At 32.0% G+C, this 144,179-nt stretch overlaps 3 protein-coding genes and 4 long non-coding RNA genes across 8 annotated transcripts in view; 5 read left to right on the top strand and 2 right to left on the bottom strand.

Annotated features, from left to right (window-relative positions):
- Window positions 1-11,868, top strand: part of LOC133199747 (low-density lipoprotein receptor-related protein 6-like) — a 314,855-nt gene extending 302,987 nt beyond the window's left edge. Inside the window, exons 14-17 of the mRNA XM_061335607.1 lie at window positions 10,635-10,791; window positions 11,225-11,337; window positions 11,453-11,578; window positions 11,843-11,868. Of these exons, the coding sequence (XP_061191591.1) occupies window positions 10,635-10,791; window positions 11,225-11,337; window positions 11,453-11,578; window positions 11,843-11,868 (422 nt within the window). The remainder of the gene's footprint in view (window positions 1-10,634; window positions 10,792-11,224; window positions 11,338-11,452; window positions 11,579-11,842) is intronic.
- Window positions 11,869-12,028: 160 nt separating this feature from the next.
- On the top strand, window positions 12,029-18,157 carry LOC133199741 (uncharacterized). Its single transcript, XR_009722831.1, has 3 exons — window positions 12,029-12,195; window positions 17,243-17,416; window positions 18,127-18,157. It is a non-coding gene; the product is annotated as an uncharacterized LOC133199741 (long non-coding RNA).
- A 3,557-nt stretch (window positions 18,158-21,714) lies between these two features.
- Window positions 21,715-22,762, bottom strand: LOC133199742 (uncharacterized). Its single transcript, XR_009722832.1, has 2 exons — window positions 22,640-22,762; window positions 21,715-21,789 (listed from the first exon to the last, which is right to left on the bottom strand). It is a non-coding gene; the product is annotated as an uncharacterized LOC133199742 (long non-coding RNA).
- Window positions 22,763-30,146: 7,384 nt separating this feature from the next.
- On the top strand, window positions 30,147-48,135 carry LOC133199746 (low-density lipoprotein receptor-related protein 2-like). The gene is made up of 12 exons (XM_061335606.1): window positions 30,147-30,165; window positions 30,445-30,889; window positions 31,231-31,442; window positions 38,878-38,986; window positions 41,910-42,015; window positions 42,410-42,548; window positions 46,618-46,737; window positions 46,893-47,120; window positions 47,239-47,419; window positions 47,532-47,659; window positions 47,740-47,896; window positions 48,000-48,135. The coding sequence occupies exons 1-12, from the start codon at window positions 30,147-30,149 to the stop codon at window positions 48,133-48,135; spliced, it is 1,980 nt and encodes a 659-aa protein (XP_061191590.1).
- A 9,506-nt stretch (window positions 48,136-57,641) lies between these two features.
- Window positions 57,642-63,223, top strand: LOC133199745 (uncharacterized). Its single transcript, XM_061335605.1, has 5 exons — window positions 57,642-57,650; window positions 58,423-58,498; window positions 61,775-61,995; window positions 62,252-62,492; window positions 62,724-63,223. The coding sequence occupies exons 1-5, from the start codon at window positions 57,642-57,644 to the stop codon at window positions 63,221-63,223; spliced, it is 1,047 nt and encodes a 348-aa protein (XP_061191589.1).
- Window positions 63,224-73,698: 10,475 nt separating this feature from the next.
- LOC133199740 (uncharacterized) lies at window positions 73,699-89,989 on the top strand. The gene is made up of 4 exons (XR_009722830.1): window positions 73,699-73,766; window positions 80,354-80,437; window positions 89,117-89,213; window positions 89,741-89,989. It is a non-coding gene; the product is annotated as an uncharacterized LOC133199740 (long non-coding RNA).
- Window positions 89,990-135,237: 45,248 nt separating this feature from the next.
- Window positions 135,238-137,170, bottom strand: LOC133199739 (uncharacterized). Of its 2 annotated transcripts, XR_009722829.1 has the most exons (5): window positions 137,132-137,170; window positions 136,520-136,631; window positions 135,987-136,057; window positions 135,397-135,546; window positions 135,238-135,273 (listed from the first exon to the last, which is right to left on the bottom strand). It is a non-coding gene; the product is annotated as an uncharacterized LOC133199739 (long non-coding RNA). The 2 variants fall into 2 exon arrangements; XR_009722827.1 differs by lacking the exon at window positions 137,132-137,170 and having other exon boundaries at window positions 136,520-136,711.
- Window positions 137,171-144,179: the final 7,009 nt, after the last annotated feature.

The following is a 144,179-nucleotide window of genomic DNA, read 5'->3' as shown; positions in this document are numbered from 1 at the left end:
CCCATCTATTATCCGCAACTCCTCTTATACCACTGGAATTTAATGAGACTTTTACAGAATCTTTGTTACATAGTGCCATTGTGCACCTATTTTACTTTTTGATCGGACACATATTTCGGGTTTCCCATAGCAAAACATGGGCACTGGCATTCGTTCTATAATATTGAAGGGTACCCATCTCTTATCCGCAACTTCTCCTATACCACTGAATAAAATTGTTAGCCATTATAATCAAATGGGAGGTGGGGATATCATTTTTGTGAGCTCAGTACTCACAGTACCACTAGTTTTGTTTCTTTTCATCAATTTTTCTCTATTGAAACAGTCTGATGTTCTTCTCTGATAATGATTTGAATCCACGCATTGAAAAGGCCTCCATGGATGGAAAGGATAGGACAGTATTAGTGCACACTGGTCTGCTACGAGTCCTATCCCTTACTGTTGACACTGTCAATAATTTACTGTTTTGGGCAGATGTGAACAGACACACTCTTGAGGTCAGCAATTATGACGGATCAAGCAGACGAGTAGTGAAACGGCAGAGTCAAGTCTTGCTGACTAGTGTCGTTTTTCATAGGGTAATTGTATTGTTCAAGATATTCCAACACTTAAACTTCATGTAAATTTTACTCTTTCTTATTATTATGATACTATTGTACATATTGATTGTAACATTGCTCAATACTCACTTTTTTTATTGTTGAATTGTTTTAAGTGCTTGCTTTATATATTTACATTTTTCTACATCTAGAATATACTACATGTTGTTAGCTCGAGCGCTAGGTTGATTGCTGGATATGATGCTACAGCTGGGTCTTTAATGTACGGTATAAACACATCAGCAGAACCGTTTGCTATTCATATTTACAACGCAGAAAGATTAAAATCACGTGCTGGTATGAAGTTGTCAGCATCTTGTATGAAATTTCATACATAACAATGTCTTATTTTGTTCATAAAATAGGTTTTACCTCAATTTTGGTTACTGAAATTATACAGTATTGAAGGATATCTTTTAAACAAAATTCTTTTACTGTGACTAATTATAGTGTACAAATATTGTCTGTCAAAATCAATAAAAAATTTTTTAAATGATAAATTGAGTATTTGTTATTAAAACCCGATGAATGATCAATGTGCCTTAGTGGAATAAAGATTTCGATTAGTCATCAGCTATTAAAATTTTGAAAATGGTTTTGAATTAACTCGTGATAACTATTTGAATGGTATGTATATGAATTTTTAGACCCTTGCACTTCAAGAAGTTGTCAACATATATGTGTAAACAGTCCAACAGGAAGCAAATGTCTATGTGCTGAGGGTTATAGATTATCTGTGGACGGTTCAACATGTAGAGGTATTTTGTGTATATCAATATACGATTTAAATTCCTTAAATACTAGTAAAAAAGGAGAAATATTCATACTTTCAAGGGCAAATTCATAATGGTGAAAATACTAAATATATAGAATATTTGAAATTCAACATTTAGCATATTGATTTAAGAAAATCACTTAAAGTTTATCAAGACCATTTAAAAAAAAATCAAATGATAGGTAATAAGTAAGTCTTAAGTACTTAAAAATTTCCTATTGTTAACTGTTGCATTTTGCTGCTTTTGACAGAATACTCGTCGCTCTATGAGAAAGGATTTATTATTAGCAACGCCACATTGTTTTCCATGTTGGAAGTCAATGCCGTCAATGGAATACAATCCACGACTAATGCCATTCGAATCTCATCAGTTAATATCACGACATTTGCTGTTGACCCTAACTCTCATCTTATCTACTTTGTTGACGGTCGTAGTAAAAGATTAAGAAAAAATAACGTCATAACAAGAAAATCTGAAACCCTAGCTTCTATTGGAAGTGCTACAGGTAAAACTGATTTACGGTACACGGGGTATATACCGGATATAATTTAATGAGAATGTTTTAAATATGGCTATATTATAAATCTCAAAATGTAAATACTCTGAAATGAAATATATGGAGATAACGAAGAGTATTCAAGCTCAAAAGTCCATTCAAACAATACAAATCAGGAGCAGAGCAAACACGGACCTCTAAAACATCAGAAATGGGATCAGGTGCCATGGAGGAGTGAGCATCCCCTGCCGACCGGACCGGTAACATCCGCTGTGTGCTCCTCGTCATGATCGGGAATAAGGGAAAAATTCGTCGACAATTCTGTGTGTAAATAATGGCCTAACAATTAGTATGAAAAAGTCAGTCAGCATTATACTTAATAATAGATTGTATTTGCTGACAAGGTCATTTTATCGACCATAGAACTTACAAAATGATGACTTTAAACGAGACTGTTGATATTCTGGTTCATCAACTTGTTTGTCAATAACTTACCTTCTTTAAGAAATTGTTCATACGTAGATCATGCTTTTGCGTATCGATTCAATTGAAAGATATAAACCCCATATGCTGGTGATGAGGGTATACTGCTGCATAAATAAGGGAAGCTGACGATTGAAAAGTTTAAATCATCACGTTTATCATAAATCTTGTTAGATTACCATTAAGATCTTTTTCTCGTAAAATATCCAAATATGAGACAGATGTGTCAGACCTTGTGGTATCTTTTATTTCAAGCTCACTGGGATATATCGTGTCGACAAATGAATGGAAATAACTATTGTTAATTGGTAGTATGTCATCGATTTATCTAAATGTCGAGTTGAAAGCCACAGAAAGACAAGAGTTTTCTTTTTTTCAAGTATAGGATTTTGAATAAATTCTGCTTCATATGAATACAAAAATAGGTCTGCTAATAACGGGGCGCAATTGGTATCCATGAAAATTCCAAACAGATTGTTGGAAGACTAAGTCCCCAGAAACCACATAGAAATTGTCAATCAGAAACTCAAGCATCTTTTTATAACAACTTCAGATTACTTTTGTGTACAATTAGAAAGGTTTTTAACAAAATAATTTCGCAAATGACCAATGACAAGGTAAATAAATTAACGAGGCCCATTTTTATTGAAAAAGCAGTGTCAATGATTTCAAAAAGCCTGGACTTTAATCGTCGTGAAAATAAAATTGATTTAAGATATTAGAGCAAGACATAATAATTCTTGTTCAAATATTTAATTTGATATTATTTCGAAGGGTTCCTTTATTAGGAGGTTTATTGTAGAAGCCATATTTGAAGCATAAATATTAAAATAACCCACGTACTTTTATATTAACAAAATAATAATAATATAAAAAGTCATTTCGTTTCAAATGTTAGGATGTTGATCGTGCAAAGTGAAACATCCTAAATTATCACATTTTTGGGGGAAGGGAGGATCATCAAAACTTTTGTTAAAAAAATTATAGATAGTTTTTGCTCACATTTTTAATTTAACCTCCTACAATTATCGATATTATTCATTGCTTTTCCTTCCCATTCAAACAGACCTGAATTTTGACTGGATTGCTAATTTGCTTATATGGATTGAGACAACAGGGTCAAGCATACACGCCTACTCTATAAATACTGGTTCGATTACAATAATATATAGCGGACTTCAACGACCAGCTTCATTAACAGTGGACGCATACAATGGGTTTGAGATATATATATATATATATATATATATATATATATATATATATATATATATATATATATATATATATATATATATATATATATATATATATATATATATATATATATATATATATATATATATATATATATATATATATATATATATATATATATATATATAATTTTCTGTAATTGTAATTCGTTTAATTTATCTTTTCTGAAATTGTGTTGATTTTATTATATAATGATCAAAATGCATTTTGTGAGAACGGTCCTTTCATTTAACAATAAACATATTTCAGTAATCTTTTTTGGCTCTCGGGAAAATTACGCAGATCAATTATGCGGGGATCACTGCGAAGAAACTTTCCAGTAGCTATTGTATCTCCTCCTAACCTAGAAAGTCCGACTTCACTCTATTATGATATCACAAGCAACAGGTACATTAAAATAACAATAGAAAATGAACAAAATTGCGAACTTTTGAATGCATTACAAATAACAATTTTGCTTTATAAATGCAAACCACATAAGAAAAGTGTTTGGATGTGGAACCCAATATTCTCTCGACTTTTTGCGTGAATATATTGGCTGCTCAATTTTATTTCATCTGATATTTAATCCGTTTTTTCCTTAAACTTCAATATGCCAACAAAGGAACAAAGGAAACTTTACAGGGCCTGGATATCGAATATCTGAAACATAATCCTCCATCGTGTTCATGTTCTTCTTCGCCCTATAACTATAGTCCTGCTGGACACGTTATTACTGGTGACCTTAATATAGTTAATAATGAGGACCTTAGATCACTAATTTTAAAAGTTCCTAAATTTAGGGAACCCCGATCCTTCAACTGGCGTCGGAATTTCATAAATATTATGGATTCTGTAGAGGACTACGCCAGGCGATGGGCCAGACTTGAAAAAGAAGACCTTGACACTTTGTCAGAATGGATTAAATGTATCAGATATATGTTAAAATCACGCATTAAAAGATTGAGGGGCAATATGAGAACCATCTATCCTTCTGTATTCAATAATCCAGAAGTGAAAAAAGAATTAGATAGATTACATGATCAGTACGTACTGGTCCCTGCTGACAAAGCAGGTAACAACATTGTCATTGTTTGTAAGGCTCATTATATTAAATGTATTTTAGAGGAACTTGGATTTAATTCTACAAGTGGTAATCCAACTTATACTCGTAGTTCCCTTTCTAAGGAAGAAATTCTTCAAAATCATATGTCAGTTTTGAATATTTTTAATATTCCAAACAACCAAAATGAATTTGAATTACCATATTTATATTGGATTCCGAAACTTCATAAAAATCCTTACAAACAAAGATACATAGCGGGTTCCAGTAAATGTTCAACCAATTAAGCCTCTTTCTTTACTCTTCACTAAGATATTAACAGTGGTGAAGGAGAAACTTCAAGAGTACTGTGCAACAATATATTCGAGAAGTGGTGTAAATCAGATGTGGATACTTAAAAATTCCAAGGAACTTTTGGAAAATTTGAAATCGCAAGATTTTACCAAAATCAACAGCTTAAAAACTTATGACTTTTCTACTTTATACACAACCATTCCCCACGATAAATTAAAGTCCAGGCTTTTTGATATAATTGACAGCTGCTTTTTTAATAAAAATGGAACTCGTAAATATACTTACCTTGTCATTGGTCATTTTCAAAGTTATTTTGTTAAAAAACATTCTGATTGTACACACAAGTACTCTGAAGTTGACATTAAAAAGATGCTTGAGTTTCTGATTGACAATATCTATGTGGTTTTTGGAGACCAGGTCTTCCAACAATCTATTGGAATTTCCATGGGTACCAATTGCGCCCCGTTATTAGCAGACCTTTTTTTTGTATTCATATGAAGCAGAATTTGTCCAAAATCTTGTACGTGAAAAGAAGAAAACACTTGCTGTGGCCTTCAACTCGACATTTAGATATATCGACGATGTATTGTCAATTAACAATAGCTATTTTCATTCTTATGTCGATACGATATATCCTGGTTAGCTTGAGATAAAAGATACCACAGAGTCCGACACATCTGTTTCATATTTGGATATTTTACTTGAAAAAGACGTTAATGGTAAACTAACAATCAAGCTTTATGATAAACCTGATGACTATAACTTTTCAATCGTCAACTTCCCTTATTTATGCAGCAATATATCTTCATCACCTGCATACGGGGTATATATCTCTCAGTTGATTCGATACGCAAGAGCATGTTCTACGTATGAACAATTTCTTAAACGAGGTAAATTATTGACAAACAAGTTGATGAAACAAGAATATCAGCTGTCTCGTTTAAATTCATCATTTCGAAAGTTCTATGGTCGATACAATGACCTTGTCAGCAAATACAATTTATCATTGAGTCAAATGCTGACTGACGTTTTTCATACTAATTGTTAGGCCATTATTTACACACTGAATTGTCGACGGATTTTTCCGTTATTTCCCGATCATGACAAGGAGCACACGGCGGGTGTGACCGGTCGGCAGGGGATGCTCACTCCTCCATGGCACCTGATCCCACCTCCGATGTTTAGGGGTCCGTGTTTGCTCTGCTCCTATTTTGTATTGTTTAATGGACTTTTGAGCTTGAATACTGTTCGTTATCTCTATATATTTCATTTAGAAAACTATATCTGCCAAAGTTCATTTGATCCTTCTTAGAAACGTGTTTGGTGTCTAATTTGTTTTTATATTTTAGAATATATTGGCTTGATGAAACGACTATTAAAAGCTGTCTGACCAATGGGTCTAACATTAAGAGCCATACTGTTACGTCGGGTGCATTACACATATTTGTATACAAGGTAATGAAGTCATACTATATCTTTCACTGAATTTTTTTTTTAAACAAAAGCTTAGCCTGATACATGTATTTGTTTATTTTTTCCAGTGCGTGATATTCCTAACCAAAAGACTAGTTAACTATAGTTAGAATACCTATACTTCGCTGTTTAATCAGGAATATTCATTTTAAAAAACTTGTTTTCAGACCAGTTACCTAATGAAAGATTCAGTTTTGAATTAAGCTGGATTTGTCATTACTTGACTGATTGTTAAAAATAGAGCTTATTGAAAATCTTTAACTGCGGTCTTCATCTACATGTGTAATGTTGGACCATGAAGCATCAGAAACACAGAGAGTATTAGAACCAATTCCCAATGCATCATCTATGAAAGTTTGGTCTATTTAGTACTTTAAATGTTAAAATTGCTATAGATTTATATCCGAAAGTTAAAGGAAATTTTAAACCATTACCAATTAAAACTTTCTGCTTTTTACAGAACATAACTTCTTTAATTAAGCTTCATGCTTGTTATTACTTTGCGGCAATTAATCAAATGATCACTATAGTTCTCTCCCATGTTAGAGGAACAAAAAAAGAGGGAATTTATGTGGGAATGGAAGAAGTTAAATACTGATACAATAATAATTTTAAAAAAACCCAGACCTATGCATGAATGAGGAGGGATTTGTATTTCTTAAAAAGTTTTTTAATGAGATTTGATATTTTGACTTGATTAATGACAAATGAATTCGCTTGTAGGATTTCTTTGGTTGGATGAATCAGAACAGGCTGTACTTTGCAAGAAAGTCAGAAGATTCCTCAGAGCATGTTCTGGATTTAATACAAAATCCTAAAGAAGTTGTTGTTTATGATTCCTCTTTACAGCGGGATAAAAGTGGTTAGATTTTCTCTCTCTACATACATCTGACACTATAAATGTTAACAACTGTTCTTTAACAAAGCTCTTAACTATTATAATGGTTTTTTTTTGGACTAAAACAAAACAGTGTTGTAAAAAATTTTACATATTGAGTTTATCCCGTACATTTCCTGTGAAGGGTATCTACCATATTTATCCAGAAAATACTTTATTAAGTCTTAAGAAATACTAGGGAACAGAAATCGTTGTTTAGTTATATTAAGAATGCACATGCAAATAATGTTTTCAATTACTTGTCTTTGTCTGATACAATTGATATGATGTTAAAAATACTTTTATATATTTCAAATTGTGTCATTTACTGTAGATCTCCTTTTTTCCATTTTATAGCAAAGACTAGATTACACAAACTTCATAAAGTTTTATGGTAGTTACCATGAAATCAGTACCCTTCAGTGGGCAGTGTTTAGAGTTTCCTTAAGCTGTTGTATGAAATCTAATAAAAAAAATATATGTGATAATACTCTGCCACGTACTTCATTTAAATTATTAAATAAGGTTCTTTTGTAATTGTAGTACATTGTAGTACTAAACACAGAATACAGAATATTTCACGAATGGAGACTTCCGGTGTTTATTTTTGGGTATATGTGGTCCTTCTGCTGCAAAATATAATTATTTTTTCACATTTCATCTAAATAAAAACAAGTTTCTTAATTGTCTGAAATCTCTTCAATTACTAATACATTTCCTCTGATACAGATCAGTTAATAAATTTAAACCTCCATTTCTTTGTTTTATAAAGTACTGGGTTCTTTTCTCAGTTGTGGGAAAAGCTTAAAGCTCAAAGAATAACAAAATATATGAATAGCCCGTCATATATATAAAAATATAAAACTTGCAATCATTATTATCGATGCACTAAAAAAAAAAATTTTGACGATTTTTTTTTTTTTTGATGTTAACAATGCCTTTTCCATTCATTGATTTGTTTGTTTTAATTTTTTATGTAATCCTCAGAGTTTTATACAGAAGATAAACTCTTGTTTCTTCAATATTGGCAGAATAAATGATAAAGAATTTCTTATTATATGTTTTAGAATAATGTCTATGTTAGGATTCTTTCACAGAAAATATATTTTATATGTAATCTATCATAACGTTTGCACACTGAAGTGTCTACAGATTTTTCCGACATGAAAAGGAGCACACGGCGGGTGTGACTGGTCGGCAGGAGATGCTCACTCCTCTATGGCTTCCGATCACACCTCTGATGTTTTAGAGTCCGTGTTTGCTTTGCTCCTGATTTGTATTGTTTGAATGGACTTATCAGCTTGAATACTGTTCCTTATCTCCATATTTCATCAATTTACTGTCAATACAGATTCTTGAAACGTCTTGAATGGTGATTGTGAAGGTATTTGTGTGCCGATACAAAGTGGACGAAAATGTGAATGTGATTTCGGCCTGCAACTTCAAACAGATTTGAAAACTTGCGATAGCAGTAAGTGGGTTAATCCTCTGGTAAATAATCCATAATTTGTTTTGTGATAAAAGATATGTATTTTTGTGTCGTATGAAGAGCAGAGTGTCACACAGGGATCACTTTACCTGGCGTCTGTCTGTCTGTCCGTCCGTCCGTCTGTAACACCCTATATCTTGAGAACTATAAGAGGTATAGATTTGATATTTTACACACTTCTTGCCTGGCACTTTGGTTTCGAAAATACCATAATTACTGACCTTGACCTTTGACCTACTTTGCAAATTACTCCTGATGGTTGATTCTATTTGTCTTTCTTTTATTTTGAGACACAAGCTTTTGGTCATTAGCATTTATATCACATGTTTCTGAGCTCATAACATTGTATTTTGAAACTGTTTGCTTTACAGATACCACACAAACTGAAATTTTAAAAATACTATAAAAAATACTTCAGGATCGGTATACCAAAAAAAATCCTTGTAGATTGACAATTTTAGTTAAGAAAGACTAAAATCTTCTTGGAGGATAGTTGTTTTTAAAATGACAAATAATCATTTTCAATAATTTCACCCCATTTCATTATTCTCTTTAGCTTTGAGGGTTGGGGAATCATATTTTTTATTTGATTAATGCTATTCTATAAACAAACAAACAAACAAACCTTTGTCTAACTTCTAACTTCTTGATCCTTTCTTAAATGCTGGAATTACCAAGTGTTCGACCATACAGCAACAAAAGGTGGGAGAGGAGCTTCCAAATAAAAATTTACATTAGTAGAACTACATCAAAAAACTATTCTCAAAAAAGAAGCCACCCCCTTCCGCGTGATAAGCTCCTGTTAATTTTATTCTTTGTTATAATGCTAGTAGCAAATAAATATCTGACCACCCTTAGAATTATTTCAATCTGTAATGATGATGCGATAAAGAAGGCGACACATGCTTTTCCTTGAAACACACTAGTTTTTTTTTATTGTAAGGCGTTTATTCGAATAATTTCCTGATTGTGGTTGATAACTCCCATGGAAGGGTCCTTCAGATTGACATAAACACAGGCAATGTAGTCAAATTACCAATCAGTATAAAGTATTCCCCAGGAATAGCATTCGATAAATCAACAAAGGAACTCATCTACTCTGATTCCTCATCAAAAAAAATTATGTCAACAACGCTTCATGGAAAGAATAGATCCTTGCTCTATTCAACAGGTATTTAGAACCTGATATTTAAAAAATGATTAGCAACTTATATTTTTTTTCTCCTCAGCATTGTGTATCATATATTCTTTGTTGTTGTTACCATTGCACTAAATCTGCCATTCACAGGATTCGCCTTTGCTGGACGTTTGACCATTGACTATTCAACGGGAAACATATACTATTCCGCAGTAGCCTCTACACCGAGTCAAAGTTATATTGGAGTTGTACATAGACAGAGTTTTCTTCATAAGACTTTGTTGTCTAACTTGCATAGACCAAAAGATATTGTTTTATATCCGTCAAGAGGGTAGGCATATGTACTTGTAAGTGCATGAATTCGATGTTGTATTATTGCAAAATATATAAAATTAGCAGAAATACACGTAATTACATTTTCTTAAGTGTGTATGTTAATCTAATATAAGATTGATCATTATAAACCACTTCTCTAGATATTTATACTGGACAAAAACAGGAAGTATCAAAGAAATAGGTAGATCGTACATGGATGGAACATCAAAAATGTACATAGCAACAACAAATATTGGAGCCCCAACTGGTCTTGCAATCGATTTTACATGTATGAATAAATACCGCTACAATCTGTTTCCTTACATTCCATCTCTGAGGTATATCTTATTCAAAAAATGAGATTCATACTGATGAATTCATCTTTTACATTTTAGCCAATAGACTTTACTGGACAGATGCAATTAAAAATCGTATCGAGTACTCTGACTTGAATGGAGGAAACAGACATGTTTTAACAACAGATAAAGACGCATTTCCATTTGGAATCATTGTTCATGGACAATATCTCTATTACATAGCGTCTAATAGACAGTTAGTGTGATCTTTACTACTCTTTCAAATCAGATTTTAAAAAACAAAAAACAAATGTTTCCTACAAAATGTTTTTCTTCTTTTATAATTGTAGTTTGTAACTGAAAATAATTCAGTATTACTAACTAAGAATTATTTTTGTAAGATATGATTTTGTTTTATGTATTTATTTGTTTTTGTTTTGAATTCTTTCTTTGTTTTGGCTTTTACATTAGTATTTTGACAAATCATACTTTAGTCGAACGAATTCGATAATCTCAAATATAATAGTATTCAATATACATATATTAAAACTGTATTCTTTATACTTTGAAACTATTTAATTGACAACAGAACAACAATGTTAATTCTATTCAGATGAACTGTGTTTGACGGAAGTACTTTGCCTTTAGCAAATCAAAGCAAATATGACATTATTTTTTCTAAAATGCAGAGGCGTAACAAAGATAAACAAAGCAACGGGTTCAAAAGTAACATTTATGTCAATCCATCCAGAGCTGGGGGTGCTTGATAGTCTTGATGTATATGCAGATGATTCAGTTGATTGTAAGTATTAATGTATTGTTAAATAATACACAAAATTTCGAAAGGTATTACGTTTCATCTCACTAGAGTCGCTTGAAAGTCAGGTATGTATTATAAAGTTATTCTTTTCTTTTAGTGAGTTTGAGTTGTTCTACAAATAACGGTAATTGTAGTACGTTCTGCTTTCCAATACCGAATGGAAGAACGTGTGGTTGTGCGGACGATGTTGATCTAAAATCAGATCAAACAACGTGTCAAGGAGGTACAAGTCAGCTTTTAGTGGTGATACAAAAATAAATAAATATACAGAGAATTTAATCCCATATGGCAAATCAATAAGCAATATCAGAACTTCTTACCCCATTTAAAGTCTATTAACTTGGAAACAAATTTCAGTCCGAAACGTCACACAACAGGGGTACAGGAGAAGTACTCTCAGCTATGCAAAATTTAGTGGAATTGGTTTAATTACATTTAATCGCATTAAATCAGGATTATGTTTACAAAATAATTCATTTTTTTTCAGATTCAGATGATAATCTAACTTTCTAAGACATGAACATTTTTACCATAGTAATTTCCGTTCTCACGATTGTATTAATTGTATAATGTTTAATAGACTGCGGACAAAGTAAATCAGAAATTGTATTTTTTTCTGTAATTTTTAATTTTATTTATTAAACTTTATGTCGACTTTAAATTGGACAGTTTCTCGCTGTACTACTTCTCTACGCAATGCGAATTTACATGACTGTCTTCCATATCCTGAACACACTTGCAATATTCACTGTAAATCTGGATATAGACTAAGTGCCAACGTATCCCTTATGTGTGATCACTATGGACAATGGGTTCCATCTCCAGTTTCCTTATGCACAGGTAATGTTTTAACATTTTTGATGAAATTAGAATGCAGGCTCAAAGTAATTTAGGCACTGGGAAGGGTGCGCCTCCCTCATATTTTTTTTTTTGAATACATGCTAAACAATTGTAAACAACTAAACAATCTACGGTTGTGTTTCTTCAACTATAACGTCTCATGACTCCTTTGTTTGCTTGTCAAGGAATTATGTAGGCTGTGCCCAAACTGATATTACTTCATACAGACCTAGAATATACAGCTCAAAAACTTTTTAACTGGACATTTTTGTGAACTAACTAAATGAACATTTTTGGAGTAAATGTTTAGCTACCAAGCAATGAAAGATATGATGAATTTTAAAATTTTATTTAAGTTCTTATATTCGTAATTGACAATTTACTTTGTTGTACACATTTTCTCCCCTTGTTGCACGAATAACAACCTCAATGCAAATTATGCATGAAATGAAATAGGTTTTCACAGAGCCCTTTTTGGAAATGAGCACCGTTCTTGCTAGAGTGCCTGAGAAATATCTTAAAATTCATACATTGTTCGCAGTTCGCCTGTTTTAAGTAAGAATCAGTCTACTTTATTTGACCCCAAATATTTATATTTTTTAGTTTGAATCAGGATTGTTCCATGAAAATGAATGTGTGGAATTTACATTTTTTTACATTTACATTTACATTCTGGGAAACTCGGTGGTGCTGTCTGAGCTATACTATATACTGCTTAATAATTCATACATATAGATTTCCGTGAAATATTTATCAAGCACATATGAATATGGTACTTCCATCTTTTAGTATCTCCCAAAAAGCGCACGAAATTTCTTAAAGAGAGTGCATTTCATACACTAACGCTGCCAGGAAACGATCCCATTATATATCTGAAATGTGTGAAATTTTCTGTTGAACACAAGGACTTTGATGACAATATACAATCGTCTAGAACAAGACATTTGGGAGACACTTCAGCGGGAATGAAACTTATTACATAAACGTTCTATGGTGACTTAGTGATTAGCACTATTGACATAACGCTGTTATTCGTGCAAAAGGGGAGTATATAAATACTATAAAAGAAAACAACAATCCCAAAATACCAACTTTGAATGTGAAAACAATAATAAAATTGCATAATTAATCACGTCTTAAGTTTGCACCATTGTATACTAGCAATATATTTATTTCCCAAATGTGCATTTAATTAGTTCGCAAAAGGCATGTTGAGCTAGGTGTTTTATAAGCTTATTCTTGACCATTTTCAAATCCTTTATATAAAAGGAATTGCATTCAGACATAATGTTAAATAAAGGGAAAATTAAATGCCAACAAGTTAAGTGTTTTCTTTGCCAATTCCCAAATTTCAGAATCAGAATCAGAATCAGAAATTTTTATTTAAAGTCGGATTTCTTTTAACAAATAACATAAGCTCTGTAGAGCTTTTGACGGACAAGATTAGTAAGACTTAAACATATAATACAATATGTCAATATACACATATAAACATAGTTAAAATTTCAATGGCCTGCAGCACAACAGACATAATTTACACACACTAAGACACACACAAATACACAACAACAAACAAAACATATAGCATGCATTTACATATAGGAAAATACATAGAAAAATACATAAATAGAAATAAATATGATTGAAAGGTCAAAGTAGCACTTATACTCTAAAAAGGGTAGTCTATAATTAAATATTTATATAAAATATGAGATAGCACTTTCTCTAGATTAAAAGTTAAACTTTATAATATCATGGTTTATAGTAAATTAACTCATTAAAAGGAATAAACATACTAAACATAAGAAACAGAAAATTGAAAACTTAAAGACTAAAAAAAGAACTGAAATTAAAACTAAAGATTTAAGATCTGCAGGAGCCACATTTACAGGAATCTCCATTCCAGTTATTAATAAGACTTTCAAACTGATTTATTGTAGCTGCATTTCTAATGTCTTCTGGGAGTTCATTCCAGAGTTTGGCTCCAGAGTGTAGGCCATGTTTAGTAGTTCTTACCCTAGGTACCTGCACTGTATTACTTTTCCTAAATTTATATGATGTTTCTTTAAAAGTGAATAGATCAGACCACAGGCAAATGGGGTATGGACCCCCCCCCCCTTTCCATTTTTTTCTTTTTAAATCTGGGGTCGAGTCACCTTTTTCCTATTTTTGTATTCTAATATGCACTGTATGTTATCAACAATTATCAAAATTCGGAATTTATTCCTTCTCGCATTTAATGTTCCGAATGACATTACACGTAATGATGATACCCGAAAATACCGGGCACTTCCGTCCCAGCTGAAGAATGTATAACGAATTTATTCATGTATGCATATTCCATGTTTTCTCATTCTTTCGATAAATAATCAGGCGAAGTTTAAGCGAGGTGAGGCAGACGATGAGAAAAGAGTTGCAAGCCTTCTCTCTTTTTATGTATCAGTCGAAAACGATATATTTAAAAACAGCTTATAGAGACAAAAGAGTTACATTATTGATAACATACAGTGCATATTAGAATACAAAAATAGAAAAAAAAAAGGTGACTCGACCCCAGATTTAAAAAGAAAAAAAAATGGAAAGGGGGGGGGGGTGTCCATGCCCCAAGTGCCTGTGGATCAGACAGATAAGCTGGGCTTTCATTTTATAAAATTTTAAAAACTTCTGTAGCCATTGTTCTTATTCTTCTGATTTTTGAAGTTGGTAAACCTGACTTAAGTAATAATTCTTCATAAGTACTGTTTCCATCATCGTAAATAAATCTGAGAGCCCTTTCTTGAATTTTTTCAATTTTCCTTGTGTTATTTTCTCCACAGAAATGCCATACAACAGGACAATAATTAAAAATACTCATAATAAAAGAATAATAGATAGTTAATTTGCCCAGTTTGGTTACAGTGCAGGGAAATAATTTTGTTACATAAACCAGCATCAGCATAAGCATTAGTAGCATCAGGATCGAGCTAGCATCAGCATCAGCATTTAAAAAACAGCATTACCAGGATCAGCATCAGCAAGCAAAGGATAAAACCAGCATTGACCTACATAAAATCAGCATTATCCTACTAGCATCAGAAAATCAATGAGTTTTAATTCAGTAAAAAATTAAAAAAGAAAGAAAGAATATTGCTTAAAGTATTCACATTATTGAAACATAGTGAGATATTATGATCAAATAATTGTAAAAGGCACTTTTATTGCTTTAAACGGCAATGCTGAAATTCATTATCTACTTCCGGTAGCATGATGCTACTTCCGGTAGCATTGACCTAATTATAAAACAGCATCAGGATAAGGATTACTAGCATTAAATCAGCAAGCAAAGGAAGCATTCAAATCAGCAAGCAAAGGAAGCATTCAAATCAGCATCAATGCTGTAACAAAATTAGTTTCCTGCACTGTAGGTGTTTACCTATCCGTTTTAATACCTTAAGTTGTCTTGCTGCTTTTTTGCAAATATTTGAAATATGGCTATTAAATATTAATTGGCTATCAATTGTCACACCTAGGAGCTTAACCTCTTCCTCACATTTAATATTAGTACCATCCAAATTGAAAGTGATGTTTTCTTTACAGGTTTTATTTCCTATTGAAAGTGCCTGAAATTTTTCTGGATTTGCTTTCATGTGATTGTTTGAGAACCAATTTATTAGATTTAGGCTTTCTTCTTCTAAAACTTTAATAACTTCGCTCAAATCAGAGTCTGAATGAGACAATGAATTGTCATCAGCATAGTTATATAACATGCCTTCATCAACAAAGCTAAAAATATCATTTAAAAATATGTTAAAAAGGACAGGGCCTAATATAGAACCTTGGGGTACACCCTTATATATATCTTTAAAAGTGCTAAAAATATTCCCTACTCTTACACATTGTCTCCTATCTGACAAATAACTTTGTATAAGTGATAATGCAGAGTCTGAGAGGCCATACATTTTCATTTTCATCAGCAACAGGTTGTGTGGTAAACAATCAAAGGCCTTTGAGAGATCCATAAACACTGCAGCAGTGTACTTGTTATCATCAATGGCTTTTTTCCAGTCTTCAATGATTTTCATTAAAACAGTATTACATCCATAACCTGGCCTAAAAGCTGATAAATAGCTATAGGGATGGAATATATTTTCAAAGAAATTCACCAACTGTGTGTATATTGCCCTCTCAAAAGTCTTTGAAATTGCTGGTAAAATGCTTACCGGTCTATAGTTACCAACTTCTAATTGACTATTTTTCTTATGAAGTGGTACAACCTGTGCCTCTTTGAGTTTTTTTTGGAAATTCACATTGTTCAAATGATTTATTAATTAGCATGGTGATTGGTTTTGTTATGGTTGGATTTGAGAGTTTAAGTGTCTTTACAGAGATACCGTCCTTTCCTGTTGCTTTTTTAATCCCAATTTTATTTTTTGCTATTCAACAAAAGCAGTCTGTATAGGTTTAAATTCCATTAGATTTTCTGTATGTACTTTTTCAGAAATTGCTTTAATGCTAGGATGATTTTGATCAACTGTACAACTCCCTACCCCTATGTCTTTAGCAACATTCACAAAGAAATCATTAAAAGTTTCTGCCACCTCTGTTTGATTATTTATAATTTCCCCTTCCTTACTAAGTATAACATTTTTTTTTTCAAAATGACTACCTTTATTTGTCAGGAACCAAGATGAGTTTACGCTTTTTTATAAACTGCTTCGCGGTTTATAAAGCGTAAACTGCCCCAACCCAGTTTATACCGTATAAAATGGGTAGCTATTAAATTCATTCCATAAAAATAAAAACCAAATCTAAAGAGGGTTTTTTCTCTTCCATGAGAATAAAACTGGTCCTTTATTCGTTTGAAAGTTTTAATATAACATATATTGCTCTGTTATGATAATTTCCAGAGTAGCAAGAATAAAAACCTAGATTTGGCTTCGGTGTTTTTCTTTGATACTTTTCACATACTTTTATGATTAAGTACCTCGGTGGTTTAACTTACAAATGAATAAATAGAATTTTAGATGTAACAACCACTAAAATGTTCATTAATAAACTCTGTTTTTAGAAATATTCTGCACGTCAGCTATAAAACATGTCAAATTATCATCAAGTTGCACACAAAAAGCTGGTGAATCTTGCAAATTCTCTTGTAATGATGGATATACCCCGACAACTTCAGAGAGCTTACTTTGTACAGATATGGGCACCTGGAGCCACAACACCAGAAATTTATGCTTACGTTAGGCATTGTCCGAGAAATACGGAAATGATCCATATTTTGATTCTTAAATTTTGTTAAAATTGAAATGCTAAGATGCTTTCCTCTTGAAAAAAAATTATATCTTCAAAGAAGAAATATGGTCTTTTTAGGAATTGTTTGATCATTTCACTTCTACAATGATAAAAAAAAGATAAAAACGTAGTTGAAAGAATTTTACACATTTCATTTTTCGCGTCGCAAAGAAAGTAATTTTGATCAATCTAAATCCAACAGAAGAAACTGGTTTGGAAAGTGTTTTAACTGTTGTACATGGAAAACATTTTTCTTTGGAAACAGTTTTTTAAATACAATTTGTATGTGTCATAATTGGGATATATACATGTAACATGGTGTAATGGTTTTATTAATACAAAGACTATATGGTTTGTCGCAATTGTGTAATGTGCCACTTTTCATATAGTTAAATCTGATATGGCCTATATCTCAGTTTGTGTATTATATACAATCGTCAGATACATGTTGCTCTGTAGAAATGATGATAACATTGTACACCAGTCTCTAAATAATTGTAATCATATCATAAATACACTGTAAAAATTATGTTAAAAACAACACTTAACACTAAAATAGAACTTACAAAAATGTAACAAATAAAATATTGAATATACAATATACTTCTTAATAATAAATAATTTTACCATTTTATTTTCTTATATTTCTTTTCATAGGAAACACATCCTCACAACACGATAGCGAAGACGATTTTGAAATATACAATAGATATGTCTACATTGGATCATCAATTGCAGCCATCGCTGGAATAATTTTCGCTGTAACTCTTGCAATAGCGTGTTTCCTCAAAAGAAAAAACACATCTCGGTAATTGTAATGTTTTAATTTGAAGTTGTTTATTATAACTTTGTCAAACTTTGGACCCTGTATGCGTCTCAGTTTTGGTCATGATTATAACAGGAGATACATGGATCACAATGTTCACCTGAGTCACCTTGGCTCTACTATCCTTAAGAATTTCTATAAAAGATTTTTTCCCTTTTTATTCCCATAGACATTTAGGCCATACTGTGGACCCGTCCTAGTTCATAGAATCGTCTTTATCAACGTAAATCTATACAAAATGGGAATGGAATACTTATATATATATATATATATATATATATATATATATATATATATATATATATATATATATATATATATATATATATATATATATATATATATATATATATATATATATATATCCCTCCCTTCTGGGGGCCAGGATTTTTACAAATTTGAATCTGCACTACATAAGGATGCTTATATATTATATGTAAACCCTGCTGTTCTTTAGAAGAATTTTCCATATATATTCCTAGATAAACCTTCAACCTTCAATCCCTTACAGTGGTTTAACCCTATCCCAGGGTGCCCCAATTTGAGCAAACTTGAATCAGTACTACCTGCAGATCTTGCATATAACTTAACTGTTCCTGTGAAGAAGATTTTAAAAGATTGTTCCCTGTATAATTCCATGTAAGACTTTGATCCCCTATTGTTGCTCCTTCCTACCCCTAGGGCCATAAGACTCTGTCTCATTTACACAAACAGTAGTTTCGCAGAGATAGAGGAAAGCCTATGATAATCAGTTTGGTGGGTCTTAAATCACGTCAGAAGAAAACCTCTTTTAATTCCTGTAGATCTTTCGTGTCAACCACCATGTAGGGTTTACAATGGATACCAAACTACAATTTACCCAATTGGCTAGAATCCAGAGTTAAAATTATGTACGCCCAGAAAATGTCACATATGTCGGGCACATAAATATCAAAAATGTAACAAATAAAACACTTTCTTACAAAAGATTTTTTTCTATTCAGACTCTGATGTTATCTATTTGATTTTATAGCGATTCGTACCAGACATCACCAGTGCACACGGAACACAATTACTCGATAATCAGAAATCGTGGACATTTGACTGGAATTAATAGAGAAGAGGGGCAAGAAACTGCTGAATACGTAACCATCGATGACCAATTCATTACAGAATATGTGGAACCAATTGACGACAGGTATCTGTACCCTTGTGGACATTTGACTGGAAGTTATAGAGAAGAGGGGCAAGAACCTGCTGAATACATTGCCACTGATGATCAGTTCATTACAGAATATGTGGAACCAATAAAGGACATGTATCTGAATCCTGTATAAACTATGCTACTCATCTACAGCAAGGAACTTATGAGCAGACAAATATTTGTTTTAAAATTTTACATTGATTGTAATATATAAATTATTTTTTGGATCGCTACTAAACATTTGTTATGTTTTATATTGAAATCTGAATTAGTCAGAAACTAACGGGGTTTTTTTCAGTAGGGCTTTTAGCTTTTCCTTAATCAGTTTTCTAAACGCCAACTGATACCTGATGAAAAAAAACAAATAACTAACAGCTTTATTTTTGTGAGTGTAATTTACTTATCAACTACAGAAAGTTTTACGAGAAATTCACATTTCTCCATTATGTAAAAGTAATTTAGAGAAAAAATTATTAATTTTGCTTTGATACTTGTATGTAACAATGTGAAATAAAAAATTGTCTTAAATTACAATCATTACAGATTTATATCTTTGATAAACACGTAATGAAAGACAGTGTATGATATAAAATATCAATTCTTATGTACATGTAAGTAACCAAATCAAAGTTAAAAACGATAATATAAGAGGGTTGAGATTAAAATTGAAAATTGTCTGATGTAAACTCATTTAACAATCATTATATAAGAAATCTCTATTAATTCTATCACAGCGAGAGATGTTTTAAGTCCCATTTGAGAATTTGCCACTCTATAGACGTCACCAAAGACTGATGAAGGGCTTCAAATTTAGACCTTTTATTGGTAGTAAGGGTCCTTTACAATGCTAACACCTACCGTGACAAGGGGGCTCGTTTTCTAAGTTTTCATCCGAAAGACCTGCGACTTTCACTTCAATTGCCGGGGCTTGTCGAAGAAACAACAACGAATGGGTATTAAAGCAAAACACGATTGGAACTTAAAACAACACAATCAGTTTTGAAACCCTTCTTCAAAGGTGATACGACTGGATGGATTCTTGTCGTTAAATCAATTTTTTTTGTTCCATGATGAATTGATCGTCATGAATATCAAACTGAATCTTTAATATTTTATGTTAACGTAGGTACATTTAAGTAAACCATTATAAATCATCTTTCATAACGCACGTAAATAAATACAGGTACAGGCTGCTTTGAAAGTGATACATGTATATGTACAGTCCTTCTAAAAAAATTGTTCAAATTTGACAAAGCAGAACAGAAGTGACTTCCTTATTCAGTGTTTACAAAAAGTACTGTACTTTCCCCAATTATCCAGTTATATATTGCTTTTTAATTTAAATGGATGTTCGTTTCTCATAAAACAATTATGTTTGTATTACATGCGATAGTTTGTCTTATAACCACAGCAACAAATGTGTACTTTTCTTTTGGTAAGTCAAAACGCATTGATTTTATATTTATAATTAAATCTGAAATTAAATACAAATTTACAATTTAACAAAACAAAAGTTCCTCAATTTATTAACCATTCAATGCTGCTTTGATGTTGTCCCCTTTTTAAATTTGTATTTAATGATATCAAATATATTAGATATTTGTAATGAAGATCGATAATGTATTTGAAATGAAGTAAAAAATCATTAGTTTTTAATCAAAGTCTTTTAACATGTATAAAAGATAAAAAAAAAACACTTTGTTAATTCCTTTACTAAACGAATGTATATTTCTTCTCACAAGGTTTTTTTTTTATCATGAGAAGTTACTTCTTTGAAAAAGTTTCTGTTTGTTAGATGAAATTGTCAAACAAAGTTTTTTGATAAAATTAATCAAGGAATAAGAAAAGTTGATTTACGATTGACAAATGATAATAAATATGAGAGAGAGAAGGAATGACAAAAGAAAGATGTACTTGCTGAACTGTTTAATACAGTACCCCTACATCAGGTGATGTAAAAATTTGCATTATGTTTATGAAATATGGAGATAACGAACAGTATTCAAGCTCAAAGTCTAAAACAATACAAAGTGGGAGCAGAGCAAACACGGACCTCCAAAAACAGAGGGTTTTTTTAATACCAGAAATTATAATTTTAAAAAGAAATTTGAATATAGATTTAGAAAGAACGAAACGAATAAGGAAAAGAAAACTTGTACACAAATATGCCTGCTGGATCCAAATATTCTAATAATAAACAGTAATGTCTTTTCATGTACATGTAAAAGACTGTCAACTACAGTGGAGCCTCATGTATCCGGACGCTTTGGTTCCCAGTCAATTTGTCCGGATATGTGAAGCGTCCGAATACCTGAATTGCCTGATTTTAGATATATGGCCTTTCATACCATTGGCAATAGTAAAGAAAGTTGCTTTATATCAATATGTTTTATTGTTTAAATACTTTAATATAAGTTAGTACTTATCAATACTTGTTTAAATAAATAAAAAAGTACATGTTTCATTGGAAAAAACGTGTTTACATGTATATATGGTCACATTAGTCATTTCTGCTTCTCAGTGTCTAATGAATCAACTTCTCCTATATACATATGTAGTAGCGATGTCAGTACTGTCGGTAGAGTCTTATTTAATATTCAAGAACATCCATCAATGCTTAATGTGACATAATCTGCACATGTATACGAACGCTAATCGTAATCATCCAAAGCGAGATCGTATTAACGATTGTGTAATTTTGAAAGATATTTTATAAATTTATCAAATCATAGAATGCTTTTTGCACACAAAATACTGTGCATAAAAAGCTCCGATGTCATATCTATAAATACATAAAACCATGTTTCGACTGTATTCTAACAGTAAAAGAAATATATTTGCCGACTACGAAAAAATTATCCTAGACTTATAAAATTATTTCCCTTAATTAATACGTATCTAAACCATGTTAGAGAAGTGAGAGTCTCGTGCGTACCTATCGATCTACAATTAACCTTGCCGCAAGCCATTGATAACAGGTCGCAGGTGATCATCTTTTAAAACAAACAGCCAGACCAGTGTTTTTACAACAATTCACACCCAAATCAAGAAATCTGAGCAGACTTGACAGACAAGTTAAAAAATTATCGTCCGGATAAATGAACCAAAATATAACGTAAAAATTCATTTTGTGGTGAAAAAAGACCGTCCGGATACGGAACGCGGAATTCCGGTTAAACGAGACAAAATAACGTTAAAAAATTTCGTTCCCATGAAAAATCGTCCGGAAACTGAAGTGTCCGGATATCTGGCGTCCGGATATCTGAAGGTCCACTGTATTTCCAAATTTACGTACGCTTTAAAAATATTCTGGCTTTGGTTTTACAATTGTTTGGCTGATGTATACGTTGTATGTAGGAATATATGTTTACAAACATGGCATGTATTTCAAGGTTATTACACCTGTTGAGAACATAGTTGTTTTCCATCTCCAGAAGAGCGTGTTGTTCGAATAAAGCGTGTCTTAAAACTGAACACGACTCGTAAATAGGCATACGCCATTTTCGATATTACTATCTACGATATCAGCACCAGGGTATCCTCTTCGCATTCGTTACACCTGACTGCTTTATTGTCACGGGTATCGGCGTGGAATGGGGACCCGTGTTCGTACTGGTTATCGTGCATTACCTTTGTTTACTTTTTATTGAAGTAACGTGTATTTACAAGAGTTCGTTTATACAGTACCAACCAGACCCAACCTGACACCTAACCAGTCCCAGAAAGCAGTCCCCGGGACTGCTTTGGGACCGCTGTGGGACTGCTCTGGGACTGCTCTAGAAAGCAGACCCAGCAGTCCCAGCTGTCCCTGGGACTGCTTTGTTCACTCATGCGTGAAAAAGGTTCTGAGTGGCATGATAGCTCCGCCCCTTGTGTATTCTGAATTTGCAACTCCCTGTTGTTGTTTTGTTTACCTTTTGCAGAGAGGTGTTTAAGATTAAAAAAAAAAAAAAAAAAAAAAAAACAAACAAACAAACAAACAAACAAGTATTTCTTACAAAAATTAAATAAGTAGAGATAGTTAAACATGTAATTACTAAATGTCTTCAGGGGCTGTAAATTTACACAATCGTAGTCTAGAATTAATTTTATTTTTTACAAATGAAAGAAGTTAAAAAGGAAGTCAGGGAATGATTTCTTATCCCTTGAAATAAACTTCAATACAGGTGTTTGGAAAAAAAATTATCTAGGCCTATTTAATAAACTAATGTTGTCAAATTATGTATTCAAAGTTTGTATTAACACTATTTAAAAAAAAAACAAAAACAACTTGTCATTTCAGTAAGATATTCAGAGGGACGTACTGTACTGGATTTTTTTCTTAATTGAAAAAACTAATACCATGCTTAAAATAGAGCACTCCATGCTATTTTTTACCGCACTCAAATAAGACCTAATAATTTATTAAATGACCATAAAATAAAATTATTCTACCATTCTTCTGTTACATAATCAATGTGAACAATTATTGGGGAATTTATTTATGAATTAGTTTTTAATTTATAAACAAGTCATTAAAAGAGTACATTTATATATATTTAAAAAATAAACATTTGAAAATATCGGGAATCGTGACTTATTTCTTATTTGTTTTGTTTGTGTGTATCTGACCGATTAATAAAAAGCAATACAATTGTATAAAATGATGTCAACACCTGTGGTTTCAATCGCCTTTGGGCATACCCTAACAAAAGAAATACTATAGTAAACTATAGTCAACTATAGTTTACTATACTTAACTATAGTACCAAAGTAAAAACTTTGGAACTTTGATTTACTATAGTAAAAACTTTGGAACTTTGATTTACTATAGTAAAAACTTTGGAACTTTGATTTACTATAGTAAAAACTTTGGAACTTTGATTTACTATAGTGAAAACTTTGGAACTTTGATTTACTATAGTAAAAACTTTGGAATTTTGATTTACTATAGTGAAAACTTTGGAACTTTGATTTACTATAGTGAAAACTTTGGAACTTTCATTTACTATAGTTAACTATAGTAAACTATAGTTAACTATAGTTTACTATAGTGTTTTTTTGTTAGGGTAATCAGTAGATAGTCAACTGATGTTATTTGGGTATCAGTGTTACACATCACTGAACACGCTGGTCAACAATGACACTAATTTCAATCTATGTACTGCAAAAAAAATCTTTGTTTCAATAATTGTGTATAAATTTATTTCGGGATTAAATAATTTTGAATATAATCTGAGGGTTCCATTCGCGTGATTTACAGATGTACACTCGAACATTTATATAACAAAGTACTTAAAACTAAGAATTTAATGATAATTAAATAGGCAAGTCATTAGAAATAATCATGACTGAAATATAATACTCGGCAATATTTCACAAAAAATTTTTCAAAAGCGCCATTACTAAAGAAAAATGCATTCAGAGTATAGTATGGGAATCGGTCTTGCTCTATAAATATAAGATCTATTTAAAGCTAATTCTGGTAGAAAATAAACAATTCAAGTTTAATTTTCTATATACAAAATAAATATGAAAACCAATATCAATAACAGGAAAAAAAAGAAACTGATTTATTTTGGTGAAAAATAAATATACCAAATAGTTGTGTTTAAATATTCATGTTTTAATAGGTGTGAACATCTTCTTCGTTCAATAATTATTATTTGTTTCTACACGCGTACTGTAATTTTCTTAAAAGTTCAGAAATGACTGTAGCGTAAGAATTGTAAATAGTTGTTGATACTACTCAGAAAGAACTGATCATCAATTTCAACTGCCTTTTATAGTTACATTGTTTATTGGTAATCTCATTCTGAGTAAGCTCCACCCATTAAATTAATAAACCCCGCCCACTGGGACTGCTGGAACTGCTTTCTGGGACCGCTGGGACCGCTGTGGGACTGCTATGGGACTGCTCTGGGACCGCTGTGGGACTGCTTTAGCAGTCCCAGAAAGCAGTCCCCGGGACTGCTCTGGGACTGCTTTGTATCAGGTTGGGTCTGGTTGGTACTTTATACTGCACTGACCTGTGCAACTATTGTACGTTTCTTTGGTATCTTTCTCTCCTGCATTAGAATAGGTACACACTTATATTTTGTCGCTACGAAGTGCTGTATATCATACGTCTTTCTACACCGTGACGATTGATTACTCTGAACAGTGACCAAGTCAGCGACTTTTATAGGGGCCCTCGGATATAGCGAGAATCCAATCGAATATGGTTCTTGCTACTGAAACTTGTTTCAGTAGCAATACTTAAATGACAAATTCTTGGGGAAAAATATATAGTATTGAGGAACGTGTCGTCTGACCTTAAATTTTTTTATGATCAAAATTGTATTTTTTCCTAAGTGCCTCTGAACATGTTATTGAATTATTGTATAGCTCAATATAAAAAAAAAATAAAATTATTTACGCATTAAATTAACCTCATTTTCAAATTGGATCTAAATATTTCCTTGATTTTAAGATAACATGCGGAAATACACCTTTTTATTTTGAAAGAATGTTTGTCATGATATGGGCACACGTTCAAGGTTAGAAAATGCACTATATATATGAGGTACTATTACAATAATTTACTAGGTACAAATACAATAATCATGCAATTCAAGGTTTCTGATATTGTTGGCCACGGCAATGTTGAATTTAAAGCACAATAGATTATTGACATTGATTTATATTTAAGGCCTAAAAACCTTTTGCCTTACAAGAATTTGCTACAGAGTTGTGAAGAAAATATTAGGTGAGTGTCTGTGGCGTGACATGTGATTGAAAAACCTTAGCATATTTTAGAATATTTTCCTTTTTAACTTTACTACATATTCTCAAACCAACTTAATGAGTCCTGAGTTAAGAAAAAGGAGGTTTTACACATCTTAAGTTTATCTTGTTTAAATGTAGTTATTTAGGCATATGTACATTTTACAAATACAAAACTTCAAAAGCAAACGTCATTCGCCAGAGAGCTAAAGTCTTTTCAAAATACATTTAAAATTCAGACGTTTTTACAAGAATATATTGGATTGAGATAGAAAATTGATACAAAAAATAAAGATTAAAAAAAAGGTTTTTTTTTTTTTAAACATTTATTATTCTTTTCAATACCCTTTCCTTCAGCAAGTCCTTCAATCAGGCAATCGGATTTAAGAACGTAACTAACAATTCACTATTAGCAGTTCAAACCTCAAGTTTGCAATCCCGTAAGGATTAAACTAGGAGGAAAAAAAATTAAAAGACATTATAATGCAAAGTAATGTGGATAATAAAAAGCGTAATAACGCGACTTTAAAAAGTGTTATAACACTTTGAAAGCGTAATGTAAGAAAAAAGGGATTATGTCTTTCAAAAAGCGCAATAATGCAAAGTGAAGGGGTGTTACTATGCCTTTCTAACAGACGTAATAACACAAAGTAAAAAAAAAGAAGCGTAAAAACACAAAGGTTTTATAACGCGAAGTGTAGAGGCATTATCGAGTTTTTTTTTTTTTGAAAAAGCGTAATAATGTGAAATGGAAAGGCATTATAACATCTTTCGAAAAGGCTTCATAACACAGTTCAAAAGGCGTTAGGTGAAGGACTCATATCTTATTGGATCCATGGGGAGGATTTCACAAATATGGTAGATTAATTATTCATTATAATACTTCAAACAATTTACAACCAGATTTCCAGGGAGAAAGATTTTTAAAGGTATAATTTAATTTTAATGACAATATGTTACTAACTTTAGTCCTACTCTAACATGTGTCTAATGCATTCCATCAAAATGGATTTATCAATTTTGATGGGATTGAAGGGTCATTACTTCTTGTACTCATGCAAAAAGTTTGAACTTTTTCAATACTTGACCAGCTTATCCCCTGCTTGGGCCTTAATCTTGGACCCCAGGGTCATAATTTTCACAATTGTTGTGAGAGGGTTGGTTCATAATAGTTATGTGAGGAGAAGCACAGAAAAGTGTTTTAAAATATTACATGCATTGCATGAATAATGATGGCTTTGATTCCTCTATAATTGACGCCTTTCCACTTCGCGTTATTACTCCTATGTACAACTATCGTGATAACACTAGTTTCAATTAGCGTAATAACGTTCTTTCAAAGGTATAATAACGCTTTTAAAAAGGTGTAATAAAGTCTTTTCACTTTGTGTTATAATGCCCTTCCATTTCCTATTATTATACTCATTTTCAGAAGTCTTAATAACACTTTTTTTTTCTTTCGATGGCCTTATAATAAGCGTAATACAGCTTGTTCTTCTTCCCGTAAATACGTCTTTTGAAAAGGGTCAAAATGTCCTTTTTTATTATTATTTCTCCTATTTTGGCGTTATACTACCTTATTATTCTGCGTTTTTACGCTTTTTCAGTATTACGCCCTTTTACTTTTCGATATAATGCCCTTTCATTTTCTCACCTTATTTTGATACCAATTGGCTTTCTTAATCTAGAATACTGGTTGCCATTCAAAATTTTCAAATGTTTATATTACTCAATAGTCTCAATTAGACAAAATACGATCATTAAAGACCCCTACCTACATGCAGTTTGCGACTGATGTATTAGGATGGAGGCACAAATGGTCAAATACTACCAATGTGAAAAGTGGTGATATGTATGTAGTTTTGAAGATCCACCCTTTTATGCCTTCTTTATAAGTCCCCTACCGGTGAAACCGGAGGGGACTATAGGTTTCCTCTGAGTCTGTCCGTCCGTCTGTCCGTCCGTCTGTCTGTCTGTCTGTCCGTCTGTCTATCTGTCTGTCCCTCTGTCTGTCTGTCAGTCTGTCCCACTTGGTTTTCCGCACTTTTTTCCTAAACGCTTGCAGATATTGAGCTGATTTTTGGTATGTGAGTGTATCTTGATGAGTTACAGATCAAGTTTGCATTTCGTTCCGCTTCATTGATTTTTGACGGAATTACGGCCTTTTCAATTTTTAGGGGTTTTCCGCAATTTTCTTCTAAACGCTTGTAGATATTGAGCTGATTTTTGGTATGTGGCTTTACCTTGATTAGTTATAGATCAAGTTTGCATTTCGTCCCGCTTCATTAATTTTTGACGGAATTATGGCATTTTCAATTCTTAACGGGAACAGAACCAGATTACACTTGCCGGTAGGGGACTAGTATTGCTAATGCAATACTCTCAGAATGCTTGTTATAACAAGCATTCTAAGAGTATTGCATTAGCAATACTAGTCCCCTACCGGCAAGTGTAATCTGGTTCCCGTTCAAAATTGAAAATGCCATAATTCCTTCAAAAATCAATGAAGTGGAACGAAATGCGAACTTGATCTGTAACTCATCAAGATACACTCACATACCAAAAATCAGCTCAATATCTGCAAGCGTTTAGATAAAAAGTGCGGAAAACCAAGTGGAACAGACTGACAGACAGAGGGACAGACGGACAGACAGACAGACAGACAGATAGCTAGACGGACGGACAGACTCAGAGGAAACCTATAGTCCCCTCCGGTTTCACCGGTAGGGGACTAATAAGGGAGGCCCAGGTTCGATTCGCTGCTCTGCATCCAATCTGAGACATAAACAGAGGTAGTGACTGTTCCTTCGCCAAGAAGTGAAAGTTACAGGTCTTTCGGATGAGACCTCAAAAACCGAAGTTCCGTGTCACTGTGGGCGTTTGCACGATAGGGAACCCTTATTTCTCAATGGTCCTAGGTAAAAAGTGCAAGTCTAAATTTGAAGCCCTTCACTGGTGTAACTGGTATTTGGTTCTAAATGAGTAAAAAATTCTCGAGTGAGACGTACATGTAAAACAACATACAATCAAGTTTCTTTTGGAAATGCACATTTTATATGAGTAAGCAGAGGGTTTATGAACCTTAATTGATTAAGACAAAAAATGTGTTCTAATTAAATTTTAGTTTGTTACAATGTTTAAAGTATTTAAAGCATTATGAAATTATCTCCCGTTTTGTATAGGAGGATTTCCCTCACAGCACCCCCCCCCCCCCGAATCTGTACTCTAGAGTAGGACTTCCCCTTTAGGGGCAATCTCACACTAGAGCCAAATTTCCCTCTCTTTCTATATCAGAGTAGGATTTCTCCTATTTTATAAATGCTAGAATCATATAGACAATATTTTGTGCAAAAGATAATATTGTACTTTTTTTTCTTTCAGAAACCAGTTTGACCAAATGCAAAGAATAAAACCTAATGTTTTAAAAGAATTGGTTGGGCAATTACTGAGAGAAAATAGATTAAAGATTTTCAATTTTCATAGTTCGTGTGATTCAATAGAACTGGTTGCATTTTGAAAATTTTAAATGTTGAATGCACAACTAGACTTTTTGTTCATATTTTTTTGAAGTTTCTTTAAAATTGTCTGCCTGTTGGAAAATTAAAGGAACACTCGTGACAATGTATCGCCCCTCTCCACCCCTCAGATATAAGCACATGTATAATATTTTATCGGGGAGATTGGCTCCGGCGGAAATCGCACTCCATAACTATTACACGGAGTAGACCCCCCCCCCCCCCCGGAAAGTTGAATCTTATGTGGGATTTCCGTAGGGGGAATTCTACTCAAGAGTCATTTTTTCGTGGGAAAAGTCCTACTCTAGAGCCCATTTCCGGTGAGAAATCCTGCTCTTGATCCAGTTTTTCGGAGGGGTGACTTTAGAGGGGAAAGCCTACTCTACAAGACTGATATTATAGCACAAAAATGGCGTTCCCTAATTGCTGTACAGTGTTGTTTAGATACCCCACCTCAAATATTATAAAGGAAAAAAAATGTACACAGAATATAGTTTTCATGGTGAATTCAGAATGATTAAACTTGCAAACAAGTTGCCTGTTGCAGTCATTACATATCAATTGTACATATATTATAAACCCCATCTGTAATTTATTTTCACTGAAAAAGAAAAGAAAATTAATTGAAATAAAGACTTCCACATGCCAGGTAACAAAGTTGGAAATGAAATAAAATATAATTTAATTTAAAATTAATATAATTCAAGGTCTTCCTGATGATAAAGGTCTGATATTGGGAATGTGGAATCCTGCTTCGCTAACCTCCATCACAGAAATACCTAGAAACCCCGCCAGTCACTTCGGAAATGTGTCAATGTCTTTAAATCCTTCAGGCGCTCAGATCATTAGCATATCGTCAGATCCAGAGAGGAAGATCGTTTTTGCAGCCATTGAATATTCAATTTACGCATTCCAAAACTTTACCATCTGGCAGAATGAAACCATTCCTATTTCAGTTGTATACAGAGGGAGGTCTATCGGAAATGCCCAGATTGCATTTGACTATGTTTCAAAAAATTTATACTGGTGCGATTCCTTGCTTAATTGGATAGCCATGAAACCAGCATATCTCGACAATACAACGATATATAAATTGATTATCCACAACAATTTGAAACAACCAGAAGGATTGGCACTAGATCCCGAGGCTGGGTAATACTTAAATACTCACGCTAATAACTCATAATCTAGTTTTCTTTTACAAAGGATGAAAAATGTCCTTGCAAAATTGGAAGACAGTACAAATAATTTTATTTAAAAGACAAAAAATATGTCAATAGTAGTCCTTCTGAAAATAAAGAAGTGTATATAAACTCCAAAGGTACATGAAGATTGTTTCTCAAGCTACACTATAATTTTCTCAAAATTCCCAGTGTCTTATTTTGACCTTTTTTTCTTGTTTGAACTTTCTTTCATTTTATATTGCAGTATTTATGTACAGGTAAAAATGATTCTTTTATGTTTTTCTGCGACCTTGTTAATCATTCCAACAGACTGATGTTCTTTTCCGATAATGATGTGAATCCACGCATTGAAAAGGCCTCCATGAATGGAGATAATAGGACTGTAATAGTGCACACAGGATTGAAACGAGTTCTGTCCCTTTCTGTTGATGTTATCAATAGCTTACTGTACTGGGCAGACTATGGCAGACACACTGTCGAGGTCAGCGACTATTACGGATTAAACAGAAAAGTACTGCGACGTAGCAACAATGTTCCTGCGACTGGATTACATTTTTATGAGGTAATTGAGTAGGTTTGCTTGTTAATCAAGAGTTCCAGTTACTTTTGTGTTCACTTTGGGTTCCACTTTATCCGCCAAGTATATAAACATTTGTTTTAATAGTTAAATTGACTTCGTATATAATGTTCATACAGAACGTACAAAAACATATTTTATATCGGATATACAATTGACGAATGTTGAGTACTTGCAGAAAAGAAAAGAAACGGGGTCTTAAATTCACATCAGAACGTCTCAACAATCTCCAATCTCCTATGCAGAGTTGTCGTTCGTTCCTCTCTCAGACAATGAACGCATGAGTCGATCGTGGAGAGTGAACAATCTCGTCAAACTAATGGCCCAAATCCGTATGCCACTAGGATACACATTCATTATCCCTTTATTTAATTATTTTTTTATCTAAAGTAAGTGGACAGTAATCAATTGTAATATCAAATACGATTCATCTTGCTTCTGCTTGCCACTGATCTTTAAATTCGGCTTCCGTAATGGACTTTGCATTAACAGAAGCCATCATGTTGGAGGTAACAGACTTTTCTAGAATACATGCACAAAAGGAAACATGTTGGTTTATTTCTATCTCAGCAAACTGTTGAGTAATCATTTAGCTTAAACATTAACAGGATCATGGTCAATGTAGAATATTTAAATACTAAATAAATATAATAGAATATACCGGTATATTACTAAATAACAGATCTCATGGAAAACTTTACCTCACCGATTTTATTGACTGACATTCTAAAGTCAAATGCATGAGAAATATTATGATGTTGAAATTTTCGAGAAGATCAAATTTAAGAGATATACTTACTAATAACTTAAGGCCGCGTGACACAGTCGTTAGAGCGTCTGCTCTAGAGTCGCGGAGTAAGGAGTTTATCCTTACTTCGCGGGTTCGAATCCCACTGTGGGACGTGGAGACCGGTCCTTCGGATGAGACCGTATAAACCGAGGTCCCCGTGTCGCAGTAGGTACTGGCACGAAAATGATCCTTCACTGCCCAATTGCCGTAAGTGCCGAGTATAGGACAAAATTTGCAGCTCTCTATCGGCAAGTGGTGGCGTCTCCATATGAGTGAAAAATTCTCGAGAGGGACGTTAAACAACATACAAACAAACAAACAAACTAATAACTTAAGGTGGGGACCGGTCCTTCGGATGAGACCATAGACCGCAGTAAGTGCTGGCACGAAATAGATCCCTCACTGCTCAATGTCCCTGAGTGCCGAGTATAGGTCTAAATTTCCAGCCCTCCACCGGCAAGTGGTGGCCTCTCCATATGAGTGAAAAATTCTTGAGAGGAAAATTTAACACAAACAAACAAACAAACTGATAACTTAAAATTCCATTTCTGATATAAAAAGGTAATATGTTCAGTTGTGCCTTATAATTGTAGACAAAAAAAAAAAAAAAAAAAAAAAAAGGAATCGAACTCTTAATTCAATAATTTTCTGCCTGTACAGTCCTTTTTTTTTATTTATGTTGTCACCTCGCAACCCAGTCAAATTTGAGTTCAGTTTATCTTTCTTTAAATATGAACTAATGGTCACTTTTAGTATATAATGATGCAACTGCTTAACGCTTTATTGACACAAAGTTAAACTGGAATGGTCCAAGATAAAACCTTTGATATTGCTTTGTGGTAGAAGAAATGACTACTCCTATGGAAAAAAAAATAGAAAGCAAGTAGAGAGATACAGACGACCGTCCTCGGTATTACGTTGGATTTTTTCTCTCTCTTTTCCTCTCCAGAGAGAGAGAGAGAGAGAGAGAGAGAGGGAGGGAGGGAGGAGATAATATAAAATAATACACTATAGCTCAGTCAAATGCTTTTAATTTTAAATACACTAAAATACGAACATGTCTTTACCCAAACTTCATAAAAAGATAATTTTTTTTTGTCATGGAATTAGTAAAAATTGACCAAAAAAAAAAAAAAAAAAAAAACAAGATGTGTTTGTGAAACACTGATGCCCCCGTATGGCAGCTTATGGCGAAGGTTAAAGTTTCTCAAATGCAAGTCAAAATCCAGGCCAAAAGATAAAAAAAATGTTAAATTTGAAAGCCCTAGCTGCAACTGTTCAAAAGTTATGGCGAAGGTTGAAGTTTTTTAAAAGTAAGTAAAACATCAAGGTCAAGGTCAAAGTTGTTGGTATCCAAAGGAAGGTCTTGTCACAAGGATTACATATGTAAAGTATGAAATTCCTAGCACCAACCATTCAAAAGTTATGGCCAAGGTTAAAATTTTTCGAAAGTAGGTCAAACTCCTATGTCAAGGTAAAAAGGTCAAAGTGGTTGGTATCCAAAGGAAGGTCTTGTCACAAGGATTTCATATGTGAAGTATGAAAGCCCTAGCACCAACCATTCAAAAGGTATTGCCAAGGTTAAAATTTTTCGAAAGTAGGTCAAACTCCTATATCAAGGTAAAAAGGTCAAAGTTGTTGGTATCCAAAGGAAGGTCTTGTCACAAGGATTACATATGTAAAGTATGAAATTCCTAGCACCAACCATTCAAAAGTTATGGCCAAGGTTAAAGTTTTTCGAAAGTAGGTCAAACTTCTATGTCAAGGTCAAAGGGTCAAAGTGGTTGGTATCCAAAGGAAGGTCTTGTCATAAGGATTACATATTTGAAGTATGAAAGCCCTAGCACCAACCATTCAAAAATTATGGCCAAGGTTAAAGTTTTTCAAAAGTAGGTCAAACTCCTATGTCAAGGTCAAGGGTCAAAGTGGTTGGTATTCAAAGGAAGTTGATGTCACAAGGATTACATATGTGAAGTATGAAAGGCCTAGCACTAACCATTCAAAATTTATGGCCAAGGTTAAAGTTTTTCAAAAGTAGGTCAAACTCCTAGGTCAAGGTCAAAGGGTCAAATAGGTTGATATCCTGAGGAAGGTCTTGTCACAAGGAATACACTTGTGAAGTTTGAAACCCCAAGCACCAACTGTTCAAAAGTTATGGCCAAGGTTAAAGTTTTTCAAAAGTAGGACAAAATCCAAGATCAAGGTCAAAAGGTCAAAGTTGTTGATATCCAAAGGAAGGCCTTGTCACAGGGAATACACAAGTAAAGTTTGAAAACCCTAAGCACCAACTGTTATGGCCAAGGTTAAAGTCTCATAAAATTTGCAAAAGTGGGTTAAACTCCAAGGTCAAGGTCGAAAGGTCAAATATGATGGTACCCAAAGAAAGGTCTTGTCACAAGGAATACACATGTGAAATATGAAAGTCATAGCTCCAACCAATCAAAAGTTATTGGCAAGGTTAAAGTTGACAACAGACAGACAAAAAAAAAAAAAACAATATACCCCCGGGATCTTTCGATCCGGGGGCATAAAAAAACTGTGTAACTGTCTTAATCTGCTTATCGAACCTAATTTCATTTAAATGTCTTCATTTCTGGTAATACTCATACTCTTGGTATATCATTTTACAGGGAATGTTGCATGTTGTAAGCTCTGGAGCTAGAGCAATGTTTGGAGTAGATGCAGCATCAGGAAAAAAGCTTTACAGTCTAAGGATAAATACAGCACAGCCATATGCAGTACATGTTTATGATGCAGAAACCTCTAAGGAATACATCGGTAAGGAATGTTAAGTCTTAAACAATAAACATTTTGATAAACTTGACACATAATCGGGAATGTTTAAACTATTTTGGGACGAGTTCGATAATGTAGATTCTAGAAAAGATATTCATCGAGCGAGGCGCATGCTTTAGTGATAAATTCAAAAATGTTTTATTTTTAATTGTAAGCTCAAAATTACGAAAGCCTATTAGGATCAAACTACGGTAAAAAAAAAAAATGAAAAGGCGTTATAACGCGAAAAAAGGCGTTATTACGCCTTTCCAAAAGGCGTTATTACGCCTTTTCAAAAGGCGTTATTACGCCTTTCTAAAAGGCGTTATAACGCCTTTCTAAAAGGCGTTATTACGCCTTTCCAAAAGGCGTCATTACGCCTTCTAAAAGGCGTTATTACGCCTTCTAAAAGGTGTTATAACGCCTTTCCAAAAGGCGTTATTACGCCTTTCCAAAAGGCGTTATTACGCCTTTCTTAAAGGCGTTATTACGCCTTTCTAAAAGGCGTTATAACGCCTTTCTAAAAGGCGTTATAACGCCTTTCCAAAAGGCGTTATTACGCCTTTCCAAAAGACGTTATTACGCCTTTCCAGAAGGCGTTATTACGCCTGTTTTTTTTCAATACATGACTTACTTAGACGAACCTGGGGGCTGATTATAATTAGATTTTCTAGGAAAAAAGATTTTTAAAGGTGTAAAATATATTCAGTGTTAAACCAACTTAGTCCTTCTCTGATGCCAGACGCTTCTACCAAGGTGTATGGATTTCAGAAATTTTGTTGAAGGCTAATTGCTCATTATACCTATGCAAATACTTTGCCTGTTTTTTACCAAGAGGAGAGAAAAATATTTCAAATTTGACATGAATTTTTAATAAGTGGCTAGAAAAGCCCAAAGTTGGTTCTGCCTATATCCTGGATTTTCAAAAGTAGAGTGTTGACTTCTATTAATATGCATGCAAAATGCAAACAACTGTCTGCGAGATGTGCAGAAATATAGAAAATACTATAATTTTATAATATAATTTATAATATTAAAACTATAATCTAAATATTGCATAAATAAAGATGGCTTTGGTTCAGTCTTTCATATATTTACTATTTTAAAATAACGCCTTTCCATTTTTGGATACAACTCCTTTTCAAACAGGCCGGTAGTACGAATGTGAGTGTGTGTGTGTGTGTGGGGGGGGGGGGGTCCCTCACCCCACTTTTTGGGAGAATAGTCTTGTTGTAGTTTAAATATAAAAAAATCATTGATTGATTGCTTGGTCCCTTAAGATTTTGTTGCAGTATGGTTAAACTCGGGCAAGTCATTGCATTTAAAAAAAGTTTTACCGAAAAATTAGAGAAAGTTTCCCCTCAAGTTTAGGCAGTTTATTTTTTTTTCGGGGATGGGGGGGGGATTCTTGTTTTTTTGTTTGCTTGTCAATTTTATGGGACCCCCCCCCCCCCCCACTTTAAAAGCACAGGCCTGTCAAAAACATAATAATGGCCCTTCAAAGGCATAATAATGCCTTTTTGAAAGGCGTATTAATGCCTTTTCAAAAGGCGTAATAACGCCTTTTCAAAAGGCGAAATAACGCCTTTTGGAAAGGCATAATAACGCCTTTTGGAAAGGCGTAATAACGCCTTTTTAAAAGGCGTAATAACGCCTTTTAGAAAGGCGTAATAACGCCTTTTAGAAAGGCGTAATAACGCCTTTTGGAAAGGCGTAATAACGCCTTTTTAAAAGGCGTAATAACGCCTTTTGGAAAGGCGTAATAACGCCTTTTGGAAAGGCGTAATAATACCTTTTTTCGCGTTATAACGCCTTTTGGAAAGGCGTGATTACGCCTTTATTTGCGTTATTACGCCTTTTTCCGCGTTATAAGGCCTTTTCAAAAGGCGTTATTTCGCCTTTTTTCGCGTTATAACGCCTTTTGAAAAGGCGTTATAACGCCTTTTAAAATTTTTTTTACCGTAGTTTGATCCTAATAGGCTTTCGTACAAAATATTGTGCAGGGATTTTGAAGATCTTTTTAAGAAGTCAGGGATTTTGAAAAGCATATTATTTAGAATGTGTCCAATTTTGTTCTCAGTCAAACAAAATGCTTGTACATGTTTACCAATATATATATATATATATATATATATATAAACAACAATTCACACCGCTATAAACTGCATTTGCCAGAGGGTTTTAAATATAAATTGTCGTTACATAGTTTATATAGTTTTCTTTTATTATACAGACCCTTGCACTTCTAGAAGTTGTCAACACATCTGTGTAAACACTCCAGAGGGAGCTGAATGCCTCTGTGCCGAGGGTTACTTGATATCTTCAGATGGAATGACGTGCATGGGTTTGCTATGCCTTATTTAACATTAAAGAATCAACACATTTTTGTTCAGTTATTTAGCGTTAATTGTCATGCACAATGAGATGTAAAATATGACTCTTATTTCAGTCTAGAGGGTGCTGAGATAGGATTTTTTAAAATTAAAATTCTTCATGTAGGGATCTTGGAAACGTAGTTCACCTAGTTTCCAGGTCCACAAAACCTTGTCTCTTATTGTATTTTCTCTACATAAATGATAGAAAAGCAAAATTAACTCTAGATAACATCCCCATCTTTTTCAAGACCCTCTCTCAAAATCTTATAGTTTTTTCTTGGACCAGGAATTTTTCGTACCAAATTTATTGTTTTGTTTGTTTGTTTGTTTGTTTAACGTCCCTTTCGAGAATTTTTCACTCATGGAGACGCCACCACATGCCGGTGGAAAGCTGCATATTTTGACCTTTGCTCGGCACTTAGGGTCATTGAGCAGTGAGGGACCTTTTTCGTGCCAGCACCTACTGCGACACGAGACCTCGGTTTATACGGTTTCATCCGAACGACCGGTCTCCACGTCCCACAGTAGGATTCGAACCCGCGACGTAAAGATCAACTCAGATTTATTGTAAATGCGTGTCTAATTTTCTAAACATATATTGAGTAACCATATTGAGAGACAGACTGCAGACAACAAGGGTAGAAAATTACCTAACGTCAACTTCTTTTTAATTCATCATTGTTTGCAATTAATTTATAAAATGATATATAATAAAAAATTCAAAGATGTTTTCGATTTTTTCAAAAATATATAAATAATTTGTGTAAGTAATATTGGATAATAGTTTTGTACATTTTTTTCCAACAGATCGCTCCTGGTTCCATGAGAAAGGCTTTATCTTGCACAATTCAACGGCGTTTTCGATGTATGAAGTGCATTTCGTCAACGGTAGACGAGGCCGGTATCCTATTTTAACAGTTTCCTCCTCCATTATTCAGACATTTGCTGTTGACGCCAACAGCCATCTTATCTATTTTGTGGACAATAGCAACAACAAATTGAAAGAACTGAATATAATCAGTTTAAAAATTAGAACGTTGACGTCCATTCAATTTGCATCAGGTAAGCTGCTGAAAATGAGCCTCCCATCACAAATAAAAATAAGTAGATATCACACAATTTCATAAAAAATGTTAAAATGTATTATCTATGATAAATTAATGAATACTTACAATGCTTTCTTTTGATGTACCAAATACGTCGAAGTCCAAATTTCCTTTTTACACGGACTCATAATTTGTGATTTAACGTTAGAAAAGAAGTGTCACTGATAAATCATCGTGGGTTGCATAATTATGCTTAACGTAACAGAGGAATTCCTTCTTATTGAATTATCGTACGTAGTATAGTATATATCATTTTGACAAATACTTCAATTTTATCCCTTGCTATCATAGATCTGAATTTTGATTGGATTGCTAATCTTCTTGGATGGATTGAACCTACTTCGTCTAGCATAAAGGCATTTTCAGTTAATTCTGGAACAACGTCAACAATATACATCGGACTTGAACAACCAACTTCATTAACAGTTAACTCTCATAATGGGTTTGTTGATCTATTATTATTACAATGAGTAGACCAAACCCTTGTTGCTTTTTTACTTTATTTCTTGATTTGAAATTAGGTATAATTTGAAAATGCTGGTAGTAGACTATAGTTATGATACAATCCATCCCTATAGATACTTAAAGCAGATTACGTAAACAGCTTTTAATGTAACTTAATCAACAAAGAAAATCAAAAAAGAAGTATGGTAGAGGAGATTGTAAGCTATATTTCATTGTCATGCAGCTCTAGCAAAAAAACTACTCAATTGGATATAATGACTATAAATTTAGTAAACAATATTACATGTAACATGCAATTTCAACATAAAAGATTTCGATATGTTCAAAAGATTAATTTTGCACATGAAAGATTTGAAATATATTTACAAAAGACAAATTAAAGAAAAACAAAACAATTAAACAGTATATTGAGACCAAGTAGCTGTTTATACTCTGCAAAAAACATTAAAATTTGAGGAAAAAATCTATGGCAATTAAAACTACCACTGAATTTATAATAAGAAAGTTTTCCTAGCAGATTCGAGGCACTGTTTCAAAATAAAACTATTTCTAAATCTTTATATGATTTAAAAAACATTATGATGATATTTTTCAATGAAAAATAAATATTTCTATTTTGTAATGATATTGTTCTAATGATATTAGATAATATATGATAATGATATATATATAATATATGATAATATATGATAATGATATTGTTCCTTTAGAGACCTTTATTGGATTTCGGGAATATTAGGAAAGTCCATAATGAATGGAAACTGGAATAGAAATTCTCCTCGTACAGTTGTGTCAACTGCAAACCTGAATGACCCCAAATCTCTCCTTTATGATGTCACAAGCAACCGGTACATTTTAAAGTTACAAACTATACTGTAGTTTAACGTGTACTTTTCCTATCATATTAAAAGATCAAAAAATGACATTTTCACACAAAAAATTTCAACTAGAATGAGTTGTTTTTACATTTTTTATTTAAATAACACGATTTTACTTCACCCATTCTCAGCATTAATGTGCAGTTGTTGTCGCTATTAGAAAACTGCTCCGTAATGCAGCTTTTCTAAAACCTGTGAAACAAGAATCAATAAACTAGAACGTAAAAGTTTAAAATTTATGCCATGTTATAGATATGAAGTAACATTTACTGATGCTGCTAGGTCAGTTGCATTTTATTGATGTAGCTAAACATTCATATATCTTCATGTTTCAGGTGCATAATATATATCGCACTTACAACTTAAACCCTAAATATTTTATTATGTATAATGAAGAATGTCTTTATAGACAAATGGCTTTCTATTAATCCCAATAGTAAGTAAATCATGTGCATTTCAAACGCCCATTCTCTTTTTATAGCCGAAAGACCGATATTAACATTAAACCCCATGGTTGTATTTCTGATGATACGTTATATATGTTGCATTTATACCGAGTATATCCAATTCGGTTATCATCAATAAACTTTTTAATTTGTTCCTCGTCTCTATAGGGAGGAAGAAAAATGAATCATTACTTGCAAAAAAATGCATACGTTACCAATACATCCAAATGTAAGAGAAAGAAATTTTACACTAAAGTCTTATTCGTGTACCACATGCTTCTACATGTATTACAATATGCCACTTTAATTGATAATTAAAGAAAATTACATGTATGATTAAACACAGATATTTAATCAAAATTAAATTAGTACTAGTATTTCATAATAAATCTAATAAAATTTGAAATGTTTGGATGCCTATGTAACATTCAGTAACGTAGGTATTAGCTACTTTATCCCTTTTCTTTGATAAATAGAAAAAAAAAATACGATGGTTTTTATGACTGTAGGGATACGTTAATAGTACATATAACTTTTAAATGGTAGTTACTCTCGCTTACGTTATCATCTGTCTGTCTCCTTCTGATTTTACTCATCACGACATCTTTTATTTCAAAAGATGGCCAAAAATGTTGATTATGGTACAGGTCTAAACCATTAAAATAAACCTGGCAATGCAATCGACAGCTTTTAGCCTTTTATATACAAATCATATTTTAAAAAAAAATTATCAGATCTGATCACGTATGTATATCTTTTTTTACGTTTCGACAATAACATTAATTTTTATCATTTGTTAATTTCAAGGCCAGAATCTGAATTCTCAAAATACTTTTTAAACTTATCTTTATCAAGCAAACAGACAGTGCATTCTTATTAGTATTATTGTTACCAACTGACGTTATTCTCGTCCATTCTTACATTAGCTCTGAGTCTCGTACATAACTTCTGAGGCTGTAATTTGTGTGAATAAAAAGTTGATTATTTTCGTTGTTCTCACATTTATTGATAGACAATAGTCCACTCAGTTCAAATGGAATGAATTTTGTTTTTCATTTTAATAGTTAAATTTAACATGGTATTGTAACATATACATCATTTATGTCATTAATTTTTTTCGGTTGCCCTACAAAACAGCTTTCTTTACTTTTAAATTAATTACCTAAATACTACAAATTATTGGCCTTGCAATAAATAAAAAAATGTCCTAGTTAATAAATATCCTCTAAAGAAGTTAGAACGCCGACATTGTTTTATTTCATTACCAATAATTATAATAACGTATATATTGCAGTGATCTCAGGGATAAAAAGTCTTGTATTTTTGTCAAATTTTACATCGTCAGAAAAGTGTAATAGATTTTTCGTGATATAAATCAGTTATCTGTTGTTAACCTAACGTACACCAAAGTTTTTGGAGTTTCAAATATACCCTGTTTGCACATTATTATTGAGGATGGTCGTTTTACTAAATGTTCCTACAAAATAATACGTAACCAAGAACAAGAAAAAAAGACTTGTAATTGAAATTGGTTTCAGGAAGAAATAATCAATTTATAAGTCATTTTATATCTAAGGTTGTATTGGGTTGATGATTCAATGATCAAAAGTTCATCGACAAATGGATCCGATATTAAAAGCCACGTCATCACGTTTGGTGTAACACAGGCATTTGCATATAAGGTAAAAAAAAAGGGTTTCTAAAATTTTAAGGAATTTAAGTGTTATGCCAAAAGTGTACAGATCTAGAGTGTAATTGACAATGCCATGGTAATTTTTTTTTCTTCATTTCATTCTTAAAGACTTCTAACAGTTTCTTTTATTGACAAACGCGTGATAAATCATTTCAATAAGAATGGTGTGTATCCAACCAAAAGTAAGTAGATCTTTTTGAATAATAAATATGGCTCTTTAAACGAAGTATGTTTGCATTTATTTATGCATGTATGGTATAGATTAAGTTTATAAAATCATACATGTAGATATAAAGATATAATTACTAGGATAAGGCTCAGTTGTAAAAACTGCATTGAGCTTATTTTCAATAAAACAAACATGTGAAAAAAATTCTTTTCAGGGTTATTTAGGCTGGATAATGGGGAACAAAATGTACTTCTCTAGAAAGTCTTCAAAGACTGCAGAGAGATATGTAGACATCGGAGAAAATATCAAAGGGGTGGCCATCTTCGATTCGTCTCTGCAAGAGGATAAAAGAGGTGTTCATTGTTAAAAACGTGTTATCCTTGTGTCATATAAGATAGTGTAAATTTGTACTCTAGGCACCTGAGCAACAAAGAAAAAGATCGAATTGTTTATTTTAACTCTTATGATGAACTGAGATAGGAATACAAGTTTGGCTTTCCAGAAAGCCAGAAATGTCATCTCTTTGGCTTCATTAATGTCACAGAATAAACAGTGGAATGTTATATTATTTTCTCAGCTATTACAGGCAGTAGTATCGCTTTTGAAAAAATGGGGGGGGGGGGGGTGGAGGACAAAAAAAAAATCGACGATTTATCTGAACAATCTTTGACAAGGGGAAAAAGGGGTTATCCAAACTCAACATTTTCATTTCTTGGAAGGGAAGGAGGGATTACAACTTTTCCGACAAACATATTTTATATTATAATACATTCTCATGGGATGATTTGACGTACCATACTGCAACAAAAGGTGGAAGAGGGGTCAAGGGTGCGCCTTTTCAATGTTTGGGGAAAAAAGTGGAAGGGACGGCCCTCCTGGTGCTATGTACCTGTATTATTTTACCTGTTGTAAATATGCTCTATTCAGTTTAAATATATTTTGTATAATGTCTGTAAAAAATTCTAACCACTGAGAAATATTCGTAAGAATTATTTAAAATCATATATTGCATTTTTTTTTATAAGTTCAGACTACCTAAATTAAAAAGATCTTTCTATTTGTTTTATTACTTTATATAAAAATAGGACTTTCCTGTAAATAACACAATCTAAATCAATCACGTTTCAAAGATATTAGAAATTTAAAACAAAAACCGATTTATTTACCGATTCAGATTTTAATTAACAGACACAGTTTAATTTTTTTTTAATCAGTCGAACTATGGAAACATAAGGTTATTCAAGTTCAAAATCGATGAAAAATTTAATTTCAACGTAAATAACATATATCATGTTTAGCTACAGCCTATCTCGTATTTTTATTTTTTTAGCTCAGATACGCCATAGATAGCTCTAACAATTATTCCGAAAGAAGATGGATAAAAACTCAGCGTTCCTTTTGATTTTAGTCCTTAGCCGCCTACTACGGCAGCAAAGAATTCTTAAGAAAGGCCGCTTACATAATCTATCAATACGATGTCAGTTAGACCTGTTCGATAAAATTGTTTAGCCTATATTGTTGTACGGATGTGAAGTATGGGGATTTTCGAACAATGCAATTGTAGACAGAGTACATCTAAAATTTTGTAAATTACTTCTTAATCTTAAACAATCTACTCCGGACTGTATGGTGTATGGTGAACTCGGTCGACATCCCATGTCCATTGAAATACAAACGCGTATTATTTCCTATTGGTGTAAACTTAAACTTGGAAAAGAAACAAAAATATCAAGTCTGCTGTTTAAATTAAGTGATACCGTAAATCAAAAGACTAAGAAGATTGCTTGGATAAATAATGTCTTAAATATCTTAAACGATTGTGGACTTTCAAATATTTGGAACAGTCAAGCCTTCAATCCAAATTGGTTAAGAGCGAAAGTAAAACTAACTTTAATAGATCAATTTAAACAAAAATGGAATTCGGATGTTCAAAATTTATCAAAGACCCTAAATTATAGAATATACAAAGACGAACTAAAATTTGAAAAATATTTAGAAATTCTATCACGAAAAGAAGCCATAAATTTCTGCAAATTCCGTACTTGTAATCATTATTTGCCAATTGAAACTGGACGTTGGTTAAATGAACCAAGAGAGATTAGACTATGTAAGAAATGTCAATTAAATGAAATAGGAGATGAATTCCATTACATTTTAAATTGTACGGCAATGACACGTGAAAGAAATAAATGTTTAACACAAAAACAATTACGATTCAAAAATACAATTACATTTAGAGAAATAATGAATTCAGATAACCAGTCATTTGTAAGAAAACTGTGTATATTTATTAAAAAAAAATTACTAAAACGTGCTCCCCAAACTAGTAAAGACCTAAACCTATAATTGTACTATTTGTCTATCCTCATACTCACGCATGCCATATATGTGTTTTTATTTTTCATCATTGTAGTTTACATTTATATCTCGTTATACAATTGTAAAATTGTGAAGAGATCAATAAATTCAGTTCAGTTCAAAAGAAGTTTTAAATCGCCAACTTAAATTAATCTGAACCTGAATTAATTCCCAAGACTTTCCTTATTTTCCTTAATCGTATCCTCTGAAGTGACTTGGCCATCGAGCCACTGGGATTTGATTGATTATCGAGCCACTGGGAATATCAAGGGGAAAATTGAGACACTCCTGCATCATGCCCTTCTGCTGCCCATGCAGATTCATGTTCAAATGCTATATTATGTATAATATAAGTACATGTACATGTATACGCTCCTGGGAAAAAATCATGCATAGAAAGGTAATAAAATTGAAACGTTACCATTTAAAATTAAAAGAACCCCAATCTACCAACATCGATTTTATAGGCTGTTCCATGAGACACACATTTAAAATTTATAATTTTGGCTTTATTTCAAGAATACGAGGAGTGATTTTTTTTTTTACCTTTTCTCATTGACAAAAAACGCAAATTAGAATTGCATAAAGAAAATGATAACAGTTGCTTTGTTTATTAATTCTTAAAATCTGGGCCAGGTAAAGAAAACTGTATCTTTTCCAATGCTTTTCTACAGGGGTAAATTTAAATAAAAAAGAATATAGTGCACACATCCAAGAAAATACTCACAATGATTCTTTATGATCTTTATTCCAATGCCTGCAGCACTGAGTTACTTAAATCAGAGATATTTATGTTTCTGCCTAAATTGTGCTTTTAGGTAAAATTTCTTTTCTTCGATTTTTTTTTTTTTTTTTTTTTTTTTTTTTGAATAAGTTTTGTTTTATTTTTCTTATATATACGGCATTAATTATCGATTGACTAAAGTGCACATAAAAGTGAAGTCTTTGCCATTGTATATATGCATTTAATGTGAGTTGTTATTTAAATGTTTTCACTGTTTTCTTTCGTCAGTAAATCTTGGATCGCCGCCTTGGTTTATACATTCAATATGCCATGTTTTGTGTATTTTGATCCCCGCACGCTGACCATCGTTTTACGCAATGGCCTAGATACAATGTTTATGTATATAAACCGTTAATAAAGACCACCACCCAAGTGATCCTACCTCTATTACTCTTAATGAACACTGGTGTAGTTTTACTTTAACTTTAAGATGGACCATTTTGTTTAATAATAATAAGACAGACTTTGGTCAATTTTGTTTACATCTCTATATTTAGAAATCGTGTCATCGTCAGTCCCTTTGGCACACCACCAGCTTATCAATGGCAGCTTACACTAGGACTTTACTTCCGGTGATTCAAACTTAATGTGTCATCTCCCGAGGGAGATGACAATAACCCCATTAATATTTCTTAGAATTTCCACTCCAAATTTAGAAAACATCATAAAACATTTCATGATATATTTTAATTTTTAGAATCACGTATACAGTGTATACAAAGGAGAAGGTCTCACCAAAATATTAGTTGATTCTTATATGTAAACGACTTTTAATTCTTCAATAAATTTTTCTTTTGAGATATTCAGTTAATCGAATCTAGCTTTATCAAAAGGTATTCATGCATGTTTAAACATTTACATATGCTAAAAGTAGAATATTTTAGTTTTGAATTCCAACAAATCAGTGCCGTCATCGTGTTAAACAGATAAGTATAATAATTAAGGGCTTTTTGCAATCTATTCAGTGAGTTTCCATTGGATATTCGATATAAAATTTTGATATCAGTTACTGCAATTTGATTACCTTAAGATTTTATTATAAAATCACTTTTAACTCGTATGTATATTTGTTAACTCCTTTATTACAGTTGTAGCAAACAATTTTCAACCAATTTATCTGTACACTAATTAACCATTAATGATGGATTATACTAAAACATTATCATTTTGGAATCAAATTTGATATTATTTTACTATTTTTTTTCCACATGTTTTAATGATCTGAAACATTTATCTGGAGAGAATATTATTACCTATTCAACATATTTTTAATTTTTAAGGCAGCTGTCATTTACTTAATGGTGGTTGTCAAGATATTTGCTTGCCGTTACAAACTGGTCGTGAGTGTGAGTGTGATTTAGGTCTTAAGCTTCAGCCTGATTTGAAAACATGTGATAGCAGTGAGTATTTTCGTGCATATTTATTTTTTATTGTTAATGGAATTTGTTTAGATGTTTAAAACACTTTCCAATTTAGATTTGAAAATATTCACATGATTTTTAAATTCCAAGAACTTTATTATTACCTAAAAAAAAAATGGTTTTAAATTTGATAGAAGCTTACACGTCGAATTTCATCGTGGTGTCTGATTATTCCCATGGGAGGATGCTTCAGATTAACATAGACAAAGGTGGTCTCGTAAAGCTGCCTATAAGTACAGGGAATTCTGCAGGAATAACATTCGATAAAACTACAAAGGAACTCCTGTATTGTGATCGCTCCACGAAGAATATAATGTCTTCTTCACTCCATGGAGGGAACACCACTCTGGTCTATGCAACTGGTAAATCTGATTTAATGATAGGAACTGATTTATTGCGAACATATTCGTAAATACCCCCCTCCCCTAAATATTATCTTAAATGTAATTGCCTGGACATCGTTGTTACTTTATATAACAGGCTTTGTGAATCCTGAACGTATGGCGATTGATTATTCAACGGGAAATATTTACTACACTGCGGTAGGGTCAACATCGAGTCAGAGTTATATTGGTGTTATTCATAGAACTACCTTTCAGCATAAGACATTGTTGTCTGACCTTCACAGTCCAAGAGAAATAGTGGTATATCCGTCAAAAGGGTAGGTTTGGCCATATATAGCCATAGGTCATTTTTCATCATGTTTTTGATTTTGAGATCACTGCAAAAATTAAAAAAAATTACTTTGCTTTTTTTCTTATACATGTAATTAGTTTCTTGTTTTGGACGGAGTTTGGGAATCTAACTGAAATAGGAAGAGCATATATGGACGGGTCATCAAAAACATATATTGCAACAACTGATATTGGATGGCCTAATGGTCTTGCAATTGATTTTATATGTAAGTAAATGTAAATGATATACATCTACATTCAAGATCAAGTAAAAAATTACCTGTTTTAAAATTTATTATCTTTTTAGCCGACAGAATTTACTGGACAGATGGACAGAAAAACCGCATTGAATTCTCAGATTTAAATGGAGGAAACAGACGTGTTTTGACAACTGACAATGATGCACATTTGATGAGCATTGTGGTTCACGGACAGTATCTCTATTATACCGCGTGGAATCGGCAGTCAGTATTTTTCTGTCATCTTATATCTTTTAGAAACTGATTTTCGTATAAAATCTGACAAATATGTCCTTAATTGCTTTTTCCCATTGCATTGCTCATGCAGACGGATAACAAAGATGCACAAAACAACAGGATCAAAAGTCACCTTTATGTCAAACAACCCTGAGCTTGGTCGACTTGACAGTCTTGCTATATACGCAGACGATGTAGTTGATGGTAATCAGTACCCTCTGAGTTAAATTACGCATTCCAAAGAATTTGTTTTTGTCCAAAACCATGAAAGGCTATTTCACTTTCTTATAGTGAGTTTAAGTTGTTCCCAGAAAAACGGCGGCTGTAGTACGTTCTGCTTTCCCAAACCAACAGGAAGAACATGTGGATGTCAGGACAATGTTGATTTACAACCAGACCAAACAATATGTCAAGGAGGTTCATATTTAACAAGTCATTTTTCTATGTCAATAAAATAGCTAATGATGGTACTTAAGTTTTGGAATTGAATTAATGGAATGTCTTGTTGTAGCGTAAATGTCACATATAACGTAATATTTTTCCGTGTTTTTAAACATATTTTTACTTTTTGCAGTATCTCGTTGTACCACTTCACTACAGAATATATATTTACTCGATTGTCTCCCATATCCTGGGCAGGTTTGCAATATAGAGTGTAAAGCTGGATACAGACTAGATGTCAACACGTCTATTACATGTGATACTTCTGGACAATGGAATCCTTCTGCATCTTCTTTATGTACAGGTGAATTTCTGAAGTAATAAATCATAAATTATGAATAAGGTGTAAATTTAACATTGAAAAATTCCATTTGTAGGATTTTTTCCTACTACATGTAAAAAGTATCTTTAATATAGATACTAGGTAAAATGAGAACAGGTAACCTCAAAACATCATCTACTTGTTCTCTCTCCCTCTATCTAATCTCTCTCTCTCTCTGTCTCTGTCTCTCTGTGTGTGTGTGTGCTGCTCGCTTGAATATAATTATAACATATTTGATTATAATAATTATTTCAATCAATATTCTTTCATAGAAATATTGTGTCCATCACCTGTTGGAAATGTTATGCTGTCATCAATTTGCACGCGAAGAGTGGGTGACTCGTGCACATTCAAATGTGCTGAAGGCTACATCTCGACGATTTCACAGAACTTGCTTTGTACAAATGATGGTACCTGGAACTATGACACCAAAAACTTATGTATACGTAAGGAGAACAACAGATTAGTGAATAATAAAAAGAAATACTGAGTATATGACAAAATCAAAAAAAAAAGGACAAATGGATCAAGTTTACTTTTCAGGAAAAAATCAGCAGATTTTCAAAAAAAAAAAAAAAAAAAAAAAACACCCACGTAATATGTCTATATATACAACTGTGTCATATCTCTCAGGAACATAATTAAAGTGAGGGAAAAAATATTATATTACATGTATGCAAACTGTCAATCCAGCGCACAATTTAGAAGTATTAAATGTATTTACTAGCTTTTCATAGTATTTCCGTTTCAAGTCTCCTGGAATCTGACCGAATGCCCCAGGGTAGGCTGAGTCCATCATGTTTTGAAAATTCCTTATATTTGACAAATATTATTTGCTTTCTGGATGTCTAGAAGGCAAACTGTTTACATGAGTATAATGAGTAATTGGCTTTCAACAAAATTTACGAAAACTATTGTTTCTATGTATAACTTCGGACCCCAGAATAGGGTTAAGTTCGTCATGAATTAAAATTTCGAAATTGGCGTTCCCTGAGCTAATTAAGCATCTAGGGTGATGCAAGCTGGTGCATCTATTGAAAAACATTTTTAAGAATCTTCTTCACTCTTAAAACATCTAGAATATAATCATTAACATATCTTCCAAGTTGTAAAATCCATGTCACATGGGTCTGGAAGTCAAACTCTAGGTGGAACTGAGTTGGTCTCAGCCTAAAATCTCATTTGTATGTTTATCAGGTGCTTCTTTTAAAACACTTATTGACATAAACAAAAAATGAACTCTTAAGTCATGAAATGTTTCTCCAAAACGCAAATTTATCAACATCAGTGTAATTAACAGGTTCTGGTTGTTCAAAGACAATACGAAATGGTCAACTAATCAACTGTGAATCAACACTAGGAGAAACATGTCGATATGAATGCAATAGTCAACTGGAAAACAATCCATCTGTTCCAAATGTTACATGTAACACAAGTGGTAACTGGGATCACGATACAAATGATCTATGTGGTAGTGTATATTCATTCTAAAGCAAAGCGTAATCTAAAATTTATTGATTGTATGTTCTTTTACGTCCCATTCGAGATATTTTTTCATATAGTGACCATTTGCTATTATACAACATAACCGATGGTTACATTTAATATGAAATATAAACATATGTATAAACATATATATGCATAAAATATATATTTGTATCCTACTCTAGTACAACTGTGTCCTTCAACTATTCGTAATGGAAACTTAAAATCAGATTGTCAAAGAAAAGTTGGATATAGCTGTTTATTTACATGTGACAGTGGCCATAAATCTATAATTTCTTCTTCAAATATTGTGTGTACCTCGGATGGCCTTTGGAACGAAAATACCAACGAATTATGCCAACGTAAGATAATTTCTTTAATTTTCTTGTCACATAGTGTACTTTGATACTGCAAATTTAAAAGAGCAAAGTAAGACAATTTCATTCTTCAAACGCACCGATGGCATTTGCATACAAAGCACTTGTAAGTGAATACAGATGTTCTTTCTTAATTCAACATTATTTTTGCTTTTTAATACATAGATTTGTTTTGTTTATTTGTTGTTTAACATCCCTCTCGAGAATTATTCACTCATATGGAGACGCCACCACTTGCCGGCGGAGGGCTACAAATTTTGACCTATACTCGGCACTTAGGGCCATTAAGCAGTGAGGGATCTTTTTCGTGCCAGCATCTACTGCGACACGAGACCTCGGTTTATAATGTCTCATCCGAAAGACCGATCTCCACGTCCTGCAGTAGGATTCGAACCCGCGATGTAAGGATCAACTCCTTACTCCACTACTCTAGAGCAGACGCTCTAACCATGTCAAATGGTAATATCTCAAGTATTGATAGTTATCATGAGAAGTCAGGTATTTGGAAGGACATGCATGTTTCTTCTTTTAATACATAGAAGAAACATGCATGTCCTTCCAAATACCTGACTTCTCATAAAAACTATCCATACTTGAGATATTACCATTTGACATGTATATTAAATGAAAGAATTTCCACTGATTTAATAAATTGACCATAAACTTGTGTCAAATGTAAAAACAATTTGTTGTCTCCCTAATAGGATAAACTTAGTTCTTTATGCACAGCTTTGCATTATTTTATCTTACAGAACAAGTAAATTAATATAAATGATGTAATGCATCTTGTATATTTAGCCAGCCCATCCACGAGTGAGGATAAAACAATTGCGTACATTGGAATGTCAGCAGGTATTATCCTTGCCATTATAATAATTGCGGCTGTTTGCTTCACGTACCGCAGAAAACCACATGTTGTTGGGTAAGATTATACTGGTAAAAGGGTGTCTTAAAATGCACTAAACTTAAAAAAAAGTTTTGATGTAAATTAGTTTGATGACGAATAACATCATCACAAGGCTATTTAAAAAGCATTATGCACCTGGGGAATTGCAATACCAGCTTATTATTTTCACTCCCTCTTTCATTGCCATTTATTACCAATACATGTACTATACTTAAAGGAACAGAAGCACTAAATAAACATGGTATATAACTTTCATTCAATGAGGTATAAATATAAATTTTTAAATAGAGCTATTTCAATTATAGACAAGAATACCAGAGTGCTTCTGCAGCTCGTAATAATATCTATGCAACGTTCAAAAATGGTGGATATATGACTGATAGCAGTGATTTACCAGAGAGATCCGTTTCTGATGTGTACTGCTCAATTGACGACACCTTCGCTACTGAATACGAAGAACCGCTTAAAGATACCTACCTGAACCCTCTCACATACTGATAAATTATCATTTTAATAAACGTTTATTTAATGTAATGTTCCTACATGTATATATGATTAACTTCCACGAGCAATGTTGCTGTGACGTATTTTTTTTTTGCTAGACCCATAATGTTGACTACATAGCTTTGACAATCTTAATGATACTTTCTTGAAATAACAATGATCATAGTCAGCAACCCTAGTTGTGCGTTTTACATAAAAAAATTTTAAAGAAATTACATTTGCCATTGAAACAGAAGAAATATCCAAACAAAAAAAATTAAACCGCTTAGCATAATTTTCAAACTTAGAAAAATCGTTTCTTGTATCATATCAAAGTGTGTTATGATTAGCAATAAAATAATATATGTTGTACAAAGTATGTCACTGTTGAAATAAACGTTTATTTAAATAAATGTAACGTTCCTACATGTATATATGTTTAACTTCCCCGAACAACGTTTCTGAGACGTATTTATTTTGCTAGACCCATAATGTTGACCGCGAAGTTTTGACAATCTTAGTGATACTTCATATTTTTTTTTCATTGGATATTTTACTTGAAAAAGACTTAAATGGTAATCTAACAACCAAGCTTTATGATAAACGTGATGACTTTAACATTTCAATAGTCAACTTCCCTTACTTATGCAGCAATATTCCTTCATCACTTGCATACGGGGTTTATATCTCTTAGTTGATTCGATACGCAAGAGCATGCTCTACGTATGCACAATTTCTAAAACGAGGTACATTATTGACAAACAAGTTGATGAAATATGAGCTGTCTCGTTTAAAGTCATCATTTCGTAAGTTCTATGGTCGATACAATGACCTTGTCCGCAAATAATATTTATCATTGAGTCAAATGCTGTCTGACATTTTTCATACTAATTGTTAGGCCATTATTTACACACTGAATTGTCGACGGACTTTTCTGTTATTTCCCGATCATGACAAGGAGCACAAGGCGGGTGTGGCCGGTCGGCAGGGGATGCTAACTCCTCCATGGCACATGATCCCAACTCTGATGTTTGGAGGTCCGTGTTTGCTCTGCTCCTATTTTCTAATGTTTTATGGACTTTTGAGCTTGAATACTGTTCGTTATCTTCATATATTTCATTCTACAAATAACAGTCATAATCAACAACCCTAGTTGTGTTTTTTTATTTATGAAATTTTTTATAGAAATTAGATTTGCCATTGAAACAGAAGAAATATGCAAAAAAAAAAAAAAAAAATTAAACCGCTTAGCATAATTTTCAAACTTGGAAATTTTTTTTCTTGTATCATATCAAAGTCTGTTATGATTAGCAATAAAATAAAATATGTTTTACAAAGTATGCCACTGTTGAAATAAATGTTTATTTAATGTAACGTTCCTACATGTATATATGTTTAACTTCCCTGAACAACGTTGCTGTGACGTTTTTTTTTTTTTGCTAGACCCATAATGTTGACTGCGAAGCTTTGACAATCTTAATGATACTTCCTAGAAATAACAATCACAATCAATCAACAACCTGAGTTGTGCTTTTTGCATATGAAATTTTTAAAGAAATTACATTTGCCATGGAAACAGAAGAAATTTGCAAAAAAAAAAAAAAAAAAAAAAAATAACCGCTTAGCATAATTTTCATACTTAGAAAAATTGTCTCTTGTATCATATTAAATTGTGTTAAGATTAGCAAAAAAAAAATGTTGTACAAAGTACGTCGCTGTTGTTATTGTCAACGCGAGAGAGAGAGAGAGAGGGTTTGCTTTTCATTTTGTTATGGGAGGTAGAAAAATTACTGTCACGTGACCACTATTTATTGACATTGCCCTGGTCATAGTTCTTGAAAATGCTAATTTTTGTGTATATTGGAGTCCTGTTTATCTAGACACTTTATCTTCCGAACTAAATTTATGTGGAACGATTCATATTTTAAAAAAACCAAATCAATAAAACATATGACTCAGTTAACCGGACGCTTTATAAATATGAACAATTTGCTCAGAAAAACAGCACCAAGATTAACAAGGCTCCGCTGAATATATTTCAGGAATAACTGTCATCTCTTCTGCCACTTTCTACCATTAGCTCATGCACTCACCTCTGTAGATGGCTTGTGTATATCAGAGTGCTAAGCACGAAAATTAGTGTGTTTGATTAAATTAATAGTAGTTAATGCCCGTGCTTATTTTGTCAAGGAAGATATTTACTAAGTAGATATATAACTATTAGTTTAATTTAAAATAATTCTTTGAATATCATGCTATTTCAAAATCCTGACGCGAGCCCATTGCAGAGGTGTCTGCTGTATATACACAAGTATGTGCATGTACCTTCTTTGATTTTTTGGATGCTCTTCTACATCAGAGGAACGATAAATCTTTCAAAAAAGAAATATCAGTTGTTTTTTTTTCTCGAATAAATATATAATTCACAAAGTTGTCGAAGTAAATATACAATTCGTTCGAAAAATTCCGTTCAAAAAAGTTTAATATACTTTTTTTCTAAGGAAGAACTTATTTGTCAACACAGATGTCTTGTTTTCGAAGGAAAAACAGTAGCACACTTGACGCAGTTGTTAGAGCGTTTGCTCTGGAGTCGCGGAGTAAAGACTTGATCCTTAGGTCGCGGGATCGAATCCCACTGTGGAGACCGGTCCTTCGGATGACCGAGGTCCCGTGTCGCAGTAGCTGCTGGCACAAAAAGATATATCACTGCTCAATGGCACCGAGTGCCGAGATTAGGTCTAAATTTGCAGCCCTCTACTGGCAAGTGGAAGGCGTCTTCATTGAGGGAAAGTTTCTAGTAAGGGACGATAAACAACAAACAAACAAAGGTTTAACTTTCTCCAATATCGCTTGCAGTAGTCAATCAAATACAGATGACACAACGATTGCTTTAGAATACCATAATTATGATACCAAAAAACTTCAGGCATTCATTTTACTCGGATGATAAATTGGGGTCAATTTTAGTTGACATATATATGAAAAAGCTTGCAAAAGAAAGTTCCGTAACCAAGTACAATTTGGCCTAAATTAGAACAATTAGATGAATATCAATTGTCATTCCATTTTAAAAAAAATATAATAAAAACATTAAACATGTAATTAAATGCAGAAGAACCACATTGTTAAGATTTAATAAAAAAAATATGTCCATGGAATCATATGGATATATCATGTTTAGATAACCATAACATATTTATAATTATAATGATAATACATGTATCATGAATTAAAGACAATAATTTCTCAGTGGATGGACGTGGTTGTATGAAGTTACATGTAATGTAATAAGCACTTTGTAGATTCTCTAATCCAGCTGAGTATATCTGTAACTTACTGTTCATCATCAAAGCTCTTAATTTTGGAAAACGATAATACTTATTATAAGGGTTTTCTGTTTTATTGATATATTTCACTGGAATTGGCATTAAATGCATGTACTCTAAGTGACTACAGGTACATGTAGAAATTTTCATAAGATTTGATGAAGTGATGGAGAGTAATAAAGCTAAAAAATGTCTTTATTGGAGAGCCATGAAAGACAGGTTTAACAAACCGTTGCATTTCCTCGTGCCGATTGTTAAAAGATTTAGATTAGAAATCGATACGGCTCAAAATAAAAAAATATTAATCTGATACATATGGTTTCCGTAATCATTCATATGAAAAAACAAACAAACAAAAAAACATCAGTTTAATCGTTCTTGGACTCCTGATCTCAATAGGCCATAAAAATTAAAAATTTTGAAAATAAAATTTATCGAATTTTCTCAACGTCTTACTTATTCTTTTATTTCTTTCCTGGGAAATAATAAAACGTGTAAAATAAAACTCCCTATAATCTGCTTTCCTTCTGTTTTGAGAGATTTGTTTATGTCTAAAATTTCGATTTAAGAAACTGCTAAAATAAAAGATTTATTAAATAAAAAATATATAATTACAGGAATGCTCTTGAAAATTAATTAAATCATATGCTATATATATTGTAAGGTAATATACGTAACCTCTATCAAAAATACACCCGGATTTTTGAAATTTACAGTTCCTTTTTGAAACTACTTCACCCATGCTCTAGTTTCTTGACGGGTAAAGCTTGATCTACTTTACAGGCATGCGTGATAGTAATATATACAGGCCCGTAGGAAGCAATTTCAGTTTGGGGGGCACAGCCATAAATTTTTAGTTGGGGGGGGGGGCACTATGATAAAATAAAGTGCTCAAAATTCCTTGACAAGCAAAAAAAAAAAAAAAAAGGTCATCAGACGTTTTTATTGATGGAGCACTAGCATATAGTAGCTGTTTTCTATAGTGATCTATATATAGGCAAAATTATTTGGGGTACACCCCCCCCCCCCTTAGGCTTGTTAAACAAAGTTCAATTATTTCGTTTAAATTTAAAACTACCTTTTTAGTCCAGAAATAACAGAGTAGTGTTAATTACTCTCTTTTTGTACAATGAGAGTAGTATATATAACTCTGATTCATAAGTTAAACTTTTGTAATTGCGTTATTAAAATTACAAAATTATTTAGCAATTTAATGGTAAGTACTCTTCAATGTATTTCCTTTATGACATTAATTTTATTTTCAGAATGATTCAATAACAATGACCTTACTTATAAAACAACCTTTCTTTGGGCGGTATTTTAAGTTCAATATTACATATCAATTGTTAGATCATTGTTTTCATATTAATATTGACTACAAATTGTACGATTTCTATTGCTTAAAAATATACTGGTACTGATTCGAGTACTCGTATATCCTTAAGAACGAAGGTTTGCGATATACTAAAATTCAAGATTACACAGAGGGTCCTTTCGTTTTCGAAAGTAAATTGACCATTGAACTATTAAATACATTTTTAATAGTTCAGAATGTCCATGAGGAACTGTGACTAGTTGTTTCAGGAATAATTCACTTCCCTGATTTAAAAAAAAAAGAATTCTATAGCCTAATACAATTTCCTTCAAAAAATATTATTAGAAACTTAGTACATGTAGAAATCATTAATCCTTCAGGGGCGCCGACATCATGTTTCTTTCTGTTTTTTCAAAAACTGTCAAATGAATTCTTATAGTTTTTGTTGATATCCCCCCCCCTCAAGAAAAATTAAATGTGAAAATGCTGAATTAATGAAAATTGAAGAAAGCGTTCTTCAGCTACCTATATTGATGATATAAAGGACATTCATAAATACTAACCGAATCTCTTTCCAGACCATTTGATATATTCTCAACATCAAAAATTTACATGCGTTATGAAATTTTCCCGCTCTCATAAAATGAACTAATCAAAATTTATTTCTTTTGAGATGACCTTGGAACTTTTTAATAATTTCTAGTGTAGAATAACCATTTTTAAAACTTTATTCTATACTAACACCGATTAAGGTTGCCGTTAAATCGTCATTTGAATAAAATCATCCATGAAAGTAAACGAAACAAACTGAATTCAACTCTAAATAATTCGTTTTCTTTGCTGGAAAATACACTTTGTCATTAAGCATCATAATATATATACAGGAATAATACTGTACTAAATAATGAATTGCAAAAATAAATTATGATTTAATTATGAACTTCTGTACTCGAAAGAACCAAATATACATGAGTTAAAAGATAGATGAACTAAATGTTTCTCTAACAGAAAATTGTACTATCTCAACTCTACGTTGGTCTAGAAAGATTTGGCAGTTTTCTTTATCAATCTTTAGCAATGCGTCAGGTAAGTTTTAATATATATACATTGATTTAAAAGCTAGACTTTAAATATATTCTCTTTTACTTCACTTTAATTGATTAAAGTTGTTTTTTTTTTAAATCATATTTATGTGTAAAGGACAAAGTCTTCAAACTTTGGTAAACTTTATCACGAATTCGATTCGTGTTTTCGTGAAGAGGTCATTAAAATCCACTTCCTTATCGGGTCCTTCCATATAAGTTTAAAACTGATATTTTTTTTGATGATTTATCGATAACTGGATGAGACTTGTAGTTTTGCAGATAAAGATCGTAATCTTCAAAGAATTCGAGAAGGTGAAATAAGGTGAATTAAGCTAAATCATTCCAAGAAACTTAAAAATCTACTTCCTTATCGGGTCTTTATATATTTGATTAAAACTGATATTTTCCTGATCATTTATCGACAACTGGATGAGACTTGTAGTCTTGTAAATAATGATTGTAATCTTCAAAGACTTCGAAAAGGTGAAATAAGGCGAATTAAACAGAATCATTCCAAGGAACTTGAAAAATCAGTTTATAACTTAAAGGTAATGGATGGACAATCTATCTTATTTCGTTGCACTCAAGCAGAATATACCATCGAATTTTGTTTTAATCAAATTCAGTCATCAAAGTTTGCCAATACCCACGAGCGATCCTTATCCCTGGGACATACGTTAATGCTTGCGTCTGTACTCGATAAGCATGAAAAATGGATTGAAGAAAGCAAAAATAAGAATGTTAATAAAGCTAGTTTGTTTAAGTACCTTCAGGATAATTCAAGGAAAAATTTCCTTACAAGGTCATCATTGGTTCGGTGGTTTGGAACGTATGACCACAAGTCGTTAGGTAAGTCGGCTTATACAATTATCTTTTGTTTCTGGCTCATTTATATAAAATTAATAAGTTCAAAAGAATAAGTCCTGTCAAGTATTCCTTTATCTTTAAAAAACCCCGGATATTTATTTTTTTTTTCAGCATATATTGATGTACAATGTGTTCATAGATACATGTGCGACAGTACATATGAAACTTTACTAAAAGAAAAGAAAGTTTAGAAAATTTTAGGGAATCAGAAGCAAATATTCAGTTCATTTTGGGAAAAATAAAAGATACAAGAAGCCCGCAGGCCTCTATGCTCACTTGAATGGTCATATTTAAGTATATGTATGTCTCCGGAGCCATTTCATTTTTTTCCTTCCCTTAGTACTGTTCTGCAATATCAAACTAAGCCTTAGACATAATAGACAACTGCCTCTTCAATAAAATTCGCATATCTTTTCATTGTTCATCTGCAGAATTATGTCGTTAAAATTCATTCTGATTCTACACACAAGTACTCCGGCGTTGATATTGAAAAGATGCTTGACTTTCTCATTGACAATATCTATGTATAGTTTTTCGTGGCCAGGTCTTCTATCAATCTATTAGAATTCCTTTTGGGTACTTATTGTATCCCGTTATAGTCTCTTGTTGAGGCCTTCAGCTAGACATTTAGATATATCAACGATGTTTTATCAATTAACAAATATTCATTTTCATTCCTACGCTGATTCACTATATTCTATTGAACTTAAAATAAAAGACACCACAGAGTTTAACATATCTGCGCCACATTTGGATATTGTCTCAGAGAGAGATTTTTGATTGCAATCTAACATCTAACTTAAGGGTTTCCATCCCTAATAGGACCTAATTCTCTATTCTTAAATATCCATCACGTATATAATACTCTGATATTAATTCAAAGCATTTTAAAGTAGAAAAGGATTTACCAAGACAAAGTTTCAAAAATGTAATTAACTAAGCAGTAATTAATTAACAGAAATTGCATTGAAGTCTATGGAGACAAGCGATTTTTTTTAAAAATAAAAATTCAAATAATAAGAATATCAATAAATACTGTGGTAGAAAGATGCATGAAATCATTAGAAATAGAATGACAATTGAAAACAATTTTTTACCGTATAGATTTTTTAACATTGATTTTTATTACTTAAAAAAAGAGGGAGATAACTCTTCAACAAAGGTCAAGGTCATATATTAGGACACGTTTCATTCTTACATGCCAGTAGTAATAAATGGGAATTATGTCTAAATATACTGAGTATTTTACCCGTACATATCTGTTATGTATTCAAATTCATTGAATCTGAGGCTATTTGGGATGGAATACCTTAATGATAAATGTGATGACTTCAACTTTTCCATTGTCATATCCCCTTATTTATAAAACAATATTTCGATAGGCAAGAACATGTTCAATTTCTAAAACGAGGCAGACTATATGATGTAGTAATATAAACAATATTGCTGAAAATCAATTTTTCGTTAATTTCTAAGTTCAATACAATAACCTTGTTTTCAAATACATGTACAAACTATCGTTGGTCGAATATTAAAATCTTTCATACAAGCAATTATTTACACACTTAATTGTTTACGGATTTTTCCGTCTACCAGATAATTGCAAGGTGAACACGGCTTGTATGACCGGTGGCAGGGTTGCTTGCTCCTCCATGGCACCTGTTCCCACCTCTGTTTTCAGAGGTCTGTGTTGGCTCTGCACACGATTTATATTGTTCAAATGGACTTTTGAGCATCATAAATGTTCGTAATCTTCACATTTCGTAGAACACTAATAGATTTCATTTCTTGGCCAAAGGAATAGGCGTAATTAATTGAAATATTATAAGTGTTGTTTTGAATATAATTTCTCAATTTGAACCTATTTAAGGATCTACCTGGTACATTATTTTTTGAAGTATAATAGGAAATATTCAATATGCTTCTTCGACCTGCTTCTACGATGAAAAAAAAAATGAATTCATTTGATTTTGACAATATTATAGCAAATGTACACTTTCTATCTAAAATTTGAACCCTGTTTGCGTGCAAAATTTCTGTCTTGTAGCCATAGTTCGAACAACTTCTATTATTTTCCACACCCACTGATTCCGTTATTTGGCACTCCGTATTTTCTTGTTTCAAAAAGAATTCTTAAGATCAAAATGTCCCAATCTTTTCTAGGGGTCATGATGAGGAATAAAATGTGAATCTGAACTTATAGAAAGTTTACATATATATATTTTTTTGGTTTGGTGTCTTATACATGTAGCTTTCAAGAACAGAAGATTTCAATTATTTTCCTAAAATACTATCATACATAGAACCCTGGATAACCTCGTTTGTACCCCAGGATAAGAGGGGGCAAGGTAAAATTAATCTATATGAGTTAAGAGTGTTTGTATAGAAGTTTTTTTTTTGTTTTTTTTTTTCATGATTTAAAGCTTGTCAAATATTTGCAGCTTTGTGAAATATAAGACTTTCAAATTGCACAGGAATCAATCTGCGAGCATTATAAAGCAAAAGTCACTGAAAATTTCGTGATGCAAGTATAAGCATGCCAGTAGCAATTTAAAGCTCAAACTAACAAAATGTAATCAGAATAGTAGTTAACAGTTTAAACTTCAACCCTGTTACTACAAGCCCTTTCAAAAATTCATTTTGTGTCAATACATGTATCTGCCATTATAACCTTATATTTCTCGTTGCTCTTTGTCTTTCGCATTTGGCTCAGTTTCTCACGAGATGTGTTTAAGACTTTTACTCAAATTTCCCTTTAACCTTGGCTTTGTTTTTTTCTACAGAGCTACAACAATGAATTTGCAATTGCATGCAAGCGTAATTAACTCTTCTTTTCCACACTTTTGTTACATTAATATGTCTGTCACTGGCCTCAAATTTCTATATTCTGTGTTTACATTGTAATTACATGTCATCTTCGTACACATAACTGAAAAAAATGAAATTAATAAAGATATTTTTCCTTTGAACCAATCCGCCAGTATTTTAATAGCATCTACACTAAAAATAACAAGAAACTATCATATCCACAAATCCATATCCCACAAATAGAAGTTTCATTATAAGTTAAGCTTTGATTCGTATTTGATTAAATATAAGCAATAAACTCACACTCTAAGATTTGTCTGGTGTTAACTGGTAATTCATATTTAATCTGTATAGTCTTAATCATAGCTTACAGTTGACTTATCTTGCAATTCAAATTAACCTACAACGTGACATTCATGTCCTTAGCTTTGTTATTATTATTGTTTACAGACAGAAAAATCATCCTCAAACACGAGCGCCAATATATTCTGGAACATTTATACAAATGCCAAAAAGAAACAGTGTCATTTGCCCCTTTCCCTGAAGAACAACTGCTTCAAACATCAGAAGAAGAGGACATTTTCAAAATACTTTCTAATTTAATTCTGAAACCAGAATCTGAAATAAAAGATGCAACTTACAAATATCACCAAAACTGTCCAGATGTAAACGTAATAAAGTTTTAAATAAATTCGAGAATAAGCACATGTTTATCTGTTGTTTATTTTTACCTTTTTAAAAAATAATCAAAGAGCAACTTTTGTGTTCATGTGTTTGTATCCAAGCACGATACGAGTTTGTAACACAATAACAATTAATTTCGCAGTTATTTTGAGAAAATTTAATGTTTTTCTTGAATGATAAATTTTGTGAAAAACATCAAAATTGCAACAAAATTTTAAGAAATCTTTTTTCGCTTGCCTTCAGCTGAGGCCAATTTGTGGAATCACCTCTGATCGCTGGAAAGCATACATACAGGAAAACGAAGGAGATTTAGTTCCATTTATCCTGGACGCCATTTGTAACCTATTTAAAGTCACTATCAAAGTATTTTGCATTGTTTCGGAAGAGTTGACAATATTCTACCCAAATGAAGAAACTGAAGAGGAAATTGCCATTGGTCATCGAGGAGGAAAGATGTACGTTCCACTCAAGGAACTCCAAAAAGGTGAGCAACATATTCCATGTTTTGATGACGGAAGTTTTAAATTATTAAACATTCAGGTATCTATAAGCTCTCAAACTGTAATACCTCTATGCATGTAATTACAGTAACTTTTATACCTGCATTGACTATATTGTATACCCCACCATTCTTTTTGTAATTTTTAAACCCTTAAGACTTTTTTGCCGAATTAATTTCCATCTGAAATATTCTATTTTTCTAAATTCATGAAAGATGTGGACATAAAAAAGTTTGAGGAAAAACAAGCTGCCTATCTTCAAATCAACGAGAACTTAGAGAAACTTAGAGTAGAACTGGAGGAAACAAATAAAAATATAAAATCTAACCAAAGTAACATAAAGCGCCTCGAAAAAGCAATAGCAGACTTAAAACGAAGAAGAGAAGAAATAGAAAATGAAATCGAGGAAAAATCTAAACAATATGAGAAAGAAAAGGATAAGGTACAGAAAATCAAGAAAAAAGTACAAGTTTTGAATGAAAAAAGAGTAAAAATGGAAGCGTTCTTAGAACAAGCTGCGGGAGTTGCTGAAGAACTGAAATCCGATTTAGGTGGTCTTGAATTAAGTGATGAAGATCTGACGGAGGACAAAAAAGGAGATGACAAGAAAATTTCGCTTTCTGAGTGTCAGACTCCTGTTGAGCCACCAAGGATAACGTCAAAAAGATTTTCCCGAAACTGCATGAAAACTACAATGTCAACAACCCACAAATGATATCAAAGAAGCAAATCAATACATGTAATTAGTTTTAAGAAAACTATTCTTTGTCGTGAATGCCATTTATTTAATTGAATTTGAAAAACTGTTTGATTTGTTCTTTAACAAATTCACTCTGTAATAAAACTGAAAATTGTTGTCATTATTTATAAAAAGAGGTACAACATGAAGCAAAATGAAACCTTTCCACTCAATGATACAGTTCTCAAAACCATTAATGTCTTTTATGTTCCTTAGTTCTCCTGCCAAACGACTGAGCTTCTTTTTTGTTAAAAGCAGGCAAAAAAAATAATATCATGTAGAAGTGAAATATGTCATTTATTGAATTAAATGACGAAAAGAAGTAAAACATAGTTAACAAAATAGGGGTCAGAAAGGGGGACTCAAATATAGAGTATTACACATCTTAGGCAAAATATTGCACAATCTGCCCCAAGCACCATTTAACATGCTGTACATAGGAAAAAGGGCGATCAACCATACTAGAATAAGAGTTCAAACCCTGTAAACGTTCAAAAGATACAGTATACTTGTATTTCAAGTTGGACTCCTTATAAACATCATAAGATTAAAAAAAACATAAACAAAAAATGCCCTAAATTACTGCCTGCCATCAAAAAAAGGTGGGTAAAACAAAATAACAAATAACCAAATTACAACAAAATAACAAACATTGGTGGCAGATGGGGTGCCTGGTGGGTTTGAGAAATTCAGCAGTTCAATAAAAGCGTGACTTTCTTATTTGGTAAGTAGATCAATAATGATCAAGTGACAGATAAGAGCTTCGCTGATTGGTTGAACCCATTTTCAGCATCATGCCAATGTTGTGGTAATTAATACACTGTACACGTTCACAATCACTATTTTTAACCTCTCTCTCTCTCTCTTCCTCTCTCTCTCTCTCTCTATATATATATATAAATATTCCATACTAAGTAATAAATAGAGGTGTTTTTTGCATTAGTGAGATGCATGACGTCACAGTAGCTGTATCATCTTCCAGGGCTATATCACACCCCTAGAATATTAAATCTTTAAAAATAGTACTTGTGATAATACACCTGTGTTTTGGTTCACATTCTCTCAATTTTCAATTACTGTTCTTTTATAAAATAAGCTACATGTAAGTGCATGGTCATTTAATTGTATTTTTCTTAAGTTGATATGCGCTGTATTTTATGACTAAGTATGTAATAAACATGATAAAATATACCCTTTTCCACATCACATCACATCCTGTATCAGCCCTCGGACCTTCGGCCTTGGTGTATCGGGCTGATACAGAATGTGATATTGAAATTTTCATTGATTTGTCGACAATAATCACGATGGCTTAATGATTGTGGAAAAAAATTCTTAAATCGCAAATAGTAAAATTAAAACAACCACAGTGTATGCTCTTTAACTGTAACTGTATTTTTTCTTTTTGTTACACGGTACAAAGTGCTATATTTCTTCTATTTTGACTCAGTTCCCTGCACCAAGAAGCATATTTCTATGAATCATTTGCTACTACAATTAAAATTACTACCATTTCTATTTTAGTAACATTTCAAATTTTGGATTTTTAATCAATACAATCATGTACATGTATTGAACTATAGCCTATAATTTACAAAGTACTTACAAAATCGGACAACGATAAAAAGGGCAGCAATATTTACGCAGGACAGTTAAGGCTACAAAAATACGGGAAATGTTTACTATGACATCACACAAAATTATCAGTTTTTCAAATTACCACTAAATGAAATGATTTGTTATTTTAAACTATTGGATAGCTTTAAACTACATCAATACTTACTATTGCATGCATTTATGTCGTTGGTTAAATCCCACACAGCAATATATAAACAATTCAATGATCGCAATGCACTTTTCAATGTGACGTCATATCGTAAAATTTGACTCAGTTTGTATGCAGTGAGATGCGGATCAAGTTATATTTCATACAATGAAAAATATATTTTGTAATCAAATTAAATATTATTTGCAGATATATGAGGTCATTAACTTGGATACGACGTCTATTTTATGATTGTATTCATATACTTCCCATACATTCCCTAGACAAACGATACCGCCGTATATTTTTATGCATATTTACTGAAGAGTAATAGAAGGGTGAAATATATTTGGAGATAACGAACAGTATTCAAGCTCAAAAGTCCATTCAAACAATACAAATCAAGAGCACAGCAAGCACGGACCTCTAAAACATCAGAGGTAGGATCAGGTGCCATGGAGGAGTGAGCATCCCATGCCGACTGGTAACACTCGTTGTGTGATCCTTGTCATAATCAGGAAATAACGGGAAAGCCGGTCGACAATTCAGTGGGTAAGTAATGGCCTAACAATAAAAGATGAAAGACGTCAGTCAGCATTTGACTTAACGATAGATGGTATTTGCTGACAAGGTCATTATATCGACCATAGAATTTACGAAATTATAACTTTAAACAAGACTGTTGATATTCTTGTTTCATCAACTTGTTTGTAAGTAACTTACCTGGTTTAAAAATTGTTCATACATAGTGCAAACTCTTGCCTATCGAAAAAACAGAGATATAAACCCTACATGTATATGTAGGTGATGAGGCTTTATTGCTGCATAAGTAAGGAACGTTGACGATTGAAAAGTTAAAGTCATCACGTTTATCAAAAAGCTTTGTTGTTCTAGTAAAATACGTAAGGGTCTTCATAAATCGATTTACTGCAAGGGCATACCCTCAATGGATTATGACAAGCTTTTACACATACATTCAAGAAGTTTGAAAAGTGCTGCGAACCTGATGAAATCTTGCAAATGAATAATTAATTATATCTATACTTACTGTACTTGACAAGCAAAATATTCAACATACGGTCTAACAAATGTAATTTTAGCAATTAAATGGTAGAATCTATATAGGTTCGCAGCACCTTTCACAAAGTACGAAGAGTGTTGAAAATAATTTTAAATTAAACTTAGATTTTCTACTAGGTTATACCCTTGCAATATTGGATTTTATAGATGACCTAAATACTGCCCAAACTATATCGTACTTTTTGACTGAAATTTTTCTGAACAGGAGGTCATCAGCAAGTTATTTTTTCGTCAAAAGAAGGGTTTTTATAATGTCTAAATAAAAATTCCTACTGTTATCAATAATAATCAAACTATTGACTTGATTTGTACTTCTAAAAATCATCGTTGTTTGAAATTTAAAAAAAAGAAAAGAATCTTTTTCTGCATACTCTGTTGAAACAAAAATTATTTAGATTTAAATCAAATCTTTGAAGATGCTTAGTTCAGTATGGTTTATTGTTTTCAACACCCATGGTTAAGTTTGATCAGATTACAATATGTTCTCCGAAGCATATTTAACAAAGATAAATTCAGTTCAATCCAGATCTGTGTGTAATACCGTGACATTGAACTTGTCATCTTCTCTGATAACATTCATTATTACATATGTATGTTTTAATGCAGAAAGAAACTAACTGCAAAAACACTTTTGAATTTATATATAGCTTTTATAATCCCTGTCTGGTAACAGAGGTTCGGAGTTTTGGTAGGGAGGAGGAAAGAATTACAAGATTTCCAACAATAAGGTTTGAATAATGGAATTCTAATTTTTTAAAATGGAAAAAATGGAAATTACTTTTCATAGTTATTTTTAAAGTAAGCTTTCATGATCAGCATGTTAAATGTACACGCACCCCTTACATTTATAACTGAAGAGATTTACTAATGATTTACATTAACCTCATTCAAACTGAAAGCGATCGTCATCGAAAGCTTTTAACATAAATAAACCCGCCAGTAATGGACAAATAAACTTCGTTTGATGTACATTGTATTTTTACTATAGCAAAACATATCATACACACCTTTCTCGAGATAAAAGTTGTCATCTGCGTTGTCTTTTCACTGGTTATCATTTAGTAAAATAGCTAACAAGGTCATTACGTTCAGATGTTTGTTCATGTACATATGTTTACTTGCTACATGAATTTCGATGTCAATGTGTAGGTCTTTCAACTGCCGCTAGGGTTCGACGAAAAGAACGATAACTCATTACCAGAAGGTGTTTACAACTGGTCCGAGGTAGCTAATTGTTTTTAAGTATGTTTTCCAAGTCTCCCTTCACTGCCAGTGGAATCTTATTGTTTAAAAATTCAGTACAAATGGTAAACGTATTTATGATGTTGTTAGAGACACTGTACAATGATATATAATTAAAAATTTTTAATAAAAATATAAAGTGAAATCAAACCCCTTTCTTAATTTTAACCTGATTAAAATTTTATCGTTCTTCTTTTTTACTTAGTAAAAAGAATAAGATTATGAATTATTGCATTTAATTGTAGAAATATATATCCTTATGGAAGAAGGACAACAATGCACACACCAAAATATTACATTATATTTTTTTCTTCATTACAACTGTCATAGAGAGTTATAAATCACGAATGTAGTCCGTTTCCTATTCATTTTGATCCCGTTATTCCGGGTAGAATGAAGACATTCTCATTGTTTTGGTCAACTCTTTTGTAAACACAATAATACAAGGAACCTTTTTGTGTACATAATAATACCCATTGAAGCAGCTTATATCATTCCTATAAACGATAACTCATAAATCGGCAATTTGTGGATCGTTTTTCACACTTGAGTTACCTGTCCTGAAAACACAACATCGTGCAAATCAATTGATAATAATTAAAAATTTTTAATCATTTAATTAGATGTATGTTAAGATTCTACTCTGAGAATTTCACGTACCTTTAAACCTATCTATCAAATGTTTTTACGATGTGTGCAACTTGAAAAATTAGTCGAAAGGCCTACAATGTGATTAATATAATTTATTTATTTGGTTATTATTGTCATTTTACGTTATTGAAATAATTGAGAAATAAGTAGGTAAGACAGAAAAAGATATAAGTAAATATTGAAATGTGTCATATTATGACCCTAAATTTGTATTTAGAAATAAATCATTTGATTAAGGGAAAGTATTTTAAAGTATTTTTGGGGGAAAAGTGGTGATTTCAAGCAAAATATAAAGTCGTTAGGTCGGATGTAATTATCTTTTTTCATAATAATAGATTCAAATAATCAACAAGATCATTAGTCTTGAAAGAAACGCGTTTCGTTTTCAATCGCTACAGATCGTCATAAAATTAAATTTGTTTGATAATTCCATTCCAATAGAATTATTTTTATTTTAGGATACACAAATTTCAGCGAAATTCTTTTTATTGTTAGTGATAGTAAAACAACTACATATATTTTTTAGCTTTAATATGCATCGATAAAAAATAAATATCTGAAAGGTACACAGCTGACGATAGGGTGATCGCTCAGGGGTCTGGAATAATGCTTCACCGACTACTATATTACAAAATTACCAACGTCAGGATCAGATCATTTTACCACAACCCCATTTGAGTTGACACCAATCAACACATAAATCCCAAGCACTGCAGCTGATCCTAGGAATAAAATTTTGTTCTTATCTGCTGGAATGGAAATCTATACAGTTAACAATTAAAGTTTATGGCAGAATGAATATATATCTACAAATATATAATAATACTAAATATTTTTTTCACGACAGGGGGCTAGTCATGACAAAAGATTATGACGTATTAAATACTTAGGTATTTGGACTGCCTGTCCTTGAAAGTAACATTAACTGTTTAAAGATAATTAAGATATATAGGAAATATTTTGGGGGTTGGGGTAATTTAAGGTTGCAATCTAAAATGTCTCTTATACATGCCATATCTAACAAAAAGCTGTACTTTATACTTTAAGCTGTATCCATCTTGTATTTTAAATTGCTTTTCTTCCTGAGAACCAACCGAGTTGTCGAATAGAAAAAAGCCTCTTTAGATGGAGAGAACAGATCTGTTATTATATATGTACAGTAGGTCGTATTGACTTCAATTCAGGAGAAATTTTGTATGTCAATACAAGTAGGCGATCCATTTATTTTAGCGATTTATGATGGTGAAACCAAAGTTTAACTAATACCTATGTCACTTCCAAATTTTCAAACTAATTGTATAGTTGATAACACTTCGATATTATATTTTTTACATGTATATTGAGTACTATGACTGTTTTCTGCTCGGAAGATAAATTTGTGATGATCGTTATATCATTCATCACTGCAAGCATAAAAATGACTTTTAAAATAACCTTACCTATACCCTACATATAAATCATTTACAAATACATGTAACCATAAAGAACGAGTTCCCTATTTTCTTAATGTTTAGGTCTGTGAGTTTCTCCAGTAATTATAGTAAGTAAATTAGTAATGAATGTCACTTCTCCCTTAGATCCATGTTTTCTTCAGTATTGCCAGCACATCTATGTCAACACTCCATTAGGTCCAAAGTGTTTCTATGCTGAAGGATACAATGTATGTACTTAGAACTGATAGTTCTTCTTGCATTGGTTTGTAACCTATATAAATGCATATATTTCAAAGGCATTTATGACCATCCTTCTCCAATGAAAAAAAAATTCAATTGATGTGATGTGCATCATAATTATTACTGATTTTTTTTTACATCATAGATATCATTGTATTTCCGTGGTATTTGTACTGTTTGAAAGATCCTATTTTTATGACAAAGGAATTGAAGTGAATAATGTAATGAAAAAGGTGAAGTAATCGAATTTAAAAAACCCTACAAACAATACAGATCTGTGAACGGGGAATAAAACACGGACCCCTGGAATTCCAGAGGTGGGATCAGCGCCTAAGCATCCCCTGGCGACCGGTCACATCCACCGTGATCCCTTTATATTGGTCAGGTAGACTTAAAGGCATACGCCATTTTCGATATTGCTATCTAAGATATCAGCACCAGGGTATACTCTTCGCATTCGTTACACCTGACTGCTTTATTGTTACGGGTATCGGCATAAATGGCGACCCGTGTTCGTGCTGGTTATCTTGCATTACTTTTGTTTACATTTTATTGCAGTTACGTATATTTGTGTTTGTTTGTATACTGCACTGACCTGTGCAACTGTTGTAAATCTCTTTGGTATCTTACTCTCCTGCATTAGAAGAAGCACACACTTATTTTTGTCGCTGCCAAGTGCTGTATAGCGTACGTCGAAGGAACAGTTGCTACCCATTTTTTATCGTCTTAGGTCAGTCGCGGCCGAGATTCGAACTCACGACCTCCCGATCACGGAGCGAGCGCTCTACCGACTGAGTTTTATTGAAGAAGCAGATGTCTATGATATCAAAAAGCCTAATTTTTTATTTTATCGCGAGGAATGGTTGTATGTTGAAATGTCGTACCTTTTGATGTTATTGACTTCTGATTTTAAATTTTCTAAAAGTTCTTTTAAGTTTTTAAGAATCCATATCTGATGTATACCTCTTCTAGAATATGCTATAGCACAGTACGTCTTTTCCTTTATAGCAGTTGATACTTTTATAAGAAGCAAAGGAAGGGGCTTGGTAGAGCATTTGCTAAACCCGACGATATATCATTGTTTGAAAGGATATGTATGAAGTTTTGGAATCCAGTATATGTGGGGTAGATAGAAATTACCTTGGTTCATTGGAATGTGATTTTGAAGAATTTCAGCCTTAAAAATGTGAACGATGAGTATTAGTTGGATTTTCAGACGTAGAATATGACTTCTTTGACATGTTCTAATACATATTTATATAATGCATTTATAAACACAAATTTTAAGCATCTTATTTGCAAGTTAAACAATTTATCATTTTTCTATTAAAAAAATACCAAAAATTATTCTTAAAAAAAACTGAGAGCTAATATTGATCTTTATTGCTGAAACCTTATTTAAAAAGGGATGTCTTACATGTCTTGTAAGATTCAGATATTTTTGACGAGGTCAGTAATAGAGAAAACAAAAATGCAAACCCCAGCTTGAAATTTTTTCTATTATGAAATCTGGAAATATTCTGATATTTTGGAGTTTGCAAGAAACAATTCCTCGATTTTGCAAAACCGCAGGATTTCAAGGATTTTACTCCAACCACCCTTTAAGCTTTAATTTTTTACTGTGAAATAAAGATATTTTTTTCTGATATTTTTGAATTTAAAATAGTTTCTCGACTTTGCCTTAATAGAATTTTACTCCACCTCAGAAACAACGGTAAGAACTCACTCAAAACAACGCTGGAGTAGTCGAGCAACTATTCTCCGAAAGAAAACTTTAAATTATTATCCAAAAATACAAACTTGGATCCCAAAATCAGTTGAAATTTGGTTAGTGGGATGGATTAAGTCGGATAAAGTTGGATTTAACGTGAAACAATGTTTCAGAACTTCTAGATAAAAAAAAGTTTCTGAACACGCTTTTATTATATTTCCGCTTGAAATGCTCAAGCAACAGAAAATTTGAGAAAATATTAACATCAAACCTGTGTTAAAGTCCTTTAGAATTACGCTAATAATATCCTGCATTGCTCATATTAAATTGTTTGATTCATCAAACCTTTTCATTTCTATGTATTTATCTGCATCGCCCTTTGTTAAATAACAATGATTTTTATTTGATTTAGAAGAATTTAGTTAAATGATTTTATATGAGTATAATCTAACAAAACTATTAAGTTGGTAATATTTTTTCAAACTATGCAGATTTTTATACTTTGTCGCAAGCTCTTTCGTCAACAGAGCTCAAGTTAATTAAAAGATGACGTCACAAAAATGTTTCAAAACATGTTAGTGAGCATTTCATAGGCTATTGTGACGTAATAAATGAAATAACAGTGTACGCTTTTATAACGTCATGATTGATTGTTCTACGTGCAAGATTATTCTATTCATTTGAGACGTCATCTGATACTTGTAACTTAGGCCTTTACTTGGCACTCATGGGCATTGAACAATGAGAGTTTTAGCGTGCCAACGTCAGCTGTGACACGGGGCCTCTGTTTTTAACATTCGATTGACCCGCGACTTACACTTCAAAGTGTCGAGTGCTTGGTGAAGAAAAAAGGTGAAGATAACGAACAGTGATCTAAAAAAAAAAATCAGATCAGTGAAAATTCAAATCAATGATAAGGGCATAACATACGGAACCCTGGAAATTCCAGAGGTTGGATGAGGTGTCTAGGAGGAGTAAGCATACCTTGTTGACCTGTCTCATCCGCCGTAAGCCCAATGTATTCATCTGGTAGACGGAACATTCCCTAGTCAAATTCAATATATAAACAAAGGGTCTTACAATTGGTATGAAACACGTGAGCAAAAATATTTCAGATATCATGTTGCATTACTTATTGAACGACCCTCCTATTAAAAATAGATGTTCCAGTTTTTGACTTAAGGGTCCTCAATATACCCGCAGCTTATGTTCTCACATTACTGAGCATTACTTTTAACAAGCAAATCGACCTTTAAAAACTGGCCAGGAATTAAAATATAATATATACTGATTTAAAAAAAAATTAATTTCATAAATTTTAAGATATTTTTCCAATCGAGTTTTGGTAAGTAGCACAACAAATTTTGTTTTTTTCTGGCATATATCTTTAAACTCACAAAACAACCAAAAATTTGAATTTTATCCGTCAATATATTTTTTAAAATGAATTAATAAAAGTTAATAAAAATAAATATTATATCTCATTATCATGACTTATTTTCTCTAAAATACATGGGCGAACAATTAGGACTTCTGATAAAATAGGAGATGTACTACTGAATTAAATTACGAGAAATTGAATAAAAATCAAATTTATTGATGTAGAAAAATTATTTTCAAAATCCTTGGTATCAAATTTCCTTTTTCGAGTTATCTTTCCCATTATCCAGGACACAAATCTTTGGTAAGTCTCCATATACGTCATCATACTCAATTGCAAGTTACTTTATTGAGACTGAACTGGACAGATATAAATGAGCAAAACTAGCAATGAACACTATTTATCAATATTTATAAACACACAATGAGATGGGTAAGCGTGCAAAATAATAACTTATACAAAAGACTTTGTTAACGAAATTGCAATGAATTGATTAGCCTAAAAGTATAAAAAAGATAAAATGTTCCTCACAGATATGCCTGTTATTCATAGTTATGTATTATTATGCTAAAAAAAACTCAAACGTCTACCGATCTTTTATTGAGAAAATCGACACCTTTTTCGTTCGGTCACACCTTGATAGTCTCATGTGTTCATTAATTGTTTATGATCAGCTAGGATGTCGCTCTCAATTTTCTGCATACATGTACTAACCTTCATCTTTAAAGAGTTCTCTCACAGGTGGTGTCAGGCAAATTGTCAGTACACGAATTAAAACTACACAAAACCGGAAGTAAAAGTATTTTACGTCACAAGGCACGGTCTGTGGAGGACGCTTAAGTTTTTGTCAAAGGCATCAATGCCCAAGAAAATGTTTTCGTGGTAAATATTTACTCTTCTGCCATTTCTTACGTGTAAACCCACTGGAATTTTAATACAGAAAGGCAACTGATACAGACAGAAAACATTCATTCGGACCTGTACATTGATCTCATGATCTGAAGGTTCCAAAATCTGTAAGTAATACTGTTTCAACATTTCATTGATCAATTAAAAAGTTAAATATAGAATTATTGCCATTTAACAACTGGGTTAGCTCATGATCAGACAGAGTGTTGTATTACTGAAAATCGATATTGCATCACCCAAAATATTTGTTATCAATACCGAAAATATTTTTATATCATTACCGAAAACTTAATCAGCTAACTTCCGAAACAATAAATAGCAATTAGATTAAAACATGTTTTCCGTCAGCCATGTTGCTTTGTTGCTCCAATTCTCAACAAGGAAGGATGCTTTTATATAATTTAATCAACTCTAATATTCAGCAATTTTCAAAATTGCTACATGTTTACAGTCGATTTAAATATAGTTTAAAAGGTATGTCTCTTCAACATGATAACTTGTGTATCAGTTACGACTGAATTCTTACTGCCGAGACCAGAACGTTTGTGTGTGCGTGTCACGGCTCCAGTTACATAGTCACTGTATTTCTGGATGCAGTTGTGATCTTTTTCTACCTCAACGGATACTAAGAGATCAGTGACAATGAAGACTTCGTCGAAAAGAGGGTTCATATACAGAAAGGGAAGGTTTAGTGTATTCCGCGAAATACAAGTCATATTAATATACCTAGGGATAATATTAATTATTGCCCTGCATTATTTTAGCTCGTAAAACTTTTAAATTTGAACAAACATGCCTTGCGCAGATATTGTACATTGAATAGGTGACATCAGGTTATATCCTTTTTTAATCTTTTCCACTTCTTATTTTACTTCTATCAATATCACTTACATATCAGGTGCTCCTTACACAGAGGAGGACGTTCCTTAGCTGAACTGAATTACTGCTATGTACTTCGTTTTTGTTGTCTGACAAATCACCCAAGAATTTTAAATGAAACGCCCACTTTTATTTCTTTTTTTATCAAAAAAAAAAAAATGTTAAATGACTAACATTTTTCAACGTAATATTTAAGGTAGTAAAATATAATATTATACATTTGCAGTAATATAAAAAGTGCTTTATATCCATGTAGTGTTATTTTTCATAACGTTTTTTTAAACGAATAAATTACTTGTATTTACTTTAGAATAGAATCTTAGACAAAAATAAAAAATGCACATATACTGTTAGGTATTTATGCAATACACCTGTGTAACATGGAAAAACGCCAATTTGTCTGCAAATTATGTCCAAAAGACTTGTCAAATGTTATTTAGAGGTCATTTCTATAAAATGAAAACAAAACTAACTTTCAACATCGAGATTAACACCAGTCACATTTGGTAGAAAGAATGATTTACATGTTTTTCCAAAATGTAAATATCAACGGGGATGAATTACCAAGAATACACGTGATGGTTAAAGTAGTTTCATCGTAAATGCTTTATGTACCTTTCAAACTTCTCTCGTATATAAATGTTTTGATCAATGGAAATATCACACAAAGATGATTGGAAACCTGGATTTTTTTTTCTTTTTTGTATACATACAACGCAGAGGTACTGGTATTTTATACCAGCAGCAATCTTCTCCCCCTCCTATATGGTAGAATTACATGTATCAATGCGCTCTCCACACTCTGAACACGTTGATCTTTCTATAAGGTAGAGAATTTTCCTTTCGCCGACGATAAACCTCCTGTCCTTTACAAGATGGATTTCCTCGTCTTGCTCGTTTCTCCTTCAAACATAAATGAGTAATGTAGCGTATATAAATATAGATAAAGGTTTTATAAGCGCTTTTGATTATGTGGCGCAGAGAGAGAGAGAGAGAGAGAGAGGGGGGGGGCTCATACTTGTGCCACATAGCTTCATCTGCGTCGTTTTCTCCCTCTGTATCTACATCTTCTGGATCCATGGTCTCGTTTGCATCATCGTCACCAAATATTTCTCGTAATAATTTTTCCACTGTACTTTCACATTCCTACATGCATATTTTTATTGAGAATAATAGAGTTATTAACGATGAAAGAATATAATTTGAGAGATATTGAACCTTTATTTCCTTAAAAAATGACTTCATGCATACATATGAATATTTTTATTTCACACAAATTCTTTATAAGCCATAAAGTGCATGGACTGTTCCAAAAAGTATTTAATCCATTTTCCCGCTTCATATAATAATGATAGTACAGAAGCTACTTTTTTGTAGAAATTGATTTTTAAAAAAAAATCATAGATGAATTCATACACTGTAATCAATCAGATGCAGGATGATTTTTGTTTGTTTGTTTCTTTTTTTTTCTACACACAATGACTACAAAGTTATATCAGTTTACATCTTTTCAAAGGGGTTCAGGGTTGGTGGCCTTCTTTTTTTTTTTAAATGAAATTGAAACTCTGACAGAGATCCTTTTTCAGAGGGCAGACCATAAAAAAAAAATAATAAAAATAAAAAAATAAAAATTATCACCTCTGTATCTGAAGTCTCTTCCTCAGATTCCATCATGTTCCCAGAAACCTTTATAAATAAAAGTGATTGAAATTCTACACAAATTCAGGTGTCCAAGCTTATACTTTATTTCGACATCTGATTTTTGTACGTTTAAATTGTACGCTTATATATATATATATATATATATATATATATATATATATATATATATATATATATATATATATATATATATATATATATATATATATATATATATATATATATAAGTGAAATTTCCTCAAATATACCGGCTTACATTTTGCCTATTAACCCCATTGAAGAATGAAAGAAAGGCAAGAATTCATCTGAAAACATGCACCCTCACATTCATGTTATATATATAATTCTGCCCCCCCCCCCCCCCCCGGAGTTCTGCAGAATATCATACAGACTAGTTAAAATGTGTAGAACATAAAAGACAGACAGACCATTTTCTCTTTGTTTTAAATACTTCTTGCAAAACCTTTAAATAATTAGCAGGAGGATGTATTTGAATTATTGAATATATTCATTGAATAAAAAAATAATAACCGATCCTTTTGAGAGGCATGCGCATGAAAATGGAAATAATTATGTTATCTATTTTTAACAAAACTGGATTGTCAAGTGACTTGTCAACATGTCGGAATTCGAAGGGCGTGAATGTGCTCTGGATGTATTTCGTAAAAGAATTTGGATACTTTATTCTAATCGTTTTTATGTTTATTTCTACTTACCGTTTGATCCATCAAACTTGTACTGTCTCCACAGATTGTCCACTTTCGTAGTGTTCGATGTGTGTCTCTCACTGCAGTTCGATTGTAATAACGTGTAAGTTATTAGTATGTGTCAAAACATTATTTACTCAATCCTGATTTTATTTATTTTTTTTTACTAATTATTATTTTTACTCATTTCTGATTTACGATTAGTGCTACATTTTGTATTACTTGAATGAAATAGAAATCCCCATAGACAGTACAGGTTTGACATACCTATCAATGTATACACTAGGCCTTTTAGGTCAGTGTGTATCAGCCCGTGACGATGACCAAACGTCTTATATATGGAATTGAGATATTAGTAGAGAAGAGAAATAGTGCCGACACCGTATCGCATGTAATACGCATAACGCTTTATAGTCTTGCGCGATAGCTTTAAGGAAGATACAAGTATATATATTCATAAACTCTTAAACTAACATAACTGCCCTTAGTGAAGAAATATTAATACAGAAAGCGCGAAGAAATTCACTTTTATAAGGATACCCACTTTCGCCCCAGCCCGGGGTTGAACCCTCGACCTACAGTATCTGTCTCCTAGCAGTACAGGAACAACGCGTTAGACTGCACGGCTATCTAGGCAAGTCAAAAACTTGCTTTCGATGCCGATGGAATTCTCGCGGCGCTATCCTACACTACGTCATACACTACATGGTCATTGAGAATGGAAGTGATATACACTTATTATGCCCCGCCATGAATATGGCTGGGGCATATAGTGTTTGTCATGTCCGTCTTCCGTCCTTCTGTCCTTCCGTCTGTCCTTCCGTCACACTTTGCGTTTAGCTCTGTTCAAAGCTCAGTTTCAAAGAAACTATCCAAGATATTTTTATCAAACTTCATATGCTGATAGATATTGATGAGAGCTATGCAACTGCATCAACATTTTTTTTACCTTGACCTTTTCTTTGACCTTGACCTCACTTTTCTTAAATAAGTGTTTAGCTCAGTTTTTAAGATACCATTCAAGATAGTGTAATCAAACTTCATATGTTGATACATACTGATGTAAGGTATTCAACTGCATCAACAATATTTGACCTTGACCTTTCTTTTGACCTTGACCTAACTTTTTTTAAAATTAGTGTTTAGCTCAGTTTTAAAGATATCATTCAAAAAAGTGTAATCAAACTTCATATGTTGATACATACTGATGTAAGCTATTCAACTGCATCAACATTTTTTGACCTTGACCTTTCTTTTGACCTTGATCTCACTTTTCTTAAGTTAGTGTTTAGCTCAGTTTTAATGAAACAATTCAAGATATTCTTAACAAACATCATATGCTGATACATACTGAAAAGAGCTTTTCAAGTGCATCAATATTTTTTACCTTGAACTTTCCTTTGACCTTGACCTCACTTTTCTTAAATTAGTGTCAGACTTCATATGCTGATACATACTGATGAGAGCTATTCAACTGCATCAATATTTTTTACCTTGACCTTTCCTTTTCTTGACCTCACTTTTCTTAAATTAGTGTTTAGCTCAGTTTTAAAGAAACCATTCATAATATTTTTTATCAAACTTCATATGCTAATACATACTGATGTAACCTTTTCAACTGCATCAACAGTTTTTGACCTTGACCTTTCCTTCGACCTTGACCTCACTTTTCTCAATTTGTGTTAAAATGTTGCATTACTATTATACCCTCGGCGGGGTATTCATGTCCTATGGACATATTTCTAGTTTGAACATGAGTTTTAATAGAGGATCGTTACCAATACACGTTGTAATGAAATTTAATGTTTATTCATAAAGCTCATTTTACAACAACTCTTAAAGGACTTAATTGTCTCGTGTTTTTCAATTACTTGAAATTAAGAGCATATTATGTCCCTCATGATCATAGTGTATAATTATCCTGTTTTTATTGTGGAGATAACGCGGTAATTAAACACTATTGATTAAAATAAAAACCCTTCAGTTAAAAATACAAGTTAATTAGATGGCGATCACGTGACTACGTTACGTCATATGCGACAATGGCTGATCTGCTGTTTACGTTAATCTTACTAAAATGTACGCGATGCAAACTAAATTTTCTGCGTTATGAACGACCAGATCACTGATTTTATCAGTATGAAGTTGAATATTCATCCTTTTTTTGAACTGTTAGCAAGAAAAAATACGAAAAATATATGTAAACATGGTAAATTAACCTGTTAACAGTGATGATGGCGAGGGAGACGAGCGAAGACGAAGAAACTCCTTTGCACGATATATTTATATAATTTGTCATCTAAACACACGTATTAACTTATTCACAAATGTAAAATTACAGAACTTTGTTAATTTAATCTATTTAAATATCTTAAATTAAATCATAGTGTAAATACTTGAGCGACTAGAATCGTCATTGAAACAAAAGGGAGGTAATTGATAATAATATATACCTATAGTATGAAAAGGTGACAGGATCTTAATTTTCTAAATAATTATCCTTTCTGCTATAATCATATACTAGTTAATGTTATCAAAACTGACAAGCTGTGCAATAAATCAGCAAGTTTTTTCGAGATTTAAAATTTTTATTTTCTTACCAACGTCATTGCACCATGTATACCTACACTGTAGCCCGTTTATCAGCGGTATAATATTTACATGCATATATTTATAAATTCATCTTTAAATAAATGTTTATACTTAAATTGGAACAAGTTCATACTTCTATCGTTATTGAAAAGCATGTAAGGTTCTGAATTTTCCTTATTACCCTGCAATTGTCGATGATAACTTCGTTTAAAGTATTAAGTTTCTCATCTCGCTATCACTGATGGAGGACACTTTTTGATTACAATAAAATTTTTAGTAAACTTATATATATATATATATATATATATATATATATATATATATATATATATATATATATATATATATATATATATATATATATATATATATATATATATATGTGTGTGTGTGTGTGTGTGTGTGTGTGTGTGTGTGTGTGTGTGTGTGTGTGTATGTGTGTGAGGGTGTGTGTGTGTGTGTGTGTGTGAGAGGGTGGGTGTGAGGGTGTGTGTGAGGGTGTGAGGGTGGGTGTGGGTGTGTACGAGAGGTTTTCAAAAAGTCGCGGACTAATGCGATAAAATTAACATATATAGGCTGTGCTAACAAAATTTATAAGAAACATAAAACAACAAAAGTTTATGAAATATTGAGAGAGAGAGAGAGAGAGAGAGAGAGAGAGAGAGAGAGAGAGGTAATGATAACCAACCAGTTTGCAAATGTTTGGTACTCCAATCTAACCAGCTCAGTAGTTTTCAGTTGTTTTTTTTTCGTTTACAATTTCTGACAATATAATTATATATTAAACAAAATTTTTACATTTTATCTTATTCTTAGTTAATACGACAGAGTTCTTCTTTTTATTTATAAATTAGAACACTAGTACTCGATGACGACTAGACCCTGCACCATTTTTATCTTCACCAGCCTGTTGAATGCATGGAAACTGAGCAAAGGAGGTAAAGAGAGTTTTAAACTTTAATATTCTCTTTTAAGGTATGTCACTCGTCAGCTTTTTAGAAAAGTTCAGTCAGAACCCTTAGCTTCAAAACTGTTTATTACAATTCAATTTTTGTAACATATTTAAATTAAACAATGCAAATTACTCAACATTCAATGAAAAAACTGCTCAGAAATTCATAAAGAAGCAAGATTTATGAGGGACTATTTCTTGTGGTGGAAGGATATTTAGAAGAAAATTCTTCAAATCTCCACATTTGTTAAATCTAATGTCTTGGAACTATAGCCCCACATATTTTTACTTAGAGAAAATTTTCCTTTATGATATGCTAGGAATATTAAATATAGGTCTCAATTTATATTTTTAGAATAAATTTTATACATTCACTCAACAGACTTCGCCAAGAAATAAAGATATATTAAAGAAGTCAAAATAAAATTTACACCGTTTTTTGCCTGAAAATCGCAAATTTTGACCAATATCTCAAAATTTACATCACTGACCCCAACTTTTTCTTTCATAATTTTAAACAACAAGATACTTCCAACCGATCAGCACTTAAGTCATAAAAAGTTTGATACAAGAAAATATTTTATTGCCTATTTAGATATTTTATACCCCAGATATGATACTTTTTTAGTGCAAAAAGGTCACACAATAATTTATGCGCATTAATTTGCATGATTTGTTCAATGATAAATATCATTTAAACTATTTTACGTAAAATAAGATTATATTTATTGCCAATATTACATCTGATAAAATATGATAAAGATTAAAGTGATTGACCAAAGAGTTACAATTTAAGTGCAAAAAGGTCAACTTAATTATACCCTAGTTCGGTAGGATGCACACTGACCCCCCATTTTCTTTGTGATTTTGAGTCATGCTATATGAGTACTTATTTAAAATATACTTCTCAAAAAATCCTTGATATAACTAATTTCACGAGTGACATACCTTAAGCTGAAAAAACTACATCAGTTTTGTGAAGAAGGTATTTTCTTATATATTCCCATTTAAAAGTCTTATCCCGTATTGTGGCTAAACCTATAACTACACAAGTATGTAAAACAAATATTTCATATTGTAGTCACTCTCTTTCCCAGAAGGCCATGTGAAGAAAATGAACAATGATGATGATAATAAAATTATTTATTATAACTGAATGAGATCTTGTTGCGAACAGGGAGGTCTTCCGTCCGATTTTAGATGAAATGTGTTATGATTTTGATTGAGATATTCATTAAGGTTCAATGATATTCTGATGATAGAGACAACTCTAACCGGCATAAATGACTATCATTCCTTTATAAAATGTCAACAGAACTTGTCATTTATGTCATAATTTGAGGTATCTTGAAAGTAGTGTTGTCAACGAATACCCGGTTAATCGTCGATAATGTTTTTTTGTTCATAATGCTACCATTTTATTTACCGTTATTTAATGTTAGTGTAGTTTAGTAAGATCTAGCGTTTTACAAATGCGATCGATTTGTTTAACTAATTGATGGCTATGATTGCAAAGGGAATTACATGTTTTGAAGGTTTGATTTAATTATAATTACCTGTGCTAGTCCGCAGTACAAGATAAACATACCGCTACATGCATCGAAAACATCCGATTAACCGGTTACTCGATCGATAAAGTAAGCGAGTAACCGGTTACTAAAAATCCTCCGATTTGACAGCACTACTTGGTAACCGGTTACTCGGATGATTTTCTTTAGATATCAAAACATTCTTGTTCATGTTATATATAATCAGCTGCTATGTATATTGTATTTAAAGTCATTACAATCGTTCTCAGGAGCAAAATAAATGTTAACGATTTACACGATGTACAATTGTACATACATAATTAGTCCGTGAGGGAAAATGTAAGATTTAAATACAGGTGGCTTACAGGTCCAAAGGGCCGGGTGTAAAGTACTTGTCTTTTCTATATTTAATATGAACTATTTCATGATGTATTACACAAGTCACCAAGCAAATAAATTATTATTATTATTATTATTGATGTTAAACGCTAAGAAAGGATTTTATACGAGTGAGCAGAGGGATGATGAACATTAATATATTTTATTTAAAGAATGTGCTTTTCCTCTGATTTTATTCCATTTTCTTAGAACATTATTATGAACATCTTTTGTTCAATATGCATTCCAAAATATTTTACATTTGAGATATATATTAAGAAAAAGAGATTAAGCATTCTGCCCCCTAAAAATCAAAATAAATGTATCATCATCGGTTAGGTCAACATTTATCCCTAAGTAATTGTTACAAAATATTGAGAGTCAAGGAGCTAAAGATTGCAGACTTTCGACTCCTTGAAACCCTTGATTTAAAGGGTCAACCACATTTTCTTTATATAATATGAAAACAGTAATGATTTTAAACAATTCTTGTTCAACATCTGTTCAGAGATTCCTTTCCTATTCTGAGATATGTAGAAAATAAATATTTAAGTTCTACCCCTTCAAAATTTCATTGTTCCCTTTGGCGAAAATTAATTACATTCAATTTTGTTTAGAGCATCATTCTAAACATCTTTTGTTCAATAAATCTTACAATGTTCAAAATATGTTCCTTTTAGAGGTATAAACCGTCAAAGATTTAACTTTCTGACCCCCTATACCCCTCTTATTACGTAACATATGATACGGAAGTTAATTTTTTACGAGAAACAACTATTTAATATATGTTTAATTCATTTCGTAATGTCGAAAATGTAATGGTCTTAATTATCTCACTCGAAATTAGAATCGGACATATTAGGTCCCAATGCCACTTTCAGTTTAAGTTCTATTTCTTTGTCATGGTTTCTGTGCGATTTAAAACAAAAATGTTACTGAAGTTAATTGATTATCTGCAACAAGTTATGATTTCGTATGATAAAAAAGATCCATGCATTTCTATATATATGCACATGTATTGTATATCACATTGTTTCAAATAATGATACATGGTACAGAGTCCTTTAATGTGTCTACTCGCGGGAATTTAAATGCACACAGATTTCCCTGATTTTTCTCTCAAAAAGAAATATAAAGTATCAGAGATTAAGCATCCCGTCCCTTATGGCCTCTTATCACTTAACAAAATATAATTATTCTTAGTTGCAGATTGTTACGATATAAACATTTTTGTCTCTGTAACGTGTAGCAAAATATTAATAGTTAATCAGCTATTCTAAAAACATGTGACTAAATAACATTATGTTTCTTTCAAATTTATCTTTGTAACATCATATTTATTAAAAGATTGATTTCAACTCTATGATTTAGCATTCATGGTTTTGAAAATATTTAACGATACATGTATATATCTTGTTCAAGTTCTAATCAGTAAATGGTAATTCTAACCCATCGCGCTTTCGACTCAATTGAATTTTCTAAATTATGACCACACCATAAAAATACCAAGCCGGTATTATAACGTCTTAGTAAATATACGACATCAGAAGTTGGAGCAAACAATAGTAGGATTTTTAAGATTAATATAATTTTAAACAATACTAAAAATATTAAAATCATCATAAAGACACTGCTGTTAATAAGATTATAATCGTTTGAATTTAAATTTATCAGATATTGCTATTTGGTCTGTTGTTCATTTTCGTCTGTAACTTTATTTTTTTAAAAAATGGGGGTCATGAAAAACACAATTTTCAATTTTGGCTGAGAGCTTTATTCTCTTCATAACCAAGCATTCAGTTTTCCTTGAAGATGAACATTTCAATATATTACCATTTTAATCTACTTTTTCTCCAGAGTAAGGACCCGTGTCTTTTGATGTCATGAAAAACTGATAGCGAACTATATCTTTTTCCTTTGAAGATATGCAGGAGTAAAGAAAATTTTCTACAATAAAGTACATTTTCACTATATGACCATTATGAAGAACCCCTGCCCTGGATAGCATGAAAAACATAATTTTTGGTTGAGGGCTTCATACTCTTCCTTAACTGATCATTCAGTTTTCTCTTCGAGATGTATAGGAGTAGAGCAGGTCATTTAAAAAAACTATTAGGCCATTTTTAACACTTTTTGCTATGGTCCTAAGAGTCCAAATTGTATTTTGATTATGGCTCCATAATTTGTAATGTTTGAGGGGATTTATTTTGTAGCATTCAGTTATTGTATACCCAAAAAATTGAAACAGACATTTTTGTTTCGTGTCTAATTTTATTTTCTTGGTATAGATTTTAAGTCTCATCTTTATCCCTGTTTTATCTGTTTTGTCTTGTCTCTCTTATCTTTTAGACTGCGATGTCTACTTCGTCTAATTTTTAAGAAAGGGACAATGAATTCCTTTTCCTCTTTTATCAAAGGACTGGTTAATTACCTGGCCTTTAGCTATCAGGAATAGTGTAAGTAATTGGAGGCCAACTCATTTAACCCCTTTTTGTACAGCAGATGATTCTTCATGTACATCTATGAGCTGTTTTTGAATAATTTGTTCTTTAGACGTCATGCAGTGTCCCAATCATGATGACAATCGTAAATATCCTCTTTAGATGAAATAAAGGATTTTTGAATATTGTTGGAGTTTATGTAAAATGATTATTGTCACTCCATACTATGATAATGAATATTGTAATCTTTTGGTCCGTGCAGATACTGATTCATCTAATTCCGGCTGGTTTGTCTCTCAATATTTTGTCTATTAACTCCTTTTCTATACAAAGTAACATATAAGAATCTTCCTAGCTACATATGCAATGCAGTGCACCTCATTCTATTGCAGAAATTAAGATTTCCATTTTTTGGTATATGTAGTTAGATAAACAATTCTCTCTTCCGCGACTTATGGCTTTTCATGTTTTATGCAAAATTCTATACATATTTTACCAGTTTTTGTCCTAGAGCTCCCAATACCTGGTAGAATTTTATCAATTCCTACTGTTTTTCCATATTAAAATGATTTTATACCTTTGACTAGTAGCTGGTTTTACGGTCTTCTTTTCCTTCCATCCCTTTTTATTCAGGTCCTTTTCTAGGTCATCTTTTATTTGTTCCTTTGCTGTTTGCTCTATCTAGTACTTCTTTGAAGTTTTTTCTTTCTATTTCGTAGATATTCCTCTAACTTTAGCAACATTTTTCTTTCTATTATTAGCTTTTATCAGTCTGTTTTTTTTTTAAATCTTTTCCTGCTCAGGATTTTTGTGAGGTTATATACCGTCCGCAGGTCTACTCAATGACTTTTCAGCTCAGTTTCGATATCAAGCTCTTTAAAATAAAAAAAAAAAACCCTTTTTCTTGTATTTAGTATGTTTTACCTCTTTATCTCGCTCCTGATATTTAGTGTTTGAAGCTTCCTTCTTTTGCGATCTCTTCTTGTATTTTCAGGAGCCCTCTATGCTCTACAAATAAAGAGTTCTGAATTTTTATGCAGAAAGAGTAATCTGCCCTTTGATCTAGAATAAAATAAATTGAAATGTACAGCTATTACTTCATTCGTGATCAAATCAAGCATTCATAACATTTAATAGGCTAAGATGAATAGATGGAACACTTCATAGATCATTTGCAGGTATTTTGCCCACATATTGATGCAAAAGTGATTTAGGGATCGGGCTAAGATAGGCTGAGCCTGCTGCCCAATCCTATTCACTTTTAGATCAGTGAATAAAATATTGTTTAAATTAAAAGTAATATCTATTTATCAACATTTCATTATCTTTAAACATATGCATTACTTTAAAAAATTCAGTAATGACCATTACTTTTCAATTACATTCAATTTCATTTTGTCTTTTAATTCCTCTTTATTATTGAATCTGAAACAAATGATAGTCACTGAGAGGTTATTTTTTATAATGTTAAAGTCTTCAGATTAAAATCTCATATCTTACCTTTTTTGAAAAAAAATGTTTATTAGATGGTGATTGATAGACATACTTAATAATTGTTCTTGACAAGACAGCTATAAAATCAATTGAAGATAGCCAGAAAAAAAATTAAAAGAAATCATTGGGTTTCAAAGAAAGCCACAAAACAAATGAAATTAATATATGTATAGGTAAATATGAACTATATTTTTCAACTTTTTTTTCCTTTTCACAAATTTCATTCTGGGAAATGGACTTGGTAAGCATGATACAAGATCAGTATGATCTACTTGAAGACACAAAGGAAAAATAAGGCTAAATATAAACACTGATATATTGTCCATCATTCATTTTTGGTAGCTTAGGTGTCACCTCAAAATTCAAACCCTATATCTATGTACTGGTTATTTTCACCTTTGGTTGTTTGAAATTTATAGTTTCATTGATTATGCCTGCTCAGCTAATTACAAGTGCTAATTAATTCATTAAATTATTAATACATATTTGTTTTACATTTATAGCATTATCAGTTAATAAAAAATGATCACTTTATATAAGACGTATAATATGAAATTTTATCATTTATTTAACAAAAAAAAAAAAAAAAAAAAAAAAAAAAAAAAAAAAAAAAAAAAAAAACAGAGGAACTAACATCAGAGACTGAACAATTTGAAAACTACAACATTGAAAGTGTTTTGATCCACTTTATTTGTCAACTGCTGATTGGTAAACTACATGAATATGATAATGGATGAAATATATGGAGATAACGAACAATATTCAAGCTCAAAAGTCCATTAAACAATACAAATTTCGGAGCAGAGCAAACACGGACCTCTAAAACATCAGAGGTGGGATCAGGTGCCATGGAAGAGTGAGCATCCCCTGCCGACCGGTCAAACCCGCTGTTTGCTCCTTGTCATAATCGGGTAATAACTGAAAAATCCGTCTACAATTCAATGTGAAAATAATGGCCTAACAATTAGTATGAAAATCGTCAGTCAGCATTTGACTTCATGATAAATTGTATTTACTGACAAGGTCATTGTATCGACCGTAGAACTTACGAAATGACAATTTTAAACGAGACAGCTGATATTCTTGTTTCATCAACTTTTTTTCAATAACTTCCCTCGTATTAGAAATGTTTAAAATCCAAATACCACTCAGACTTATAGACCTGAGGGAAAGTATATTAACCGAGCACAAAGTGTGAGAAAGTTAATTTATAGATAAAATTGAGTGGTCATAAAATTTGTTTTTTATTATAAAATGTGATGTGTTATGTAATTCATTACTTTAACATAGTAATTGTACTTTAATTTATTACTTTTGTGAATGAGAGTAATGGTAATGGGAATTGTAATGATAAAAATTCCAAGGTAATTGTAATTTAATATATTACATTTCAAAGTAATTGACTCTATTTCTTCAAACGATTCAATATCTAGTTTATGTTATTATGTATGAATACACAGCCATTGACAAAACATTACGAGGTATAATTGATACTTTTTGAACTTAGTAATTGTCAATGAATGAAAATGATAATATGCCTTTATATTTCTGAAAGGATTAAAAATGTTACCATCTCATTTCAATTCCTATTTTGTAGTATGAATTTTAGAGTAAATGGAAGTCCGAACGATGTTATATCTTTTTAGTATGACACATTAGAAAGTATCAATACAAATCTCATTCAGTAAATCAATTCAGATGTGATCTCTCAGTTGATTTGACACTCAAGAGCATGCTCTACTATGTACAATTTCTTAAACGAGGTAAATTATTGACAAACAAGTTGATGAAACAAGAATATCAGCAGTCTCGTTTAAAGTCATCATTTCGTAAATTCTATGATCGATACAATGACCTTGTCAGCATATACAATTTATCATTGAGTCAAATGCTGACTGACGTTTTACATAATAATTCTTAGGTATTATTTACACACTGAATTGTCGACGGATTTTTCCATTATTTCTCGATCATGACAAGGAGTACACAGCGGGCGTGACCGGTCGGCAGGGGATGCTCACTCCTCAATGGCACCTGATCCCACCTCTGATGTTTTGGAGGTCCGTGCTTGCTCTGCTCCTATTTTGTATTGCTTAATGGACTTCTGAGCTTGAATACTGTTCGTTATCTCAGTATATTTCATGTGAAGAGATATCACTTTATACAGAGTAATATAAAGTATGTCAGAATAATTGATTGACTTTAATTGTATGTTGTTTTACGTCCCCGTTCGAGAATTTTTCACTCATATAGAGACGTCATCAGATACCGGTGAAAAGCTTCAAATTTAGACCTTTACTCGGCGCTTAGGGCCATTGACCAGTGTCGTGAATCGGGGCCTCGGTTTTTAAGGTCTCATCCGAAGGACACGCAAGTTTCACTTCAAAGTGCCGAGCGCTTGGCGAAGGAACAGTTGCTACCTATTTTTATCGACTTAGGTCAGTCCCGGCCGTGATTCGAACACAAGACCTTCCGATCACGGAGCGAGCGCTTTACCGACTGAGCTACCGTAACATGTCAGATGATAACTATCGTAAATCAATGTTTCAAAGTTATCTCTTCAGTGAATAAAAGTTTTCAAAATGATAATTATAGCAGATCAAACAGTCAAAGTTATCACTATTAATATTAAATCAAAGTGTCAAAGATTCTATTGTGCCAAGGTTATCAATATAGTTAACTATAGTTTACCATCGTATTATTTGTCAGGGGGTTCCATTAGACTTTAAATCCTTCCCCAAATGTATTAGTTTTCGAGATTATAATTAATATAAAACAATTTTGTTTATTCGTCCCATTTTCAACTCGATGAACTTTTTACAGCAGTGGAAACTCTTACGTGTTCATCCTCAAGTTCTATCCAAATTGGTTCAACCACCACAACCTTTCAATTTGGAGATGGCAAGACACCCTATAATACGTAAGTCTTTTCAAATATTTTTTTTTCTTTTGCTTGCTTAAATACTTTTTGAGTTTTAGATAAATGGTTTCATCAGTGAAAGCACATTCATCAATCTGGTTAGAAACGTTTCAAAACACTGCTAGTATAGACATTTGTATGTTTTTATCTACATTGAAAGTAAGGATTACGAGCTATATAGTTTTATTATACTAAGGATCAAAATAATACAATATTTACTATATATTATATAGTATAAGCTTAGTTATCTTTCAGTGCCAGTAAATATTAGTATTAGTTGATTTTCATTTAATATACTTAACATATATATGATTCTCAAAAATAAATCTAATTTCTGATCAAAATGCTCATATGCATTTCTTCTTTTCCTGTGTTCGGTTCTGTTGGTTGCACTCGCCTACCTAAAGGGGTCTATTTTAGAGAAGTTGTCCCTTCTTATGACTATTTTATAAAGGAATAAAGTCATTAATCAGAGGGGCAATGAACCTCAAGTAATAAAGATGGGTGAAGAACTAATTTTTCAACAGACTGCTGTCATGTACATGGACTTTCACAGCAGCTGATCCATCTGCAAGCCTTGTCATTGGACAACGATTAAAATGTGGGAATGGCGACGAACTATCATTATGGGACGGTACTTTTGATAAACATACATATTTTTCGTCTTTATAAAAGATATTGATTTGTTAAATTGAAGCAATTATGATTGAAGGTATTAAATTGTCTGATCCAAAGATTTTCACAAATTAATTTCATCATTTTCAATTTTAAAAATACTACCAAGGAGGTGGTGGACCTACAACAATTTCTTGCTGTGATGACTGCACAAAAACTACAAAAGTAACAGGACCTACAGCAACGATCGGCTTCACCTCAGACGGGACTCGAAATCCCAATGACATAGGATTCTATCTTGACATATTTGCTGGGAAAGATGAATGTAAGTAATAAAATGGTCAAACAGCATGTTATCAGGTAATTCCGTCCTGTCTAAAGTAATTATGTTCTTTCGAAAATCCATTGATAGTTTTCTGGAAAAAAAATCATACCAAACTATTCAACTAAATAGGATGACAAAACTTCAAACAAGGTGAGGTTTCGTAGGAAAGTTTAAAACATTTATACTAATCAAAACTCCTAACCCGCCAAGTAAATGAAAGCTACATGTTGCAGTGTAATCTTGCATTATGCTATGTTATATGTAGAAACAGTTATCATCTAAAGATTGGTTAAAACAATTTACATGTAATTTTCATTTTATTATCATGATTTATATAATTTTTAAATTCTTTAACTAATTTTGATTGAAACAATGGTGAAATTAATGGAAGAACCTTATTCCACCAGTGACTACAAATAATTTTTCTAGAGCTGTAAATCCAGATTTCTCATATGCGAAATCATTACGATCTTGAAGAGCAGTGGTTACTTGTGGTCTTGACTCTTGAGGATTCAAGGCAGCATCACTTCCGGTCACTTGAAACTTTCGGTAACACACATTGACACCTGACTGGTGATTATGCAATTGTCTAGCAACTAGAAATTTTTATGTGTGTGAATTAATACAAAAATACTTGGAATAAAAAATTAAAACTTTTCATGGTAACAAAAATAGCGATAAAAACAGAGAATGTTGCAAAAAACCAATCTCCTTTATGCTTCAACCATCTGGCATCAAAATAATGGTTCTCCCGCTCACTCTGTGAGCATATGCTGCATTTTATTCAAAATGTTTAATGTTTTGATAAAAGAACTGTTTAAAGAACCCAATTCAAAAATCAAACTAAACAAATTTTCTTACACTATGAAATCGTCAGGGTTCAATAGATTTTTCAGGGATTTCAATATTTTTGGTTTTGAATAATCGAATATTGCTGTTAGAAATCTAGTGTAAATATTGGTGTTTTACTGCCGTATTCGACAGAAGCTATAATATTGAAAAAAAAACTAGAGTGACGGGTTAGAAGTTTTCATAAGTATACATGTGGCCACAAAAAGTGACATTGCAATCGGTAAAGGTCTTGATTTGAAAATACGAAATGTTTGAAAAAAGTAAATAACATTGCATTTAGATCTATGCAAATACAAACATGGACAAAATCTTTTCTTTATACTAATTCAAAATTCATTATACTGCAGTGTCATTTGTGTGGTTATAATTATAAGAGGTATTAAAATATACAAGTACACGTCTTGCAGCACAGGAAGGAACAAGACCTTTCAGTTAAAACTGAAAGGCGTATTTCAGTGACTTTTCAGTAGCCATTTAGCCACTGAATGAGTGACCATCCATAACTGAATGGCAGGTACATTTCAGTGACCTTTCAGCCACAATTCAGGTACCTTTCAGTCACCATTCAGCGGACACATTTCAGTTATCTTTCAGTTCCCTTTCCGTTCCCTTTCTCTCGTCTTTCAGTCACCTTTCAGTGAACTTTCAGTCGTAATACAACAACTTTTACATCGGCTTTTCATTAGTTTATTTAGTTTATCAGTTATTATTCCATAACAATTTAATAAGGTGATTCATATCTTTAATGAATGTATTTTTCAATCTGTAAGATGTTCAACTGTCTAAATTGTTTACTAAAATGTCAAATTGTGTTTATAGACTATAAAATTTATGTCTTTTAATTTTATTAATATAATAATTGAGAATTACAATTCAACTGTGATGTCATAAAATTAAAAATGATTATCGAATTTCTAATATGTTGTACAAAAATCGATTTACAAGAAAACATTTAAATATTTAAATGATAATAGATAATGATCCAATATTCGTATCACAGTTTCATTAACTGACATCGATTTGTTTTATTTTTTTCTGTAAAATCTCAGAATCAGTAAAAATATTTTCACAAGCTTATTCAATTTAATAAGTTGTTAAATAAATACACAATCAGTCAATCTGAAAAAAAAAATCGAGGATATCGGTCAACATACTTTTAATATAATTAAACGAGAAAAGAACTTTTACTTCTTTCTTTTTTGCCAGCTGTAATATAGTTTTTCTTTATTCTTATAGCCTTTTCCCCCTTTTATAAAATTCTTTAAAACTATTTGTACATTATACCTAATTGCACAAAACACTAAAATAAAATTTTACATAGCACAACTTGACGACATAATATGGGTGTACTCATATGTTTGAGAACCAAAAAAAAAAGTAAATGTAGATTGTGATAAACCAATGAAATATGAGCATTCAATTTTTATTCATAAAAAATAAAGACCTTACCAAAGTTTACATTTTTTTTTTGTCAGTAACCTTGAACTTGCCATAATGACCTTGAGTCAAGGTAATGACATATTTAGTTCACGACTATTTAAAAAACATTTTACTTTTTTGAGACAATTAAGAACCTTGAACTTGCTAAAATGACCTTGGGTCATGGTCGATACATAGGTTTACATCATATGCAATATTTTTGAAGAGTGTTCTCCGTTACAAGATCTAGATATGATCAGGAGTGGAATAAACAATTTTCATCAGCTATCTTAAAATTGATCAAATAACATTGTTTTAATACATATATAATATATATACACATTTACGCCCCTTTAGAACCCTATACAAAGCTCGACATTTTACCTTTCAATAGCCATCATAACATCTCTTAATTAAAAATATGCTGAGCATTTACAGGAATTTTTTCTTGACTTTGATACTGATAATGATATATTTAACATATTTATCCCTAACCTTTGATTTTCAGGGATACAATTTAAACTATATGTATTTAGCATATGTTTTGTTATTATTTTTCCATATTGTACATACAGTACCGACCGGACACAACCTAACACCAGAGCGAACCCAAAGCGCACCCCGGGTTCGCTTCCTGGGTTCGCTCGGGGTCCGCTGCGGGTCCGCTATCAGAAAATTTGGGATCGCTCTGGGTGCGCTTCGGGTTCGCTCTGCGTTCGCTCGGGGTCAGCTCTGGGTCCGCTAGAGCGAACCCGGCGTTCGCTTTCCGGGTTCGCTTTACGCACTCATGCGTGAAGCGGACCCCGCTTTAATCTTGCCGCCAGTAAGCCCCGCCCCTTGTATATTCCAAATACTGTACAGTAGTGAAATCGATCATTATTGTTTTTATGGCGATCGAAACATGTACATGTAAGTGACAATATGGAGATCGTTGATAAATTTTCAAGAATTTCACCGTACATTCGACGTAGAATTATCACTTTTATTTTTCTTAACTTACAAGCTAATCAATCTCGAAAGAAAAAGAAGAAAAAGAAGGTGTTAAATTTATTTTCGATGTATCGGATGGAGTGAAATTGATAAGAGTATCTTAATAAAAAAAATCTTTCAAATTCATTTGTTTACATTATTCATGCGATTTTTAATCAGTTGGAACTTCCAATTGTAATTGCAATTGCTAAATCGTAATTTAAATGTTTGAAAGACAACCAACTGAATTATGATCTTATCTATGAAATAGCTGAGACATACTGTACAATGTACACGATATTTAGCAGTTTATATTTAAGCTAAGTTGACGTCCATTACATGTATATGTAGGTCGTGATAATCACTAAAAATTCTCATACAGTGTAACTTGAGTTTCGTTTTACAGATCATTTATAATTTACTTCCATGCTATAAATCATTGTTTTATTAGGCGAGTTTAACGGAAGACTTATGAAAAAACAACAACAACAACAATCAAAAAACCAAAACAAACAAACAAACAAAAACTAATAACTGGTCCACTGATAAGAATATATTATTTTTTTTAAAGTTGTTTTCAAATACATGTTAATGATCACTTGAATAGTTTGTGTTCCTTACTGGTTCATGCCCCCCCCCCCCCCCCCGCCCCACTACATACATGTACATGTACATACTGGAGCGACATGTTAACAAACAAAATTCTAAATGTTTAAAAATGAATAAAAACAAGAAACTAAACAAACAAAACAAGAATTCAATAACTGTAAACTCGCATGATTACGTAAATGAAATAACGATAATAACGCCCGATGTTTGTTTGTTTTTTCCAATATTGTTTTATTTCGATGAGCCCCCCCCCCCCTCCTCTCCGTACTCGAAATAGTTTTCTATGGGCCGGTTGTAGCGATTTTAATTTCAAATAACATACAGTGTTCTCTCTCTCTCTCTCTCTCTCTCTCTCTCTCTCGCTCGCTCGTAAATCTATACTGATTTTCGGCATTCAGGTGGCAGCAAATTACATGAACATGTACTCCTCGTGCAATGTACCAAAGAACTATGACGTTTCCAAATTCAAAGGTCAAAAAAAAAAAAAATAATTGAATTTCTCATTGATAACGTGCCCAGACGAGGTACATGTAACTTAAAGGGCATCGAATGTAGGGGGTATATACTCAGGTATACCGTGACCATGGAGACAGTATACATCTACATCCGCAATATCTTCGAAACAGTTGGATGATTACCGACACATGATGACCTTGGCTTCACTTTTGAACTATAATTATTAAAGTGTTAAAATTAAATAATTATGACAATTACAAAGTTCAAATACAGGTACCTAGTATGTAACGAAAAAATATATGTACGTTTTCGTATTGAGGTATCTTTGCAAGTTCAATTTACTAATGTTGGAATTACGTGTATTTTTCATGCACAAGTACAAAACGTACCCGTCTAGTATATTTTTTATATCCATATAAAGTATTTCGAAAATTACATGTAGTACATGTAAGAGGTTCGTGAACATGTAAACCTGTATAATTATATATCGACACGAAGGAAAGTGATAAGCATTTTTTTTTGACTGACTTGCAGGTAGTTACAAAAATTCAAAAACATACAATGTAAGGTCTACATGTAGGATAATTAAAATTGACAAAATAATCTTTCCCTATATACATGTATTTAAATCAAGCTGTTTATTAAATTTTGGTAAAAGATTAATTTAAAAAAATCATAGTAGTTTAAAAAAATGAGATTTTTTTCTCCAATTTACGTATTGACATAATGCACATTTATACTGTACAATGTACATTTAATTTTTTTTCATGATCAATCATTAAGATCGATAATTTCGATGTTGATCTGGATACATTAAAAAGTGCATGTAAATTGAAATAATGAATAAACAATAATTAAATTAAAGCACTTGCATGTTCTTATACTGTATCTTGAGATAATAGAATTCTTTAATTTATCGAAGACCAGTTTTTTTTTAAGTAACAATTGTTATATAATTACCATTATTATCTTCTTTTTTTCTATTATGAATTAAAGTACTTATTGTCTGATAAATTTACACAATGTATATTTATATATTAATGGATTTTAAAAATATAAAGAAAATTAATATGTAACTATACATGTAACATGCTACCTGGATAATAAAAATATATAATGTATTAATATATTTTAAAATAAAAAAAATAATGAAAATAGATGTGTAAATATTGCATGTTGCCCGGAGAATTAAAATATATATAAATGTAAAATCATGTTTAAAAATCATATTAATAAAATTTTTACACTGTACATTCACACGCTTTGCTTGTACAATGTTTAGATTACAAACTGGCATGTTGACTGGTCGATACGCTGATGGTCACCGCATTTTATCACTTATCCTTATTGACAGACCTGATCGGCATGTTGATTGGTCGACGCGCTGATGAGTTAATCGCTAATCCTGATTGACAGCTTCGTTACGCAACACCGAACGCGCGTTCGCTTTCTGGGACCGCTACTGAATTTGGGGTTCGCTTTCAGCGTTCGCTCTTGGTCCGCTCTGGGTTCGCTGCGGGTTCGCTACGGGTGCGCTCCGGGTTCGCTCGGGGTCAGCACTAGCGGACCCCAAGCGGACCCGAAGCGAACCCAGAGAGCGAACCCGGGGTGCGCTCTGGGTTCGCTTTCTGTTAGGTTGTGTTTGGTCGGTACTGTATGTTGTGAATATAAAAAAAGTTGATCGTCATTTTGCTAGTAAGTTACCATTTTTGATTCTAGTATATGTTTGAGTTTAATAAGTTGAAGTCAAACGGAGCAGAATCATTCAGAGGAAAAGAGCGGACAAAAATTTAACATATTTAATTTACAGCGGGCTGTACAAGTCAGAATAATACCTTCAATATTTCAATTTCGTCTTCGTATGTCATCACCTCTTCTAACTTTCCATCACTTTACCCAAAGTAAGTATTTAACAGCTTCATTTTCTATAAAAAACAAAACTCTAAGAGAGTTTTTGTAACTGTGTTACCTTACTGTCTATTCTCTAAATGTCTCCCCTTCTGTAAATCACTAATATTGCGAAGTACAATGAATGAATTTCTTATTGGTGTCGTCATGCAGCCTAAATGTCTTATTTATTTGAAACCGGACTCTATGATAAAACAATTATGGACACTTTTGGTGGTGAATATTAGATAATGATTTCATATTCCCCAGAAAAATACCCGTATTTACCTCGGTTTCGACTCGATCATTATGGATATTTTTCTGGGTGTCTCTTCCAAAATTGTTATGTTCATTGCAACTGGGTCAGGGGCTCAGGTATTATGTTGGGACTCTATTCACCATATAGTGAAAATAAATAATGTTTTGAAAATCCTTTTCTGTGCTCCTGGCCTTGGCATCTAGCAGGTAAATAGAGTACAGTTGTAATTAGCAAGTTAAATTTTTGCCAGATTTGTGAAATTTGGACCACTGTATCAAGTGTTCTAGTGATGGACAGGGCTCTATTGATCTTGTTGTGAAATTTGTACCGAACGGAGAAAAAATTATTACCCTTTGCTATTCATCTATGATAATTGATCACTGTAAATAATGTAATTGAGAGGTCAATTGAATAAAAGAATAATAGAAGAAACTTAAATCCATAATAAAAAAAAAAATACTTTTATAGTTTTCAATAGTCAGGAAGATTTGTAAATGATACACAATTAAAAAGTGACACAAAAATACTTTATCTTTTTACAAAAAATATTCTGCAAACATGAAATATTAAGATAGGAAATTGGTACATTAGAACTGCTCAAGTACAACAGTTTTGTTTCGTTTGATCGCATCGTGATAATGATAAATGGTAGAGTAATAGCATTTGCAAGCAAATAGATCTATGATCTACTTCATTTTCTGTTACGAAGTACTATTTTGTTGATCTTTGCCCTTACTCTGAGGCGAGATACTATCAGGTTTGTTATATTTTATACTTCTTTGTATCCTTTATACTGTTGTATTATCCTTTGGTGTTTGTGTTTGTTTAGAAAACAACTGTATTATTTTTTAAAAACTCTTTCATATGGATATTAATTTTTGACTTTTTTTTATGAGAATGAAATATATGGAGATAACGAACAGTATTCAAGCCCAAAAGTCCATTTAACAATACAAAATAGGAGCAGAGCAAACACGGACCTCTAAACATCAGAGGTGGGATCAGGTGCCATGGAGGAGTGAGCATCCCCTGCCGACCGGTCACACCCGCCGTGTGCTCATTGTCATGATCGGGAAATAACGGAAAAATCCGTCGACAATTCAGTGTGTAAATAATGGCCTAACAATTAGTATGAAAAACATCAGTCAGCATTTGACTCAGTGATAAATTGTATTTGCTGACAAGGTCATTGTATCGACCATAGAACTTACGAAATGATGACTTTAAACGAGACAGCTGATATTCTTGTTTCATCAGCTTGTTTGTCAATAATTTACCTCGTTTAAGAAATTGTTCATACGTAGAGCATGCTCTTGCGTATCGAATCAACTGAGAGATATATACCCCGTATGCAGGTGATGAAGGTATATTGCTGCATAAGTAAGGGAAGTTGACGAGAAGTGATGAATCAAAGAAAAATCGAAATTATATATACATACATAGAGAGAGAGAGAGAGAGAGAGAGAGAGAGAGAGAGAGAGAGAGAGAGAACACAAAGAAATCCACTTTTTATTAGGATACCCACTTCCGAATAATTTATTTTTAAGAATATTATGACAAACCTGCATGGTAATTGCATTGAAAAGGCATCGGCAATATATTTTAAAAAATACTAAACATACCGAATTTTATTATCATTAGTTTTTTTCGACTGAAAAAAGAAGCGAAGTTTTTCAAAACTTAAACTTTTTTTTCAAATGTTTTGTTACACGAGAGTGTCGTAGCTTAGAGTAAAGTTGAACATTATACACGGTATGGACTATATTATAAAACGTAAAATGCAAGAATAAATTTAGATAATTGATGCATATAATTTGAACGATTTTTAAAGGAACTTTTACAAACTTTTATGTACAGTATATATATATAGATATATTGTGTTATTATTATTATTTTTAGTAAACTATTTTCCATTAATTTATTTTCCATTTATTTCCTTTTGAAGACTGAGAAAAATGGTGAACACTTGTTTTTTCTTCTTAATGATTTCTTTCCTTCTTTTGCTTTCTCTCTCTCTCTGAAACATAATTTAACAAATACACCTCCTTATCAAGAAGAGTTCCAATAAATTGGTCGTAACTTGCAAATCGTAAGCGCTACTCCTACATGTTTTGCAAAGTGCTCGTATACGTTCACGTTAGATAATAGTAAACGTAATCGTACTTTTATTATTTTCGATTTGTTAGTGAAACGGTCACCTTTAAAATCAACTCATACGTAAGTAGTTTGCCTCCATTTAGAAATAGATCGTAATCAAAACATAGTCTTGGGTACCAAATCAGCTGGGAGGCTTAAACATGTGCAATTTTATAACATGTCTGAAATTTAAATGTTAACAATCATAGGTGTTTCATTACGTTTAAATAGGGTAAGTTGATTGACGATAGAAAAGTTAAAATTGCTTCGTTTGTTTTGTTTAGTTGTTATTTTGCCAATAATGTCAATAGTCAATAAATCGTTCGAGATGAAACAGATGTGACAGTTTTTTTGTGTCTTTTGAGTTCACTTGAAAATATCGAGTTGACATATGAAAAACAAATATGTTAATCGATAAAATGTCCACAATATATCGGAGTCCACAAGAAGCGTTGTCTTCTTTTGATGTACATATAGGTGTTTCGAAAAATTCTGTTTCATAAGAGTATAAAACAAGTACGCGGCTAGGATAAGGCTGTCCGAAGAATGTCACAGTGTACCAGCCGCAGTAACTTCTCTGAACTACCTAGATATGACGTCATAATGGCATATGACGTCAAGTCACTGCAAATTTGAGCAGACATGACGGGGAAAGTGTCAGAACTTTTACATTCCTTTCACATCACATGTAGAATTTTTTTACTTTGATGTTTAATTCATGTGTTTGGATTGTTGTTTTAAGGTTGTTTTGATAGTGAATATTTGCAGTGTAATATCGTTATTACTTTTTCTTGTCTAACATGTACGTATTCAAACAATTACAAAATAAAAATGTGAAACGCTCCCCTTACGCGTCTGTAGACAGACTGAGAATTTATAAACCGTGTATATATTAGACTGGCACAAGTGAATAATAAGGATTAATTGAAGATATTCTGTGTGAATCTACTAGAGAAATATGTCCTCTAACTGAATTGTGCTGGGGGATTGTATGTAATTTATTCCGTTTTGTATAAATTGCGATGAAGAGTGGAAAATGACCCCTTGTATGTGGGTAAGTTGAATTTCTCGTGAAATATTTTCTTAAGAAATTAAATTCAGACTTGCCCCCAGCACTTTATATATACCCAAGAATACGTTTAATTGATTTATGTAACAAGCCGTTCACAATAATTTTGTTTTTCACTTGTGCCGATGCGATTTTTGTGCAACATTTAAGAAAATTTATAAGTGTCCGTCACGTGACCAACATAGTCATGTGACATCACAGAAATGCTTTTTTATAATGCCTTATTCAACTCTCTTTACAACTTAACTGTGTATGTATACATAGATTACAAATTGAAATCAAAACATAGCTCAAAATAAAATAGTATATATCTAATGCAAATTAAGCCTTCGGACAGCCTATACATAGCTGCGTAAGCTAATAAAGGAAATCACAATAGTTTCATTTGAATTCCAACAGCTTGTTGTACAGTGGTAAACTTGTGTAATCAGGATGCTGTGTAATCCAAAATCTTGTGTATTAAGACGAAACTTTAAGGCTCTTTGGGTAAATTCAATTGCTTGGAATGTTGTCTAACCTAAAATGTTGTCTTATCCAACCAACTTCTTTGGATCCATTAGTGTCCGCTTTATTCGATTTTACTATAATATGGTCTCAGTCTCTCAGAAGACTACCGATAGAAAAATGTAATTTTCATCTTTTAGTTATCATCAGAATGAAATATCTACGTGATTTATTTATTTTATGATGTGTCACTGAATGATTTTAACTTCAATTACATGTACATAATTTATTTTGTAGCTAGATTGAGATTGAATGCCGTTATACTTTTATACCAGTACCTCTGAGCCAAGGACTTGTCATTTCCTTCCAGTTTATCAATCTTGATTACGAAAGGAATTATTGTTATGACAAGATCATCTTAAAGGACGGTATTAAATGATGTCTATTTTCTATGCTAAGAAAATATTTTTGACCTCTGATGACATAATAATGTATAAACAACATGTACAATAAGATAGAGTTGTCTTGGTTTAGAAGAAAAATTATAAAGAAATAAAAAAAATTCCTCTCCTCAAAATTAGTACAATTTGAGAAATTAAAATACGAGCTTAATACTATTATAAAGGAGATTTTAATTCTTCCACATCAAGGGCGTCTTGACAGGAACAAGGCAAGAATTAAAATATACATGTGTATGGATACACCTTTATAAATTGAAATCATGAATAAAAAATTCAAAATGGATTTCATGTACAAGTAACGTTACATAGTAATGGGGATGGGTATCGCCAAAAATTTGGTATCACGATTTATCAAGATTTTTCCCCCTACAAATATCACGATACTATCGTGATATTTTACACATATTTTTGCTATAATTTTCAGTGAATTTCCATACTTTTCCTAAATATATAGTGTGAAAATATACTAAGTTCACTTCTTTTATTTGTATTAGTAAATATATTAATAAGACATGTTTGGGTGCTATGCCATTGTTTTACGGTTTTACAACATTTTTTTTTACAATTCATGTAATTGTTATTCAGGAGTTGAATCAAAAAATATTTTTGGAATTTTTAATAACGTATTTAATACCGGTATTTGTGTCTCTTTAACACAATACGTATCGCGCAATAAAAATCATGATATACCGTTATACCGATAAAATCGCACATCCCTAATGTAACTCACCTAGGTTGATTAAATTGTGATATATTTTATGGTTTATATCAACTCAATATCCTAGGTGACATGAATGGGAACACCATTGCTGAAATATGTAAGGGCTACGGACGAAATAACCCTGTTTTATCTCCAAATGAGACGTATAGAACCACGGGATCATTGTTTCTTCATTTCATATCTGACTCTCATTACACAGCGCGTGGGTTTAGAGCTAGCGTTCAACATGGTAAAATTATTAACTTTGAATCTATGAACTATGCAATACTGTTTTACACAATTTGTCATGAAAAAAATGTAGAAAAATTTAAATCAAATACGCCATGATTCTTCATCAGCAATATTCATGCTTATATCTTCATAAATGGTGATACCGAACTGCTCTTCTGATAAATAAAACAATAATAAAAACAATATTCTGAATTGCATTACATTCACATCAAACTCATCATCAGAAAACACAAAGAGCATCACTATAGTGACCACAGAGTCAACAACAACGAAAAGAACCACACAGTCAACAACAGCTGAATCAACTACTTTGTCAGCAACAACCAGTGAAGCAACAATATCACAAAGCATTACATCACCAATACCAACAATAACGGAACTCCCCACACTGCCAACAACATAAAAATCAACAACAACAGAGATCATAACACCCACAACATCTACTCCTACGTCTCAAGGTTAGATATTTTATCATGTTTGTCCTATTGTTTTTATCCTTTGTTCTTTTGTAGTTATTTATTCGAATTCGTTTCTCTCAAGGTGGGGATTGATAGGTTGTCACCAAAAAATCAAAACATTGAAATTTTCTGGGCTTTGTATGTGTGTTTGTGTTGAGTCTTTGTTGTATATATGTAAATGATATTAAAAAATCAAGGTAGGTGTTCGAACTACTTTTAGAGAAATTTGATGATTTGAACATGACCCCCATCATCCACTGAAGAACTCCAAAAATGGGGTAAAATGAGATAAGAAGAAGATACACAAAGGGTTATATTTTTTATTGTTATATTAATTATCATTTGTCATATACGAATTCAAACATCCATCAATAGGAAATAATATTTGACATCAATCTTAAATTAATAAAGCATTGTAAGCAAAATACAGAAGTTCATTTACTAAGATGCATGGTCAGATTTTGTTGAAATATTGATTATTCATTTAACACAGACTCACACTTCTACTTCCACTGTGAAAAAATTACGCATCAAAGAACAAGGTTCACTTAGGGCCTTTTTTGGCCCTGTGAATTTCAGAAAAAACTGAAACTGCTTGGTTTTGGTGACAATGCATTAAATATCATCTAGACCTTTGGTGACTGCGTATCTATAAAAAATGACGTAATTTTCTGGCTAGTCAATGCATATAACGTCATGAAATGCGTCATTTTCCTCATATTCTGAAAAATTCTACAAAAACAACCAATTTTTAAAGCTATTTTTTGATATTTAATATAGAGCGCAACCTCTGATCTAAAACATGCAAGTATTAAATGATAGAACTATTTCTGAGGATTACAAATCATGTTTCATTTTTTAGATCAGAGGGTGCGCTCATATTATTTCTCTTCTGTGAAAGTACTCAAATATACTTGTTTTCCTTAAAATTCAAGAACATTGCAATTCCATGAAGCCTGTTTTCCAATATCTTGGCTTTAAGGAGAAAAATTTCAATAGCAAATGAAAGCACTAAGTCTCAACTTTATCTTGATGTTTAAAATGGAACATAAAGTGTTAGTCAATAAATCGGTATCTACAGGGCCATTGTATGCATAAAGTGAACCTAGCTCTTTCTGGGTTTTTTTTAATAACATATAATAATTAGTCAATTAGTACCTTAATTTCAGGAAAAATTATACTACAAAATGGGGTATAGTTTCAACCTGGCGATAGTTTATAATCTTACACCCTGCCCCCTTCCTTTATAAATGATGCACTTTTCAAGAATAGCCTTCGGCCTCAGGATGTATCACTACTGTAACTAAAAAGCACTGAGAATCTAACAAAACCCTGAGGAAGTACTGAGGTGTACTGAGAAAACCCTGAGTGGTACTGAGCCTGGTACTGAGTAAACTGAGGTAGTCCTGAGTAGCACTGAGGTTTTCACTGTGGACACTGAGGACATACTGAGAGGCACTGAGTGAGGTTTACTCTGTTGGTACTGAGGGGGTACTGAGGGATACTGAGGTGGCTCTGAGGGCACTGAGCTGATACTGAGTAGCCCTGAGGTTTAATACTGTGGCTACTGAGGTAATCCTGAGACACTCTGAGGTCTTAGTTTTTTAAAAATAAGATTGTGTTGTAGTATTATTTCAATTTAGATTTAAGTAAACTATTGAAAATAATAATTTCCTTAAATAAAAACCACAATTATTAAGAATCAAGTGACCTAACCATGTCTAGGTTTTGCATTTCTATGCAGAAATAAGTAGAGCTTACTAAAAATAGAGGAATTGTGTTACATGTGATTTGAATATCTATTCTTCAGAAGAGCCAGTAGTATCTGAATATTTAAAGTGAAAAAATGGAATGAATCCTCTAAAATATTAATGGTTTCATTTCCGACATTTTAAAGTTAATTTCTCCGACTTTAATTATAAAGTACCTTCCTGGCAATAAAAACAGAATAAAAGACTTAATAGACTAAATCATCAATATCCAATATAATTTTGACATAAACATGTTATTCGGTTGACATTGAGTTTAGTTGGGGAAAACCGCGTGTTTATTTAACTCAAGCAAAACCTTTAATTAGGCTGCATTTATATACCGTGTATTGTAATATTTTTATTCGGAAAACATGGTTTAAAATAAGTGTAAAATTATTTTTTTAAGGTAATATTTACTTTTTGTTTAAGTTTATTCCCACATAAATTTCTGGAAAGGTACAAATTGTCAGAAATGAAAATAATAATTGCCGTAAAAGCAGTGTAAAATCCCGGAAATAAAATGCAGCGAACAAAAACTCAAGAAAATGTAGAGGATTATTATCATTAAATTTTAAATAAAATCTAAAATTGTGAAAAGGGATTCAATGTCAAGAAATAAAAGAAGTAAGCAGCTACCAAAAAACTAATGCACTTTTGTGCACACTTAAAAAATAATATTTTAGCATGGCTTCTATTTTGAGTGGCAAGTGTTACAAAATATCTAAAGTGCTGGGTATGTGAATGGTAATAACATGACATCTGCATATCACAATTATAGCATGAAAATTGTTTAATACCATCCAATATCATGTTTCAGTTTAGTTTTAATTTAAAAAATCTTTTCCAGTAAGATTAATATATAGTAAAAGGCCTCGGAGGGGGGATGTAAGTTATCGTAATTACAACAAATCTGATTTACTTGATAATTTGCATTCAAAGTTTGCGTAAAATTTAAATGTTTCTTCGGCATAAAATTATACAAATGATTTAAAAATACTTCTACTAAAATTCCTTTTTATAATGAAAACAATGATTTAAGCAGCTTCATTATAAGGGCGCTGAAAGTTGGGGACAAAGATTAAAGTAAAGTAATGAGTAAACTAAAGTAGTTTAATTCTTTCCGGGTGCCGAACGCAGCCGGAAATAAGCTAACGGACAGTCAGTGATGCACGGTAGCAGGGAAAGGGCTATATAGGTGTCGCCTAAAATACACAAAGACAGAGGTTATTTACATGTAATTACGCAACATAGAAATTCAGAGTGTACACAGAATTTACAAGTTGACTTCCGAGGTAGCCATTTCTCTGAATTGATCCTACCTGTCAATTTTAGGCGATTTGAGGCATTGTGAAGTTCATAGTCGTTTTTAATTTTTCTACAATGATATTTTATAAGATGACTGCAATATTCAATAATTAAAAGATTAAATAGAGAAAAAAAAAAATGCACAATTAAACGAAATATTTGTGGGTATATAGAATTAGAATGCTTAGGAAGATTTTTTAAATAAAAATTACGCACGCGGACACGTACTTTAAATGTTCAAAACTAAAGTCAAGTGAAACTACCCAAGAAAAAACAATCACACAGAAAGCAAGGATCAATGCCCTGACAGAATATAAATGATCAGTAAGTTTAAAATCAGTCTGATGGAATTATATTTAAATTCACCAATTCTTTTATTTAGTATAAATTAAAATGATTTATCTCATGAGAGAAAGACGGGTGTGTGTGCGTGTGTGTGTGTGTGTGGGGGGGGGGGGGAGGGTTGCAGGATTTAACTTGCAACTACATCTGTGATCTTTGCCAAAATGCATTTAATCTTTGCTTTTTTTTATTTCTCAGATCTTGTACGAAATTGTTCTCACCTTTGCATGAAAAAGAAATACTGGAAATTAAAGCGTTGAATAGCTTTAGTAAAACTTATTATTATAGCATCTCTATCATAAGAGGCATGAAATATATACATGTACATCAACGTAAAAATGATAATTCCAGCATGATAAACAAAAAAAAAATGAACAAATGTAAATTGACAGATACATGCACAGTGTACATCGCAATTCCGTACATGCAAGATTTAATTCCTTCATCACAGTTAAGAAAATGGGTTTCCGGTTTATGAACATTATCAGGAAAATACCCCCCTTCCCCCTCCTTAGTACTACGTACACATTGGCGTGCATTAGATTGTCAGCATTATACATGTAATTAATTAATTGAAGGGTAGACACTTGAATTAATGGCAAACTCCCATCGTCGTTAGTATTTCTGTGACAATTAGGCATAAAACGGATAGATACAGATTTTTTTAAAGCATTCGCCAATTAAAGGAGCCTGTAAATATATGACAGCTCGATGACCAAAAAGGCTCTACATGTATTAAAGTCGGGCTGTGCATGTGAATGTACATGATAATTCGTCACTGTTTCTCCTCGACTGTTACACATGTTAAAATCGATACGTGTAATGTAAATTTTCTGTGAATAAGAAATATCTTTGTGCATTAAACTTTTATTAAGCCGCGCATGTTATACACTGTATGCAGACCCGTCAATCATGCAGTGCCCCCCCCCCCCCCCAGTTCACTGTATAATACCGGTAGTCATTTTATTATATTTTATGTGATATAATAAACAGCATATACAACTTACATGTAAATGTATGCGCGTTACTTCTTACGGTCAATTAATTCATTTGTTACTTTGTAGAGATGTCACAGAATATGAATATTTTCCTTCTACCGCTCTGTACAATGTAAAAATTGAAAATGATACGGAAATCAAATATAACAGTGTGGTTTCTAGATACTTGTTAATAAGGCCAGTTACAGTGTAGATAATAGGGAACTGTCAAAAATAAAACAATATATTTATGATTTACATACATGTACATGATTTTCTTTACTTATTTCATTGACATGAATTAGAACATGTCAAGGTCACATGCATACCTGGCTTTAACATGTTTAACACGTGGTTGTCCGCAAGCATGGAATTAGGTGCTTGTTTACTTACTAACTGAAATATACAGATGTACAGGGGCATTTTTATTTTAAATTACCACTTATTATTCATTTATTTTCGAGAACCATTTTATCTAAATAGATAAATATTATTTTAAAAAGCAGCAATATTTGCTTGTCAATAACCTGGCCATAAAAAAAATTACTTTTACGGTGACATGCTTATTTCCTTTCCAGTCTTTTAGTGAAAAGTGTCGTGAATCCCAGGTGGTTATACATGTAGGACTGCATGTAACTACTATGTAATTTGTATTTTCTAATTGTTTTGTCATTCTTATACTACATGGTTTTCTATTTCCATTAAACTGTCCATATACCGATATTTAATACTAGTAACTGTTCAAGAATAAGTACTACTATCTGTGACAGTAACCACTTAGAAAAAAAAAAGTTGATGTGCCATTAACTGTCGCCTGTTAACATTCTAAACAAAACCATTGCTGAAAATAAAGTATTTTGATGCTCGTTCCCGATGTCTGAAATTTACGGAGACATCCGACCGTATAGAACAGCGAATCACACGACCTTTCCTGAATGGAGAGGAAATAAATTTACTAAAATTTTGCCGTATTTTTTAAGTACATCGTACATGTAAACGATGTTGAAGAGAAATTCATAAATACAACACATTAATTCCAAACACTAAATTATACTGTATACTTGATTTAACATGAAAGGCAATACAAGCCTCGTGTTCTTTTTTTTCTTCTTTTTTCTTTATGGTGACATGTTTATTATTATGACTGTTGCAATAACAGGATATTCAGAAAGCTCTGTTAAGAAAACGGAAACATTGCAGCTGTCATATTAACAAAAGTGTAAAGTATATTGTATAGAAATTATTGCAGATCAGATCAGAAAACATTGAATTTTACATATTATCTGACTAAGAAAACTGGTACTTATTTCTTGCTTTATGGAAATCAAAGTTAAACATTAAATATTCTCCATTTTCATCAAAATGAATTTTCAATTATATTTAGTTCTTCTTTCTTTCTGATTATTTCAGTTGATTTCTTTATTCTGGAAGGGGACCCTGAGAGGTTGGATAATGTGTATCGCTTACTGAAAACTTCTAATTAATCAAGCACACTGTATTTTAGATGTTTGTTTATAACTGATCGGATTAGTAGAGATAAAACTAAAACTAAACCAGTTGTTCAAAAAAAAAAAAAAAAAAAAAAAAAAATTAAAAAAAAAATTTAATTTAGATTTTTTGTGTTTTAAATGATTTTCTGTAATGTGTGAGGGAAAATTTAAAAAGAGGGGGTTGTTCTGAGTCTACCTGTCACGTCAACATTGCGTAACTGACTGCTTGTGATATCCGGCAAGTGCTCTTCTGTATATATACAGCAGTGACACCTATTGTCTTAATTTCTCGCTACCGCATTGTGTAATTCACAGCGCTTCCGTTTGTGTAGTACTTCACAGCGCTGCCATTTGTCAGCGTCTGCGTAGAACTTCAATGCGCTTCAGATTGTGTACAGTATCCATATTCATGGTATTTGAATACGCTGCTGTGTTAAATAAAAATCATCTTTTAAAGGAACACCGTTAATTGTACACAATTATACACTAAACAATTGTTTCCGATAAAGCTATATTTTTTAATAACGTTCATAGTATATGGCTTGAGTTTTTTTAATCCAAAGGTATTAGTTATTTTTCAAAATGAAAGGATACAAGATTCTAAAGCTTAGAACGTCTACTGAATCATGCGTGACTATTATATGTACTGTACAGTATTATAACAGATGGGCAGTAAGACCTAATTACAGTTGAAAAAATACTGTAGGGTAATTAGAACCAGTCAAAATAAAACCAAAAAAAATGGATTTTAAACGGTATAATTAATTTCATTTACTGTATTTAATGTCTTATTTTTGCGTTATCACCAAGAAAACTTGTATACGCAGCTATGACAATGATAAGTTCCTGGTAAATCAAGCGAGGGTTATATAATTTAAGTATACTTGCCATCAGTCTGATTAACAGATCAATTGTTTTCCAAACATCGAAGATTGCATGATTTGATATTATATAACTACATGTTATTACAATTTTACATATAGATCCCAAACTTTAAACTTTGAATATCTTAATTCCTTTAACGATTCTAACTACTTTCTTCTACTTTCATTTGCGTGTGTGCTGAAACAATCGGCAAACTTTTTCTTACAAAATATCACCTGAGCATAAAACAAAACCTACCGTATTATTTACTGCTGTCGGTGTTCATTTTAATTAATGACAAGCACATATAACAAAACTTTCAGTTATCCCCCATGTTCATTTTCAAAATAATTTTCATAATTCGCGATAGGTAAAAAAAAAAATAAAAAAAAAAAAAAAAATAAAAAAAAAAACCTTTTTTCAAATGTTTTCATGCTTGTTGTAAAATTTTGAATTAACCGAGTGACAGTAAATACAAAATTTACAAAGTGACAGCTACTTTTACTTATTGACCCGGTAAATTTACAACATGACAATGCAATGAGATATGGGATATGCTTTTGAAATTCGAAATATTTTTTTTAAGATGTCGCACCAACAGCTTAAATATTGATAATAGTAATAGCATTAAAAATATGCAATAAATGATTAATATCAGTCAAAATACATCTATTTCATATAATTTTAATATACAGTAAAATTTATTTTAATAAGTTGCTAAATTAAGTTGTGACACATCACCGCTTTATTTCTCTATATATATCTGCTTCAATTGATTAAAGATCATCTAAAAAGTTTTTGCTTTAATTACATGTATTTATTTATCCATTTAATAATATTTTATCTATTTACTATTTATTTTTATGATATTGATCATCAGAAACGAACAACTTTCAAGTAAAAGATGTTTGAGAATCGTTGTAACTTTTAACTGACATTATGTTTTACAAGGAAAGGTTGCAACATGTTCATCAAAATTTTTATGTGTGCCGTGCAATAGAATATGTTTGAAACATTACCATTATCCTGACATTAAGGACTCCTGTATTTGCACAGAAGAATCGTAACTCACTCTAAACATTCAGGTGTGGATCGAGAATTATTGGACAATACAAACTATTTATCATGATGTTTAATATTGGTTAAATAAATTTAAAAAAAAAAATTCAAATACATCTGATAACATATTTCAAAATATATATGCACAGAACACTAATTAAATATCCCTTTAAAATTCCAAATGCAAATAATTTATTTAATTCAATGAATGAGAAGCAAAAACAATTCCAGTTTAATTGTTGATATTAGGTTTCAAAATACTTGTACCTACACATTTTGATCTGAGGAGAGTTTAAAATAAAGAAATTTGACCATTATATTACAATAAAACTCAAAAGAAAATAGTAATTTTTGAAAAAAATAGCCTCAGTGTCACTCAGGATTACCTCAGTAGCCACAGTTTTAAACCTCAGGGCTACTCAGTATCAGCTCAGTTCCCTCAGAGCCACCTCAGTATCCCTCAGTACCCCCTCAGTACCAACAGAGTAAACCTCAGTGCCTCTCAGTATGTCCTCAGTGTCCACAGTGAAAACCTCAGTGCTACTCAGGACTACCTCAGTTTACTCAGTACCAGGCTCAGTACCACTCAGGGTTTTCTCAGTACAACTCAGTACTTCCTCAGGGTTTTATTAGATTCTCAGTGCTTTGTAGTTACAGTAGTGTATGGAATACAACCCGGGGTAAATCCCCGTACACCCTTGATTGGACCTGAATAACGAGTTTATTTCCTATGTACCCAAATAAATTCTTTGTAAACAACTCCCACCAACTGTGTTTTAAGCTAAAGAAAAAGATTTACCATACTGTGGAATCATCATTGTTCGTGGGGGACAAATGTTCGTGGATTTCGTGGGTTACCCTTACCCACGAAATTACATCCCCACGAACTTTTGTGTAAACATATTGATTAATTGAATCTACCGTATAAACGAGTAACCAACGAAATTACGTCCCCTCGAACAAGTAAAATTTTGCTTGTCCACGAACATTGACCCCCACGAATTAAAATGATTCCACAGTATCCTACAATGCATTGTGACGTCAAGTTAATTGCTTTTTATCATGGAAAAAACTATGCATTGTGACATCACGCTTTTTTTTACCCCCGGTATAAAGACGAATAATGACCCCATCGAATAATGACCGGGGGTCATTTTTCAACGACAAAAAATGACCCCCGAGCCGTAGAAAAAATCCATTTTTTGTAGGAAAAGAGCCCTAAGGGTAATTTTTTTTTATATGTGTGTCCTATAAAAAAAATACCCCCGTTGAAAAATGACCCCTTTTCCAACAGAGTGATGCAAAAATTATTACAGGTGATTGATACCAAGGTTTGAACCTAAATGTTTAATTTTTTATGTCCTTTTGACCAACACTGGACGAAACCGGAATTGACCCGCTTCGTGGAAATGATGTAGAATATGTATCGCAAATGACATTATACATGTGCCTCGTGCAAACAACATACTATGGATGTATTTCCTAATGGAATAAAAGGTGGAGATAGCGAACAGTAATGATTAAACATATCCATAAACAATACAATTCTGTTAACAGGGTATAAAAAGGACCCCTAAAGATTGCAGAGGTGGGATCAGGGGCCTAGAAAGAGTAAGCATCCCTCTCATCCGCCGTGAGCCCTATGAAAAAAGCAGGTAAACGGAACATTCCGTTGTCGAATTTAGTATAAAAACAAAGGCCAAAAAATTGACCCAATTAAGGCTTATAATTGTTGACAGGGGCATTGGTACGACCATTGAATTTACGAAATGCTGACTTTAAGCAAGGTTATTGAAACCCCTGTAACATCAGCTTATCTGTCAGTAGCCTGCCTCAATTTTAAAAATTAATCGTGATTTTTTGGTATCGAATGAGATGGTAAACCTTAACATCATATGCAAATGATAGCGAAATAATACTCCATAAATAAGGACAGTTGATGATGGAAAAGGCTGAAGTCATCCTAATTGCCAGACAATTTAGTTGTTATTTGGACTTCATCGTCTATAGTCATTAGAACGTCGATACGTGAAGCAGACGAGACAAACATAAAAAAGGACATAAAATTTCTGCATGTCTGAAATATATATACAATCGTATAATGTGCATTCAATTTTATTTTATTTTCAAATATATAAAAGTAATAAAAATTAATCCCAGTATAATGTAAATTCAAGTCTGTTAACATGGTCGTCTGAGAATAGGATACATACATATAGAAGAAATATTTTTTACGTTATTTTAAAACAGTGATACATTTGTCAAATCAATATAAGGAAACATTTCAATACCGTGTATATTGAAGTAGATTAATATGTTTTCAATTTATCATTAAGGCAGACCATTTTATTGACCTTCCAGGTGAACATAAGGATTATTTTTCCTACATTTAACTAAAAATAGATTGAAAACAATTCTGAAAAGTTATTTCACCTGAATCAAAATTCCACTCAAGTGAACATAATATTCAGGTACAAAAAATAGGAGAAGGGGGAGAGATTGCCCCCTCCCCTCTTTTTTCTGAATGTAAATTTTAGCAATATCTAGTTTGAAAATGTTCATTGAAAGTCTTGTAACCACCCCCTCTTTTTTATACAGTATGGTTAAAAAACTCTCCTACTTGAGTGGACAAGGTGTACATAACATTCAGTAGTATAGAATGGGGGGTGGGGTGTCCTCCCCTTCCATTTTCATGAAAGTAAATTTTTATTTATTATTTTTTTTATTTTTTATGTCATTTATTTATTTATTTATTTTTTTGCTTGAAAATGTTCCTTGCAAGTCTGGATGCTCTACCACCAACTTTTTGATACAGTAGAGTAAAAGGAAAGCCCCCTTACATCAATAAACTTTTTGAGGGGTTCATCAAAGATATTTCTAAGGTAACTTGTCATTTTTGCCTCTTATAATGCCCCATTTCCCTTTTCGATGCTATGCCTGATAATTATTTCCTACATTGCACCTAAATATACATTTGAAATGCAAAATAAATACTGGTTATGCTTATGTTAACTCACTTTGTTTGGCTGGGAATTGAGCAAATGTAAACAAGAAACTTGACATGTCTGCTCAATTTATTCGTTGAATCATATAATAAAACAATTATTGCTGGGGGGTTTTCTGTCAGTACGATGATTTGCCACCATTGATTGATTTGTTTTTGCCCCCTTAAAATTTCAACTTTAATCCATAAGTGGTCATTATTCTACGGGGGTCATTTTTCTTCAGGTAGGGTAAATTTTTAGGGTGATGACACTTTTTCTATGGGCAAAAGGGTCATTTTTCGACGTCGAATAATGACCGGGGGTCATTTTTCGACGGCGAAAAATCACCCCCGGTCATTTTTCTATGGAGGTCATTATTCGTCTTTACACCGGCTCAAGTCGGGTGTACGGAAATTTACACCCGTCTTTGTAACCAATCAAAACTCGTGTTACCAGCTACATAGGAACTTCACATATTACATACATGTAAATATGTAATTAATAATATAATAAATAATATAATAATATAATAAATAATTATTTTACCCAATATGAAATCATTCTGGAATACTATATAATAGAGGAATATCCCATCACACCATCACTATATATGATGGTGTACACCTCTTAAGCTCTAAATATGGTTCAACAATTTTGTGAATACATTCAATAATACTTAAGTTTTCATGGCCACATATTTCACAATCATAAATTAAATCTACTTCTATAATTTTATTAAAAAGTTCTAGCAGACAATCAGCATGCTCAGTTGGTAAATGAAAATCCCTTATTCTTTTATCACATCATATATTGCTTTCTGCAACTAGTCACACAGATATGTTACTGTTTACAGCAAAAAACCTGAGGTAAAAAATACTTAGGTACTCAAATTCTTTAACATTGCTTCTGATATCGTTGTTGAATAGAAATTACTTTTTAAGAAGGGACTATAAAAAATATTTTTATTATGATTATTAGAGTGTGGCCTTGTCTGGGTGCAGTACATCAGCAATCTGGGAAAAAAGAAAATCAAACCATGAAAATTAAATTATCAATGGTGTACTAAAAAGTCTTACTATGTCGTATATGCATGGTCTACGTTCAAAACCTGTGTTAATGGGGATTATAATCTGGCGGTTACGATATCCGGAAAAACAGCACGTGTTAATATGTGAAGTCTATCTATCATGTGATTGTTATTCGTCTCTTCCTTAAATATTTTTTCCTCTTATCAGTACGCCACCTGCATAAAATAACTAAGTTGGGCGGCATCAATGTAAATGAACATATTTTGGCATATTCCAAATTCAGCGCAAAATTTGATCATTGACTGTTTAGTTTTATCATAATTTATGGAATATGTTTCGCTGCAATTTGTTAAATAAGGACATAATTTTGCTATCTTAAAATGATTAAACTTTGAAAATTTAATTAACAACATTTATATAGTTCATTCAATTTTTCTGGTCCCTATCACTTTAATTTTTATTTTTTACATAATTTTTTTTTTAAGAATATTATCTTAAAAAGTAAGTTTCTTTGTTTTTTTCTATTCTTTGCATATATCAGTTTTTTTAAGCTCGTATTTTATCATACATAATTGGAAGGCATGCAATGGAGAAGATCTTAAAAATGAACAAAATCCATTCAAGTCAGTATATTTTAAAATGAATTGAGCATAGACTCTTAAGCTTTATCCTGAAGTATGGAATATGTTTCACTGCAATTTATAAAATAAGAACATAATTTTGTTATCTTAAAATAATTAAAAGTTGAAAATTTTAATAACTATACTGATATTGTTCATTCACTTATCTCGGTCCTTATCACTTTAATTTTTAATTTTAGAAATAATTTTTTTCTTAGAATATTATTTTACAAATTAAGTTTCTATGTTCTTTTCTGCATATATTAGATTTGTTAAATTGTATGTTTGTTAAAGCTCAAAATAACCCGTTTTATCTCTGACTTTGACGTATAGAACCACGGGATCATTGTTTCTTATTTTTATATCTGACTCTGGTTACGCAGCACGTGGGTTTAAAGCTAGCGGCCAACATGGTAAAATAAGTTAATTTTGAATATATGAAATATGCAATACTGTTATACAATTTGTCATAATGGTATTGATAAATTATCTGTATTGTGAAAAAATGCAAAAGAAATTTAAATCAAATACAACATGATTTTTCATCAGCTATATTAATGCTTGTATCTTCATAAATGGTGATTCAGAACTACTCTTCTTATAAATACAACAACAACAACAACAAAGATTAATATTCTGAGTTACATTACATTCACATCAGACTCAACATCAGGAAACACAGAGAGAATCGCTATAGTGACTACAGAGTCAACAACAACGAAAAGTACCACACAGTTAACAGCAGCTGAATCAATTACTGTATCAACAACAACCAGAGAAGCAACAACACCACAAAGCATTATATCACCAATACCAGCAATAACGGAAAGGACCACACTTCCAACAACATCAAAATCAACAATGACAGAGATCATAACACCAACAACATTTACTACGTCTCAAGGTTAGACATTTTATCATTTTTTTCCTATTTCTTTCTCCTTTGTTCTTTTGTAGAGTTATTAACTAAATATGAATTCGTTTAAACTTTCAAAATTTAAATACCAACACTTATATCGTTCATTCACTTATTCTGGTCCCTATCACTTTTTTATTTTTTATATAATTTTTCTTAAGAATATTATCCTATAAATTGAGTTTCTATGTTTTTTTTCTATTCCGTTTTGCATATATTATGTTTGTTAAAGCTCGTGTTTTATCATACATAATTGGAAGGCATGCAAAGAAGAAAATATGAACATAATCCATTCAAGACAGTATATTTGAAACAAGAGGCCCATGGGCCACATCGCTCACCTTAGCACATTGACTAGGAAAAAGCACAAACAGTTCAATATTGGAAAGTTTACATGGGAGGGGGGTTATAATCATTTACTCTCAGTCAGAGTAAAAGGAAAACTTATGTATCCCTTGCAAGATCCTTATCGTACACGTTAGGTAGGAAATATCTTTAGAAATCTTCCTATCAAGACCAACTAAGCCATTGTTTGTCATAATTATACAAAAGCAACCTTCACTATTGTAGAGTCCAGTTCGTCAAATTTTGAACCTTCAGGGTTCGGAAGGGGGGGGGGAGGGGCACAACAACAACAGAGGGTCAAAGTTTTACAAAAGAATATATATTAATCATCTTTAAAAAATCTTTTGCTGAAGAAAAGCAAAGTCATGTTTAGTCATATTATTATAGAAGCATCCTCAGGTAGTGTAGATTCATTTTTTTTTTTCAAATTGAGGATGGATGGGGTGGAGCCAAAATGAGCGATCAGAGTTTTACATTGGATTACAATGTACATAGGGAAAAAATGTTTAAAATTTTTCTCCTAAAGAACTGCAAAATCATCATTAGTAATATTGATATGGAAGCATCCAGAGGTAGTGTAAATTTAAGTTTGCAACCCCTGTAAACGTTTGTAAACTGAACTGATTTCTGCCTTTTCCTAGATAATATGCTCAGGTGAGCGATGTGACCCATGCCCTCTTGTTTAAGTTTCCCTTCTACACATACTTAGACTACCTGATTTAGTCATTTTGATATACCAAGAACCGGAAACATTGGCATGTTGTACCAAACATTTTTGATATTTATTTTTATAGTAGTGAATTCAAGACCAGAACGTTTGAGAAAAGTCATGTGCGCTGTCGATCCGTGTCAACGCATTTTTAAACAAGTCGGATTTCAAACCAGTGGATGTAAAACGTTATGAAATTCATACTTATTAAAGCATTTTCACAAAAATATGAGGAAAGGTAGTTAACACTACAGTATTAAAATTACTATTTGCGAAATTCTGAGTAGTAACTACTTTTACGTAGGATATTAAATATTATATACCAATTTTTAATGGCAATATTTGGGTATACTGCGCCGACTTCTTACACCAGACAATTATTTATCTAAGTAGCGTTAATCTGTGTAATTACCCAATATTTGCCAATAAATTTGTTAGATATTGTTTATTTGTACTATGTACAACGTCTCATTAACTTATGACAAAGGGTTCTTACAAAACGATGCTTGTCTACGGAATTTTGGGACAAGCTTCGTATATGCTGAAAATGCCACTCCAAATACAACATCAATTCACTAATGAAGCTCAAAATCTTCACAGTATAGTCTTGTGTATTCGTATCACTGTGGCGGTGTAAAGATAAAAATATAGTCAAAATAGTATCTCTAGTAAATGTTTAGGCCTGAGTCACTAAGGTAACCTATTGCTATTCGTTTTTGTCGTCGTGCATTGTCCGTTGTGTGTCGTGCTTTAACATTTAAACATTTTTCAACTTCTTCTCTGGAACCGCTTAAGCAATTACAACTAATTTCGGCATTTAACATCTATGGGCAAAGGGGAACAATAATTGTGGATTTCATGGTCCCTGCCACCCCCCCCCCCCCCCGGGTCCTGAGGAGTGGGGCTAAAACTATCAAAATTAATACAATCTTTAAAAAAAATTCTACTCCTAGACATCAAGCAGAAAAACTTTTGGCATGACTGTAATATGTTTAGCCCAATTATTAATTGTGAAATTCATGGTCCCAGGGTCAGGGGTCCAGTGCTAGGGCGGGGCTACATGTATATAGTGAACGTACATTATTTCTTTGAAAATCATCTTCTCTTCTCCTAGGCACATGTATTAAACAAACTGACTAAGAAAATAGTTATGATGAGCAAGCGTGCCTCTTCCATTATTTTGAGTTTTATGGCCCCTGGGTCAGGGGTTCTGGTGTTAGGACAGGGCTCAATTGATTATACAATGAAAATGCATTAATTCTTTGAAAATCCTCTCTGCTCCTGGGTATTAAACAAACTAAGTTCATAGTAACGATTTATTGATTGTATATTGTTTAACGTCCCATTCGAGAATTTTTCACTCTTAAAGAGACTCACCGTATGCCGGTGAAGGGCAAATTTAGACCTATACTCGATTCTCAGGGTCATTGAGCAGTGAGGGTTCTTTATCGTGCCAATGCCTACCGTTACACGGTTTTTAAGGTCTCATCTGAAAGACCTATTTCTTTCATTTCTAGTTCCGGGTGCTTGGCGAAGGAACAGTCACTACCTATGTTTACTTACGATGTTTAATTATATAAAAATTTGACGCGGCGCAGCAAACTAGAATTGAACCCGGACCTCACGAAGTTATGATGAGCAAGGAAGACTCTTTCTAATTGTAATTTTTTAATTTAAAAACTAATTCTTCTTTGTATATTTTAAAATATCTTTATATTGTTTTCATGAATATTTTCTGATTCTATATTTTTTCCCTTTTTATACAAATTTTCATAAAAAGGCTTTGTTTCCTCTAGTGTATCCTTTTGAGTACAAGCAACTGATCCATCATTCTGTATTTTGGTATTTACTTAATGACATAGTTTCTTGATTCCAAACTAGCAAAATATTTTGATGGTTTTTTTCTCCTTCCTCAATCCATTTTACCTTTGACCTGATACATTGCCCCTTGAACCTTATAATTTTTATTTCTTCTATTTCTAAGTTCATTTATTGAATGTTCTGTTAAATTTTGTTCTATTTCAAATATTTCTTTTTCTAATTGGTGTTCTCTTTCAATTGTTTCTTTTTGTAAATTGAATATGAGATTGACTTTCCTTTTATTTCCATAAGTAAAATATCGAGAGTAAATTGAATGACATTATCTAGACAGGTAATTCGTTCCATATTGTAAACAGGGCAGGAGTACTGAATTTTAACCTCTTTAGCCTTACTATTGTTTAACAAATTCCTTATCAGTAAGAATAGAGTCATTGAATTTCTAAAATTTCCTTTTATAAACTCATATAATTTGCAACATAATACAAACGATAACTGTACACAAGGAACCATACTTTACAAAGATTCTGATATATGTATCAAGAAAAAGTTAAGTACAGCTTGTTTCTTTGGATTTTTTCGTCTCCGTGTAAACCTTTTTAAGTTCGGGTTATTTTCACTGTATACATCCTTTTGGCTTAAAGCACCCATACGTCTTAAAACATCAAGTCTTGATTTTGGGCTGTTAAAATTTTTGTAGTTGATTGAATTTAACTTTTTATCTAAAATTGAATTAGAGTCACTCCCTTTAACAATGTATTGGGAAGAGTATCTCCTCTATTTTATGAAATAAATTTAGAAAGAAATTTGGTCTATCAGAATAGGGACCGTAGATGTTTATCAGCGAAAAAAACAGTATGTCATTAATAATAACATTTTAAAAGATAATTTCCATCATTATCCTTATATTCATTAGAAATTTTACCATGTATTCTTTTAGTTTACATTGATTACTGGTCAAATTTCTTTTTTCCTTTTGACATCAGAAAGTTAATTGTCGTACGCTGCATAAATATGTGAGTTTAATGAAAGTAAAATTTACCTAAATCAAAAATAGAAATTAAGACATTCTTTATAATGCAGGTTCTGGCTGTACAAAGACAATATTAAATGGCAATCTTTTCAACTGCCAGTCAAGAATCGGAGACACATGCAGATATGAATGTGAAAGTCCTATGAAAAACAACCCGAACGTTCCAAATATTACATGCAACTCAGGTGGAGACTGGAGTTATGATGCAAATGATTTATGCAGTAAGCTTGTTTATACCGATGGATTTATTAAAAACCTTTTTGTACAATCGATGAAAACAGATATATATATATATATATATATATATATATATATATATATATATATATATATATATATATATATATATATATATATATATATATAAATTTTTTTTTAATTTTCAGTTATATTATGTTCATTAACAATTAAGAATGGAACACTTCAAATTGATTGCGAAAGAAAAATTGGAAACAAGTGCTCATTTGTCTGTGATGGTAATCACAAATCTACTATTCAATCTTCAAATATTGTGTGCACCTCGGACGGAACCTGGAACGAAAACACTGATGAATTATGCAAAGGTTTGACAATTCACATCTTTTGAGATTATATTTTATGAATTGTGAAATATTATCTTTATTGTTATTTTAGATTTCCAGATGAATTGTTGCATAATTGAGAATTGTTGCAATATTGATATTATAATTGATATTACAGCTCTGACCTCTAATTTTCAGGATTATTTCCAATTTTATTTTCTTTCATTTCTTTGGATAGAAAACATATCATCACAACATAACACTGAAGAAGCTACTGGAATGTACGTCTACATTGGATCATCAGTCGCTGTTATTGCAGTATTTTTTTTCGTTGTTGCTGTTGCGATGACATATATCCTAAGACGAAAAAATGCATCTAGGTGATTCAGCTTTTTTTTTTAAATATAAATTATTGTTCCCTCTATTGTTCCTTCTACCTTTTTCAAACTTTGAACAATCTTGTCATGCATATGATTTAAACGAAATACCCATGGGTCTTCGGCTCGCCTAAATTACATAGACGCTGGTGTTCTTAGGAATATTCATTTTAAAAAGTCTTTTCTCATTAAAAAAAACCGTTACCCATACTTTTGTCTCGATCCTCTCCCAGGGGCCATTGCTTAACTGAACTGATTTTGATACAAAGCCGATATGCGTCAATACCATTAAGAATTTATTCTTAAGAAAAGATTTTCCCCATTCACTTCAAAAATTTTAAATCCACACAAATTTTAAATGTTTACATATTAATATGATTAGGTGTAGTCTTGCTACACTTGATAAGATTGTTTTTACTTTTCCATTTCATGTATATGTTTATTAAATATATTCTCATGTGATGATTCCTTTTGTGCCCCCCCCCCCCCACTATCTACCCCTGGGGGACGCCACAACTTGAATATATACTTTCTTAGATTTTTTTCTTAACATTACTAATCATGGCCCTGTTGTTCTACATCTTGAGAAAAAGATTTTTCGAAATTTTCCTTGTTCGAAGTACTATTTTTTATAAACCTTATGGATATATCAATATGATAAATCATAGCCTTGCTGTCCTTAAGAAGAAGTTTTAATCTACACTTTAAACAAAAACTTTCACATAACCAAAGTGCCAAATAAAGGTCTAAATTTGAAGCCCTTCGCCGGTATCTGGTGACATCTCATATTAGTAAATTACTTACAAGGAATGTAAAACTGAAAAAACAATCTGTTAATTTTAACATTTTCTCGCCCAATGATTTTTCATTTGTTTTGGAGAAACAATTTTGATTACTCCATCAAATTAAGCTATTTTTTATTTTATCAAAGGAGGATGTAGCTCTTCATTTAGAGCTTTGATGGAATAAACTCCTTTCAAACAAGTTTGCATTATTCCATGACTTACTAAAGTGGCCCATTGCTTCTGAGGAAGAAATTGCCAATGTGAAAAGGTTTGCAGAGAGACAGCTAAACAGACAGACAGACAAATAAACAAACGCTGGACAGCCTTTGATCATAACATTTCACTTGAGCCCTTGACATTGTTTGCATATACATGTGAAATCCTCTTATTATGTAAGTTTACTATATACCTTCATCGGAGAAATACTATGTATAGCTTTGCTTATTGGAGAAATTAGTTTCTGCAGAGGTTTAACACAAAGATAGAAAAGTCTGTGATGATGAAATAGAGTTGCAGTCTTTAAGTATCCGTACAAAACATCCCCTGCTTATAATTTTAATCACAAATGAATCTGGTGCATTTGCCAAAGTGAAATAGATCTTGTTTCAAAATCTGAATTAACCTATTTGATTTTGTAGGAATACTTACGAGACATCACCTGTGCACACGGAACACAGTTATTCCGTAATCAGAAATCCTGGACAAGTAACCGGCAGTAATACAACAGAGCAACAAGAACCTGTTGAATATGCTACAATTGATGACCACTCCATAACAAATTATGAGAAACCTTTAAATTACACGTATCGGAACTCTGTGTTTAGTTACTAATATATGCCACTCATCAGAAGTAATGAACTTCTTGCAGACAAATATTTGTAAAAAAAAAAGTTTCTTTGTTAAACTCCTATATAGTATTTGCTGTTTGAAACATCGCTAAACAGTTGATATTTGCACTTACTCAATACCAGTATTTTCTTTGTAATTTCTTATTAAAACCGATTGTCGTTAGTCAAATATGCCATATTATACTTAACGTGTATAAGACAAGTGTGATTTTATCGTTTCTAACTTATTTTTTGCGTTTGACATTTAATGGCCACGACTCGTTCCAAGCAAATTAAAGATTCAGATGTTCAGTGGGTGCCGACCAAGTTAATTTTTGGCACAACTAAAATCAAAGCAATCAATCAAACAATCAATCAATTATTTTATACTTTCATTTAGATTAGTTGAATTTGATTCGTCAAGAAACAGTTGTTAAAAAACAACATAACCCTCTGAATGATGAAATCACGCCCTCCAGTATAGCAACAGTCAATATTGGTTGAAAACTGGTGACATTAAAAAATATTAACTGCGCTTTTCAATTAAGGGCCGGTCCACATGATAAGGCTTGCCTTACAAGTATAAAACCTAAGTTTTGCAGAACATACGACTCTCATGTCCACACGCTAAAGCAGGACTTACAAGATTATAAACAACATTTCCATTAATCCACGTGTTTTTCAGTCATAAACAGTGCATTCAGTCATTAAAATAGAAGAATTATATAAGTAGGGCGTTGTAATAATTACCCGAACAATGCATTTACATTTCTAAAAAAAAAGAGGAAGAGTTTGAACTAAACATTTGAGGATTCATTCATTGTCTCATTCGAAAATACTAAATGTGTTCACTTCAATCTACGAACGTGCATCTTTTGAAAAAAAAAAAAATAGATTGACACCTGGTCAAATGGTTTTCATTGGCTAAGAAGAAAAGTTCAGCTAAGTCTTGTATTAAGAAATAGAGCAGTGCTCTATTCCTAAGTCAGACTGGTAAGTCTTGAAAAAAGCGTGTATTAAGGGTGTACGCACAGTAAGGCTAGAACCTAAGTTTCATGACTTATAATGCAAGCCTAACCGTGTGTATCGACCCTAAGCAGGCGCGCCAGCCTTTGGAGTTGATAAGGCAATCGATTTTTAATAATAAATTTTCATAAATCAATAAATCAATATTCAATCAATTCAATTCTATGAATTGGAAGCAATATTTCAATAGGTCATTTTTATTAAGCTTGTCTTATCCATCTGTAAGAATATTTCTAGACAAAACTGTATTTGGAACAATATCAATAGGTCATCCCAACTTAGGTTGCTGTGACATAATAATAAACTGTATGATTTCAGTCAATGTATGCTTTGCTCTGCATTGTATTAATATCTTTTAGGATAATAGATTCCTTCTAAAATACAAAAAGTTATATAAATAAACGAACGGCATTGTTTTAAGAAAATAAATTAAGCTGAGAATTCAAATATTCAAACTAAATTGCCGAAATCTTATAATTTTTCCTAATTCCTATAAAAAAAATCCAGACGCTCTGTTACCAATCAAGGATTACAATTTTTTTTTTATAAATTCGAAATTTAGTTTTGTTTCTGTTATCTTTTTATTCATTGAAACATTTATGTATAGTCACGAATGTCACCAGAAAAGATGTTACGGTATTCCACACAGATCTGGATTGAACTAAATTTATCTTTGTTGGATGTGCCAGAGGAGCATATTGTAATATAGTGAACCATGGGTGCTGAAACCAATCAAACATACTGATCAAATCATCTTAAAAGATTTGATTTACACATCAGTGATAATTGTTTTACATGTAATAGAGAAAGCAGAAAAGTGATAGTTATATACTAGTAGATTCCATGATATTTCACTATTTCAGACAGTGATGATTTTTTTTAAATTGCTCAAGACTTTTTCTAAACTTTAAATCAAAAGGACGATGAAGTATAGGCATACATAAAAATACAATAATTTGGTTTTTTAAAAACAACACTTTTTGTGGAGTTTGGATTAATACCAACAATTTCGGTATCTTTTCACATATTCTTTAAATCTCGAGACTTTAACGTTTTAGCTCACCTGAGCTGGGGGGGGGGGGGGCTAAAGTGAGCTTTTCTGATCAATAGTTGTCCGTTGTCTGTCGTTGTTGTTGTCGTTTTTGCTGTAGTTGTCGTATATTTTCACACTTTCATCTTCTACTCCAGAACTACTCGGCCACTTTCAAACAAACTTGGCCCAGAGTATCCTTGGGTTAGGGGGATTCAAATTTGTTCAAATGAAGGGCCACGCCTTCTTCCAAGGGTAGATAATTATGGAGTAGTTAAAAATTAATGGCATCTTTTCAAAATCTTCTCCACAATGGGTGATCAAAGTTTTACATAGGAATACATAGGAAAAAAACTTGAAATATTTTCACCTCAAGAACAGCAAAGCCATGATTGGTCATATTTATATAGTAGCAGCCTCAGGTAGTGTAGAATCAATTTTTTTCAAAATAGACACCTGAGGGTAGGGTGGGGTCACAATGGGCAATCAAATTTTTACTTTGAAATACATTGGAAAATCTTTTAAAATCTTCTTCTTAGGAATAGCAAAGCCATGGTTGGTCATATTTATATGGAAGAATCCTCAGGTAGTGTAGTTAGTTTATTCAAACATGACCCCCGGGGCCACAATGGACTATCACATTTTTAAGTAGAAATACATAAGAAAAATCTTTGAAAGTCTTCTTTTTAAGAACAGCAAAGCCATGATTAGTCATATTAACAGAGAAGCATCCTTAGGTATTGTAGATTCAAATCTGTTCAAATCATGGCCGCTCAGGAGTAGAGAGGGGCTCCAACAGAGGATCAAAATTATACAAAGGAATATAAAGAACATATGTAAATAAAAAAAAATCTTCTCAATAACAGCAAGGCCATGGTTAGTCAAATTAGTCAAGAAGCATCTTCAGGTAGTGAAGATTCAAGTGTATTCAAATCACATCACAGGTCGCAAAGTCCAGTTCAAGGGGAAGGGCAAGGCCATAATAGATGATCAAACGTATAGGAAAAATTCTTCAAAAATCTACTTAAGCCATGATTAGTCAAAGAAATATGGAAGCAACTTCAGATAGTGTAGATTCAAGTTTGTTCAAATCAACCCCCGCCCACTTTTATATTTAAACTTTTCAATACTGAAATGATTTATGCTTTTTCCTTGCCAAAGTGCTCAGGTGAGCGCTATGGACCACAGACCACATGTTATATTTTAATAACAACTGCTATGTTAACTAACAGCAAGATAAAGTTGTTTAAGTACTACCACCTATTTTAGAAACTACAATTTAATTTCATAATTATTTAGAATTTTCACCAAGTGAACTTAAATGTACAAATACATATACAATCCTTACATTTTGTACTAAAAGGATTTATAATTGATTAACTTTAACCTCATTCAAACTGAAAGTGATTGTCATCAAAAGCTTTTAACATATATTAACCCACTGATAATGGACAAATTAACTTCGTTTGATGTACGCCATATTTAACAATAACAAAAAATATTGTACACACCTTTCTCACGATGATAATAGTTGCATGTCTCTCCGTTGTCTTTTGATTGCCGATCATTTAGTAAAATAGCTAACAAGGCAATGACGTTCAGATGTTTACTCATGTATCTTTACTTGCAAAATGAATTTCGAGCCCAGTGTAAGATAGATTAGTATAACTTTCGTTATTTAAGAAAATCATTTTTTTTTTTTTACTTTTTGGAAATAATTGAGAAAAAAGGCGGCAAGACAGAAAGAGATATATTCAATTGTTATAAATATAATTTTACATTTGTATTTAGAAATAAATCAATTGATTAAGAAAAAGTTTTTAAAGGTATTTTTGGAAAAAGAAATTGTGATTTTTAGCAAAATATAAAGTCGTTAAGCAGTATGTAAATATCATTTCAATGGTAAATTCAAATAATAAACAAAAGTTTTAAAAGAACGCTTTTCTTTTTCGACCCCTATAGATAGCCATAAAATTAAATTGTTTGATGATTCGATTCGATTAAGAAGGCAAGTATTGTTTATTTTTTTAGGACAAACAAATTTCAGCGATTTTTTTTATTGGTACTGATAGTAAAGTGACTAGGTATAATTTTTAGCTTTGATATGGATCAATAAAAAAAGCTCACGATAGGGGGGTCGTTCTGGGAGTGTGGAATAATGCTTCACTGTCAACTATTACAAAAATACGAACATCAGGAGCAGATCACTAAACCACAATCCCATTTGAGATGACACCGATAAACACACATATCACAAGCATTGAAGCAGATCCTAGGAATAAAATTTTGTCATATGCTGGAAGGGAAATTTATACAGTTAACAATTAAAGTATATGGCAGAATGAATCAATATCTACAAATATATGATAATACAATTTTTTTCATGACGGAAGGCTAATCATGACATATGATTTTGTCGTATTAAATACTTAGGCATTTAGATGGCTTGTCCTTGAAAGTAATATTCGTTGTGGTAAAGATAATTAAGATATAGAGGAAATATATTTGTGTTAGGGTTATTTAAGGTTGCAATCTTTAATGTCTCTTATACATTTCATATCTAACAAAAAGTAGTACTGTATACCTTTAAGTATTTCAATCTTGTATTTTAGATTGTTATTTTTTCCTGAAACTCACCGAGGTGTCGAATAGAACAAGATCTTTATATGGAGAGAACAGATTTGTTATTATACATGTATACAGTAGTTTGTTAAGAGTAATGTCCCTTTCCACGGACACTGATAATATTGCTATATTGGGCTGATTTTGGTCGAGAAACAGTGGAGGTCTGTCATTATGATGGGTCCAACAGAAGAGTTCTGAGACGTATGATTGATATACCTCTCACCGGGTTATAATACTTTGAGGTTATGTTTCTGCATCCAAAATCTGTAAAAAATTTTTTTACATATTTCCACTTCAATTTCATCACTTCTTAACAATAGACAATAGATTAATGTAGTGTTATATTTCTTCTTGTTCTGATACTAAAAGACATTGTAAACCTCGATAGTATGAAAGTATATTTGTACAGTGGTGTGTTTAAATCTCATTTGTTATTAACAGAATGCGAAACACAGTGTTAGCCTAGAAGTAAAAGAAAGCTTGTAGATATTGATTTCAATTCAGGAGAAATTTTGCATGATGTATCACTACAAGTCGGCGATCCATTTATTTTAGCAGTTTATAATGGTGAAACCAACATTAGTCTAACTAATACCTTAGTCACTTCCATATTTTCAAACTAATTATTTAGTTGATAACACTTCGATTTTTTATCTTTTACATGCAAATTGGGTATTATGACTGTTTTCAGCTCGGTAGATAAATTTGTGATGATCTTGATATCATTCATCATTGCAAGCATAAAAATGATTTTTTTAAATAACGGTACCTATACCATACAGATAAATCATTTACAAATACATGTGATCATAAACAACGACTTCCTTTTTTTCTTAACAAGATGTTGAGAAATGTATGTTTCCCTAGAAATTATTGTCAGAAAGTTAGTAAATTGTCATTTACTTCCTCCTTAGATCCATGTTTTCTTGAAGTATTGCCAGCTTATCCTTGTTAACACTCCATAAAATCCTAAGCTCTTCTGTGCTGAAAGATGTACTTGAAGCTTATGGTTCTTCTTGCATTGGTTTGTACTTACTTCAATCGCATTTACATGTATGACCATCCTTCTCAAATAAAAAAAGATTTTTTTTCTTCAACTGATGTGATGTTCATCATAATTATTATTGAACGTTTTACATGATAAATATCATTGTATTTTGTGATATTTGTAATTTTTTAAAGATCCTACTTTTATGACAAAGGAGTTAAAGTGAAAAATGCAATGAAAAGATGAAGATAACGAACTGTAATCGAACTTAAATTAAAAAAAAAAACTACAAATCTACAAACAATACAGTTCTGTGAACAGGGAATAAAACATGGACTCTCAAAAATTCCAGAAGTGGGATCAGGGCCTAGGAATCTCCTGTCGACCTGTCACAACCGCCTTGAGTCCTGTGTATTGATCAGGTAGACTAAACATTCCGAAGTCAAAACAAAGGCCTAACAATGCATTGGTATAACTCAATGATAGGTCATATTTCCTAATAAGTTCATTATAACGACCAGAGAATTTACAAAATGCTGACTTTTAACAAGATTTCGGAAATCCCCTTAGCATTTATTAATCTGTCTGTAATCTGCCTAGGTTTAAAAATAGATCGTACTCAGAGCAGGTGTAGCTGAATATTAATTAACTCATTAAAAAGGAGAGTTGACGATGGAGAAGCTGAAGTCATCGCGTTTGTCATGAAATTTAGTTGTTAGTTGGTCCTTGTCGTCTGCAGTCAATAAAACGTCCAGATATGAATCATACGTTGCAGATTCTGTGGTGTCTTAAGTTCATGATCACTGGGATATATACGAGGGGTTATCAAGAAGTTCGTGGACTGATGCGATAAAATTAATACTGTGTAGTCTGTGCTTACAAAATTTATGAAAAACATAAATCAACAAAAGTTTAAGAAATGTTGAAAATTTTAACATGATACGTCGATAATTTACCAAATTATTCTAAAAAAAAAAAAGACATTATATGATCACCCGGCGCTGTCGCCGTTTAGTTTCATGACGTCCCACAACGTCATTGTTTCTCAATGTCCACTCCGTCTACCTTAAACACTTATCTTGATGTGATTACCTGGAGTTAAGTAAGGACTTAAGTCCGTCTTGTTTTATGTGACTTTACAATGTCATGAACAGCTGCTTTCAATGCATATAATATTGTAAATGTATCAATACATAAGGAAAGATCCTCACGTGATTATACCAGAATACTTAGCTTGATGGAGTTCAATTTCTACCACACATGATCAACGTCACTTTTCGACGTGACTGATTTTTGACACCCTCACTACAAATTGACTTTAACTGTGCATCTTTCATCTCTCTGAATCTTTTTGGCTATTTAAAACGAGTACTCTGGATGTGTTTTATTTTTCTGTAGCCCGTTTAAACATTCCCTAGGTCTATATCAGTTTTTCCAGGTGCAAAACTTTAAAGAATGTTGGAAACAGAAACCCCTCCCCCTTTTGACGTCATTTTTTTGTAAACTCCATATAAATTTACGATAAAATTTCATAGAATTTACAGAATGGGGTAAAAATTGCAAATTTTACGGAGCAATTGTGTTGTACCACATGCCTGAATTAACCGGATTTTTTGACGACAAATGCTCATATCAAAAGAGTTTTTCTCAGTTACACTCGGGTAGAAAAAACGTTATATTTGAGGATGCGCCGCTTGGACATACCATTGCTTACAAAAACAATAACAATTTATTAAAAAATAAAACTTATGATTTATGGTTTATTCTATCGATAGAAAAGATGATGCTAACTAAATGTATTAAAATTCATTGATGTACCTAAAGCGGTTTTAATTTTATGGCGATAGTCCACGAACTTTTTGATAACCCCTCGTATACATCTAATCAACATGTTAATAGAAATAACTATTGTTAATTGATAAAACATCGTCGATATATCTGAATCAAGCCACATCAAGTCTTTTCTTCTTTTCATGTAGAAGTTTTTGAATAAATACTGCTTCATAGGAATATAACAACAGGTCGGCTACTTAAGCATTATTAGTGCCAATCGGAATTCCAACACGTTGTTGGAAGTCCTAGTGAAGAACTCCAGCATCCTTTTAATATCAACTTCAGAGAACCAGAGTGATTTTTAACCAAGTAATTTTGCTGATGACTAATAACATAAAACAAAAAACTACATTGTTTAATTTTTATTGAGGAAACAGTTGTCTATGATATAGAAAACCCTAGTTTTGAATTTATCATGAAGAATCAACACCACTTCAAGAATATTCTCTAACACAGCACGTCTTTCTCCCTTATAGCAGTTCAATCTTTTATAAGAAGCAAAGAAAGGTACCTGGTAGAGCATTTGCTGGACCTGGCGGTATATCTTTGTTAGTAAGGATTTGTATGAAGTTTTGGAATCCAGTAAAGGTAGGGTAGATAAAACTCACTTTTGCTGACTGGAATGTTAAAAGTATTAAACACTGAAATGTGATTTTGAAGAATTTCAGCCTTATAACCAAGTTCTTCTAAAATACAACTATAATAATGAGCCTTAGAAAGACGATATTGTTACAGGACTTGTCTTCTGCAATTATTACATATTGTTCATGTAGTCTTTCTACTTCTTTTATAACCTCCGATTTAGTGAGAAAGGAAGGATAAATGGTTCGCATATTGTCTTTTAAATTTCTTATGCGATTCTTAAATATATACCTAAAACATTAATCCCTTATGACAAAGTGTTCAGGTCTTCCATTTCATATTTATTTTAGCACATTGTCTGGCATAATCTTCGACAGAATTGATAATAGAAATAACGGTCTGTCGTCAATTGAACGATTGGGGCTCCCTATATTTAGAACCTTTTAAGATGATTGTTTAAGATCTTCATGTTCAACATTATTAACATCACCAGGTATGATTTACTAGTATCTAGCGGAACTATAGTTAAAGGAAGAAAAAGAGCAAGAACACTGAAGAGGTCTTTGTTTTAGATGTTCAATATCTAGGCATGGTAAAATTTGTTTATAATTTTTAAAACGTTTGGAAACAACGGCTTGGGAATATATTAATGTCTATAGAATATGCAAGGCAACTTAAAATATGGCGGAATGCCAGACTGAAGTTTCGGAATAATATTGTTAACCTATCTACATTTATTATAAGTAAGCGAATTAAAACAATATACAACTAAAATATGTCCGTAGGACATGAATGCCCCGCCGAGGGTATATTAGTAATGCAACATTTTAATACAAATTGAGAAAAGTAAGGTCAAGGTCAAAGGAAAGGTCAAGGTGAAAAAATATTGATGCAATTGAATAGCTTACATTGGTATGTATCGGCATATGAAGATTGACACTAATTTAAGAAAAGTGAGGTCAAGGTCAAAGGAAAGGTCAAGGTCAAAAATTATTGATGCAGTTGAAAAGGTTACATCACTATGTATTAGCATATGAAGTTTGATAAAAATATTATGAATTGTTTCTTTAAAACTGAGCAAAAAACTAATTTAAGAAAAGTGAGGTAAAGGTCAAAGGAAAGGTCAAGGTAAAAATATTGATGCAGTTGAATAGCTCTCATCAGTATGTTTCAGCATATGATGTTTGTTAAAAATATCTTGAATTGTTTCATTAAAACTGAGCTAAAAACTAATATGAAAAGTGAGGTCAAGGTCAAAAGAACTTTAAAAGTGAGCTAAACACTAATTTAAGAAAAGTGAGGTCAAGGTCAAAAGAAAGGTCAAGGTCAAAAAATGTTGATGCAGTTGAATACCTTACACCAGTATGTATCAACATATGAAGTTTGATTACACTATCTTGAATGGTATCTTTAAAACTGAGCTAAACACTAACTTAAGAAAAGTGAGGTCAAGGTCAAAGAAAAGGTCAAGGTCAAAAAATGTTGATGCAGTTGCATAGCTCTCATCAATATCTATCAGCATAAGAAGTTTGATAAAAATATCTTGGATAGTTTCTTAGAAACTGAGCTTTGAACAGAGCTAAACGCAAAGTGTGACGGAAGGACAGACGGAAGGAAAGAAGGACGGAAGACGGACATGACAAACACTATATGCCCCGGCCATATTCATGGCGGGGCATAAAAATTATGCACTCTGAACTTGAAAAACTGGAATGCTATTGGTAAACTCTGATTTAAAAGTAAAGACTTTCATTCAAAACAGTAATATTTTTTATGCACCTGTTCTGACCTTTCCAACATTTCTCTAAATAAACTTTCTACATTTTAAAGAAATGCGCTATTACATGTAGCATACAGTGAATTTATATCGAATTTTCAACCAATAAGCAAAGAGCCAAATTTTTGAAATAAATATATACAAATTCGAGGTAAAAGTCTATATATAGAGTCTTTCATTAAATGCGGCTTACACGCTATTGATGATATTTGGGATAAAAATAATAAGTCTTTTAAGACTAATGCATACAAATTCTTGATAAAAGTTGGTTTTTTGAATACAGCAAGGTAAAAGCCGCCATACCTAAAAATTATACTGATAATCTTGCAGGGAGAATTACTGCAAATACTAGTGATGAAATAAATAACTATTTTGTGTTGTTTGATAATTTTTTAATTGTTAGGAAAATAAAAAAAGCTTAAAAACAAAAAGAGTTTATGAATTTCTACAAAGAGTGTTAAACAAAAATGTTACTCACAAATCTCAAGAAAAATGGGAGAATTTGCTGCAAATTGACATTACATGGGAAAGAATGTGGGGGTCAATTAACGAAGCTATATTAAAACAAAAAATTCAAGAATTCCAATGGAAATGTTTGCATAACATCTTATACACCGAATAAAAATTACGTATATTGAGTTTATCAATAGGCAAATGCCTTTTATGTGAAGCAAATATTGAGAGCCAAAAGCATTTATTTTTTGAATGTAAACACGTCAAACCAGTTTTAGAATTGGAACAAAGAATAATTTTACTAATACCTGTAAAGGATTCAATCAAATTTGATGCATGTACTGTTCTACTGGGATTTGCCAGTGAACCCAAAAATTTTGTATCAACACTTTGATTTATATATACAAGTGGTAAATATGGAAAACAAGAAAAAGTATGAAAATAAAACAAACAACTACTTCATTGCTCCAAGAAGCATTCACAAAGAAATGAAAAAATGATAAACGCAATTTTAAGGGAGATATGAATTTAACATTATCTGTACTAACAGAATTCGAAGAACTGTAACCTGTTTTCCACAGTCCAGATTTAAATTAACTTCAATGTATTTTCCCCATTTATTCATTATCGCAACACATTCATGAACGGATTGCAAATACGAACAAGAAATTTAGAACCAAAATCTTAGTTTTTATATGTTATGCAATTTAATCAATATACACGCTGAATGTATGATATGAATAAATTATGTGATATAGAGCACCCTGCTTGGTGCCGTAGGGTTTACTATTATATTTTGTTATAGAGGAAGCTAAGTCAGGGCCCCATCCCTGGTAGCTGCCCTATAAGAAAAAAAGAAGAAGAAGAAAAGATTGTTACTAATGTTTACAGCAGCTATTCCTTATTTGGGATATTTAAGTTCAAGGAACCGATAGGTTGACTCAGAATTATATTTTGACACACGCGGTGGCTTAGCCTGTGCTGGCAGCATCCATAATCACAATCACTAGCTTGTATTCTACACTTGAAGCATCTAAGTATGGACTTGCTTTAGTTTCTTCAAAACGTGCATTCAAATAATTCAAGAGAACCGAGTAAAGTTTAGTGCGAATGTTATGAAGGCCTAATTGTTTATTAATGTAAGGCAAAAAGAATCAGAAGAGACATCATATATATTTAATCTATTGTATGATCGATGTCCATGACTACGCCTACATCTAGATGTTTTGTTTAAAAAGCCCCATCACATTCTCATTTGCACATTACTTTTGTGGAATTGAATGATTCCCTACAACATTTTTGTGGTCGTTGCAACATATGGAAACGCTGAAACCAGTTTCGTGATCCAGTATAATTCTTCTCGTTGACTACAGAATGGACTATTTACAGTGGGATGATTAGTTGGATGATATGTCTTTCAAAAATCCTTACCCTCATTGAAAGAATAGAGTGGTCAGGCGAATTAAAATGTTTATGAAGATGTTGATGGCCCCATTATTGATTTCAAACCTATGCCCTGACATTCTCTTGTTGATTGTGAATGATTCCTGTCTTTCCCCAACATAAATCAGTCCAAATAAAAAACTATTCCGTAGACAATGTTTAAAGTTTAACAATACAAATTTTCACCAGTTTCAGTTAAAGAAATCTTTGTCTAGCAAGGTTGATGAAAAACGAGGTATTTCTTTTTAAAAATATCATAAGTTTTGCAATTTTTAGTAGAACATTTGGAAGTGGAACAAGTGGAATCCGAAAAGAATTGTCAAAAATATCTGTGATTGAAACCATAAAGTTTTTAAAGGCTTGGTTTGTTTTATACAAAAACTGGTTATCTCCGGACAGTTTATATGATAAATTGTAATTATATATAAATGTCTCGAAGGAGAATCCAAGAGGCACCGACTTTTCTGTCATAGAAATGCCCGTTATAGACTCTTCTCCACATTTTCCGAATGCTAAAGGAAAAACAGCCACAACTCAAGGAGATCTACCTTCGCTCAGACAATGCAGGATGTTACCACTGCATCCCACTACTTACTTTCCTTTGGATGTTGCAGACTCCATATCCTAAACTTCATTAATGAAGGAAATAATGTCACAAATGTGCAGGAGATGAAAACTGCATTGGAAAGCCATGGTGGAATCAGGAACACTTTGTGCAGCATTATAGATATTGATATGGATGCACAGGCAGTCCTGTCAAGTAACTGTAAATTTCCTATCAGCCTGTATAACATTTCACGTTCACAGATAATGGCTTATTTGCAAGAAAGGCCTACCAAATGGCTGGTGAGCTGATTCCTGCCCAGAAATTGGATGCAATGTCACAGAATATGACAGAAGTCATCTAAATGATTCTTAAATGGTAGGTAATTTAAAATAAGTACACAATGTATTGTAATTTTCCTTTTGGTTGCAATAAGTGGGAAATGCTTACTTTAATCCCTGTATGTTGTAAAAAATTCATTGCAAATGCAATAGCCGGTATTAACAGAACAGAAAACATAGTGAAATCCTACTTCATGTAGACAAACACAAGTAAAATCACAGAATGTTTTGCTAATTATAAATTTACAGTTATTAAATATTTGGTCCTCAGTGTTTTGTGAATTTCTCACCTGTATACTGTCCTATGATAGTCTTTTTTTAATTTATATAATCTATTTTCAAATGTTACACAGGAAAAATTGCAACGTATGTTTAACATATGTTGAACATACGTTGAACATATGTTCTGAAACATAAACGAGCAACATATGTTTTACATATGTTTATGAACATATGTTGATCATATGTTTAACATATGTTGCTTATATGTTTTGTATGAACATATGGTTAACATATGTTTATGTTCATATGTTTTTCATATGTTAAACATATGTTAATTTTATTTCTTACTTACATTTATTATTTAATTATTTTGTATTTCTTTGGATTGCAAACTTAACTAAATAGTAATCTTGTCCTTTAATCACTTAATAATAAGAAATCAAAGAACACAATCTCAAGCATTAATCTTGAGTTTATTTTTTCAAATTTTTACATAATTCTGGCTTTATTTCCCTGACAGTGACTGCATTGCTTCTGAAATGATAAAGAAAAAATAATAAAAATTAAGACATCCAAATTTCATGTCAATTACATGTATAATTAATAAATATATACCAGTATTAGTTAGCACATAGAGTAATTACTTTGAGCACTTACAAATTTTTTCTTGGCCTTTTCTTTGTTTTCTTTCATTTTATAACCCCTTGGAACCTCATCATAGGATTTGAAATTGTCACATGTTAAGGTACTGGGTGGCACTTCAGTGGAGTCTCCAATTTTAAGGTTCTGTTGATTAATACAGGTTTTCTAAAATACGTGTACAAATTAAAGTCTACATGTAATTTAAGTTCATACACTGAAGATATTTGTCATATGCATGTGCAAACAAATGCATACCCCATTCTCCTAAACAGTTATCAGTTATGATATGAGTTAAAACTAATTTCATAAAACATTATATGGTGTTTTGTAACACCATATAATGTTATGTCCAAGACAATTTCACTCTTGGAAGATATGCTTAATTATAAAATCATAAAAAATACAATTAGTTTCTCTAAATGTATACAAATGAATTTGGAATATTGAAATAATATAATATATTAATATTAAATGGATAATCAGATACAAATGTATGTTTGAATATAATAAAAATACAGGCAGAGGAATATACATTTTGTTTCCAGTATATCCAAAAACTTTGTTTGGAAGAAAATAACAAAGCTTGTAATACAGGGTGTACTTACCTATTCTGAAGCAAGCGTAGGGTCGTGGTGTTCTTCCATGTTATTCATAGCAGACAGACTGTATATTGAACCTATAAAAATTATAAAATAAATACAGTAAATATTTTCTAATCAAATTCCAATCAAAACTTAAAAGAAACTTTGTAAGAGAGTGAGTACAAGTCTCTAGTTTCTCTAGTGTTAAGAAAAATTCTATGTCAATTAATACATAAATAAGTAATAATATAAATAAGTAATAAATTAGCTGATGAACTTTTAAATACATTTACATGAACACTATTATCTTGAATGCCAGATTAGGCTGAAATTGATCATCTTTCAGATATTCTATAGTTTAAAAGCCAGCAAGTTCTATCCATATTCATATCTTCAATATTTTAGCCAAAAAAAAGACAGTATAATTTTTTGGTAATGCAAAACAGTGTAGAATTAAGAAGCAAAAAGAAATTTCTCAAAAACTATTTTGTTATTAAATAGTCATTACTTATATGCACCCTGTAATTACTGTGATTATTATATGTATTTATTTTCACCTGTATTGTGATCGTGCAATCTTCAGTCAAATCAGCATTGGGTTGAATCGTCAGTCTTAACAGCTTTGGGTTCTTTCAATAAAAACGGCACTCTGACACTGAACTCCAGTTGCTTAATACATAATAAAAACAAACATTTTCCATTAAAAATTTGATAAAAGAGCCGAGTGGATAACCATCTAACATAGGCTACACACAAACTGCAATGCAAGATTTCTTCTTTCACTTTCATCAAGATCGTACATAAATATATATGCAAACGTAACTGTCGACAAAAGGAAAACAAATCTGAAAAAATTAGCAATGCAAAATAGTTTTTACATTCGTCGAAAACAAATCCAAAATAATGTAGCATGTAGGCCTAGAAAAGATCACTAGGTGTGTCTTTTTTACGAACTGCATTAATTACAACTACAGTTAGATGTTATGCAAGTCACGAGAGTACTAGGAGTTCGTATGAATCTATAACCGTAAATAAATTCTCTTAAAACACAATAAACTAATTAAATTCTAAAAAAAAAAAAAAAAAAAAAAAAAAAAAAAAAAAAAAAAAAAAAAAAACATAACTGATAGCATCAGGGACTTTGTATATAGGTCCCTGAAAGCACTTACTTGTTTCTAACACCCAACACTTCTGCTGCAGCAGTGACGTCAAAAATGACGTAGTACACTTTCATCCGATAAAAACCAAAACCGGTCCGGAAATTAAATGTGGAATGATTTTAATTTCATAAAATAAATCCAAACAAAACAGGGGAAATACAAATTTATTTATTTTTGATAGACTTGATTTGGGGAATACCATGTTCAAGAAGACAATTTTGAATTTGAAGAAAAGAGGGGCTGAATTTGGAGAAACGTGTGGGGGAGGGGGTGCAGGGTAACAGAGTAGTTAACCCCTCCCCCTTTTTATGTAAGCTTCTACAAGAAATGACCATTCTTTTGAATAAATGTATTCAAATTGATCTTGATACTTGTTATTGAAATTAGTTTTTTAACATGCAGTCTATTTGCATTGGCGGATCCAGAAGGGGGGGGGGTCCGGAGGTTGGTACGGGCTTGAAGTGCCTATGGTGCGATTCTATGCATGTGTGTTGGGGGCACCGACCTGGAACCCCCCCCCCCCCCTTCAAAATTTGCTGGATCCGCCCCTGACATGTTAAAATATAACACTTAACTCGAGTTTTTCATATTATGCTTTATATTAAATTATTGCCGGTTCACTGATTAACATTAAATTAATTAACATATTTTTTATGTCGTTAAATTTAAATAAAATTAATTCAAATAACGATAACATTAATTTAATATTAAATGAAATAAATGTGAAAAGGCGATTGGTTATTATATGATGTTCAGTATGAATTTTATGTGAAACTAAAACATATGTTGAACATATGTTTGAAACAACCATATGTTTAAAATATGTTCAACCTATGTTAAACATATAGTTACCACAAAAATATGTTCAACATATGTTCTGAGTCTGCTATATGTTCAACATATATTTCAAACATATATTCAACATATTTTTTAAACATATGTTCAACATACTGTCAAAAATTCATATGGTCAACATATGTTCAACGTATGTTCAACACATGTTACTCGAAACATATGTTGAACATACGTTGCAATTTTACCTGTGTAGTATATCTTTGCTGAAATTGTAATTGCAAGAATTTTTGTTGCAAAATTGTTAGGTCCCGGTTTAATAAAGAATTGTGAAATTGGTGCCTTGTGAAAATTCCATTCCTAATATTGTTGCAATTCATCTTAATTCAGATATATACTATATACTATTTACATATTTTTCAATTCAGGTCATGTCTCCTGCTGTTTTCCCTGCTGAAAAAAAAGCGAGATCAAAGAAAGAATCTATTAATCTCCATCCATGTTTGAATCCTGATTGCATAAAACAGTTTCGGAAGGAGGATCAACTTCTTGAGCATATTGCAGTCGGAAAACACGTGCATGATATGGAGGAGTCTGATACAACACTAGACACAGCTAAACGGCTATGGACAGAGAAGTGTACTTCATTAAGGACTCTGGAACCTCATCTAAGTGAACAAACCACTTTGATAGATAAGGATTCAGCAGCCTATGAACGTCTCGGTTTTGCTTTGAAGAAACGAAAGAAGATAACACGATTCTCACCGAAAGTGAAAGACTACCTTTAAAATATCCTTCAAGCAGGAGAAAACAGTGGTAAAAAGTTGAATCCCTACACTGTTTCTAAAATGATGCGAAATGAAAATGATGACGATGGGAAGCGCATGTTTGACCACTTAAGTGTGACCACTTAAACGGAGGCACAGTTTGTGATTATGAAAAAATTACTGAAACAGGTGTACCTTATTACTTTTAACCATATATGGATATTTTATATTATTATTAAATTAAATGCTGAATATGAAATATATTATCCTAAAATATTGCCAAGTTCATCCTGTGTAAGGGCAACAATTCTATTTTTAGTAACAGTGTTGCATAACCTCACTCAGTGAGACCACACTAAAAAAAAAATTGTGGCAAAATATTTCATATTCTAAAAGAATTTACATACAAAATATGAAGTTGATCAGAGAACCTTGCTCCCACCACTTTTTGCATGGTTTTCTCGTAGACATACTACTATTAGTGTAAGCTCAAGGACGTGATCATGCTAATTTTAAAACAGGATCTCTCTGCATCGACAATAGGAAAATACATGCGATTTTCAGTGATTAGGAGACCTTAAATAGAACTTTTCTTGTGTGAAAAGATAAAATTAACTTCTACATTTATTATGATACACCGTATGTTGCATTACTTATTTTACCACATTCGTATTGAAAGAGGATATTCCAGTTTTTCAACATATTCGCAGCTTATGTTCTCATATCACTGAGAATTACTTTTAACAAGCATATCAACCTTTAAAAACTGGTCATGAATTAAAACATACCTGTACATGTAATATATGAGTAATACTGGGTTTTTTATTTTAAATATAAAAAATAAATTTTAAAAAATTTTCCCATCGAGTTTTTTTCTTCTTTTTGATAAGAAGCACAACAAATTTTATTTTATTTAAGCTTACAAAATAACCACAAAACTTAATTTTATCCGTTAACATATTTTTAAATGAAAAAAATCAATTAAAATAAATATTAAATCTCATTATTATAACTCATTTTCTCTAAAATACAGGGACAAAAAATTAGGGAAGATTCCTGATAGCATAGGAGAGCTATAAATGAATTAAATTACACCAAGAACTGGAATCAAAATAAAATTTATCGACGTAGAAAAATTATTTTCAAAAGCCTTGGTATGAAAGTTCCTTTTTCGAGTTATCTTTCCTGTTACATGTACCCAGGACTCAAAAATAAGGTAAATCTCCACATACGTGATCATACTCAAGTTTCTCATTATTGACGACAGAACTGGACAAATATTAATGAGAAGAAATAGAAATGCACACTATATATCAATATTCATTAATACACAATGAGATGGGTATAACTGGAATGCACAAATCAGAGTATAATAACTTTCACAACAGACTTTGTTGACGATATCACAATGGATAGATTAGACTTAAAGTATAAACATACTAAAACGTTTTCTCATAGATATACCTGTTATTTACAGATTATTACGCTACAAAACTCAAACATCTTGTAGTGAATGTGACCCCCCCCCCTTTTTTTTAAATGATGTAATAATAGTAATGTTAGGTTACATGGTGTAACTTTTCATTTTATCCACAACAGTGTTTAATCATTTTGAGTCAATGACTGTAATATTTTACTATATTTGTGTGAGCTTGGAGCGGGTTGATTTTTCTATCAAATAGGGTCAATGTCTGTAATATGTTATCTTGCATTATGGTGATTTGGAGCGGGTTGATGAAGTTTGTTTTTTCACAAAGATTTATTCTGTTTTTATATGAATGTGCTATTCGCAGAGTTGTACCTAAGTCAATTATTTGTAAATGTATATACTTGTGAAACAAGAGTAGATTGATATATTTTGATTTATAACATAAACATGACTGAGATAATTCGAACTTAGAGTTTGGTAGAAGTTTAATAAAGTATGCCATTTGTAAATCATCACTTAAGTATACATTGTAAGACTATAACTGTGTGTAACAGTATATATGTGATTGTTGCTTGTTTAGTGCTATTTAGTTGATATGATACCTGTAAAATAGTTTAAACTTCTGTTGTCACATTGTTTGACAGTTTCGCTCTTCATTACGATGTACTTTCGGTTTAGAAACTTGTAAAAGTAATTGATAAAGAGCTAAATCCACGAAGGGGCTAAATCGGCCCAGTCATCAAATTAAATGAAACTTTCTCACATAAAACTCTATGTTGTAAAACAATTTATTTTTTAACAATATCTCTTCTGGTTTTCTTTTTACAGTCGTTTAAATTTTGTATTGTTTTCCTTATTAATAGTATCACGTCATAACGTTGACGTTACATACTTTAACGTTGTGACGTTGATATTTTGTATAAGAAAGTAACATTTGTACGTTAATGGAATAAAAATAACCAATATACATGTAGGCTCTTCTTTAAAATTTTGGGAAAATTTAAACTATGAATTTTTCAAGAAGTTCTGAAAACTTTTGGTTTATTTTTTAATTAAAGCTATTTGTACTCTAAAGAAATGCCAAATATTTGTTATATACAACGTTTGTCTGGTATAATCGTTGATACATGTAACACGTTTTAAATGATAATAAGAGACACGTTAAGCTGAAAACAAACACAAGTGTTAATCCATCATATTTGAGTAAAACTGAATTAATGTAGTAAAATATATACTATAGTAGACATGGATAAAGATTTTATCATTCTTAAATGTGTTATTTTATGGTCATACGGCATACAAACAAAAAATAGACTTTTTTCAGAAAATACACAAGTACTCTTTAAGAACGAAAACATAAAATTAAAATGAAAAGGTCCATTAAAAATGAATACGTTTGAAGTTACCATCATATTTTAATCCTCTTTTCAATGGTATAAATTTTATTTTGTTCGAAGGGTGTGGCCACAGCAAAAAATTGAAACAAAGACGAAAAAATGCTTTATTTTGATAAAAACTAGCAAAGTGCACGTGTTTAGACGTTTTCTGTACAAATATGACGTCATCAAATAAAAAAAATTGGCATAAACTATTTAAGTTTGATACTCAAGGATAATGTTTCTATTGTTAATTTTCTTCTTCCCCTCAGTTTAATTTTCCTGAAAAAGTAGGCCGATTTAGTCCCTTCGTGGATTTAGCTCTTTATCCTTTCATTTGTAGTACATGTATAATCGATAAATATATCGAGTTTGAATGGCGGTATCTTATGAATTCATGACTGTATTTTGAGATTAACTGAATATTGTTTTAAGTTTAATTTGCTTTGTTTTAAATATATCTTGTGAAATATATTTTTATTCAATTGATAAATATGTAAGAATTAATTATTTCATACTTGTATATATAGAACATTTGGTGACCCTTGTTCACGTGAAAGATCGTGACGTTTTACTATTGACCAATCAGATTGTTCGATATAATTGATCATTAATTGATAATCCAATGAAATTTCATAATTAATAAGTCCGTTAATATCCGTCATTTTCCAGCATTTTCTGTTATTTTCTGTCATAGAGTCATATAAAAGTTAGACGCTGAGAATTTTTAGTCACTCTTCTGCTTTCTTTTGATTTGGTAGGTCCGTTTTACGGAACTCTTAGATTTTTTGTAGGATTTTATCTTAACTTTTATTTTTCTCTATCTATTTTTTTTTTATTTATTTTTATTTAGGAATTTATTTTATTTCAAATTTATTTAGTTAGGATAGGATTTAACCGTGTAGGACATTAAATAGTAAAATACTATTGTCCGCTATCGGTTGTTTTAAAGACTCAACAGTCTATGACTGAATAGTCGTCTTCATTAATTTTTTTTATCTAGGATTATTTTATTTTTGCAATTTTACTCCATTTTATTTCATTTTTGTTTTTTTTTATGCAAACTACGTAACTAAAGTTATACGTTTGCTATCTTTCTCTTTTATATGATGACTAAAGTTGATTAATTCAAGATGTTCAAGGAAAGTCAATTATTCAATTTATTTTTCATACAATAATTTAATTATTCTAGATACCTTAATTTTTCTTCAATTATTTTTAATAGAAATTTTAATAGAGTGCTTGGGTCGCCTGCGTGACGCAGTGGTTAGAGCGTTCGCTCTAGAGTCGCGGAGTAAGGAGTTGATCCTTACGTCGCCGGTTCGAATCCCACTGCGGGGCGTGGAGACCGGTCCTTCGGATGAGACCGTAGAAACTTAGGTCCCGTGTCGCAGTAGGTGCTGGCACGAAAAAGATCCCCCACTGCTCAATGGCCTTGAGTGCCGAGTATAGGTCAAAATTTGTAGCCCTCCAACGGCAAGTGGTGGCGTCTCCATATGAGTGAAAAATTCTCGAGAGGAACGTTAAACAACATTCAAACAAACAAACAAAATAGAGTGCTTGGGAATTTTTAAACGTTGCTTCACGATAAACTTACGTAAGATTATTAGAGTTATCTTTCTTTGCCCTTAGTGTTTACAAGCTAAATCTGTTAAATACAGTAATGTTTGTTGTTAGGTTTAACAAGTCAAAGTTATAAATAACCACGGCTTGTGTCCTTCATTAGTAAAGTATTTTAGGAGTTTAACAAGCTAACCTGTTAAATACAGTAAAGCTTGGTGCTAAGTTTTCCAAGTCAAAGTTATAAATAACTACGACTTGATGTTGTTGATATTGAATATAACTGGGAATAGATACGTTAGATTTTTGGGGTTGTTTTCAGTCTGTTTTACGATATGATTTTAATTATATATTTCAATTAAACTTATTAATTATTATTAGTTTGGTATGAATTGGTGTGAATGTCATCGTTTAAATAACTTGTTTGTTAATAATACACTTAATAAATTTAATTGTTTAATGTTTATAATCTTATGTCTTCTATGCGAATGGTACATTTATAGAAGGTGAGTGAATTATTTATGCTATGAAAACAATTTCTAGTAGAACTGCTAGTGTTACACATCTGTTTATTGAAAAAATCGATACCTTTTTCTTTCAGAAAACGTTGTGATCCTTCCATGACATTGTGTTCATTGTTTTTGATCAGGGTGTCGCTCTCAGTTAACTGCATACTAACATTCATCTATAAAGCGTTTGTAATGCTCTCTCACAGGCGGTGTCAGGTTATCAGTGCACACAACTATGCAAAAACGTAAAATGATTTTTTCTCGATTCACAATTCACGGGGTGTGGAGGAAGCTTAAATTTTTGTAAAAGTGTTATTTTTTTAAAATTATTTCTATGCATCAATGCGCAAGAAAAGGTTTGGCGTGGTAAATATTTACCTTTCTGTCATTATTTACCTGTATACCCGTTGAGATTTTAATGCAGAAAGGCAACTGATACAGACAGAAAACATTCACTCGGACCTGTACATTGATCTCATGATCTGAAAATATGTAAGTAATACTGTTTCAACATTTCATTGATCAATTAAACAGTTATATGTAGAATTATTGTCATATAACAACTTGGTAAGCTCATGATCAGTCGCAGTTAAATGCATTACTGAAAATTGATATTGCATTACC

The sequence above is a fragment of the Saccostrea echinata genome, unplaced genomic scaffold (assembly GCF_033153115.1).
Source record: "Saccostrea echinata isolate AGI-Se365-2 ecotype Australia unplaced genomic scaffold, CSIRO_AGI_Sech_v1 ptg000035l, whole genome shotgun sequence".
Lineage (NCBI taxonomy): Eukaryota > Metazoa > Mollusca > Bivalvia > Ostreida > Ostreidae > Saccostrea > Saccostrea echinata.
The sequence above is the reverse complement of the archived record's forward strand: the minus strand, read 5'-3'. Positions and strand labels throughout refer to the sequence as shown.

Coding starts and splice junctions, on each gene's coding strand:
- LOC133199746 (XM_061335606.1), top strand. Junction 42,016..42,409: donor CACAGGCATTTGCATATAAG/GTAAAAAAAAAG, acceptor AATTCTTTTCAG/GGTTATTTAGGCTGGATAAT. Junction 46,738..46,892: donor TTTGAAAACATGTGATAGCA/GTGAGTATTTTC, acceptor TAAATTTGATAG/AAGCTTACACGTCGAATTTC.
- LOC133199745 (XM_061335605.1), top strand. Junction 58,499..61,774: donor GTATGACCACAAGTCGTTAG/GTAAGTCGGCTT, acceptor TATTGTTTACAG/ACAGAAAAATCATCCTCAAA. Junction 62,493..62,723: donor ACTCAAGGAACTCCAAAAAG/GTGAGCAACATA, acceptor AATTCATGAAAG/ATGTGGACATAAAAAAGTTT.